A 144179-nucleotide genomic window follows, 5' to 3' on the forward strand; every position below is an offset into this window, starting at 1 on the left:
CAAATATTTTATTGAAAAAAAAAAAAGCCAACAGTGGTGGGGATACCAAAATAAACAATGATGACTTCGCAATAAGTTATTATGTGCCCTTGGGCATCAATTACTGCTGGACAACATCTCATACTGTGGGCAAGTGGACTTATTGTCTGCTGAGCATGGCGCCACACTCTTCTTGAAGGACGGCCGTCAGGTCATTAAAGTTCTGAAGTACGAGGCTCTACACAGCGACTCAACTGACCCCAGAGGTTTTGAATGGGATTCAGCACTGGAGAAAGTCCAGGCCCCTTTTTCTGAGGTTCCCCAGTCTCCAGCCATTGTTCTGTAATGATGTGACCTCGCTGAGCTGAAACCTGTGTTGTTCATGCAGGGGCACCGTGACTGCATAAATGATCCAGCTATCAAGAATCAGAATAGTCTTTATTGGCATTGCTAAAAACAACGACATTTTAAAGCAACCTGGTAACGGTTTGTCCTTCTGCAAGTGGGGATGACATTTTGGTGACCCTCACTATGATATAATAAGACACTTGTTCCTGCTGTGGAGTTTCAGACTCATTAATTTCCATGTCTCAGTTGAGCTCAGTAGGACTACAAACATCTACCAACTGTTGAGGCAGGGACTATTTCCCTGAGCTCTCAGTCTTCCCCCAAACAGAAGAGAAAACCTCCGGAGTATGAAGTTATTGTGTCGGTGTTCATGGGCGCTTCCTGCCCTGTCTCTTTAATCCAGAGGAGGGGGAGAACAGGATGCTGGGGAAGCGCACTGCGCACGCGCCATCTACATAGCAACTCTTCGGATCAGCGAGGAGGCGAAGGTTCGCTAATGCGCATTTTAGGGGAAGAAAAAAAGGTAAAACCGGCGCGTTAAAGTTTATGTCCGTAGCAACAGACGGTTCGGACGAGCCGTGACAGCTGTAACGTGTGTCGGGCGGTTGTCTTTCGGCCTCCCTTTTCGGGACATCCCGTCGTTTGAATCATGTGTTGCTCGTTAAGCTGCATCCAGAGCTGGAGGTGAGCTGATCCCAAAAAAAAAAAACATCCGCGCCTGTCAAAAACCCGTTAACCGGCCGCTCGCAGGCTCCGCCGCTCGGACCCCTGCCGGAGCTTCTCGGTTTCTCATTGTTGTAGCGGCGCTTTGTCAGGGATGTTTCCGCTGCCGGTCATCTATTTCTGGCAGCAGCCAGCAGGATTCCGGCAACACACACATCCATGTGAACGAGCGGTCAGCGGCCGCCATTGGTCACCGCTCCTCCAGCCAGGGAGGGACGCCTCATCCTCACTACCGCGGCTCTTCACGTCTGTTCGTGCTTTAAATACGGTCACTGCTGCAATGCTGAGCTGCTGCTCCCCATGGGACACGTTGATGTGATGTTCTCACTCAACTCTGACTCAAATACACCGTCGTTGTTTAATGTCTGTTGTTTTTTAACATTTGATATTATGGAGCATTGTTATATTTGTTTAGTATAATTATACCTCACAAGTTACTGCGATACTGTTGCTCTTTAAATACGAGATTGTCTTGAGGATATATTTTTCTTCTTGTTATTTATAGTCTGGCTTGTTTCAGCAGGTTTAAAGCTACCTTTTTAACTTTTGTTTTGGATGTGTACAGATAAATCACCCCAAACAGACCTGCAGGAATCATGGGGAGTGGTGAGTGTTTTCATGCTGTACTTAAGGATATGCCCACACAGGCACGTTCACTATTGTGTTGATGTTCAGTGTTGATATACAGACGTGTATGTGTCTGGATTGTGCCCTTCCAATGTTTTTTCCTCGTATTTTTTTGGACACAGTAACAATTCCCATCGTTTCTCCGGGGAACTTCCTGCATTTTGTCCATGTTTGTTTCCGCCTCACTTCCCTGTATTCATGAATGATGCATGGCGTTAAACTGTTGAATCACTAGTGCATCAAACATTCCTGAGGCATGTTGTGACATTTTGTTCTCCGCTTTCTTTGGAGAGTTTATGTTGATATTCTGGATGTGTGAAACAGAGAGGCGCTCTGTCTCTCAAAGTTCATTCTTCCACTTGCTCTTATGTGGCCCAGGGATGGATGCCTAAATCAAAGGAGCTTTTGTTTTTATGCAGAAATGTGGGCACTGAGCAGCGCTGGGCTCTGCGCTGCTGCCTTTGTTTCAGTCTCCACCTCTCTCCCGCTCCCGTTTTTTTTTTTTTTTTTTCTCCTGCTTCTCGCTTTTTCAGTATCTCCATCCTTTTTTGTCTCACTTTCAATTAACTCCTTCTTTGCATGATTCATTCCTTTCTTCTTCTTCAACACTCCTTGCTGCTCTGCTGACGGACTCGCCCCTCATTTACTAACTTTTCTCTTATTTTCTGGTTTAAGATTGTTTATATTGATTCCGGTGCTTTTGTTTTTGTTTCTTAACTCTTCTCAAACCGTAGCGTCCTTTATCTTCACTCTGCCCTTGTCTTTGTCTCCCTCATTTCTACTTGTAACCTCCTCCCAGTGTTCCTGCCAGCAGACGCAGCCCACTCGGTGCTGCGGAGGCTGCGCAGGGCCAACTTCCTCTTGGAGGAGATGAAGCAGGGTAACATCCAGAGGGAGTGTCGCGAGGAGATTTGCACTTATGAGGAGGCCCGTGAAGCTTTTGAGAATGAGGAGAAGACGGTAAGGGAATGAGACTCGCGTTACATCAATCAGATATTTCCTAATCTTGAGGGCGAGACCGCAGAGGATCAGAAATGTGGAACGCCTTAAAATACCTGGCACACGTAGGAACTCATGTAAACCGCTTTGAAAAGTTTTTTTTTTTTTTTTTTTAAACTTCACATGGTGATAATGCTCATTGTTGGTTTCATCGCTGAAGGCTGTAAGCAAATTCCTGACGTATCGTGATATGAAAACAGTTTGTTACAGTAAATTAGTAAAATTATCATTACTTGTAACATCAGCATTTAGTTACAGTGTGTAATATCTGAAGTAGAGCATTCTTCTCATTTTGAAACAGTACTGCACACATGGCAAAGCAGGAAAAATGGCCCAAGGAGCACTAGAAAGAAATATGAAGCAAAGAAAAGCTTTAGCTGCCAGCATCGTTTGCACGCTATTAATAAACTCCTGTCATTTGGCTTCAGTTTGTTTTTACTTCATGCTTCACAGTCGCTCATTTTCACCCCTAGTTTTGTTGTGTGTACCATCTATGAAGTTTTTTTTCAAAGGCAGGTTCAATTGATCAACTACGCAGATAATTACACACCCTATACAATACATTTTTCATTATAATGCGTTATCGAATTCTACACAGTGTTCTAGAAAAAAAAAACGATGTAGTTGAAGTGAAGACACCCTCTGAAATGGATCACAACCAAGGCTGGATATCACTCCTCAAGTAGGAGTAGCACATGTAGTTTGCTTTTACTATTTGATGAATTATTTTGACCTGTAGATGGCTGCCAACAAACCGCTGCAACACGATTCCTGGTTACAGCTTTCACGAATCAATATCACTATTGCCGAGTTACTCAAAGAAAAATAACGACCGCTTGAATGTGATACCTTGTAGGATTCGTGTATCCAGCAGTGAAATCGTAAGAGAAGAGTGGCAGCCTGTGGAATGTGGTGTGTTTTTTCGGGAAGTGATTACTATCAGCAGGAAGAACAGCCCAGCGTATGCAAGAGTGAGAGTCACATTTGAAGAACAATTGCGAGGCACCAGGGAGAAAAGTCACACAATTATGCTTCTGTTTTTCTTTGTACGTTATAGAAATAACGAGACAAAAAACGTATTGATACGGCATACGTACTGTGGCTTTGGTGTTGAAGCAAAGTTTAGATGACAGTAATCTATGATCTCTTAATGATTCTCCCAATATGTGTGTGTGCAGAGGCGCTTCTGGGAGGAGTACGTTCGGGAAAGCAGTCCGTCTGGGGGGCTGGAGACGGTGGTTGGTGGAATCCACTCTCTGTACCTGATCGTGCCATTGCTGCTCGTCGTGCTCATCATCGCTGCAGTAGCCATCAGCGTGTGGCGTTGCCACTCGCGCAAGCGCTCACAGCGCAGCCCCAGTCTGGGACACTCGCATCACAACCACGTCCTGTCGGTGGTCTCCATGGACCAGTGGGGGCGGGATTACCACCCCGGCGATCAGTCAGAACTCAGCGTCCACAGCAGCCCAGCCTATCCGGGCTCGGAGTTCACATCAGGGAGGGGAAGCGCCGGAGACCCACCGCCATCTTATGAGGAGGCCGTGGGCCACACAGATGTCCAAATAGAGACGGAGCCACCGCCTCAGTATGAAGATATTGTCAACACCAACTCTACAAGTGTCAGCGGTGGCCATGGGAAGTAAAGGTGACTTGAACTACCAGCCCAACAAAAGCCCTCACTCACACTAAGACCCATGTTATTGTTTAGCAGTGCTACTGCTGTGACGTCACCAGCCTTCCCTTTTCAACACATACACCAGAAACACCTATTAACTGTGTGGTTGACAAATGCAATCATTGCCAGCGCTGTGAATTTTGCACTAACCTTTCATCGTTAAGGTGAAGCGATCGCAGGAAGGAGCGAGAGATATTACAATACCAAAACCAAGCAACACCTCGACAGCAATTCCTCATCTTGCATCTGCACTGTGACACCGAAGCAGATGATGTAGACCAGAATAAAAAAAAAAAAAATGTGGCATGTAGCAGGAAGGAATAAAGGTCACTGTTGCCATAAGACAAGTGCTCCAAGTGTAGGCGGAGGTTGGACTGGTGTTTGACAGTAGTGGTGATTTTATTTCTAGTCGAAGGGACAATGTCAGGATATTTTGTAACAAATTTTATTAACGTAATATGAGCACTTTGTTGTAGGAAATAGTGTGCGGCGTTTCCATTTATAATGTGACGACTTGTGATAAATTGTGCATTGGAATGCTCAGATAAAGCATTTACACTAGAACACGTCTGATTTCAGAGTTGATCAGTTGTGCAGCCATTTGTGACTTACAAGAGGAAGAAAAGTGACGCACATTACAGATATCTTGTATACTGCGGTGATTGGAGGCAATCACATGTAGCAGCATAAGTTCCGTTTTTAACCATCTGACTTCACTCAAGTTCAATATTCACTTAGCTCCGATTTAACTGACGAATTAACAAATAATCTTAGTTGATAACGTGCAAAACGACATTCAACCCACTGTTATTGGTTGAATGTCAGGGGACACCCTTAATAGACCTAATACACACACAATCAGACACACCCTTTGATGGCTGGAGGTAATTTAGAGCCAAACAATCACATCTGACTGGGAGGAAGCTGGAGGAACCTCAACAAAGCTTAGAGAGAGATCACACAATCTCCACACAGGAAGCCTCAGTCTCATTGGACCATTCTGGCGGGAGATGATGGTTAATCCCGCGTTACAGCGCCGCCCACCATCAAAGTGTAACGACAGAACCAGGTGAAGGTAAAGTTGATTGTCAGTGAATCAGTCAGGCGTTTGTATCGACAAGATGCTGTGATGCAGGTTTACATGTTAAATTTGCCAAATCAGTGCATTAGTCCAACTTCAGCATGCACCTGTGAACGTTTTGGAGATTGTCATTAAAGATAGGGCAGTTGGCTTAAAAAAAAAAAGGGGGGGGGGGGGGGCGCACTGTTATATATGTGTGTCATATGTGCTTGTATCTTGGTAATGCATGCGTCTCAGCCTGTACACATGAAGTCGTCTGTCTTTGCACTGTTTGTCCATGGTCAGGGCTCATGCCATGTGTGGGTCACTGACTTCTGCTCAGAGCCTGCTTTAACTGTGAAACAACCCTTCTGCTCTTTTGTTCAAGAAAATGTAACTTCTGAATCTGAACCCAGACTTGCTCTGTTACTTTCACCTGCTGAGGAGTGACTTGTGTTCCACATGACTGCAGAGACAGCAGCTTTGGGGATGAAATACTGAGAAGCGTATTTAACGTCACTTTGGATGAAGTCCATGATTAGCATGTGTAATGCACCTCTATATAAATTTGTATAGTTTATGTGTGAAAGTTACAGTGCGATTGCTTTTTGGTTGTTTTTTTTTCCACTCGATAGGAATGCAGTGATCGCATTGGTACTAATGCAAGTAATTTACACTAGGTTGTAAATAAATGAAGGCACTTTGTGTTAAAGCATAAACGAGCTGTTAAAAGAAATGGACAGTCTGGTCTCCACCATCACTCTCAGCAATAATCTTAAGTGCTCATAATCTAAATGCAATATTGCTGCGTATTCTTTCAAACCAAATATATCTAATTTTCACAGATATTACACAGTTTCCATTTACGCCACCTAGAGTTTAAACGTTGATTTTTTATTTTTTTTTCCCCCCACGAGTTTACCTGTGAACCTCAGCACTTGCTATGACATTGGATTGAGTTGTGCTGATAAACGGTTGCTATTTTGATTAGGTCAGTTATACTTACAGATTTTTGTTTTGGTTTTTTTTTTACAATGCCTTATAAGAAGATTATATAACAATAAATGCAAGAGAACTTGTGATAAATTGACTTGTGCAAAAGCTTGAATTAATTTGTAATAAAACATTTAAATGTGCTGCATTATTAGTTTTCTCATTGCTTTGTGAGCATTTGTTTCCATTCCCATCGGCTCTGCAGGAACTTCTGCTGAGATCATCCCGTGATTTTTAGATGTGAACAACACACAATGTGACAGATTTACCAAAGATCAATACAAACATTGACGTTAAAAAAAAAGAGAAAAAAGCTGGTTGAATAGTTTAGTCAGCTGCAGTTTCTATTGGAGGGCAGAACACAGGAAACGTATTTTAGAAGAAGAAATGTAGTTTGTTTATAAAGTCCCCCACCAAATATTGTTTCTCCTTTGTGATTCACAAACATGGTCCACAGTCCAAGTATTGTTTAAGGTTATTCAAACAAACTAGACAGTAACTCATTAACCACAAATGAAAGGCCGAGTACAACGTAAATGAAGCGCGAACGGGGAGCATTTCGCTCATTATTTAGCCATCATTGTGGGAAATGATCCAGTGTTTGACATTCGAACAACATTCGATTTATTAGCAATGAATAGAACTCAGTGGCTCGGGGTCGTCCTTTATTTTTCTGTTCAGTGCGTCATTAAAGACGACGGGAGAGTCGAGCTCTGACGGCTTCAAGTAGAGCAGGCCACATTTAGCCCAGACACACAAAAAGAGAGCAACCATTTGACACGACCACCTGTTACGGAGCACATGATCAGTCTGGGTTGACCAAAAAGCAGGTCACCCGAGAATTTGCTTCTTTTTTTTTTTTTTTGGCTCTTGCTTTAGCTTCACCGGGTAAAAATGTTCTGCTGCCGATTTTACAAATATAATTCAAGTGTTAACAAGGCTGATATATAAAAAAAACAAAGAACAGGGGGGAAACAAAGTACCATCATAAACCTTTTCAAACAATTGCAGTGCAACTTGATCTTATTTGGATGAATCCAGTCTGAACCGGGTCGATCTAATCAAAAGAGATCCCACCTTCATAAAAATTCAACAATGACACATCAGCATGCAACATGTGAGAATTGGCGGTCACACCCAGTCACTGGGGTTTTTCAACACTTCCAGCATCTCGGCCTCCCGGGTACCTTTGGCAGGTTCGTGCATGTATTCCCACCTGAGGATGAAGGGGCGGGTCTGTTACTAAGGCAACACTGGCGGCGTTTTACCGTCGTCCCAACAGCACAAGGTTTATCAGAGTGGTGTAGGCTTACCTGGCAGTGAGCGGGAGGGACATGAGGATGCTCTCAATACGAGAGCCAGGCGTGGCCAGGCCAAACTTCACTCCCCGGTCATACACCAGGTTGAACTCCACATATCTACAATGCACACAAAGACACAAAGCTTTTTTTTTTTTTTTTCTTTTCTAGAGCAAACTTCACCACATGAATTTAAGTTTTCCCTCATCTGTGCTTATTGCTTATTTTTCCAGGCTGTATAAAGACCATTTGAAACCAGATGTCAGTTGATTTCACAACAGTTGTGCAATTTGAATTGCTTAACCATAAAACTTTCACGTCACTCTGCTCCAGTAGGTCTCATCTTTCCTTTCCTGCTGCCGCCCACTGCAGCCAAACCAGCCAATCAATGACTTGCTTTCTAATTCACAATCACATTTCTTCCCAGTCGAAGTCTCTCCCCTCCAGGTCCTTCCTTTGGGTGGTCGCTCTCTCTATCAAGGACTCCCAACTGTGGCATTGAGCTCGGCCAGAACGTGAACCGAGTACAACTTCAGTCTCACAGTCGGCAGAATTGGAAAGTAATGAACTTCAAACACTTACTGCACTTTCTGACAAGTTTGGACTTTTTATATATTCTTATACCTTCATTCTTACGTTTTACAAGCAACACATTTCTACTTCAGGTTTGGATTTGAAAGAAAAAAAAGTTCTGCATCATGGCTAACTCACCGGAACGATAACACAGAAAATATGACTATTTTCTGTGTTATCTTTTGTCACTTTTGATGCCAGAAAAGTATAAACAAGTATTGAACCCTGGCTTATTGCGGGCAGAACTAATTATTTATTGAAGGGATACGTTTCTCTACAGAGGAGAAACAACTTATTGGATTTTATTTTGTGCAACAACTGATTCCATTTAATTGAAATCGGCTCGAATGAATTGATTTCTTATTTGTATTCCATAATCTAGAAGTTTTTCAACTTTATTTCATAAGAAAAATAAGTACAGCTACTTGTACTGTTGTTTTTATACCAGCATCTATATCGCTGAAGAATGTTTGGACTGAAAATCGCATTGTATGATTGACGGCTCCTTGATGGGTCGTCTGGTTTTCAGGTGGGTTCTAACATAATGCAACCAAAAAAAGTTATTATTCAGATGAATGATTAAAAGCATAAGAATCATGACTCAACATTCTCTAGTGGCAAAACAAGCCCACTATTCAATCCATGTGTTGGACAACATCTCATGTGAAGTGGATGCATTTCTCATCAAATACTTCAGTGCATCTTTAACTCACCTGCCCCGTCGTACCTGCTGCCAGTCCTTCTCCTCATCTGTAAAAGAGTCATTGAGGTGTTTGTTCACGATGGGCAGGTAACAGGGCACCACCGTGCGGGCGCAGCTTTTCACAAAGCTGAATGCCTCTTCTTGATTTGGGGAGTCAAGATCGTCAAAGAAAATCCCTCCGATACCACGAGTCTCTCCTCTGTGGCGGATGTAAAAGTACCTGTCACACCTGGAGAATAGAACAATATTGTCGATTATTCATTTTGTAAGACTGAACTAATCAGCACATCATGTGTTGAAGCACGACTGGACAAAAAAATAAATAAACAAAACGTCTGCGTATCAAAGGTCAATAAAACTAATTATGTTGAAGTTAATTGTAAAATAATCTGTAAAGCAAATCCATCATGAATGAAGGAATAAAAAACAGTGATGATGTAATCTCAACGGTGACGGCTGAGCACGAGAATTCTGGTGGTTTTATAAGTAATAAATAGATATTCTAAAGTTTTTAATCTACTCTACTCTTATCAACATGTTCCATCTGATTATTCATAGATTAAACCTTCGAGGAGACTCAACAGAACTTTTCTTAATTACAACATCAGATAAGCCACACCCATCCTTTCTCATATCCATGTACTGGTCATTTAGTCACTGATGTCATTACTCAACGGTTTTTTTACTTTTCTTTCTGGAACTGCAGATTTTAGGCTGAGTCGTCCTCTTATCATCATCCCCCAGCGGGGATACTCCCATTGTAAACCACACACGCGTCCACGTTTACTCAGAAATCATGCACACTGATGAGTCAGTGCCGATGGACACGGGAACAATCGTACTACCATTTCTTGAAGTCGGGGTAGTACTGCGAGTGGTGCTTGTCACACGCCTCCTTCAAGGTGTTGTGAAAGTGAAAGGCGTCGTCTTTGTTAACATAAACTGGAGTCAAGTCTGTGCCGCCACCAAACCACCACTGCTTATTGCCTGGAAGACACACACAGAGCACAGAAAGACAAGGGTTATCATTCATCCAAAGCAATCAATAGTGTCACTGACACTAAGAGGCCAGAAATGATGCAAGACCGACACTCACCATCTTCCTCTTCAATCTCAAAGTATCTGTAGTTGAAGTGCACTGTGGGGATATGGGGGTTCTTGGGGTGAATGACAGAGCTCACACCCATGGCACAAAACGGCAGCTTTCCTGGTAGAAAACACAGAGCACATCATGAAGCAAAAGGATGACACCTGACCATTCAGATTGGGTTTTAGTCCCAGTCAAGAGTATCACGTGATATGACGTGCGCTTCGGGGAAACAGCAGATTACTCCATGGGAGCAGCTCAACCATCAAAAACTCACCATCTTTTCCTTTGAGGACTTTGCCTCTGCTTCTCATCTGCTTTGCAGCCTCCTCCGTCAGGTGTCCAAACACCACCGACACATTGACCCCGGCTTTCTCAAACACCTTTCCGTCCTGCATCACACAGCTGATTCCTCCTCCACCTGACACACACAAAGAAACGCTCAGGAAGAGACTTGACTTTTCTCTGCAGTGTGGATTATAATGAGTAAATCATATGAGTTTACAATTTAAAGCTTTGATGACAGTAAAAACACAAACATTCCTTCCCCAATATTAAAATCACGTAGTTAACTGTGAGGGCTCTGTGCAGTCAGGCTCCAGCCCCTCACCTTCCTTCCTCTCCCAGCGGTCCGCCTTGAATGTCCCACCGTCCGCCTCCTGCAAGGCTCTGCAGAAGTCGGCCTGCGTCTCCATGATCAGCATCTCCATCCTCGTTCGCATCTCCCCCTTCGTCGCCTGCAGCACACTGATGTCGGTCACCGGAGGAGACATGAAGCCTCGGCATCTCTCCACGATGTCTCCTTCCTGCTCCTTGTCCTCTTTGACCAGGGCTGGCAAGACGCTCGTCGCCATCTCCGCCCGCTGGAAGTGGTGAACGTTGGCCAGGAATCCCGCTGCGGCCGCCGCTGCCGTCAGTGCCGCGGCTCCACCGAGCGCCAGGGCTCCCCTTCTGGTTCCTCCGGCGGATGAACCTCCCGCGGTCCCGTGGGACATGAACCGCACGCCGGCACCTCTGGAAAGCCATCTCGGAGTCACCGCCAGGCTGTGAGAGGAGTCTCCAGCGACCAACGGTGTCTTTAAACGAGACAGCAAACATCGTCTCTTTACGGAGCAACGCGCAATGGAGGCCATTTGTAAGAGGAAGCCTGCTTCGCCTTCAGTGCAGCCAGCGTTATCAATTTAAGAGTACTTATTAACAACTCCAAACATTGTGACAAGTGTTGGCTACGTGCTATCGGCGGCGCGTCAGGTCAGGAGGCGGGTACGCCTCGGAACTGATAACAGCGGTTTGGGAAATGTAGTTTTATTTCCTCTCGAGGTGTCTCGCTGCAGAGCGCAATGAAATGTGCCAAAACACTACATGACCCACAATGCACTGCGTTCGGTCAAACCAGACGTTCAGGCTTCTCACGTAGCAATATCTATGCACGTAGCATTCAAAGTTCTTCCGTCTTCCCCCGTACACCACACACACGGCATATAATCACAATATAATTAAAAATAGCAATCTGTGTATACGAACAGTACTAAAATGATCATAATAATGAATAAAAAAACAACAACTAATGGCGCTTTTTATTTGGAGGGTTCAATAAGGAATTTCTACCAATTTGTTTAAAGTTGCCGGCACAACTTATTATACATTTTCATTCTTTTAAACTGGCAAACGTCCTGTTGAAATAAACACTCTGGATAACAGGTTAATGTTTAAATTAACCAGTTATCTAGTATTCATGGGTTTATTATTTCAAATAATAAACCCACGAATTAGTTCACCAGGATGACCTATTGTCATTTATCGGGTTTCCTGTTCGTGATGTTGTTCTGTATTCCTAAACAGAACTGTATCTGGAATTAAAACACCCTAAACAGTAGGTTATGATATTGATTGGTTATATAAATACCAGTGCTCACTTTAGTTTGAGAAGAAGTTATCTTCAGAAGACAGACGATGACATTTCAGGTGATAATGTTCTGTTTTACTTCTACAGTGTTCTTATAAAAAAAACCTTGCAGAACCGTAAAAACCCACGGAACACATCTGGGGGCCTCTTTCTCCTTTTTTAACTGTTGAGACTTCTGGGGCGTAAACTATGTGCGCTTGCGCAGGTGGTATAGCGTGTTGTCGGTCTCCATGACGACGGCTGTGTTAAACCTTTTAGGGCTGCAGACCTGGAAGCAGCTTACAGGAGCTGTTCTGCACTCACAAACACAAACACACACCCACACACAGGATGTGGAGCAGGTAGACTGGGCCCTAGAGCCTAAAAGATCCACATAATATGCTCTTTCACTGCATTTAACCCCACGGCGCTACTCCATAGGAGGAACCTGCTGGCGGTGAGTTGAATAAAACAAATTTCTATTGGTCTTTTTTCCTATCAGGCCAAAAGAAAAAAAAAATCTTATTAATGTCATGTGCTAGTTGAAAACTTTGCTCCACAGCTGTCATCATCTGTTCTCTTTGTTATTATAAAGCTCGGAGCGATAACAGGATTGTTATCGCTTGTCTGTTATAGTTGACCCTTGTTTAAAAGCTGATAACAGTGGTTATTGACTGGCTGCATTTACTGTAGATCGACACAAAGTCTGCAGCAAACAGACACATCGTGTCAGTCAGTGGGAACTATTTATGTTTAAAAGGAGAAATAACGTTTTCTCAAAACTCTGCATTACTGATATTTTACCAGTAGGGGGCGACAAGATCTATATGTACACTTCATCTGAAAATACGGTCTGAAAACCCCCAAAACCTTTTCACTTCTCAAAATGCTCGAACGTGCTGAAATATGTTTTCCCCCTAAATGTTTTTTTTTTTACATTTACACTTTGACATAATTGTGTAATGCTTGAATACACCCAGGATATGAAAATATTATAAAAGCAATAATCAAAGCCTTCTTTAAAAGCGCAGAGAAGTTGAACTTGTACCGAAATGTTTTTGCTTCTGTAAGAGTGAAACTTTGACTTTTTTTTTCTTCTGCTTAATATGTTCCTGACACCCCTAAAATCATTTTTTCAGTTGAATTGCAGAAAATTTTTTAATTAAATGAATCTGTCATACTATGGACAAAGTGTGTGGCAGCAGGATTATTATTGCAAAAACACAACAACCCTAATTCTTTCAATGTGACCTCACTTCAACACACCTCTTTGCACTGACTGACTTCTTATCAGGTTTTCTGCAGAGCTTCATGATGATACGTTCAGTAAATTCACCTGTGTTGGAGCAGGGAAACAATGGAAACATACAGGACTGCAGTCCTCCCGTCTCACGGGTTGACTTGCCCATTACTGGTGAATAATGTAAACACAGATTGCATTCTTTGTGTTTTACCTTCAGAAAAGTATGTCGACAAAACCAACAAGCTTAGCAGTAATTTCACATTAAAAGGAAAATGATGACGTTGTTGTCCTCAACCATGGTAACTGATGCTTTGGTAATGTTTTCTTCTGATATACATATTTCATTGATGCCTAAATTTAAGTCTTGACCTTGACTGTGGGCTTGATAATGGTTACTGTTGGGTGAGCCTCCGGGATAAAAACTAGGCAAGTCTACAGTGCAAGTTTCAATGACTTGCTACAACAACCCTTGTTAAAGGGTCTCTCTCTCTCGCTCTCTCTCTACCTCTCTCTACCTCTACTTGTGTTTCTGCAGCTCTGGGGTACACATCATCCTTCAAATTTTTGTGTCTTTGTTTGTTAAGTTGGTAGATTATGAGTGAGGTGGTGTACACAAAGTCTCAAGAGGAGTATGAGGATGACTTTGAAAAGGATCTCGACTGGCTGATCAGCGAAGAAAGTCGATGCGGGGACCAGGTAAGTCTCGGCTCGCGGCACAGCACAACATACTGAAGAGGACTGAGAAGTTGAAGTTTTCATCAACTGTCTCTGAACATATGTGTGAAGTGCCGCTTTATGTATTGTAGATGGTGTGCTTCATGTGTCTGTGTGTTTGCGCTTTGAAAGTGTGTTGGTGAGTCGTGTTAAGTTACGTGACCTGCTTGCATGTGAAACCAGTGGTGTTGACATACAGTGACATACTTTCACTGTTCCCCCTCTGCATGAAATATTGATGAACAAACGTACACATATCTGTCATCAACACAACTCGTACTTACTGGTGCTGCTCTTTCACTTACGTTCAGACATAAGTAAAACAGTGCGGTGCACTTTTGTCTTGCAGGGTCCTGACTATGGGGACATTGAGGCAGAAATCGACAAAGAACTGGAGGAAGAAGACAAACGACCAGGAGTGAAAAGGAAAGATAAAAAGCACAGACAAGAGACAAAGCTTGCAAAAACAGAGCAGATGGAAGATGATGAAGAGAGGTGGCCGTCGCCTATGGAGCCATTAGAGTATGATTCAGACAGAGACAGTCCAAGGAAGTCCCCACCCACAGACCCACCCCTTCTGGGGATCGGTGATCAGACAGATGAAGAAAAGAAGTATATTCTTGAGAAAATCCAGCAGGCGAATCGAGAGCTGCAGGACCAAGAAGCACCAGATGTAACAAGACGGAGGCGGCTGCAGTTTAAAGAAACCCTGGTGGACCTGGTGGTTCCTCCATTAAAGTTTGAAAAAAACAGTGGTGAGGTACAGGAAGGAAAGGTGAAGAAGAGCAGAGCAGATAATGCAAAGGGAGATGTTGACGTGTCGGGGAAGCTGTCCGAGCTGAAGCTTTCTCCGCGCAATGAAAATGGGGCACATGGAGGCTCCAGCAAAGCGTTTGAGAGCAGCGGGGTAGGACACGGGCTGAAGGAAGGCAGGGTCCTTGTAGAGAAAGATGGCAAGTTTGACTTAGTTAACCTCAACGACGTGGAGAGTCAAAGTCTTCTTCCTTCCATAACAAACACCTTCAGCTCCCCGCGGGCTGCGGAGCAGACCGTAAACCCCACGAAAAGCCACAGTTTGTCCTCTTCGCCAGGCCCTCGGACAGGAATTTCTTCTTTCCACCAAGGTGTTGATCACCTACCCAGACCCCCGGCCCGGCCCAGGAGCCGGCCCAGCTCAGCCAGCCAGAGCCTGAAGGGCAGCATGAAGACAAACACTAAGCGGCGAGTGCAGTCTGCCACAGGGACCCCCTCCCAGGCCACATACACACTCTCCCCCCAGCAGAAAGAAGTGCTGCAGAAGATCCAGGAGAGGAGGGAGAATCTGGCCAGGGAGGTGAGGAATGCGAGTAGTTAGTAAAAGAATGGCCGATGAAACTCAACTTCAAATTGTTTTAACATTGTCAACTGGTAATATTTAGTTTCTTGCTCTTGTTCTTCCTCTTCCTTCGGCTGAGCAGGCGGAGCAGAGGCAACGCGAGGAAGACGAGATGAAAAGACAGGAAAATGAGCTTGCATTTAAAGCCTGGTTGATGAGAAAGAGAGGACAGCTTCAGGAGGAGCGAAGGATCCACCGTGCACAGGAAATGGAAAGGATGAACTCTAAAGTATGACCACGCCTTGCACACCAACCTGTTGAAACTTCAATTCAGATTCTCTGATTAAAAAAAAAAAAATGGACGAGAAACAAGCTGAGAAATTAGCTGCAACATTTTGAATACGTTTACTTCTACATTGTCTCAATTATACATGACTAATGAAAGAAATACTGCGAGCAAATCTTCACTCTGCATACATTTTTGAAGATGTAATACTTGTATTTTTTTAGTTCAGATCTTTTTACAACAATTGTCGTCTTTTTGGGGATTGTTGACACTGTGAACATGACAATGCAAAACAGAAGAGGTTTGTGCATTTTGTCGTCTGTCCACTCACAGAAAGACAGCAGTGACCCAGAGGAAGCCTTCACGTTGTGGCTTCAGAGGAAGCACGAGCAGCAACAGAAGGAGAAGCAGCTGACGGAGCTGAAGAGGCTGGAGGAGGACAGTAGTTATCTCTTACACAGCCGGGAGGAGTGTGAACGAGCCTTCAAACTGTGAGTTGGCTTTGAATCCTTCCGGGGTCATCTGTCAAAGACGGGACTACAACGGACTCAATTTATGATAATGCATACAACGTCACTGATAATGCTTGCAGTGAATCCACATGTGACGTACAGCGTCCTCTGGTTCCCAGGTGGCTGAGGCGTAAGCGGGTGGAGAAGAGGGCAGAGCAGCAGGTGGCCCGAGAGCACTCACGCAGGCTGGTGCTGGAGGAGCGTCGTGCACGGCGCATGAGGGACCTCATATGCACAGCCAATGAAAACAAGCCCTTCAGATTCACCGAACAGCTGGGTTATCACTTCTGAACCAAACAGACCCAACCCTGCTTCACCACCAATAAATACGTTGGAAATCGTTTTATGATAGAATTGTTGTTTCGATTGTAATCACAATTTATTGTAGAATTTACTTAAGTATTTACAATTCTGTGCTGTGTTAAAAAATAGATTTTTTTCAAAAAGTATACAAAAGTGTCCTATACTAACTGTACATAAACTATTTAAAAAAAAATTCTGAAACTCTAATTACAGATGTGATCAAATGTATTTTTTACGAAGTTAACTTGTGCTTTTCTGTAGAGGCATATGCACTTTACTATAAACGAAGCACCGTTTCTCACTGTCTGCCTTTCATCACAAGAGTGTTTGTTTGGTTATTTAAAAGTGTGAAATATTCCAGAAAATTTGCCGGAGGTCACTTGATGACATGTAACATTAAAAGAATGCAATATACATACAGCATATTGGTGATTTCTTTTTACCTCTCAAAATAAAGACATTCATTTAGCCTCTGAGGCGCTTTGAAAGGTAGGAATAACAAAAAAAAAGACAATATTGTATGATGATACGACATAATATATATATTTTAATTTATAGGAATGGACACATACATTATTGTGTGCTACAGCATTTTAAAATTAAATATCAGTGAAACTAAAGTGGCCGACAAAACATCAAGAAAACAACAAGATTCAAATTATAGTTAGCATCTTATATCTATGAAGCGACAGAGTCACTCTTTGCTGTTTATTTCCATTGGATTTACAGTGCACGACTTGACCTTTCACCTGCATCATCAAAACAATTATAAAGAAATAAAATAAAAGACCATAGAAAAATGTATTCCTTGAAACAGGAATGATTGGCATCTTTTATGAAAAAAAGGTTCCTCATAGCAAATGCAGACAGCAGCTGTCTATTATTAAAACACATAAATTAAAGGAGAACACACACACACACACACACACACACACACACACACACACACACACACACACACACACACACACACACACACACGTGTCAGCAAACATGTAAACAAGTAAACTGCTCTGTACGTACAGAGGGGAGGGGACTATATCATTACAACAAGCTGACCCTTAAGTGACCGAAGACACTTGCAGTTTCAGACTTGACACGTAGAGAAAGACAATGAGTGCATGGCCCCTCAAATATTCAGCATATTACATGATCTCATAAGTAAATTCTTTAAATGAGGGCAATTTCAGAACTCGGATGCCCTTAGGATGAAAACAGTGTACTGCCTACTTTGAAAATAATTATAACTGGCACAGACATATTATTATTAGTAAGAAGATATCTTACTGCACCACTCGCAAAGGTGAAATTAAAAATCATTCTCAGCAGCTGAAAATGTCAACCTGGGATGTTTGTTCATACTGTACATAGTGATTTCAAAATTGAAACCTACCCAAAGCAGTGAAATGTTAACTTCACAGTTCAGTGAGATTATACGTACGAAAATGAAAATAAGAAAATAGCACGTTTTGCTAATGCACTAGGTAGCCTTGCTTCGAAGTAAACTGGAGGTTTTTTTTTGTTTTTTTTTAAACAAATGCTTGTGAAAGGACCAAAAAGACAAAGAACCAAAGGTAAACTCAAGTTTTGGAGAGAAACATGACAAAAAAAATACAGTCGACAACACAACAATGACAACATCATTACCCTTGCACTTCAAACAGTACAAAAATAGATATGTTCTGATCCAAAGGTCATTTAATAAATACTTAAAATGTTTCTTGAAATTGTGGTAGGGTGATGTCTTCTTGCTGCTTCTACAGTTCATCTTTGGGGTTGATGTTGAGACCTTGACCCCACACTGACTGTGTGTCCAAAGCCAGGATCACCTCGTCGGCCTGTAATCTCTCCTGGGGGAGGAAATGACAAAAGATGAAGGTCAAGTTAGCTGGAGGGGAGGAAAGGTTCGAGCTTAATTAAATGTGAAAGATTAAATCCAGCTAAAGCTATGTGTAAATAGATTATTAAATTTCTTTTATACATAAAAATGAGATGGCATGTGTAACATGATGTGGTTGGTAATGCTTTATATTGCCTATTGGGTCCCATGAGCTGTTAACAACAGAATACTTTAATGTACACTCACAGTGTCAACCACAATATGCTGCATTGTGCAAGTCTGCACGTGATTTTTAAAGTAGGAGTTTCACTGTTTATGCCCGACAGTTGGTCGCCCTGCTTGACTTGAATCTCAAAATACATTCATTTATTGTGATTTGTCTGCTGGCGACGTATTATTTAACCCTGAGACAGTTTACCAGTTCTCTGAAGAGGGGGTCCAGGGTGAACCACAGTGCCACAGCACACCGCTGCCCACTCGTGACAGCCTTCACACCGTGTGGATTCTCCCCACCCGATGAAAAACCCACCAACCGGCCACACTTGGGTTTTACTGACGCCTGGGAGGACGGCACAAATATGGAGCAGGGTCAAACATGATGGGAAATTAATTCTCGTTTTTCAAGGATACATTCAGCTTCAAAGTCCATGTGACTCTTTCAAAATAAAACTGAAGAATTTTCGAAGAAAACTAATGTTACTCTGTCCAGAAAAAAAAACTATATATTGAGGTAATTTTAACAAGAAATGTTGTTTTGATGTAAATAGATTCTAATCTGTGTTTCTAAGGAGCAAGACTTTCCTCAGATTGAAATGAAGCAAATCAGTCGTCACTCATTCCTGTAAATCAAAACTTCCACACAATAAGCAACTCAGAAGAACCATCTCACCGTGATCGTTTTGGCATCCATTTCTGTGAAAATAAACTCGCCTCCTTCAAAATCTCCATTGAGATATAACAGTGCACTAAAAAAAAAGTAAGAGAGAACAGATTGTCAGTGACATGTATTGATTGCCGTCAGGTTTTTATTTTTATTTTAAGTCCCCTCATACCTGTAGTCTCTGTAGGTGTATGCTGGTGGTTCCTTCCAGCACTCATTGGCTTCAGGGTCCAGCAGACAGTTGTCAGCATGGATGGGGTGGCTCAGATCATTCCTGTGATCTTGCTGGCCTAAATTTGAAAAAAAAAAAATAAAAAATAAATTTTTTTCTTCACTTTATCCTAGATTCACTAAAATAATTTAAAAAGTATCTGTTCAACCAGCTGCCGAAAAATGTGTGCCTTTTATTTATAATACCAATTTTGATTAGTTCTTAAAGAGTAAGCATTTCAGTTTGCTGGATTATTAGTGCCCTTGTAACCAGTACTGTTAAACATTGTACTGTGTTGGTACATCAAGTGAGAAATGTTTTGGTAGTGACCTGTGATGGCGGTCCGGCACACTAGATGGGTGTAGGAGAAGTGCAGAGTGGAGTTCAGCATGAAATAGGACTCAATAATTCGTCTCGCTCGCTCACTGGCATCATAGAACAAACGAGCGCTCTTCATTGGCACTCTGCCCTCATAGCCATACTACAAAACCAAACAGAGGAGAGCAAACAATCAAACAAGAATTTTAAAATACATACACCGTGATACATGTTAGTGAAAGTCTTAGAACAAAGTCCCCGGACTGATAAACCTGATTTGCACGTGTAAGACTTAACTAAAAGTATATCATATATATTACTTTGCTCACCTGCAGTGTTTTTAGTACAGTGGCTCCTTCAAACTTCTCATTGGGAGTATGTGGAGACATCCTCCCTCTGTAACCATCTCCGGCCATGGTGACCGCCTGAAAAACCAGGATGCAGCCACACTCAGCATTCAAACACAGGCGCCAACACCGTCAACCACAGCTACACATTTTTTTTTGCAACTGATCACAAACAAGACATTCATAGTCCTTATTGTATCAACACCGTGTGACGTCCTTACATGCGCCAGCTGTTGGAGGTCTGCACACTCGTCCTCAGAGATGACTTGGTCCAGCAGAACTCTCTGGGTCCCGTTCAAGGCCACAGAGTCTTGAACCAGCCTCACACGATCATATATCAGAGGGCCACCTTGTACAGATTACAGAATGGCATGAAGCGGTAAGCATTCTTATAAAAGAAAGTGTTCTTTCATCAGGACAACTCCCTTTTCAACCTTTTTTTTTACCTTCTTTGAGCTGTTGGGGAGGAACAATAGTCACATTTTTCTTCTCAGAGATGGGAACATACTCCATCCAACCATCTGTGCCAGAGGGAATCCTGAAATAAAGAGCCAAGAAAGAAGAGCAAAATTATAGATTGTTGATCTCCAAAGCATTCAGTCCGCAATAAATGGATATGTTGGCTGATTGGCAGTGAGAACAAATCAACTTTGGTCAACTATCAGATGTCTTAGGTGACATATGGAGTTTCCTGCTGTTCTGGTTTGAGTATTACTAGTTCTGTACAACCCTTGAATAGAAATAATAACTTTTCTATCAGGATTGCTTTGGGCGTAGCCGCGTCACCTTTTCCTGAAGAAAAAAAAGGTCTGTCATTACTAAATGCTCCTCTGTGCACTCTGTCTAGATTCTAATTTTGCACTTAGCATGAAGTGTACAGTAGGCTTTTAAAGCCCTTTTAAAAATAACTGCCTGATCCAGCTAAAAATGGCCTCTATGAAAGAAGTGAGTATGAAGCACAACAGGACCTTAGCGGCTGACATAAAAAAAGCACCTTCGACTCTGAAGCAGTGTGGCAGAATGAGCCCAGTTGTTTTGCTTGAACCACATGGCTTCTCATGTCACACATGCCTCAACTTTCCCCAAATAGTAATGCTTCTCTATAAAATGATTTTTTTACCTGTTTGAGTCGTCTCTTCCACCAGTGTTACTCCAGTAATTCTATGAGGGAAACAAAGGAAAACCCAATAAATAAATTGTTTGGGATGTCAACAGGGAAATGCATGTCCACACAGACTGTTGTCCCAGGTTTTAAGCATTTTGCAATTTTATTCTCTACCGAGTAGAAATATTTGAAATCTATATTTAATTTATGTTTTCATCTAACATACGTACGATCTTTACTTTAGAATTTGCTTAAATTTTTCTAACCTCAATATCAAAGTTATCTTTTGTATACCAGTTAATTCCGGAGCTTCTATCCTCTCACTTTTAACTCTACAAGAAAAATATTTGTACTTCTTCAACTGCGTATACTGAGGCTGCCTCAGACCATGTCAAATAAAGTGCGAAATATCAGCATGACCAGCAGGGGGCAATGTTGGCCGATGAAGTACAGGGTGGTCATGCCAGACACCTGTTACCCTGCTTTGAGTCACTCAGCAGCAGCAGCAGCAGCAGCAGCAGCAGCAGCAGCAGCAGCAGCAGCAGCAGCAGCAGCAGCAGCAGCAGCAGCAGCAGCAGCAGCAGCAGCAGCAGCAGCAGCAGCAGGGGCACGTTAAGGCTCTGATACACCCAGAAGGAGATCTGCTCTTCATCAGAGACATGTGGATCGACTTACAAATACATGACCATTAAATCACAAAATCTTCTGTCATTTCTGGGCAAAAACTTAAAATGAGAGGGCACTGGTTTGCCAATAAGTACTCAAGAGTCTGTTTCAAGGTTTCATTTTGTTAGCTCACCCCTTCAGTGAACTCCACGCCCATGGTTTGACTGCCGATCAGAAGGAGCTCCAGTTCCTGCTTGTGCCTCCTCAGGTACCGGGCAGCTTTCTGTGGACAAACATACATACAAGAGTATATTTACTACTTTGTTCTGTTAAAAAAGCAGGCTTGAATCGATCATGTATAAATGAAATCAAAACACAAATAGAAATAATAAGAATTCCTTGGATTCCAACAGGGTTCTCGCACGGCTTGGTGCTCAGACCCTAATCAAAATACATTGCACATATAAACAGTTCCAATAGAGCAGTTTAATAGTTTATCAAAAAGATAAAATCTCCTGTTCTGTTACATTCACTGTCCAAATATAGGAAGCCAGAATTACTTTGTATTTGCCTCGACTTGCCCCAGGGCCAAGACTGACAATGATGGTCGCTTTCTTTATGTCTGTCCATAGGACGTTTCCTCCAACAAAGAGGCTTAAATAGACAGAATCTGCTCTTTCTTAGGTTCTGAAATCAAACAATAAAAATTGCTCCTGCTTTTAGCTTTGCAATGTGTAACCGATTGTGTGCATGAATGGGCGAATGTGACTGATCATGTGAGGCATGTCGAAAATGCTGAAGTAGTAAAATATCAGTAAAGTTAATTTATTATCTTGGAAAGGAAGTGCCCAAAATGCTTTACATTGTTAGTCACATTAACCCATTCATGTACACACACACACCACTGAGGGCGGATGCCATTCAAGGCACGCAGTCCATTCATTGGAAGCATTTTGGGATTTAGTGTTTTGCTCAAGAACACTTTGACATTTGGACAGATGGAGGGCCAAACATACAAACTTCAGATTGAAAGATGGCCCACTCATAGCCACTAATACAAAACAAAGCTGATAAGGGAGGCACATGATGTTATTCTCACTCATTTGACAAAGATTCCTTAGGATCCCTGGATATGTGTCACACGGCGTGCCAAAAGCAAATACGGGCGTGAGACACTCTACGTAAATTATTCTAAAGGCACAGAAGAGTCATGGTTATTATTAATTATTGCGTGATTACACCGGATATGAGAAGGTTGTAGTATCTTTATTATTGTGGTTTGCAGAAAGCAAAGCGCAATTTTCCATCATTCTCCCAAATTTTCCAGGAGAAGACCTCTGTGGGTGAGCAGACACAATGTTTCCTCCCCTCTCGGGATTCCTGAAAGGCCGAATTCTTTGGCAGGGAAGGCACGTCGGGTCTGGCGCTGACATCCAGTACTCTGTAAATGAGCTGCCTGAGGCTGACGGCCGAGAGGACGTGAACAGAGGAGGTGATCTGTAGGCCAACGACTCGTACTGTAAACTTGAAAGGCTATGGCACTAGAAAAATGTAAGCAATGGGTAAAAAAAAAAGAAAAAGAAAACAGAAACATGATGACGTCCAGTTGCTCTTTATCTCACTCACACATCCACAGTTCTCACACTACTGCTGGGAGCCTTGTTTCCTCTAATTAGTACCAGGCTTTTCCAGGAAGGAGTGGTAAGGCAGCTGTACAGAGGTTTGAATGAATGAAGAAATGTATTGCTGTAAACCAAAAAGTGTAACTAATACATCCAGCTGGAGAACAAACATATACAAATAATAAACTCTTAAAAAGCAGCTACTGCCAAGCGGCAATAAGACGTTTGTCCAAGAAATGACCTGCTGCTTCTTGTCTTTTTTCTTCTCCTTTTGCTAGTCTATCTCGCTCTCTCTCTCTGACTAACACACATGTTGATTTATGTGACTCTTTGACTTAATGCATCCTCGAGCTCTAAACCTCAACCTGGGCAATTTAGGTTGCTAATCCAAACATTAACAACAACGTAATCCAAATAATGAAATAACATCTCAACTCCCAAATCCCTGTAAATTAGACTGGGCCCAACAAGGAAGTGCGCTCCCAGTTTTCAGGCCTTCCAGTCTTTGCCAAATAAAACTAATCACAAGATATTTCCAAACATGAATCAACACTGTTTGAAAAGTCTGAATGACTTCATGAATATAAAGAATGACTACTGCCTCGGCAGCCTCAACGCACTTTAGATGATAAGTCGCATTCACCTGTTTGGCTGTCATGAGAGGTTGTAGACACATCATTGGGAAAAACTTGGGGTCCAGTGTCTTGTCCAAAGACACATAGACAGGGTGAGGTCAAGGGTGAAATAGCCCACATGGTATTGGAAGGTGAGGCACAGCTTTACTAAAAGGGCTCCATACAGAACTCAGATCAGTCACAGTGTATAACAGCAAACCGAGCTGCACGGCCCTTGGTCATACTAAGAAAGTGAACTGTTCCACCAACTGAAGTCTCTGTAAAGACACTTTATTGCTGTGGTTCCTAAACATATGTAGTGTAATTATACATTGTGTCTGGATTTGAAGGCTTAAGATTGATTCCTATTTCCAAATCTTTACCTTCAGAGAAAAGAAAAATCCCTCCAAAGAATAAATCAAGAATGAAATTTAACTTCTTCAGTCACTAATAAAGATTATTTTCATTTAACAGCCATCAACCCATGTCCCATTATTATAGCCACCTGAATACATTTTCACTGCATTCCCAATCTCACTCTGTCCATACGTCAACGTGTCCATGAACGAGCCACTGAATGTCATTTGCTTATTGAGCTTGTTGAAGTTGAGCATCCTTGTTGACCAGCCATTGACAGTGTAAAACACTTTGACACTGCTGAAGTGCTGAAAATGTAGGTTAAGTCTATTTGAATTATTGTTCTCGGACTTAATCTGAACTTTTAACTAATTCATGTTTGGTCTTTAATCCAGCCTTTCAGACAGACACAATAATGTATCCTTTAAACTGAGTTTACACGACAAAATGAAGATTATATAGTAAATGGAAAGCGTCCAGTCAAGCAGAGGTTTTCAATGGGAGCAGTAGGCTTTTCAAAGGTTTTTTCATATAGAGCTCAGTACAGTAAAGTGAACAGTGTCATCATGTTATAATTAGAATGTCACCTACTAGCAGCTTCATTACCTGATAGACTTGTGAGAAGTGGCAAAGCTTTTTAACATTTGTCTGAGGAGGAGCCCCACAGTGTTGAAGACAAAACAACCATGTTGGTGTCGATCAAACACTCTTTCCCGCGTCTATTCTATTAACTCAATAACCTCAACCATCGGCCTCTTTTTACCCTCCAATGAAAGATCAGATCCTGACCTCTCGTGGTTTTCCATCGTCCCCCAGCATCTCCCTGTAGTAATCAACGTTGTCCGTCATGAACTCTTCTCCTTCGTGGAACAGAAGGTAGGTCAGAGCACACTGCAGCGCCTCCTCCAGCTGGCCCACTGCAGAGAGATATACAGAGAAGAGGCAGGTGCTTACAGAGAACTCCGAGAAGACAAAACATGTTGTTTTGTACAGCCGAAAGCCATCAGAATGTAAAATGCAACTATTGTGATAATTAAAAACTGTCACGAGAATGGAGCAAAAGCTGCACTCTGGTTGACACAATGGAAACCAACAAACATACAAACCTGGAGTTAATGGTTAGGACCGTTGGATGTGAATCTACTGTGAGACAAATGCTCCGCTGGGTCTTTGCACTGTCTTGATGCACAGACTGCACCCACACCCCCAGATTTATATATATTTCCACAAACATATGGACAAGGCCCTCACACACACCTTCGTCGCACTGCTGCAACAAAGTGCACACAAACACACTTTCTACTACATCGTTAAAGGTGCGGGGTTAACCAGACACTTCCTGCCTTGGCTGAAGCCACGTTGGTGTATCTGCTGCTGTCAGCGGCACCCTGCCAGGTCAAAAACTGTCGGGAGATTTGAGCTCAGACGGTAAAACGTCACTGAGGATTTATTTTGGAAAGTTCAGCAACCTCGGGTCAACGAGCGGCTGAGGAGAGATGGCAAGCGTTCTCTTCAGCGATGAGGTGTGGAGGCCACGGTGCTGCCGAGCACGAGAGGCTGCCAAACTAGTGACTTGGAGGCAAGCCTAGAATTCTCAGTCTTTAATGTCAAGAACACTGATAATTATGGAAATAAAACATGTGGCGCTTAAGGTTTAGACAGAAAGAAAATCTACCACCTGGCCAGTGCTGGTTGAAATTAGCATTCAATACTTTTTTTAAATAAAATCAAGACTAAAGAAGGAAAGATGAATTTAGAATCTGAAATGAAATATGATTCGTTTCTACCTTTACAATAGAGCTGGTACACAGAGACATTTTGTTACAAAAGCCTTTCAGGCAAACACACCTACACCCATCAGACTGTTGTGCGAATCAAAGCTTGCTCTCAGCGTGTTTGTTCAGATGATCCACCTTTCTTGATTAGAGACATATTCTTACAGATCATTAAATATAATCTGGTGATCTCAGAAATATTCGGCACATTGTCATTTCCAAATACGGCTTGTTGCTGTGCCAGCATCCTTGTCGAGAAACGCTTAGAACTGCTTCATCACCAGCAGAAGACCTGCAGCTTTCCATTAACTCTCTCACACGCAAACCCCTGAGAGGTTCAGTATCTGCCTGGATACCGCCCCGACAAACACCCAGACAGAAATACAAACAGATCATGTCTGTAAATACTTGTATAAACCTCGAACAGGGTGTGGTCTTTTGATTGACTCGACTTGTCTGCAGCCTGTTTGTGGCCATCGTGAGCTCTTCTCCGTGAGTTTGGTCGTCATGAGCTCTACTCCGTGCGTTTGGGTTTATACGTTTACAATTATACACCAAGCAGAGTCAAGTACATGCTCCAATTGTAAGATTTACAGTCAACCAGATCATAACAAAACAAGAACCAAAGCTACACAAAAACCTGAATACACACTGATAGTTTTAATTATCCAGAAGTACTTCAAATATCTTAAACAACCTACCTTTGAAGTAGGCAAACTGGAGGTAGTCGTAGTGCAGAGGCAGGTAGTTCTCCATGGGTGACAGGCGGCCTGGCCGAGTGGCGAGGTCTCTGACACACTCGTGTTCACAGTGCAGCACCTGAGTGAAATGATCTGAAAACAAAGAATTTCACATCAGTTTTCGGGTGAAATAACCAGAAACTTACCGATAGGAAGTGACACAAGTATGACATATAGAACCGATAGCTGTCAAAGAGGACCTAAAGAAACAGAGCTGGGATCAAGTGTGTGTACAGGATGTAAATACAGCCTATGACTCGATCATGGCAATATTAATGGATCCGCCCGAAATAAAACTTTAAACACAGGAGAATTACCAAGAAAAATACTATTTATAAACAATGGATGACTGAAGGATTACTGAATGGCTGTAAGAAGAAAAAGTATTTATACAGTTTTTTTCTTTTTTGTTTGTTTTAAAAAAAAAAAAAAAAGAGGCATTAAAGAATAACATGTGTGGTTGCCATTTTTGCCATTGCCCTGAGCCTGGTCATTATAATATATTAATGACTTTATTTCTGTATCGAAACTTCTCAAATTGTTTTGCCCTTAGACTTTTCTAGTCTCCAAAACACAACAAGGCACTTTCTAACTGCAGACCTTCCTCTCATTTAAAGGGCCCTGGTTTTGTATGCTGATGGGAGTGAATATGCCTTGCCAAAACTTTACTATAAATCAAATGTTGGTAATCAGATATCGAAGAGGGTCTCCACAGACTTTGATTACAGTACAACATGATGTCTCCCAATGCTAAAACTAACGGTGCATAAAACAGATGGTGAAATAAATAAGTTGTCCTGATGAGCTGTAGTAAACTGAATACAATCCATCAAAAAACACCTTAGTGGCAGTGTCATTTAATGGACCACATAAACATTGCTCCCTTGTTAACTGCAGAGCGTTCGTATTCTTTAAGTGACGATAAAGCCAGTTATTTGTTCATCCTTCGGGGAGGGCGTCTTTTAGAGAGTGCAACATATCATTTCCTATAGCTGTATGAAGAGGGAAACCCGCAGAGGGGATGAATAGCATGCTTGTGTGTGTGTGTGTGTGTGTGTGTGTGTGTGTGTGCTGGCACGTATGTAAAGTGAGGTCACCCCTGAGCAGCTGCAGCACTACTTTTCCCACTCTCAGGCAACAGCGCTCTAGTCTGTTTGAATCCCTTAAGAATCTCTGAGGAGCAGAAATCACATCTGAATCAAACTGTGAAGGATCAGTGGGTTTTAAACATGTATTTTAACTGGTAAAGGAAGCAGTAATCCAATTAAATTCTTTCAGTTTTATTTATTCCACAAAAAAGATTGCATTACTTGGTGCATGGAGCATGCACAGGCTAGTTATGTAGCACCTCCTGTCCATTCACCAGGTGGCGCTATCTCTATGACACTAAATTAATCTATGGAATTCATCAGGGCTGGACTGTAATCACATATGTAACGTTTCAGGCAGATCGAAGCATGTAAAGGACAGTAAAACGTCACTCTCTGTTTGATGGCAACGCATCCATTTTCAGTGGGCAGTCATGGCAACCAACTTTGACTTTTGAGGAATGTTTTCATAACTGTATATAAGAAAGGCGTGTTGTATGCACTAGTCAAATTTAAGGCATGTGGGAGTTAACCCCTAGGAATTTGCTCTTGAATATGACAAAAATCACACTAGGAATCGCAGTTCGTTCAAAATAGCCGACTTCCAGTTGGGTTTTCGGCACGGTTACAAGAGGCTTTTTTGCACGCCCTGAAGTGCTACATCGGCGCTGTAGGTACCCCTACAAAAGAAAAAGTTTAATTGCACCGCAGTAAATTCACTTGCATCTATAAAATTTGGTAGGCCAATCCTGTTTTCAGCAGGTGGCGCTGCTACCGAGTGTCGATATTGCACAATGGCTGTCTCAGGCCTGCACTGTGCTGCAATAGTTAAAGTTTGAAGACAAACGGACCAGGTTCAGGCTATTTACACAGCACTTCCTGTTTCTAGCTATCGCCAAAATTCAATAGGGTCTTCCCACGAACCCTACGAATAATTCCTTGCATCCCAATAGGGTCTTTGCACTGCTTGGTGCTCGGACCCCATTATGATCACAGAATTTATATTAGCAGCACTATGGAAAATAATCCCCTGATTGTAAGTCAAACAAAAGTCTGGCCAAAACTCATTAGCTGTCTTTCAATGTTTACAAAACGGGAACACACATATTGGAAGGTAATCCTACTTGTCAGTAATTAAGCTGCAGCTACTGCAGAAAAACTGCGTCAGACTCCAAAGAAACAGTTATGAATCCTGTCAAAAAAGTGCCCCTGACCAAAGTCAGTGCTTATTGTTAAACAAGTATAATGGAGTAATTATGATGGGGTCCAAGAGTATTTCTGAGGATCGAACATCAAATGTTCCTGCTTCTATGCAGGAAGACAGCTTTGGCATGTAGACTCCTACTGGAGCCAAAGCCGAGCATAAACACAATTCACTCTGAACCCAAAAAATCTAAATGTGGAATAAGTCCCTGTTATTTCAGAAGTTCATTAATATTAGATTAAAATTTGGAGATAGCACAATGCCGTTCCCATTTGTCACAGTTGTTTGTTGGATGAGTGCCAGCAGGTCATGTGCTGTGTTGACATTATTGTCTTTCCAGATTCATACAGTGATGGGCCGTCAGGGCCTGCAAAGCCTTCTCTGCAGGCCTAAGATAAATATTAGAATCACAGACTGATGTTGATTATATATTTTTAATGAAATTAAATGAAATTAAATGAAATTAAATAAAAACCTTTGATACAGGAGCCTCTGAAACTTAGAATAATGCAGTAAATCTAACATTGGATCCACCTTCAGTTTGAGCTGGAACTCGAATGAGCTGGAACATGCTGAAGTATCAGTACACGGTTTCAAAGGAACATGCCAAGGAAAACAGTCAAGTTACAGAAGAGACATAGAGTCAAGTGAGGTTAAAGAGAAACTGTTCAAGGGACAGAGCGGATGAAGACAGAGACACGGCTGAGCGTGGTCTCTCAGTGAGTCAAGGGGATTTCAGGGTCTCTTCAGACTACTTTACTGGCTGTTGGCAGAGCATGTCTACTAAATCCTAGAGCTGAATGCACAGCTCAGCTAATAGTTTTGAGCAGCACTCATCACATCAACTCTCAGTGCCAAAATGATTTCTCTTATTTCCTATCTTTTGTCACATGTTTTATTCCTAGGAGGCTGAGCACAGTGAGTTCATTTTCCTTTCTGCATTCACGTGCCGTATAATATGGAGTGTGTTAGAACATACACATCAGAATCTCAGTCCTATCAAAACCAGTATAAGGATCAGTTGGCACTTCTAGGTAAAACCCCCAAATACGCAAAATATAATGAATTCAAAAGTAGCTTTGTTATCTTGTCGATGCAGGTTTCAAAAATTTCCAAAATCCAAGATCTCGGTGATGCTGAGTGTGAATCAATCAAAAAACACAACGCTGGCCTATTTTGTCAAACTGTTTCAGGCGAGACACGCATGGACGGATGGACGCATGTAGTTCACGAAAATTAGGGTCCGAGCACCCGGCGGGGCGAAGACAACTATTTGGACTTGGAGAAAACCCCATGCTTGTATAGGGAGAACGTGCGACACAAAAAGGCCTCCAAGCCCAAGTGACATGAACTGGGGACATCCTCGTCTTCAGCCCAGAGTGTCGACCACTAAACTTTATCAAGAGTGTTTCATTGACTGGCCAGATGTGGCTGAACGATCAACACCTGGCTCACATCCATGTGGCATGCTGTGCTACTGGTGTCTCAAGTGAGATGAGAGACTCAGTAATGACCATTTAATGTTGTTTTTTGAAAGAAAGAAAGAAACCAATCTAAAAGATGACCACAATTACACTGTCTGTAAACAAAAGTCATGGCAGAGGAAATGGCTCTCACCACAATAATTCATATTTATATTTCAGACATGGTCGATCACATTGTGTAATCTCTTCACATCATTTTGCAAGATGTGGCACATAAGTTCATATCTATGATGGCAAATGGTTTGTGTTATTCGGCACGTCGGTCAGAGTTGACCACAACATCACGTTTGCACTCGTTTTGACATGCACCACCCACCAATAGATCAGGCCCTGTACGTTTTCACTGAGTCACTTTCTTTTGTACTGAAAACCAGACCACACCTGTTCTTTGACCCACTGCCAACTCCCATTAATACCAACTTGTTGCCAGGAAGGCAGATCTGATCACCCAATGAACATGAGAGGAGTTGTTTGGAATTGCTTAAGCCTCCCCAGGCGCTCGCAGCTCAGCCAAAGCCGAAGCTGAAGCCAAGGCTCAGGCCTACGCAATACAACTTTACTGTAAATGTTGGAGGAGGAGTTGCAAAGACCTTTTTAAATGCTTTGCACGCCACCTAAACTAAATAAATGATTTTATCTCAACCTCCCATGGACCTTTGGAATGTGGAATGTAGCTTTCTTCTTCTTTTTTTTTTTTTTTTTTAATAAACAGTCCAAGAAAGAATGCGTATGGTAGTAAAGATAAACCACACCACTTCAAACTTCAAAAATGAAAAATAAAAGTAATAAAACATCACAAATTACTGTGTAAACCAGATGACAAAAATCAGCTATCAACTGAACATGTACCCAAGCATCAGCATGCTTTTCAAACAGTCAAAATAAAGAATAGTTTTCTGTCAATAAACAAGTGTTGGAATCTTTTAAGATCTTAACTCTAACCTGATATGAGTTCATGGAGGCTGTACCGGTATCGGAGGTGATCGTGGCCCTCAAACTTCTGAGGGCCCTGGCAGAGGGCCCGGCAGTCCACATCTGCTTCGTAGTATTCCAGCAGAGCTTCTTCAAACAGAGACAAGGCCGCATCATTGTCGCCCTTATCGTACAATCTCACTGCTGCTGTGAAGGAGCGCTGTGACAGAGGAGACACAAGATATTTACAGCGCTGGTTGTAATGATAGCGCAGAAAGTATGCTTCCTTTTAATGTAATGACAGAAAGGCCACATGGGTCAGATAATTCTAAATCTTTAAAGTATTTAGAGCCTCACCACGACCAGCGCTGAATGAGTTTCCAGTCATTACTGAAAAGACCATTACCACAAAGACTACTTCATGCATTAACAAGAGCTGAATCTTTCTTTCCATTTAGACAAAGGTGAAAGAGAACAAGTAACATTTTGTGAAAGGCTGATAAAAGATGGCTTTAAAACACATGCAATGTGTTCAGGAAGATCAGCTGTTAAGACGGACTGAAGTGCAGTAAGGGACCTACATCCACACCGATCACTGCTGGAGCCTTTTCATCCTACCTGGTGCGGTCGGGCTTCTCGGTCCACGAAGTGCTCCTCTCTGACGTCCTGCAGGTCTTTGTACTGTTCCAGGTCCTGACCCATCTCCACATGTTCGGGATTGGCCTGGAAGTAGGTGTGAGCTGCTGCAGCTGCCTTGTCAGTCTGCTTCAACTGGAAAAGAAATGAATGGGCAGAGAAGAAATAAGAGATGCTGACAAAGCAGTGTAAGCTGGTGAAAACATTGTACAACGTTTCTGAAACGGCATCACTGGTACACACTAATCTAGGGGGCAGAGGAAGATGTAAAAATTAAAGTTAGCCGTTAATCACGTTCCAAGGCCTCTGGACATAAACAAAATGGTTTTACTCTACTCTATTGTATTACACAATACAACACTCTTCCTTTGCCCTGAGCCAAAAGCCCTCCACAAGGCACAGCTCAGACAGGGAGGCTTCAGTAAAGCCTTACAATCTTCAACGATTACTGAAAAAAGAAAAAACAAAAAAAACTTTTTGGAAGAACTTGACTATCAGAAAATGTCTGCTTCCAATCAGATGAGATTGCAATCATGCATTGAATCAAGCCTCGACACGGAGGAGTTTCTCCCAGGTTGTCTCAAAGAAAACTCCACCACTTTAGATAATAGCCAGTAATGAACCAAATCTTTGCAAGCTTGCAGATATCCATGAAATGGAACATGGCGTCACAGAATTTTCCTCAAGTCTGTCAGCTTTGCTAGAAAGTATTGCACATTTTCAAATGAAGTGATTAATCACCCGTCTAGTATCTAGTGACTTCATAAAAAGTAGGAGAGATTTTAAAAAGAAAATAAGAAAAAATGGGAGACAGACAGAGTAGGCTCAGCCTCAGGCTGGATTTGACTCTTTGTTGGTCTGTGACAAACCAGCATGAGAGGTAAATGACAAATGGTATATATGAGAGAGAGAGAGAGAGAGAGAGAGAGAGAGAGAGAGAGAGAGAGAGAGAGAGAGAGAGAGAGAGAGAGAGAGAGAGAGAGAGAGAGAGAGAGAGAGAGAGAGAGAGAGAGAGAGAGAGAGAGAGAGAGAGAGAGAGAGAGAGACAGAGACAGAGACAGAGACAGAGACAGAGATAGATACCAATACTGAGCAGAGCTTAGGTATTGATAAAAAGTAAGTTGAGTTGAGACAAAGCAGCAGATGGAGCCACTGTTTGATGGGTGAAAAAAGAACTCTGCTGCAGTAGTGCGAGGCCATCTGATGTCATTTGTTTAAACCGTTCATGCCACCAACAGGTGTAAGCTGGCATACAAAAACATAACTGCATTCTCAACCCACTCGGCACTCTGGTTTACAACACCGCATCAATTCATGTTGACCAGGAAAGACATCTGATCAAACAAATGGTTTTGTGCTTGACGACTGACTTGTTTGTTTTTTTTTTTTTATCTCACCAGTTGTTATGAGATAAAGTCTGGGAATTCCCACTTTTCATCAACAATTTGGGAAGTCTTGAAGGTTAGGAGTAGAATTTTTTTATTTTCCTGAGCTGAGAGTACCGCCCCTCACAGACACAGAAACAAAGAGCTTTGTGTTTTCTATGTGGGAGGCAAACATGTTCCAAAACCTCGGTGCTGTGCATCACAAAAGCTACGCTGAGTTTTCTTCCCACACACACTCCCTACTTCTTTTTGAAGAATGAGTCCCCTGTCAGACGACATTGGGTCTCTTTCATGTAGACAGCTCATGAAGCAAGGGATAAAAGCTGGCACTGGACATGCTTGCTTAGTCCTGAAAGGCCAAAGAGTGAGGTGGTGTCGAAAGCATTCCTGGTAGGATCACCTGGCCGGAGACTCTCGGAGGCGCCGGGGCATTCTTCAAACGTCAGTCAGACGTCTGAAGTAGCAATGTTTGCAATGACTAATGAATCACAACGGAGTGAGAGGGAAAACCACTAAATAATGTTTCTTTACCAAGTAAAAATTGGATTTATTAAAAAACAACAAAACCCCAAACAAGCAAAAACTTTTGAGAAGAAAACGCGTCGTATTCAAAAGTCTTTGACAAATGAGAATAATAATGAGGGAAATACTTATGACTTTGTTTATGTCCCTCAATACACATTAAAGTTCCTATCTATTCTTAACCAACCATGTGCTTTGTGGTGTAAATGTGTACAGATCATTTAAAAGGCAAAGTGTACAAATACATTGTAACCTTGCTGATTTTCTGAGTGTCTCAAGTACTCATATTAATGACAGTTTCATTAAATTTGAACAAAAATGTCTATAATATTTACTTACTACACTTTTGAAACACTTCTGACAAGTTAGTATTGTTAGTTACTACTCAAATGAATTTCTTCAATGGTAATACTATTGTTTTTTTCTTAAATCATTGCATAAAAGATTGATTTCAGACTGTTTTCAAATGTACAGGGCATAATCTTTTGTTAAATAAAACCTGACTTTGTATTCCCACTTTTACCAGAAGAACCTCTGTCTCAGTGCGAGTTCAGCTAAAGAGATCTTAGCTCAGCTTTTTCAAAGCACCCCACCGAAGTGATCACGTTGGCATTTCTTAAATCTGACTTCAAGATAAGCTGAAACTGGTCGCAGTGAAGCAGCTGCTCTACCACGACTAAGTAAACAAAACAAGTTTTGGCAACTACCATTTTGCAGGTAGTTGTCATAACAGTTTTATCATAGATGTGTGAGCAGCCAAAACTCCTTAATACAGAGGAAGGCTTCACACTTCACACTGACAGAAATCTGGATAAATGAAAAGCTTGTGTGGAACTTTTTGAGGGAGGTAAAACCTGGGAGGCATTAAAATGAAATCAGTGTTTGCTTATTTGAGGGTGAAATTCTTCCTCCGACTGATGGTGCAACACAGATATGTCACGTGTCTCCTCTGCTACTGAGACCTTCAGCGGCTCCACAAGATAATTCCGGCATGGCAGCCTTTTTAAAGATGCGACAGTCGTCTTGTCTTCACTGGATCTGATAGTGATCAGCCTGTTTTGTCTGGAGTCCTGGAGGCTAAACACCCAAGATAAAGTCGACTGTGGTACACGAAAGTGTAGCCTCTTTCTATCACTGTGCAGGGACCAATCTGCTCTCTGCTTATCTTCTCCTTCTTGTCCTCTGGTGCAGCTGCCCTCCGCCCATCAGGGGGGTGACCTGCCTCAGGACAGAGGGTCAGTTGGAGGCTGGCTGAAATCACTTCAGCGCACGACACAGACAGCTGAAACTCACCAGGGCCAGATATGCACAATCCTGAGTATAAACATCCCACAAGCTGGGGAGTGTGTGAACACTTGTCATTAATGGAATTGTTTTCTACATTCTTTTTTTGTACAGGCATTGCACAGCATTGCCAATATTGTTATTCATACATTTTATAGCTCTATTTGAAAGAGCTGCAGGACGATAGAGTGCCGTGGAGTTGTAGTGTTGAGCACTCTCACAACAAGACATTTCCCGTTTGAGTTCTGGCTAGTGGACCTCTCTGCACGTAGTTTGGATGTTCTCCCGGTGCATCTATAATATTTCCTGAGGTACTCCAGTTTCCTCCAACAGTTCTAAAACATATCTTTGAGGACGATTGGGGCAGTGATGGCCTAAACATTAGAAGAAGAGATGACAAGAGGTTCCCACGTAAACAAGGCCTGTGACCCTCAGCGGCTCCCCAGGTCCTCCTCCCACCTCCTTTCATATGCAGTTAAACATTGAAAAGCATTCCTGGATTTATGGGTTAAATTCAGAGAAATTATTTCCCTAAATGGATTAGTAAAGCAAGTGAGTGGAAAATATGAATACTTGTGGATGCGAGTGTGTGACTGTTGTGTCTTCTCTGTTTTTCCTGTTATGGGAACACTTTGAACACTTTAGTATCATGTGGCTGAACCTGAAGTTTCCAGGTAAAAAGAGCTTGTTCGGGGGATTAGATGAATCACAAGATGACTCACACTTGATCACCCACAGTCATATTTAACAACCCCCAAGATCACACATACAAGATGGCCACTACGATGTTATAGAGATAAATAATTCAGCATGGAGTCAGTGTACTGTTTCAAACTGTGAAATCCCCCCACAAGGGTCAAAGCTTGAGAGTGGGAATTGAAAACACATGCTCATATATCACACGGAGCACGGCGAAAGGTGAAAACATCCCCTCAGGATGACTGAGCAGGAATCAATCATGGCGTTCAAGTAAGGCTGCATTGAAAAGTGTAATGGAAAACATTACAGACCAGAAACAGCCATGCCTGGGCGAATCAAAATGACAGAGGGGAAAAGTGGACTGTAAGAACACAAGTCATATTTAGAGACACCAACACTGCAGCCAGTACATCATTATTGCCACTATACTGTATGTCACCATAGGAGTGGGTGTGAGAAAACTGTACACTGCATCACCTGAATATTATTTAGAGCAGATTCTTAAAGGATAAATCAACTGTGCAACTCTGATAACCACTTTATCCAACTTGTGTGTTGTAGCTTATCCCAACTGATAAATGGTGAAGGGGAGGGTTTATCTTGTCAGACACACACACACACACACACACACACGCACACACACACGCACAAATATATGTCTTTAGAATGTGTCAGGAAAGGAGGAAAAAGGTGCCTGGAAAAACCCACCCATGCACACATGAAGTTTTCACAGATGAGCCCGGAATCAAACTAAAGATACTTTGGACTTGAAGTTATAGCCACAACACCACTGCGCAACTCACCTGATGAAGCAATTGAATTGTAAGATAGTTTTTGGCAGATATATATAAGCTAAACCATTTTTGAAGACAGCGTTTTTATTGTCTTTCAGAGAAAATAACATCATTGCTGCGTTCCTGAAAAATCATGTTGACCTGCTTTCAATTTAGAACTCACTTTCCTCCCAGTACATGGTTTCAAAGTCCAAGTCGAACCAGCTCCACACTGCAGAAATACTCTGATTTAAAATAACAGTAATGTTGAGACATCTTCCCAATCTTTGAACAAATTCAGGAGTGTACAACTTGTACCCATGAGTACATTTTTCCTCCGGCATATATTTCAAAGGAGCACCTGTAGGAGTGAATCACTACCACTCAAATTGAGGCCTCAGTTTGCCCTGAGTGTTAAAGAGCAGCCTGTGTACGAGTTGTTGGACCGCCCTGCCACTCTGAGGGATGTGGCGCTTGATGTGGGTGCAGGGTGGTGCCAAGTCAAATGCACATTTACATGCTTTTTTCCTCTGGAGCTCCCGCTTGGTTCACAGGTATGTAAATAGACCTGGTCTGGCGCCACAGAGACAGTGATGATGTGACAAAGAGCACGCACTGTATCCCGATTTGAAAAAAACGAGAGTTTTTCATACTCAGGTAAGTTAGACTGAGAGCAGTGTTCAGGTTAACGCGAAAACAGCTGCAGTAATTCAAGAGTCTACAGAGAGAATAGGGTGTGTGGTGGAGTTTTCTAATTTTTCAGGTGGGTCAGTAAGAGGTTCAGAAAAAGTGGTTGTCCTGTGGGGAGGCGTATCTGACAATCTGTGAACCTTTCAAACCGACTGACATTTTTACCCACTTGACCCACGGTCACAGACGGGGTAAATTAAGCTACACAGAACCAAACTTTTTTTTTTTCCCCACCACAACTGAAAATGTCTCTTATATTGCCAGTATTTAGTGTTTTGGTTTACGTTTGCTGTGATAAGATTTAGAATGGATGGACACTTTTTAATGAAGATCAAACTCGTTCTATGTCAACTCAACAGCTTGTTTGTGTGTAGGCCAACTACATCATTCAATCAGTCTATATTTACTTTTCTTTTTTCAAGTTAAGGTGTTCGGGAGCTGGAAGTTACCCGATGGGTGAAAAGCAGGGTGCACCCTTGACAGGCTACCAGTATGGTGGGCTGACAAGGAAACATATATACACAGACATTCATACTCTTGGGCAATGTAGTGTGACAAATTAACATAACACACATTCTATATCTTTTGTTTGTGAGAGAAAAGAGAGGACCTGGAGAAAAGCCACTTGCTTCCAGGGAGAACATGCAAACTCCCCTCAGAGACACTCAGCCTTGAATCAAGCCCACTGTATGCTTGCTATGAGGTGAAAGCACCAATTACTACTCACGCCGTACATCTCCGGGTCAAACACAACGTGAAGATAATTCAGCAGGATGTGTGGTGATGTGGTGTGTTTTTGTAAGCGGCAGATGAATCCTGTTTTCCCAAAATATTCACCTAATCTGGCAATTCAAAGCACTGGACAAACTACTGTCTAGCACCTTCCTATAATCTTCAAACTGAATAAATATAATTTTTAAGACAGCATAGACGTTTCATTTCCTTTCATTTGATTTATATAAAGACAGCACTCACTGAAATACAAAAAAAGGCCCAAACAATATAAATTTCCATCTGTTGTCGTTTGGCCTACTCTCAAAAATGTAGCCCATCTTTGTGATAAGCTTCCAGAGGTTCTAATCTTTCACTGGGATCTTATCAAACCCTGTGCTGTTTTTTTGACAAATTAATTCAGTTTGATCTATCGCTCAGCACAGTTGTCCAAACAAAGTCTGTGAGCCATCAGCATCTCTTTTATTATGAACTCCAACTGAACTATCTGAAAACTTCCTGTGGACTTCAGTGACTTGACATTAAACATGATCCAGCAGGAACATCTGTAAGTGTGACAGCATCGTCCTTATAGAGCCACTAAAATGCTTTAACGCTGACGGAAAGAGAGGAACTGTGACGGTTTCAGGGGGTCCATGTGGAGTGCTATGCAGCGGAAATATCCCATCAGCGCAGACTTAAATGTCACTGCTGGAGATATACACAGAGCAGCCTATAATGAGGACAATGTTTACGTCACTGAAAAGTCTATGGGCATGATGTTTCACAAACCAAAAATGTAGTGAGCTAAGCCGGATCTCTTAAGAAGCTGAGAAAAGGAGAAGATATTGAGGCACTATGACTCCCTAAATTAGATTTATTCTAAACCCTTATCAAAAAGCTTGATGCCATTCAACTCCCTCGTCTTCTGAGCAGTACACTCCTGAAAATACTGTCTTTGCTGCACAGATAGTCCTTAAACAGCTGTGTCCTGTTTGTAATTATATAGAGAAATATGTTTTTATTGTTTATTCCACTGTAAACATGACAGCTATGGAAAGTTTACTTTTGCCGAGCAAATGTTTGAGATGTAGGGTCTGGAGAAGATTCCTTGATTTGCATCTCTTCCTAAATCAAGCAAACGCGACACCAACTGACAGTCAAAAGTAAACATTGCTGCATGTTTCAGCATTTCAGACATAACTTGAGATGTATGAGATATGTACAAAAAAGGTTATGTTAAAGTCTTGCATCTGGGTTTTGAAAAAAAAGAAGAAAAACTGGATACTGAGGCCACTTGGTGCAGTGGTTAGCCTACTTGCCTCACAGCGAGGAGAACCCGGTTTGGACAAACTGCACCTTTAAACTCTGCGGTCAAATTCTCTTCTTTGCTTCTCTCTCTCATCAATCTTTGAATTCATTGAGAAAGCCAGAGCACACAAACACACATAGAAGCTGTCACCCAGAAATGAGATAAAAAAAGACACCAGTGTTTGTTCGCTGGGCTGGAGCTGATCCCAGCTGACTATGAGTGAAGGAAGGGACACTGGAAAGTCTTTCACAAGGAGTCAGATCAAATTACCTTCAAAAAGTATGTTTCTGTGTGAAGAAACTGTAGTGTGCAGAAAACATCCACATGCACTCAGGGAGAACATGCAAACAAGCGGTTTTCAAAATGGGGAAATTCTGCCAATGAGGTGAGAGTGTAGCCACTGCAACACTGTCTGGACTTTCAAAATACTTTTGAGTCAATAATGAAATTAAACAGCAATGGGATTTAGTTGGATTAGTTTAAGTGGACTCGGTTATTGCTGGGGATGGCTGCAGAGGCTCTGTTGAATGAAGGACCTCACTTAAGGACAATCTGTCTTAATTGCTGATTACATTCCCATGAGGCCAGCCCTCTCGTTCCCTTCCTCCTACAAACAGAGAGCCCTCTGAGGACTTAAAGGATTCAAAAATTCCTGGAAATCTGGAAAAGAAAGTCTACTTTTAAGTTTTTAAACCGAAACATCCATATTTTGAGACACTATATTTAACATCTTTCAAACCAGACAGTGAGGATGAGAAAAGCATAAAATATCTGGCGGGAGGCCCGTTGGCACACATAAACAAAGAGTTGAAGTGCGCTTGTGATTTATGTTTGATGCTAATTGCAGGGGAAAACATTAAGCGCTTCTACAAATTAACCTCTCCATCATGCACAGTTAACCCTTTCATTTGATTAACAACAAGAAAACCGCTTCATCATGAGCTTAGCTGACACAGACTACATAATGTTCTTACAGTACTGTCAGTGTAACAATAAATCACTTCATACTAAACCAGACGAGGGCTTGTTTGAGCTCTTTTAATATATCAAATAACACTACCACTCAATCTTGGCTGTACCTCATAATAATGATGCTCGTCAGATCTCCACCCGGTCAAGTCAGGGTGTATATGACTACAACGTTAAGCACATGGTATGGAAAAAAGTGAATGAAGGGTGGTTTTTCCCCCTCGGTGATGTCATTGGCTTAAGCTGTCCCCTTTGAAGTAGTCAGTCCTTCCTGTCGAGGCTCTCTCCATCACGCCACCCGTCTTTTTCTAATCGGCCCGCTGCCGCTGACAGCTCTGCACAGTGGTCTCTTTAGGCATGTCCTCGCCCCACCCTCATCTACAGCGTGTTCTTCCTATACGGTCATGGCAAAGGAATTTCCTAAAAAGCCTCACCGCTCTTGCTGCTAAAAAGCTTCTTTCATTTCGCACGTGGAGCCCCAGGAGTCACGATAAGGCTGGAAAGGCGACTTTCTCCTCCACCCACCTCCACCTTTCCCACTATGGTCCCTGTGACTGTACACTGAAAAGAAAACAGTGGTAGAATAATAGTGTCACTGTTCACAGGAGCAAACCTTACTTTGGCTTGTGTTTCATGCCCAACCACTGTGTTTGGGGAACTGTTGGTTTTGATTATGGGGGGAGAAAAAGTGAGTGAACAGACTTGACCACAGCGCCCTGACCTCAGCGAGAACCCAGAATGGAAGCCAGGCAGTTGTGATCTTTAATCCATTAGTTATCCAAACACATTTTGTCTCGGTTACGAGCTAATCTGGATCAGGAAACTTGAAATGAGGTGGCTGTTTGAACATCTGCAGCCGTGTAGGCCCTGATGCTGATATCACGGCGGCAGAGGGAAAAGACTGCTTCCATTATTGTCTCCGCATTTCCAGACATCCCAGTTAATCTATGCCGGAGTTCACACTGACACACTGCACAACCTTTAAGTCTACACAACTATACCTGGACTACCCAATACCACAACCAGCTACTGTATCCTTAGTCAACCATCACTCTCTCTCCCCCAGGTTTGATCTTGCTTCCTCTCCAGTTCCACAACTCATAAGGCCAGCATTGTGTCTAAACGTACACGCCTTGTGATTTCAAGGTTTAAACAGCACAGACGGAGTGGAAAATCATGTCCTCCTCCCAAAACCCTTTTCATGTTCCCTCCTGCCTTAAATACAGTAACACGCACACACAGACACGCACACACTGACCTTTCTCTCAGAAACTTCTAAAAACAGTCCCAGTAAGCCAACATCTTTTAAATGCTATCCTCCTCTGATCTCACACTACATCAGTTTAAATTCACATAAAGATCCTTTTCTCCGCAAGTGGGAAACTGGCGGGTCCCAGAAAAAGTTGTGTTTTGTCTCCGTCACTTTGCCTTTGGTTGAGGTGATGGAGTGTGTATCAAAGGCGTATATAGAGTGGAACCGGAGCCCCTGTTGGGAAACCACAGAAACTACCGGCCAGGCTTAAGACCATGTTTCAGAAAAGCAAAGTTAAACCTCTAAATGAATCTACCTTATTCCAAAGATTGCTATAATGTGACGTATCAGTACACATTGTAGTTTGTAAGCGATCACTCTGGTTTCCTTGATACACTAATGACATTTTCCTAGTAATATTTGGACTTTGGCAGAAAATGAGCTTTTGATGAAAACAAGCTATTCCACAGTCACATGTCTTCACAACCATTTAACTTCAAGCATTTAGGTTGATTTAATGCTTTTACATTGACAGCACAAGCTTTGTTGTATTCATGTTACCTCAAGAATATTGTAAACTGCCTACGAGGTGGAAAGCTTGAATCAGAATAAGAGTATAAGTATAAACACAAAACCAAACTCAAGCTAGGACTTCAACACCCTTAAAAGTCTCTGTGGACTGTGACAGCTTCAAAAATATTGACTCAGATTTTTACTGGTGTATTTTATGCAGTGCAACAAAATATAACTGATCCTTTGTTAATCTCAGATCAAACAAATCAAAAACAATAAAAGATGAAAATTTGATTTCTTTAAAACTTTTACAGACCAACATATTAAATAGTTTCTAGAACTCACGGCTTATATCTCACAAACACTTGACGCAAATGTCCAAACTGTTTCCCTTGGGGTCCGACAGCTACCTCTGCGGAGAAAACATGAGACCAAAGCACTTGGAAACTTTGTCGACCTTTCACTCTAGAGGGCCATAAAGCTGTAGAGATGAGGGGATTTCTTGTCTGAGAGGAAGATTACGAGGAACAGCACATTTGAAGAAAACATTTACAGGCATGCCACTCAGAGAGAGGGGTCAAAGGTCTCTCTCACATGAATGTAGGCGCACTCAGCTTTTCCACTGTGGATATAACGTCATTAGTGTAGAAAAAAAAAAATAAGCCAAAATGACCATTATGTGCAGTGTCACTTTTAAATCTTAAAGTGGACAGGTTTTTAAGTGACACACAAGAGATCTGTTTAAAAAAAAAAAAAGAAGAAAAAAAAGTGTGCTGCTGGAAATTGTGTGTAGGTGCGAGAGAAGCAGTGAGCATGTGCGCCTCAGCAGACAATGCCAGCATTCATCCAACCACTCTGTTCTCACCCTGTCTGGCCCCCTCATACCCCAGAGAAATTCAAAAATACATTTGTGCACGCTGAATTCAGTCTGCTCTTATAGCAATATGTAGCAGTCAAAGAGAAACGCACGACACGGCAGAGGAGGTCTCACTCAGAGGCTGAAATCCAGCTGATGGATGCAAAGATGCCGAGTGTCAAGACATATTTTAAAGCGTTCAATAATCACTGTTGAATAGCGTCGCTTTAATCTGACACAAATCTGCTTGAATTATCATTTTGCATAAAAGTGCACAACTCTGCCCAGTTTCCCATATCAGAGAAAAATGTTAATCAGTCAAGATGATCATGATCGAGTACGCTGCAATGACAGAAACATCCGCTAAAAGACCGCTTAAGAGCTGAGCGTCAACAGATTTTTCTCTCTCACTAGCGTTTGAAAGGTTCAAGTGCCCCGAAGGCGCATTTCTCTGGTTCAAACTTCAAACAAGCTGCAGCCTCAGTCTCAGATGACGTAATAGATCCTTCTTTTCCACGGAGCTAAATCAAACAGTGACAACAACAGAGTAGACTTGTCTAGTGTTTCATCACAAAATCAGCCCATCAATCAAGTCACCACCCTTGGGGCTATGGAAAATAAATACCTTTCACATGCTTTAGATACTTTGAATGGAAAGGGTCAAGAAAAGCTCAGAAATGAACTGGCAAAAACAAGAAAGCCTGCATTATGTAAGGATTACCTTAAGTAGGGAAAAATGCGCCTCCTTAAGTCTCTTCTCACAGGTGCTGATGATTGGAAAGCTGACGCTAAAGCCAGCACCAACTACAAAGAGGCCATTAGTCCAATATAGGAATCTGCTTCAAGTGTTTCTAGAAAGAAGTGGTCATGTCAGTCAGTCCATAAGCTCATAAAATAAACCTTTTTATCCATCCACAGAGCCGGCATGTTATTGCAGTGTTGATCGTGTCCGTTTCCTTTCATACCATCACATCGTGTGGCTGAGCCCCTGCAGAGCGAAGTGTAAGATACAAACCATCGAACCGGAGACAGGAGCATCCTTTAGGGTAAAAACAGTGAGACGTTATGTAGTAGGGGGAGGGAGAAAAGCTAATCATAGAAAACTGTCCAGAGGCTAAAAAGGAAAGAGGAGTCAAAGAATACTTGTATGAGTCAGCGTCAGGTCTCCTGTGTCACTGACCCGTTTTGTCTCTTCCTGTTTTACTTCGTATCCCCTGTCTCGTCTCTGTCGATGTGCACTTGCTCTCCTGTCTCCCCTCCCTCTGTGCGTATGATTGTGCGATAAGTTCCACCTGTGTCTTCCCCTTACCAAGTGTATATAAACCCTCTTCCCTCTCGTCCCAGCACCAGATGTCTTGGTTCCTTGTGTCGAGACCTCCTACAATTCCCTCATGGTTTTTGACTACAGCACAAATCACTGAGACTTATAACCGGTGTTCTGTCTTCCTCTTATACTTTCTCCTGTACACATTGACCTCGGAACGCCTGTTGCATTTTTTTCACTCTAATATTATATAGACAGCAAGTCTTTTACCAACAAATAGCAGCATAAATCATAGTGGAGAAGATTTTGCATGTTCAATTTAACTAATGGACCAATTCATTCTGAATTCAGACACTTTTTCAAGACCTTCATATAAATCTGGCAAATAGTGAAATAATGAAGACGACAGTAAATACCTGGAGGGGTCAACACAAACAATGCCTGCAATCCAAATTTCTGTATGTATTTGCAAATCATGATATAATCTTCCTCAGATCTTGGTATTATGACCCATTTTTGGTATTGTGAAGTGAAAGTAACTAAAATCTCATCCATTTTAGAACTGAGGGTACATTTTTGGCATCTTTGAGGCCCCCAACTTTAACTTGTAGTGCATATTGTGAAAAAAGCATCATTTCAATGCTGTTTTTACAGCATGTATACATTTTTGGACCGTTTCAAAGAAGGCCTGTTACATTGTTGCCTGTGTGTATAAAGGTACAGTTTTCTGGTGAATTAAGAGCAGATTAATGTTTATTTATACTCAGAAAGAACTCGCAAAAGAACAACTTTAATATTGGATAGCTCAATAAGCAATATATTATTTTCTCTCATGAAACAACCCAACCTTTTCAAACAAAACAAATGACATGGGGGACGGAAATGATGACACATTTTTCTTCTATGTATAAATACACACACAGACGCACAAGCACACACAGACACACACCAAAAACAGAACCCCTTTGTTGAAGGAAGCAATAAAAAACACAGTCCGCTCTGTCTGAGATAAATAGAGAAAAACAGAGATAATGTAATACATTAAGAATATTAGTATAACATTTAGAGCAAAGTATTGGATATAAATTACACTGAACGATTTGAAAACATTATTACGGATGGAAGAAACTTTGATTTTAGCCGTACACCAAACAAATGGAGAAACTATTTAAGGTTCAACTGCACAGAGACCTACGTCAGTAAATACACCAGGATACACACTTACACTTACACCCAGCGGGAGAGTTTGGCACGGACCACTTGCACGTGACAGCAGCAGTAATTTCAATTTATTGGGGTGTTCAATTTAACCGTCAAAACATAATCGGCTCATAAAGAGATGATACAAAGAGAGCAACTAAATCTTCACTGGACGCGTTAAGGAGAGAAACTGACCAGATGCGAGGCATTTTTCTCAGCATGTCACCACCTTCCTCTCAGGTGCTCTTCCAAGAACTTGACCCTGCAACCGCATCAGGGGGTCGACACACTGCTGCATTTCATCTGGCTCTTTACATATGTTTGCAGAGTATTAAATGGTATGGAAACACACGCGCAATAGCCCAAACTCGGGAATATGTTTGCATGTGTGAGAGGCCATGTTTGCATGCTAGTTTGTGAATGAGCACCCATAACGCTTCAAGAGTTCACATGCGCACGCACAATTAGTGAAATGGGGAAAAATGGAAAAACTAGGAAGCCTGGGGGGGGTTTCTGACTTAGAAGCACAAATAATCAGATGACAGAAAACTGATTGCTGTGGAAAATGTTAGTGTGTGGATTTTTTTCTTCTATTCACTCGAATGTAAAAAATTTTAAGTACTTGAATTCTATTCCAAAGAAAATTGAAGCAACTTCCAAGACAAGTAATCAAGTCCAGTTGACCTGATTCAATTTGCTTTGAGACGCTTCCTACCTGGACAGATGTGAATATGCATATTTACCTTATTCTTTCAAAGATATTAAGTAATTTATGCTTCTTTTCATCATTTCTCTCAGTGGGGGTATTATGACCCACAGATTAGTGAGCTAAATCTCTTCACATACCTCTGATATGATTTGTAGTGCCTTCATAAACATGACATTGTAAGGTGACGCTGACATATTACACAAATGTACCTCACTTGGCACACAGCATGAAGACTAAATTTGGGCCAAAGTGGCACACATTGGCACACATGGGCACACATGAACACACGTATGCACACTAAGAGTCTAGAACTAGATTCACCAATCGACCTTACATGTGCGTCTTTGAATTGTGGGAGGATGTCAGAGTAACTGGATTACCACACACAGAGACATCTGAGCTGAATAGTTTCACTTGTGGTAATATTGTATGCAATATGATGTAGAACTATAAAACTATTAAAATATGTGAATACATTCTCCCTGAGCCTTAATAGGAGGTATTGGTGGGCCTCTCCAAAACATGCTCTTCAAAAATGTATCTGCTTCACGTCCTCTCAACAGTATCAGGGGGGATTTATCCCTTCATCTGAACATTTGGTCTGTTTGTGCCAAAACACTGTACATGCTGGTCGTGATATAAATACATATTCTATCCTCAGATGACTCTCTAATGACTGAACTCAGATAAGCATTTTTTTTTCTGTCTTGTAGTTGTTGTTGTTTTTGTCTTCTTTTGAACAAATGCTTTCTTTCCAGGTTGACAGATTCTGTGATTAATGACAGATGCAAGTGAGCATCTAAGTATACATGTCTGTGCCTGTGGAGCTTTTTTTTTTGTATCTTTGGTAACTCCTCAGCACAGCCAGGCCCTCCACCCTTATCTTTTTTCCTTTGATGAGATCGGCGGCAAGTGACTGTGCAGGGCTGAGGTCAGGGGTTGTATGAGCTGATGACTTCGTGGTAAGTGGTCACAGGAATGAGCATGCCTCGCATTATGAAGCACTGACGGAGCGACGGAGTTCAGGGGAGACACAGTGTGCAGGGGGGGGCAACGCCATGACATTAAGAGAAACTGGGGTATCAGTTCAGACGGTTCCCGTCTGCAAGGAGGCAACTAGGAAAACTGATGAGTGACATTTGCAGTATAAATGAAAGAAAAACATACAACATATGGTCATAACATGACAAGAGGTGTTCTCACAGACAAGTTTAAATTCAGCCAATGCGTTGAAAGACGCAATAGAGGCTGAAAGTCATTTTGCATGTCAGTTCTGAAAGAGTCACAATAAATATACAATCGGGTAGAAAAAAGTAAATCTTATTCTTAATACAGTTTTGGTTGCAGCAACAAGGCAACATGTCTAAAGGACGAGATGAATTTGAAGAAAAAGCCATCCTAAACACGTGTTGTCATGAGATAATAACAGTCAAACAACACTTTTATTTTATTTTCATTCACAAATATCATTGTGCATATGTTAACGCAAACAAACAACAAATAACTCAACATTATCGTATTATTGCATATTTGAGGTGATCCTGATTGTCAGATGACCGACACCTAGGGCCTCTTCACACCTGGCATTAACATGTGTTTCAGGTGATCCGAACAGAACTAGTGAGCCCTAAAGACAAGTATGAACAGGCACCAAAGCTCTTTCACTCAAACTACTTCCTGAGGTGGTCAGGGACACGTATCACCACATTGTACTGTGAGTGGCACGTGTCACAGATGTGTTCTGGTACAGTAGAGTCGCAGGACAATACGCACACACAAATGCCGTCTAAACACAAAATGGAGACCTCTCAAATATTTTGTCATTCCTTACAGTTTTAAATGCAGATTCCAGTCTCCAGTGTTCTCTGTAAATTCCTTACGCAGTCTTCTTGCCTTACTCCTTTCACTCCAGCTATCATTGCTGCCATGTTCCTAGTAGTTTCAAAAACGTCTTTCCATAGTGCAACACTCTTGTTGCCATTTGAAATGCAGCATTTTAAAGCATTTGAATGGTGAGCTAACAACAACATGCACCACCTGTAGTTCGTCACCCCCACCGGTATGGTCACTGTGCACGTCTAAAGTTCGACTAGCTCCGTCATTTCTTCTCAGATCACATCCAGCATGCTGCTCCTGTTTCTGGGACCCCCTTGCTGTTGTTAACTCCTCATAACATAAAGAGCTGAATAATAAACCCTGAACTCTTTTTTTCCAACCTATGTCAAGGGGGAAAAATAATCTGTCTTGTATTCGGATGAATTAAGTACTTCGGTGGGTTGCCACGAAATTCAGTACACACATCCATTTCAGATAACGAACCAATCCCGACATCTAGTAGTTCAATACGTTTTCCTTGAGCAGCACAATGAGATTTAAAGTTTTGGGATTTAGTGACTTAAACTGTTGGAAAAGCGTCCATGAAATCAGGTGCAGCAATGAGCTCTTCACTCTGCTGCGACGCCTTTGTGTCACTGATCCTGACTTGTAATTCACCTTTGCATAATTACGCAGTCATATACATGTTTTTTAACTTGAATTTCTGCTCAAATGTCTTAAGATCTAAAAGCCCTAACTTATCCCCTAACCTATCATTAAACAGTATAACAGTAGGCTGTGTTAATTTGACCCCTTTGGATGAAGGCTCTGAACATTTGATTCTTAAGACTCTTAAGATAATTCTTCTGGGCAGAAGATAATAAAAAGTGTTGGCGAGTTAAACTCCATCAGGCTCTGAGAATCGCCAGCATCTACAACGTGGAAACTCAGCTGAGAACCTGCATTATTTCCTCTGACTCTTCGGGACGTTCGTGTGTTTTACTGTCACATCTGGAAATGTGGAGCTCACCATTATTAAAAGCCTCCACAGAAACCAAAGAGTGATGCAAGACGTTGGCTGTGATGAGCCTCCCCGCATGGAAAAGAAAAAGGACGTTTGCTAATGAGAGGTTGGGTAGAGTTGCTCGACTGCACTGCGTAATCATGGCTGTATCTTTGTAGAACATGAATGACACAGTGAGAGAGTTTTTGTGATATATAATTGTCGTCCAGCTGCTGGATCATCATTCCAGATTTAGCTCGAGGGTCATGCAGCACATGTGGACTTTTATGTGAAAGTGAATCAAATCTAGAGATTTACTTCAGTATTGAGAAAATCGTACCTGGAGTTAAAACATACAACACTAAAGTCATGCTAATCTCTGACAATCATAAATTTGGACCTGGCAAGAATGTGCTCCATGTGTCTTTCCCCATGAGGTCTTAAATATGGTTCCAGCTTGGATTTCCATCCCTTATTATGGAAAGCTGCTTCCACTTTACGTTTGCCCTTCATTGTTCTTTGTTACAGGGGTACCCCTCACATGCCTAAACTGCTGGAGGTACCGGACCAATGTGGATCTAGGCTAATGGAAACCAATTGACCCCAGTCTGAGTCCTGTTCTGCCCATTTCGTTCGTTCGGCATGCCAAATTCAAGAAAGAGTGAAACTGTGAGTCCCCATGATTACAGAGTTTAAGGAAAGTGAGCTTTTGTGAACCACAGTAACTTAGTCCAGGCCAGAGCTGTCATGATACGAAGAGGAGCAGGAGGGCAGAAATAGATCGGCACACATGTGGGCATTCCGTTTACCATCTTACACTATTTTCTATTGTCTGTTGAGTCTAATTCCTGCTGTAGAAAATCCTTGATGGCAACATACTGTGGGCCCCACACTGCTGAATGATAGAAGGAAATGGACACAGTAACTCGGAATCATATTACTGGATCAGTGGATGAGACTATTGTTTAAATATAAGAAAAAAAACATGGAAATATAGGTAGAGTCTAAATTCAACAGCAGAACGTCAGACAAATACGTCCACATCCACAGCTTTTTCTTTTGTCTCTTAAAACAAAGTGTTATCACAGGACAGCAGAGTCGGAGGTGAACATAATCAGCTCTATCTCTTGGCCAAAATATCTCATATCCTGTGGAGAGCAACACTTGACTGCCTCTGCAGGTGACTCAAAGAGAAAAAAGAAATCAAGAGATCACCAAGGTCTTAGAATCTATCGTCTGGGATCACAAAAGAATCTAAATCCCAGTGAGGATCACAAAGAAAATAGCAAGAGATCGCCAAAGTAAGATGTCTGCATTCTCCAATGAATAGAAATGTTAAAAAGAACACAATCTTATTAATTAATAATGGCAAACACATCACCTTCACTAATTTCTGAATAAGTAACAAAGAGAAATACGTTGCTGATGTTCATGTAAATTGCACAACACTGGTAGTCATTTAAAGGAAAAACTGTCAAGTAGCAAAGCTGTGAGTGAAAGATGTCCAAGAAACTTAGACACGGTCACCAAACTACTCGAAGCACAAGCCTCTATTTTGAAAAGTGTTTCTGTGTGTGTTGTTTCTGTAAGCACTGCCCATGACAGTGAATAACTGTCAGCAACTAATGCCTTAGTGCCAGCCATCCTGAAACACTTACAGGGAGACAGATATCCATTGCCACCCGTCAGTCTGCACGGCACAGCCACCCACCTGGCAATGTTTCCTCCTGCTGTCATTCTGGATCCGGCAATAAAATCAACACACTTTTCTGTCAAATCGAACCTCTTCCTCCAAAGACCACTTCTGGGGCCAAACATATTGCTCAGATTAAAAGTTAAACCAGAGTCACCATGAGCTCAGCCTGGCTCAAGGAGAGGAGTAAGATGTGTGTTGGCAGCAAGAATATACACATGTTGACACTAACATGCATGCTGTCATGCCGTTGTACACCTCAGACAGATGGTTGTTTGGAATCGAATGTATGAATGTGGGGGTGTGTGAATCAGCATAAAAAGTATCCCCTAACTGGGGCAGAGAGCTTACAGACGCTCCAGTCCAATTGGCCCGGGGGCATAAATAATGGGGAGTGTTGATCCCTGAAAGATACCATGCTCCTTAAATCGTTGCATTTTCTCTGGAACATTGCTCACCGCTGAACAATGCGGCAGAGCAGGCAAAATGAGGGACTCCTTGTTTTCTTCTGCCAAACACCACAACTCAAGTGGAAAGGATGGCTTTTTCCAAGAATCCTGAGCATTTAGATTCTGGCAACACCGACACTCTTTGGTCCACTTAAAGACTTATTTTCAGGGTTGTGACTTTGGATAGAAACTATGTCAGCTGCCACATAAAATAGTTAACAGAGAGGCTTCTGGGCCTAAGTGACTGTTAAACTCTGTTGAGTGTTTGGAGGAGTTTGCTGGATTGATGTGACCTGTAACTACAGAACGGTCTCCGTTTGAGGTTGGGACTCTGCCACATTAATATGCTGTCAGTGAGGAAATAGTTTGGCAAGGCAGGACACACAGGAAGACCTGAATTCAACATCTGTTCATTGTGAGCCGTCTGCTTCTTTTCGCCCGAGAAACCCTTACTATACCTGGAAACACCATCTCCAATTGAGAATTCCAAACATTACTTTACTTTTTTTTTTTCCCCAAGTACTGACTGAAGGCAGATATTTTTTCAAAGCAGAATTTTGTTGGACCTCAATTTTTTTTTTTTTAAATGTAAAGACCGACAGAGATTTCATCCAAACAATTTCTCATTTAACTTGATTTTTTTTTTCTTCTTTTTTTAATAAGCAGTGCTTTATTTTCAATATCACGAAAACACTAAAACAAAACATATCATTCAGTTCATCCAGTGCCTGGATGCTGGGGAAGCGTGGACGTGTGATAATACCATCTATCACTGAGAAACCAGTCACAAGCCAATGCAATGTGCCTGAATGAGACACAGCATCAGTCTATGTTTCCATCAAGAAGCTTGAAGCCTGGTTGCCCATAGTAGATAAATCTGGCCTACTGAGCAGGCTCAAGGCATGGTTATACCAACATGGCTTCCTGCTCTGCATCCTCTAGCTGCTGTTGGTGTACGAGGTGACCATGTCTACTTTAGAGACCCTGGAGAGAAAGATCAACTCCTACCTCCAAAGATGGCTGGGCCTTCAGGGTTTCCTGCACAGTTGCATCGTAGTGGAAATTTATATTGTTTCTTCAAACACTGTGAGAAAGTTGGACTCTCCCACTGTGATTTCTACCTATTGTGCTAATGAGAGACATAAAACCCCTCCAAGTTACAGGGCTGTGACATTTCTTGTGAGACAACATGGAAGGCAATGAACAAAAAAATCCTGTTAAAAACCTACATCTGAGCTGAAGTTTTAGCACATCAGAGACATACAGTATTTGGTTTCGCAAACACTTCCACCCAATGCACTGAATTATGAAATCTTCCCACGGTCACGTTCACATTGGGGAAAAAAAAGTATCTTGGTGTATTATGGTAATTTGCAAATTACATACTTTCATTCTTTGCATACACGCATGTCTGTGTCCCGATCCAGGACTGAGAAGCTCTTTCTCTTGTAATACTTCCTTTACAGCAAACATGAAGCAATATTGCTGTCATGAGCATAAGAGGAGGAGGAAATGAAAAAGAAAAACGTCTCATGCTGAACTTGGATGTGGTGAAGATTGTGAGTCAGCAGGCCCAGGACCAGGAGATTACTCATAAACCAGACATTTTTGGACAGCTGAACCTTTATTTCTGGTGTTGATATGTTTGTGTCTTGCTCCATTTCATTCATATGCAAATTTGCTTCTGGGCATTATTGGATGAGACATTTTTCAGCTTTGTTAAGTGCCATCATCACAACTTTAAGACAGCGTCACCGTTTTGCTTTGAAAGCATACTTTGGATGTAACTCCACCAGAACAGCATTAAAAAGTATTCCAAGGGAGAACATAAAGGATGCAAACTGACATGTTAACCAAAGAGGCCAGAGTTCACCCCACCCAGCTGTTTCACAAGAGGCCCTGGGACATCGCTGGCCTGTATTTCTCCATCCTGCTCTCACTACTTCACAGCACATAGTAATGTTAATTGCCCTTCAGAGACAGTGTCACAGGTCAGACTGAACAGATTCATGTCATGATGTTTAATTAAACAGGGGAAAGCAGGGTACTCAGGGCTGAAAGAGATTTATACTCGTGTGAGGTCAAGCTGTTATAGTGAAAAGTGATCGGCTTAAAGGTGCAACAACAAAAAGGTCCCCGGGGGCACGAGATCCCTCAGAGTACGCCTCATTGTCAACCAGTCAACCATGTGAAGAAAAACTTTTTAAATATATCCTGAGTAGCAAAGGACCTTAAAAAAACAAAAACAAAAAAAACAACACATCTCAATAAATCCAAAAAGTGGCATACTTGGATAGCTGGCTTCTTTAAATCTGGATAAGATGAGCTGGTTTTCCCGTTTCGTCCCGTTTCCACAGCCATTAACTACTTTGGTCTTCAATAACATCAAAATTGCTCCAAGCTATATTGAACTCTTGACACTCAAATCCTGTTTTACATTTAGCTTTTCCTCCACCAAATGAAATCTGGTATATTCATTTCCTTTCAAGAAAAAAAAAAGTTTCCATTTGCCCAGAGTGGTCCCACACACAGCTGCTAAAGTTAGAAAATGAAGGATCTACTTAATATTCTCATTGTGATATGAGCAGGCAATTGAAGAAAATAAACCATCCGAGGGGAAATCCAATGTAATACAACATCACTGCCCATCAATGGCAAAGAGTAATTTTAATATCAGAATATAGGATAAGAAAAATTGCTGGCATCAACCAACCGCAGTAATCTAAAAGCAAGAAAAGGTCCAGTCACTGAAATGAGGCCTTTCCACTGAGTCAGAGCTCAGATAACAGGATGTCCCCAGGGCAGGAGAGGAAATCCCCAGCAATCTGGACGGGAAAAACACCAGCAGACCTCCCAAAACAAAGCTCTCTGGATAGCCGCACCACCATCCCCATTCAGAATTGTAACCGAATAAACCCAGGTATGGTTTTGGTTCTCCGTTCAATTGGGATCACCTCATTTGGTAATGTGTCACAGGATTGTGCCCTGTGAACAAACACTGGAAGTTGATCAAAAGACCTGAAAAAAAACCGCATCATCATTATTAGTGATGTGTGTGGGGGCAGTTCCAAAAACGTGACTCCCTAAGTGAAGGCTGACCTAATTTCCTTTCTGCTCACAGCTGTCTCAGACGGAGCCCCTGAGAATGAAATCAGCCCTCACTCCCCACGTCTTGTCTTCCTGCCTCCGTTCACCCGGGACGGAGATGTGACACGGCATCCAACCACGCAGCCTCCACTCGCAACTGCTCTTTCCATTAACTTCATTAGCAGACCAAAGTCATAAAACTCTAGTGACAGCTCTTTTGTTTGGGTTCTATTGTGGCTACAGCACCAGGAACTGCTGTGATTTGTACTATGTGCAGCACTGTGAAGAAGAGTAATAGCTGGAAACGGGCAGAAAATGAAATAATCAGCCATAAAACAATCTCTAGCCTCACGTCATTGGAAAAACAGACTCACTTGGACGTTGTTTGCCCGAGGAGGTTGGGAAGCTACTGAATGCATGCGCTAGCAACTGAAAGCATTATAATAACATGCCTACTGACGAGGGGGGTAATTCCCAAAACACAATGACAAGTACATGCCTGAACTTTCCCTGAGTCATCTTCAAGAGTTTCAATGCGCATTTGCATGCTACGAATGTTGGACAAAGACAGTTAATAATGCCCTCTGTAGTCTTTTCAAGGCCCGAGGATACCCATGGATTAAGAATTGTTTTGAGTGTAAATTGTAACACTAAGCCAAAACAGCTGGAAGTGGTGGGACTGACAAAAACAAAGCATGCAACAGTCCCAAAGACTTGAACACTGACACTCATGCATATGACGTAGAGTGGCAATAAGGTACCCGTGTTAAATTGCTATAGAGGATGTCAGACTATCAACATGTAACAGTACTCATTTAAGTGCAATACTAACTTTTTCTTATTTGCAGGCAAAGTAAGGGTGCACAGAGACGTTATCTCGATCGGAGAGGAATTTCTGAGTCTATCTGACTAATTTTGTTTATGTGCCTCAGCACGTTGATAGGTAGTCCTGGGAAACCCAGCAAAGATGCAGCTGGTAAAAAAACAGGGGTTCTCTACAACTCTAACACTAGTGAGCCAAAGGTAGCTCATCATCAGTAGACCATTTCAGCCCGGTAGTTTATTCAATATTGCTGCAGTTATCATACACCATAAATAAAACCAGAAAACAGCTGAAAATATTTTCAATTTTCCCCATGTCAAGGTTTATACACAAATTAACTACGCACAAAAATAGGGAAAGTTGTGTTAACAACCGCAGTCAACAGCAAACACGGTGGTTGGCAGTGGCATAGAAAATGTTCTGGAAAATCTTCTAATGGACGCAACCCGCATATTCAACTTGGCTGCTCATCACACAAATGCATGTTTTCTACAGATGTTGAAATTTATTCGATTTAATTCAAACAACATTTCCAGTGGTGTGTAATTTATTGCCAGGAAGCATTATCACAGCAAAGAAAATATCTGCAAAACAACAATGTCTTTCTTTTTTAATGTAAAGTCACTGTGAGAGGACAATAGTTTTATTTGTATTGTGAAAAGGAATGTTCAGAAAGTTAGCCACAAGTTGTTTTTCATCCAGATATACTTAGTAAGAGTCTTGATGGCAGCAGGAAAAAGACAGAGTTTAAGATCTACCTAAAAGTGGGGCTCTAGGGCAGTAGGCCACTGAGGAAAAGTGCCTGTTAAATGTGAAGTCAAGTGACAGAGAGAGACAGGAAGCTGATCTCTGATAACACTGATAATTAAACAGATTCAAAACAACAAGATCACCTTTTGAAATTTCAACTTGTACTCAAGTGAAGAATGTGTGTACTTTTGCCACTTCAGCTCTGAATCCATGATTCATACAGGTTGGACCACTTGCAGACTTTGCTGAACAAAAATGCCAAATAGAGTATAATGGTCATTTACTTGGGATCAAAGCATTTTTAAAGACTCCCAGGAACCCAGTCAAAGTGTAGTTTGAGTAATTTTGTTCACGATTGGAGTGAATAATCCAAAACCATTCAAGTTCTGTCTGAATTACTCTACATGAGCTCATCTTGTCCTGGCAGCGCTGCAGTGTTTGAGACCAAGACAGCACTTGGGCGTCCCATTACTCAAACCTTCAGCTATGCCTTTCACACCACACATGCAGCCTGAGCTCAAGCCTCCTACAGGATGTCAGTGCATCGAAACCTCACCGCCTCTGCCATAAACCACAGCCAGACTGCATAGTGCAGACATGGAAAACATGAATGACTGAGACTTCACTGTGTGCATGACATACCTACACGTTATTGAAAACCACATTGAAGCTGACTCGTGAGAGGACGAAAAGGGCAGTTATTATTGGCTTTTTAGTAAACGCTTAGATAGAGGGCAGAAAGGATGAAGATGCTGTTTTATACAGAAAGCAAATTAAAATCTACTATAATTCAATAAGTGGAATTATGGATTAGAAAAAGAAATCTGCAATGTTGAGCCTCTAAACCTTGTATAGGAACTTTCAGACAATTGATCACATGACAACACTATGTATAATAAAGGCAATACCATTTACCTATGATTGTGGTGTTACCGATGTAGTATTGAATATGGACCCCCTGGAAAATGCACCATTGTTTTTTTGTCTATGTTCATATTTATTTATGTGGTTAAAATCTATTAACATTTCAGTGCATATATTAGGGGGGAGGGTCCATATTTTATAGGAGTTATTCCCTATTCTATGGGTGTTCATTTACGATCTTAAATTGGCACTAAATTGTGATGGGTCGCATCAAATTTTTCATGAAGAGGATTGTGATGAGAACTCATATTGTAATATTACTGATTTGTTATGAAGTTATGCAACAGATCTTTAAGAGGCTAAAAGGTGTGTATACAATAACATTGAGCATAGCCTAACGCAGCTGCTCAAAGGCGCAAACCGTCCAAGATATCATTCAAAGTGTGGTCATCCTTCCATTAGTGAAATAATCACGTGTCTTCATTTGCTGAATGAGCATGTTTGTAGCAGCGTCTAAAGGTGTCCAAGTGTTGCTTGTTTTCGAAAACCTCACAGCTCAGTAGTACACAGTGACGACATTTTGTTGGGTAAAAAGTTGAAAAAAAGAATCACTTCATGAAATTACTCTTTAAGTTTTGTCTGATATCAGAGAAACTGTGTGACATTCATTAACAGCTTGAAGAAGAACTCAAACCATAATTCAAACACTCAATTGATCTAATTCCAGGTATTTTCTCATGGTGTATTTTGATAGAGACTACATCTGTAATATGTTATTATTAGAATGTGTGGACTTATTGGCACAAAAATAAAAAGATGTCAAAGTTGAAAAACATTCCCTGAGATATTATGTGTAATATCAGCATCCCCCGCTGCTCTTCAAACCACTGAATGAATCAAACTGACCAGTTGCCATTAGTTCCCAGCAGAAAGGTAAACAGGCGTGATGAACGGAGTAAATGACGTTGTCAACATATGGAAGCAACGTGTCACTTATAAAAACTAATTAAATGTCACTTCAGCAAAAGTCTGGAATCCTAATAACCCAAAGCAACATTTTCCCCCTCCAGTTGTGTCAAACAAAAGGCAGTTGTTTACGGTCTAAAATCTATGGAGCAGTTTTCACACAATGTTACAAAGGCTCCACTGTACAGCACCTCATATTCCAGTCCCATGTCTATAATACAGGCTCTCTGGGGGAATTAACCGCTCATTTCCTCAGAGTGACATAGCCTTGAAGACTCAGCTTTCTGTCCAAACCATGTAAAAATTCTTCTTTGATGAAGCGATGCTATAAGCCACCAACCCGCAGAGCAGCACCCTTGAAATTTGGTTTTGTTTGTATCCCCGCGGCTGCGCAGCAACTGGCCCACAAGGTGTGCTACTGAGCTGCTGTTCTTTAATTAATAGACACTTCTGTGAGGAAGTACCGGTAGTAAGAAAGGGGAAAGCTATGCTGGTTTCCCGAGGCAGCTGACATTCCATGTCTTAATGAGATGTGGTCCAGTGTACGTGAGCAACAGTTAAAAGTCAGGAATTCAGTTAATTACAGTAGACGGCCCATGATTTCATTCGGCGGTGCCAGAAATCCTCACTCCTTCACCAACGTATGTCATGAACACGTGAGCTATTCTTAGTGTTAAAACACACATAATAACAAAAACCATGCACAGCTTTATTTAGGCCCATTAAAAGAAAACATGCTGGGCTCGACTTTACAGGAGCTCGAGGTTGAGTCCTGTGGTTTTCTGCTGCGTCAGCTCTTTAGGAATCCAAGGAAAAATGTATAGCACTCCGAGGGAGCTACACTTACACACTGTATGTCTGTGCAGTATCCAAAGAAGCCACCGTGGCAATAATGTTTGCAACCACAATCTGCTTAGACTGGAAAACCGTGAGCACCGATCCTCATGTGGAGAAACAGCCGGATGTATAATAACTGCTATGGTGGGTCTAGAGATTATCACCCTGATATCAAATACAGCCTGTCAGTGAAGAAGAGGCTCTTTGTCTGTTTGTTTTGGGGATTTTTTTTTTGCACTTGATAGTAAAAGCACTATCAATCAATAGCTTGGTCATGGTGCCCATGCCAATTAAAGCCTGTTCTTTCATCAATTTCTCCTGACTTTGTCTGTACAGTGGGTATGTAAGCCTGCATTTGACTTCACTGTAATGGTTTTTTTTCATATCAAAGATTTTAGAGGGTGGTTTATAGTCTTTCCTAGAGGCAACGTGGAGTAAACAGGTTGGGAACCATTGGTCAAGGGAGTAAAATATGAAACACAAAAATGACTATAGAACTATAAAGACAAGAAATTATTTTCCCTTGTGTACAACCTACAGACTCCTTTTAAAAGAAAGATTATGTGTTTTCAGATGTTAGTTTCTAAATTATTATCTGACATATTTGTGGCTTTGGGAAGTATAAATACAGGATTACTGGATAGGTAATGTGAAGGAAATTCCAAACTATGTAAATATTTGCAAAGTGTCACAAATTTTAGAGTGAATAAATACTGATAAAGAAAGAGAATCAGCACACATATTTTCATGAGACTGTTTCAAGTTTAAAATCATCCCAAAGGGTACAACAAGAGTTGTAGGACAATAGAAAAATTCAAATACAACAATAATGGTACCAGCAAAACACAATAAAATAGTCAAATAAATTGAGGTCGGAACCAAAAATACATGTTGATGTGGAAACATCAGCGTCAGTTTTGTGCCATTTCATTTTCAGCGACAGCGACAGAAGGTAGAAGAGAAACCTGAAGCCTATTTTGTCCTCTTAGCAAAAACAATGGCAAGAGTTCAAACTACGACAGAGCTGATCAGGAGGGTGTTTGACAGCCTTGGCCTTACACTCTAAAAATAACTCAGAGTTGAGTCTGAAGCACCCAAAGCATTTAGTATACTGAAGCCTGGGGTCAGTCAAGTCTATTTCAATGTGTGTCCCCACATCAGACGACAAAGGCGGGAGGAATCCTGTTTATATTGAATTGTTATTAATCTAAGCGGTGTGACAGGAATTTTACTTTCCTATTGTTTTTTTTTTTGTCCACCAGGAAACGAGTATTAACATTATTCAACAGTTTTTTGTTCATCAGTCATAATAGTAAAAAAAAAAAAAAAAAAAGGATGAAATTAATCCGAAATAGTCTACCTCACGCACTAACGCTTGATGTCACCTTCCGAAACGCATCATAATAGAAAAGAATACATAACAACTCAGTCATTAAAACTTGCTAAAACAATACAATAAAATGAAAAAGGATATTTGCAAGCAATACAATAATAGCATGGAAATGGCCAAATGGATGTAAGATGCAAATTTAGCAACGATGGGTCTACTAATATTATAAGATTTAGTATTTCCTTACATATGAGCAAAAATGTGGTATTTCATAGATTTGAAATCTGCGTTACAATGAAGTGATGTCACTTTGATATTTAGTTTCACCATCTTAGACAATTTCTTTCTATTTTGTTATTGTATTTTGCAAACTTTCCACTGACAGAAGTGTCAACTATCTTATTTCCATTCATCTTTACAGATTTCCTAATAACTTGTATTGACCACCATAAGTAAAACAACAAAACACCCCTCTTTAGGAAAGAGGAAGCAGAAGCAGCACAAAAAAACACTTATTATTACAAACCTGTCGACCACAGTATGTAAAGTAGACATGGGATTATATAATTCAAACTTGCAGCATGGATTTCTAGTACTTTCTATTTGACAGAATTAAAGGGGCCTTGGCTGTGTCATATTGTTTATGATTAGCCTTTGTTTTCTTGTATCCCTCTATCTCGTAAAATGTAATGAATAAATGTGCATGGAGATTGATTTGTTCCCTTTTATTGAGTGCATGCGGTGAGTGGGTACATCATCAGACGTCGTTTTCCCTCAACATCACCACTGCAGCCAAAATGTTTATGATCCACTACAAAATTGGTAAACAGAGCCGAACGTTAAACCAAGCCCTGAAGTGGAGTGCCGGCATTAAAACAAACTACAACTGAGAAATGTAGCATCATCGTGCAGTTTTAGTGGAGTTTAACAAGGTCTCATAAAGTTCAGGAAGAGTCATGATGAGGGAATCGCGTTACATTAACCTGAGGGCCTAAAGCATGGCAACAAACAGTGGGGATAGATTAACTGTTCAGCAAAAGCTTTGTAAGTACAGTTGTGATTATTTTTAACTGCTATGTACAAAACAAATATCATCGATGCAGGGTTTGTCTCTACATGCAGAAATTTTGATGAATGTTTATCAGCCTTGGCTTGACAAGATTTTTTTTAAGTCGTGTATTCAGATACACAATCATCTGGCAAAGCACCATAATAAACATTCTAAATTACACATATTCTCATGGTATAAACAGCCTCTGAGCTTCATCTCATGTGGGTTTGACTGCATACTGGTTACTGTAGATGTTACATTCTTCTGTTGATAAATGGCAGCTGTTCCACTGATGAGCTAAATTCCGTTTCTCCCCCAAAAATCTTTATATTGACAAAAATCACAACCTATACTTATGGACTACCGGCCAGGCCTTTCTGCGTCGAGTTTGCATGTTTTCCTTGCGTGTGCGTGGGTTTCCTCCGGTTATACCTGTTTCCTCCCACAGTCCCAAAAAAGCATGTGAGGTTAATTGGTGACCCTAAATTGCCCCGAGGTGTGAATGTGACTCTGTGTGGTTGTTTGTCTCTGTGTTTGCCCTGTAATAGACTGGTGACTTGTTCTGGGTGTATCCTGCATACGCCCATGCTTAGCTGGGATGGCTCCAGCGTCCCACAACCCTGAAAAAGGAAAGAGCAGGATACAAGATGGATGGATGGATGGATAAACTATACTTTATAGATTTATATCATAGTGACAAACCCAGGGAGAGTTGACTCAATGAAGACGATCCTTCTCAGTTTTATAGAAGCACGTCTCTGCACTTTTAGCTCAAGCGCTGCAAATTCTGACGTGGTTTTCCAATCATGTGTTGAAACTTTCTCAACTCGCAATTGGTACCAGGTTTATTGTTGGGTTCAATACACCGTGGCATTGCAGAAAATCCTCAGTGTTGTTGGACGGGAAAATAAATAATGATGTATTCATTTTTGTCAAGTCTCTGTTAGAAACACACATTACAAAAGAATAGCCATTTGAAGTCACAAGATATTTATCCTTGAACAATCTCTGTTTAACAAACATTACTCATATATAAAAAAAAGTTGTGTGAGAAACTGCTCCTTAAGATCAGTGGAAACAAATGCTGATTTTGAATCTGAGCCTCACCAGACTACCTTCCCGTGGGCTCACCACCCGCAGGAAAGGTTCTTAATCGGTGCAATGTGATCTGGGTGACAGTGCTCAGACTGCCAGACTGGTGTGAATAATGAACTTGTGGTACTGCTGTAGCTTTCTAATGTATTTATATATCTAGAAAATAGAGGACAAACAATAACAGCTGAACTCCATCTAAAAGTACTCAATAAACCCATTCGCGACATGGAAATGATCTGAAGCTCAGTATAAAACTGAAGATTTGGATGAGTGGCTCGATATAAACAAGTTAAGAAGCATTAAGTCTATTAATTTAAGCCAAAGGTCACATGTAACGCCTACAATCTCAACCAAGAGACATTCTGGCAAACTGCAGGATATCGGACAGCTGCCTTGAAAGTTGGACAGAAAATAATAATATGACCCATTGACCTGCAGTCATTTTGGGGGCCACCAGTAAGTGAAGCAAAAAAAGACGAGCCCATGGTTTCAGCAAATCATCAAAAGGTGACTGCACTTGGTTGACCGAAGTGCTTTACAGTTCAAATGGAATGACAAGATATAATCTGTGAGGAAGGTAAACAATGCCCCATATCAAGGTTTCAGCGCTCGACTGGAATAAAAAGCCCGAGCATATCTACGTGTCTTCAGATGGCAATTGAAGGTATCAAGAGGCCGAGCGGTTTGAACAGATCCTCAGATTGAGTGCAGTCATACCAAAAGCATGGTCCCCTCTATTTGTGAGTCTCGATCTGGGAACTTTAAGGACCATCTGATTTAATCCATTTAACAGCTTAAAAACCAATCTTAAATCTTAAAACCAATTCTGAAGCAGGCAGGAAGCCAGTGGAGTGAGGCTAAAACTGGAGTGATCTGCTCTCGTTTCTTTGTCCCTGTTAGAAGTTGGGCAGCAGCATTTTGAACCAGCCGGAGCTGACGGAGAGACATCTGATCAAGACGGAGTTGCAGTAGTCTAGTCTAGATGTGATAAAGGCATGAATGACTCTCAGCGTTGTTGTGGGAAAGATCGGGCTTTACTTTGGCCAACAGCCTCAACTGAAAGAATCTGATTTTGACGAGAGTTGATTTCCTTGTGAAATTTAAAAGCGCAGTTAAAAATCACCCCTGGAGTTTTTGAGGAGTGTTGATTACAGATTGCCAGAGGGCCAACAGCACTAGCACAGTGAACGAATTCATCTGGATGGCTAAAAACAACAATCTTTGTTTTAGTTTCATTGAGACAACAAAAAAATTATTATCTAACCGTGATTTTAGATCTTCAAGGAAGTTGAGTAATGGCTGCGAGGAACCTGCAGTTTTGGGTCTAATCGGTAAGTAAATCTGGTGAAAGGAAATGTTATCTTTTTTTAAATGGACCCCAGGGGTAGCGTTTACAAAGAAAATAGCAATGGGCCTTAAATACACCCCTGGGGGACCCCGCAGGAGATAGGAGCTGTCAAAGAGGAGTAATCACCGAGCTGAACAGAAAAGCTGTCTGTCAGATACAACTTGAACCATTTAAGAGCTCTGCAAAACAAATACATTATAAGATGTCCAGAGTTCAGTGACAACATGGGACATCTTGCCAGGGAACTCTGGATACCCACCCCTGGACTCAAATATACAAGTAAAGTCAGCAACATTAAAACAATTTTTTTCAGGGGAAACCAAACAAATGCTAATTGTGTTTCGCAGCTCTTGAATATGTATCAAACAATCTGGCTTTAAAAAAGTGAATAAAAGAAGGTCAGTATTGTGGCATTGCCTGGTTGTTGTTACTTTCAGAGAGAACTAAGTCAACAGAGTGAAAATAAAAGCTACTTATTGATCAGGACTGTGACTGCAGCAACAGTGTGAAAAGGCTAATTCTGTTTACCCGATGATAACACCGTTTTCAGCTCTGTGACTCTAACCAAAGGTCTGGCGAAGGTTGCCAGCTCTGTGTTACTCCTCACGTCTCAGTTTTTACTCGATTAATCAGCTCAGCTAATCTTTGAAACAGGAGAGGAGCCCGCTGGACGGGATATCAAACTGACTTACCTTAACGATTCCCAGACGATACACTCCCCCTGCTCAGGAGAGGTCTTTAATCTGAAGAAAAGGTTCTTTAATGATATTTGACGCAGGGTGCATATAAACGAAGATCCAACACATTGCCCTGTTTAATCACCATCTCCCCAAGCAAGATACAAGCCACCCACAAGAAGGGAGTTCAGACTTCTAACGGAGCCATCCTCTGTGGAAACAGATGCTTTGTTGTTTTCAAGGTTCAATTTAAGTAGCCTGAGTAATGGCGTAAACAGTAATCAAGAGCTAATTTAGGGGATGTAAAGCTGCTCTGTGGCATAAAGACGTCTGCACTTAGAACATTTGAGTAAACGAGACAAGGTTTACTCCAAATATTGAGGCTCGTGTGCTGATAGCTATGACCTCACTGCCTCATTACAGAAGAACTTCTAATGGACTAGAGATGACATGAAGTGCAACTAAGGGAGAACAAACAGTCTTTAGTTCACGTTCTCTTTTTCTAGTCAGCTCGCTTTGATAAAGTAGACAAGCCTGCTGGTGAGTTCTTGTGCCTGATGCTGTTTAACACTGTTTTTTTGCTGCAAATCAGAGATCCGAACCAGATGTGGCGACACAGTGAGGTCAGGTGTCGGCAAGGGGTCAGGTCAACATAAGATCATGAAAATACTTTCTTCTGCCACCTAAATAAGTGTAAGATTACCTAGAAGCTACAACAATGAGAGGAGAAACCTCTCAAGGAGAGAAGATGCTGATGTCAACAGTAAGCTGGTCTCTGCGCAGCAAGAAATAATAGAAATCCTGGCAATGCGGGCCGCCATGATGAATGATCCCCTGGCAGTCAAAAGCCAAACGGAAGAAAACATGAGGGTCTGCAAATTGGAAATGGACACGCTTTTCTCTGCCAGCTGTTAAACTTGGCAATGTGTGGTATAAGGTTGATTTAGTTTAGAGAACTGTAATGCTACCTTTTATAAGTGCAAAAAAAACAACAAAACAGCCGTAGTGGAAAATTGACGACGACAAAAACAAACACAAGATTGCTTGAACACATCGGAAACCTGACGTATAATGCCTTGTGATGAAAATGAATCTGACATCCTCTCAACTATCGTCTTCTCTTGTGAAATTAGCACTCCAACATGGTTTGCAAATGTATGACACATGCGAACAGAGCCACATGAGCTCCCATCCACTACAAAGTCACCACGTGAGCCGTCGTCCTGCAGGCTGACGACAGCGGAGTGGGGCTGGATAAACAATCAACACTTCTAATTGAATTTTACAGGAAACAGCTGTGGGGTCAAAAAGGCATACGAGCTGCTCACAGAATATGAATGACTCTGGTCTCTGAAGAATACTTGATGGGGGATACTTTTTTTTTTTTTTCTATTCATTGAGCAGTGTGATGCTACTTTGGCAGGCTTTGACATCAGTTAATGTGAACCAGACAAATGAGCCACAGCAGCTTGGTGTTACTTATTTCATAAGAACTTTTTTTTTTTTTGCAGATTCCAGTGGGGCTGGACGCTTTATTCTTATGGCTTCATAATTGGCTATGTGTTCGAATACTCCCGCAAACACTGAGCGAAAAGAATGGATCCAGTACTTCACAGGTTTAGCACAGAGTGAAAAAGCATCATGTCTCCAGGCAGTTTTAGTCAACAAGTAACCTAATAACTCCAAAGTAGGAGCATGTAGAACATGCAAACTCAACACAGGAACAAAGCCCCAAGCCGTGAGAGCAAGCTCAGGTTCTCCTGCTATGAGGAGGGCAGTGCTAATGAACTACACATGGTCCTAAATGTAACCTGATATAAATTACCAGTATGCCATAGAGGTGAGTCCATAATGGGAAGAGAATTAATACACAAGCCGCGAAGGACCCTAAACGACAGGACAGCTGTTCGGTTTCTTTGCTTCACTCCTCTTACTGAACCGCAGCCAGATCGCTGTTGCACAAGGACTCGGACTCAAGCTGATTCGATTAATGTCAACACAGCTTGGTTGAGAAGGCGGAGACCATCACTGTTTGGCTTTTCTCCCACATAGAACCATAATATCAGAGCAATATCAGTTACCTTCTGCTGTGTGGAAACACATACAAGCACATCACACCGCACCAATAGTGTGCTTCACCAAGTGGAAAAAACGGGATAACAGACATGTGACCTCGCTGTGCTCTGAGGCCTGCAGGCCCCCTGCTACTGGGACCTCAGCACACCAAATACCACAAACCTCCCGCAATAAACGTCCAAAATGAAACTTTATCCAGCGCACCAAAGTGGCTTCCATTCCAGTAAATGGCTGAACAGCACCGCAAAATACCTGATGAACTACTGTATGTGAACAAGGTGCCTTTGTGTACAAACTATAACTGCCGAAAGCCAAAATGGACAAATAATCTTCTATAGCTCTTCTCTACCTAATGTCCCAGTACTTTCTGCAAAAGATTTAAAATCTGTCTGTTGTTTTTGTCATTTCTCCTCTGAAGTCTGCAACTCACCACTTCTTTTTTGTTTGTTTTAAAGTTCTCCTGTGGACAGAAGCAACTTGAGATGTCAACACAATTTGTAGCTCTCATTTGTGCAGAATAAGTCGTGAGGTGGATACAGGATGCCTGAGGAACATTTTAGTCTTTGTGTGGACAGCAAGCCTGGCTAATATCTATCCCAACAGTTCTGTCAAAGTCAAACTCGTTCAGTCTGAGCATACAACTCAGTATAGAACCTGAAGTGGCCACTGGCCTTTGAGACACATGTACTGTATTTTGGTAAGAAGACAGTTACAGACTTGACACTGACCCTTTCAATCTACCCCGTGTGAACAGCGGGGTTTGGCGTGTGAATGCGTGAATAAGACGAGTGCAGTGATGAATGCAGGCTTTGCCCCATCAGGATCATTCTTAGGTTAGAAATAACTTCTTTATATGTCGCCTGCTCTATAGGGACAAGAGCAACCTGTCTGTAGATGTTCCGTTTGAAGCAGCACTTCATCACAACTGTCCAGAATTGACTAAAGTATTTTTCTGGGAAAGTAAACACAGTTCTCAGACACAGGAAACATTACTGAGAACACATTTCAGCTCCCTTTTCTGTGTACTTTGTGGGTGTTGACCTTCAATGAAATAGTGTAGTGGAAATGTTCCTTTACCAAATGTTTGCCATTGAACACAAGGTGAGTTTTGAGAGTTTTGGTTATCAGGCTGGTCAGACAGACACAATCATAAATCTGACAGAGAGTGAAAAGAGACGCTCAAAGTAAAAAGGTGTGTTTTGTTTCTTCGTACAAGAGCAAAACAGTGTGGGGCACTAGTAGAGGCATTTTTCTAGTTAGAACTAGTTCTGAAGAATTCAGGGGGTTGATCTTACAACATTCAAGGTTACATGTTCCAGAGTAGGAAACGTTTTTATCGTAAAAGCACATACTTTCTAGTATAGTACTGTTCCAATAAAACAGAATGTTTCCTGCCTTTCAAGAAAAGAAGAAAGTCAAAGTTAATTCCCATGTGTTGAATAAAAAAAATAAAAAGATAACTGGGCAGACAGAGGGGGGTTGCTCTGTTTGGGCCTCGCAGTAGCCAACACATAGTTAAAGTGACTAGTGAAGCTGAACAGATGCCTGGCAAACGCAGCTTTTTCCATCCCAGAACTGATTCCTCCTCCCAGACACCCAGGAGACTTTGGCCAGATAATCACTAAACACAAATAATAAAAAAAGACACTCAAAGAATTTACTGACATACGTGCAAACTTACTGACCAAAACTGTTCTCAATGCCAACACTTCAAATATTGAAAAAAAACTAAACTAAACAAACTTTGATTCACACGGACACAAATACACAGGCTGAAATGTTGTTGTTTAGCTGTTTGGATTTTGCCCAAGCATATCCGTCCAAATCCTCCCTTTTAGGATGAGGGATATGGTCATCTTCTACAAATAAGAAACACATTGTGGTCACATTGTCATCATTGTAATAAATACGCCTTTTCATTAAAAGTCAGTGTTTGAATATGGAATCAATGATGTAAAGGTTTCGGTCAGCTCCTATTTCTGGCCAGTCTGCTCTCCTGGTTATCGTCAATGACTCCTTAACAGATGCAAGTGCTCAGCATGGTCACCGGTGTGCCAAGACTTTCCTCTTCAAACTTTGCTGCTGATGTCTCACCCTGGCTCTTAAACCACCCCAGTGTTTTCAGTGGTGATCCTTAACCAGTCTCCTGCGCCCTCCTCCTCTTAATTGTTAATCAGGGCGAGAACAATATAGGTGCCACAGCATGCCCCCACATTCCTGCGATGTGTTATCTGCTCAAATCCAGTCATGCAGAAAACCTCTGGCACAGCCAAGTGCCACAATGTCTGATCGTCTGGGCAAAAGCACAGCATCGCTCAGGGTTCGGCCAATCAGGAGAGGACGCCAATGTCACCACAGCTGCTTGGAAATTTTTTTACAGGTTTAAGGTGAGCAAGGCTTTCATGGCTGATGTTTTTCATAATCATTATTTAAATCGTCACCGCTGGAGAGTGAACACATCAACGAAAGCAACACTTATGAACAGTGTCTCTCCAGGTTTCTAAAAACAGTATAGTCAAAATTTCACTTCAATAACTTTGTTCCATGAAGAATCACCCAGCAGAGAGAACATCCTGTAAATGGTGTGTATAAACAGAACTTCTGTTTTAGTAGATTCAATGAGCAGAAAGCAAATGACATGCTAGCAGTCGATTCAGACAGAAATGGGCGAATCTGGATCCTCATACTCGTGTTTGAAGTTCATCATGAGTCACTTTACTATAATATGGTTCAAAGGCCCGCATGCGTCTCAAGTGGATGACGTGAAGTGGGACACATTGGGATAAAATCTGAGTTTATTCGTTATTCTTCCTCTCACGCTGGTTTGTCAGTGAACAACCTGATTACTTTTGTGCGAATGGAACTATTTCTGCTTGCTTCAGCCACTCTGGTTTGAATACCGCAGCCCTCTGTCACCTCCAACCCCACCTCCACTTTATCAGCTGCAGAAGACAACAACATCATCTATGATAATATACACAATCACGCACTGCTTTATGTTCTGCTCATATGAAATCTGCCAATGAATTTTAACTTAAAATCTTTTAGTGAAAAATAAACAAAGTGACAAAGTCGATGATAAAAAAAAAAAAAACTAAAACTGGAAACAGTGCAGCCGCTCTTGTAATGTTTGACTAATTCTGTCTGTTTCTTTCAATTTAGCTAACCACATGCACATGTGAGAATAGGAGGACCTCGGTTCAGCCACAAGCTTCCTGCTGTTTTGTAATCAAATCAGAGGAGAGGGAATTATAAAGGAGCCGCTCTGTGAAGCACAAATTCCCAGGAAGCCTTCAAACGTCAGCGGGCTTCAGAGTGTCCTGACTTGCTGTGACCTCTTGCCGTCATGCCGGGAGATACGGGGAAGTTCTCAAAACAAAATGAAGATGTTGTGGTTCTTGGGCTGTGTCACCATTCAGAGGACAAGTTAACTCACGAGGAAACTTGTCACTTCTCTCTTTTATCTCCACAGAAAATTCTGCCTTGGCTGATGTGATTCACAATTACGGATCCCATTGAGGACTCCCTGACCATTTTCAATTTCTCAACGTCTATACAACATTTCCAGCCTGAAAAAAAAGTTGATCTGCTTTATTAAACAGCGTTCATGACAAGACGACAATTACAAAGTGTCATCGGTGGATATAATAACTCAGCTTTGGTATCTGAAGCTCCCAAACCTGTTTTGAATGCTTGAACTCCGTGAAATTACCCTGCGTGTGAGTGTGAGACACAGGAGGAGGCATACGGTGACGTTAACGTGGAGGAAGAAGAGAGTTTTTCTCCAAATGAAGTGGCTCAATTCCATACAGATGTGAAATTTACTTCTATTACTAGCGTTGGTTTAGGGTATCAATAATATGTGGCTAAGCTGGCCACAGCGTTAACGTTTGAGACTCACAGGGTTTATTGTTCCCATGCAGCAAAAAGATGTCACACACACACACACACACACACACACACACACACACACACACACACACACACACACACACACACACACACACACACACACACACACACACACACACACACACACACACACACACACACACACACACACACACACACACACACACACACACACACACACACACACACACACACACACACCTCAAGTCAACTCTCCTCTCACATCTCTTCAGACTCTTTGGAGGAACCCATAGTAGTCAAACAGAAGCAACACACCCACATGGGAGAACTTGCAAACTCTGCACAAAAAAGGCCCCCCCAAGCGATTTCCGTTCACACGTTACTTTGAACACGGCTCAAAATACTGTAGTACAAATAACCTGGACCATCTAGTCCGCCTTTGTTGTTGTTGTTAAGTGAGGTCGTGGAGAGGGTTGCAGGGGTTATCGGGTCGAGAGGGGAGCCAATGACGTCATCGTTTTCCACAAATGTGCGTCTTACCCGTCCACAACTCAAAGCCGAGGCGGCGTTTTAAAGGTTCCCTGCTCTGAACCCATTTAAAAATAAAGTTTCCAGGCTCCTAAAACTGCTCGCCATGTGTATGATCGGCCAAAAGCGATGAGGTTACATGAAACGGCGTTCTCGTGTGAACAGGGCCTAAGATTGTGCCCACCAAATTTAGCACCACGTGGTTCCTCAAAGTGAAAATGAATTGCAATTCAGTATTTGTGCAGCACATTCATCAGGGTGTCACTCTCAATTTCACCATCCAACTCTATTTAGAAATGAAAAAGATTGTGAGAACTAAAACTGTTTTCACTTCCTTCTTGGACTTGGAGGAATGTTTGACCTATCATGCTGAGGATAAAGCTGCAGGAGAGCCAGTCGCTCCCCCGAGGGCAGTTCAGGGCCTTTGATGGTTCTGGTTGGGTGAAAGTAATGAGAGCAGCAGCCTGTGGCAGAGAGCAGTGGAGACTTGAACTCCCCCCCCCTCCTCCTTCTGCCCCGACCAGCTACAAGAGTCTCCCTTTAATACCTGCAAAAAGGTGGCGTGACTCCTTTTTTTAGAAAAGCAAACAGACCACAACAGGAAAATAAAATATTTGCCGTACTAAATGACGGGCGAGCTGAGGACATACACAGCTGCCTGAGTGAGGAGAACAGTTGGTGACTGTGGGGCCTCTTCCAACAGGTCCAATGGCAGCATTGTGCCAGCGGCCGTCAGGTGGAGGGTGTGTGACACAGGAATGTTAAATACTGCAGGAATGCTATTTATTTTCATTAAATACCACCAAAGTTCCCCAATGCCAACACGCGTGTGAGGGTGCCTGTACACATGCACGCATTATCAAAAATAAAACACGAGCATGCATGTGTACACATTAACGGGTCCAGTGTGTTCGGATCGGCCCACTTCTGAGACGCTCGCCTGTGGTGAGGTGGAGATCAGAGCGCTTCGACTTGAAGCGCTCCCGACTCGTGACGACGTCAGGAGGCAAAACAGGGTAGGAGGAGGAAAAAGATCTGCTCAATTATTCGGGGAGACTTTAGTTCCTCCCCGACACCGGGTGCCACTCTTTTGTCCAAACAGATGTTACAAATATCATAATTCTGTGCACAGAAGTTGAGTAATATTTTTACAGCTGGACAAACATCAGAGCACAAAGTCGTGTCTACGCACACGTCTAGACAGTGGAGTGCACTTTTATGAGGACAGTGATTCAGCTCTCAGTCCTCCTTTGCTGATTCAGAGAAAAACAATAAATGGTGAAGCAATTTGCTAACAGACAGCAACTGGACCGATAAACTTCCTGCCACTTATAAGCAGTGGAAGCTGTGTGTCATCGCCGGGGCATTTGAAGCTGTTTGCCATAAGCAGCCAGGGAAGTCTAGTCTCAGCGACACGGGAAAGATGTTGTCAGCCTTCCAGTTCAACGCCAACTAGGTTAAAATGTCTTTCTCACAATAAGGAGAAAATGGTTTAAGATTCTTCTAAAAAAAATACAATTATTTTTTCTTTTGTTTGTTTTATTTACTTACGTTGACACTAAAAATCATCCAAATGGTAAACGGTTCTGAAGCTGAGTGAACTGCTAAGGGACAGAGACATTATTGTGTGTTCTTGTTGTAATTTTAACACTTCTGACATAACTATTATGTCATAAAAGCTCCTGTTATATATATATATATTTATTAACAACAAAAACTAATTTGGGGGAAATTTTTGACATTTAACAAGACTGCATTAACTAGTTTGAAATAACTGGATTAACATATTAATGACTATTATTGACTTTTTTCTAAAGCTATGCAGAATAAGCGTGTGACAACCAGGGTTCTATCAAATCGACTCACTCCCAAAAGATCCGGGCTCCCCACTGACTGCACACGGCGAATAAACCACTGCACTTTGTTCTCAGCTCTCCCGTTTTATCTTTTCCCTGGATTGTTCCCACACCTTGCATCCATCAAAAGCCCAACCAAAGGACGTACCTCATGGGAAATGCTGTTTCAGACACGTGCATGAATATAGAATGAATTACATCGATCCTTCCCCGCAGATCCCGTTTGTAGAACAGACATGATGTTCAATGATAGAATGCACTTTGAAGGGCACCTTGTCTTAGGCATTTTAAAGAAATGTGTTTCCAGCGCTGTGGATGGTCTTTGCGGCGGGAAAGAAGGTGAGGAAAGGAAAGCCCGCAAATGTTTGTTCAAAAATAACACTGCATGCAGAGCAACCACAAAAACTAAAACAAAGAGTAAACAAGGAGTGAAGCAAGTGCTCCTACATCAGGAGAGTAGAGGCTGCTGCTGGTTTGCTGCAGAGCTTTGATCCACCTCCACTTAAATCTGATATCAACATGAGGCTGGACACCTCACATTGAACATACTGCTGCTCTCACAACTGAAAATGATGTATTTACATAATACCAGCTTTCACAGTCTGACAGACTGATTGTGCACAGCTGGACTAATACTAACAGATGGTAAACTCTATTCACCTGTACGCCCGGGCCCATGTTCAGTTAGACTCTTTACAGGTCAGGATGTCTCAAAATGTGGACAAGTTGCATCAACTTTTGCTCAGTTTGATCTTCCTACAACACAGTGGAGTTCTGGGCAAATATCCAGCTTTCTATTTGCCAAGCAGCAAGCATGACTCCTCTGGTGACCTCTCTTTATCTCCGCATCAGGTTGCCGGGCAGCGGCTCCAGCTGATGAAGAATGCAGCAGGTAACATTGAGCAAAGCGAGCAGCGACAATAGTTCCCATTCAGACCCGCTTTACGGTGATTCACACGCTGACCCGCCCCCTCTCACCTTCTGATAAGCCAGCTGCAGGTAGTTGTACGGGATCCTCCGGTTGAAGTCCTGCACGACATCCTCGCTGACTTTGTGCACGGACTGTGGGCCAAGTTTCTCCTCGATGCACCGGTTCATGCACGCGGCTCTCCGGAGGACCGCGTCGAAAAAGTGCAGGTCTGAGAAGGTTTTCCCAAACTGATGCTGGTCCTGGCACCTCAGCCGGCACCGGACCCTGGTGCGCCGGACCTCCCGGTGGCTGCTGAGCGCGCCCTCCATGAAGCGCACCACATCGCTATAGTCGCTGTTGTAAAACGCCTGCACCGCGTTGTCGTATAGCAGATCGTACGGCTCCAGGAAAGCTGCCGAGGACGTCCACACAGCTGAGAGCAGGACGACACACGAGATGAGAGCCGGGGGAAAGTTCCCATCCATCCTCTGCTTCGGTTCGGACGGTGCTGCGGGGAGCGGACGGACGGAGCAGCGGTCACAGCGAGCGGCTCGACCTCGACTCTCAGTCCATTTAAAAGCTCCTCACAAGCTCGTGACGGCTCCGGGGCGGAAATAATGTTAGTAGATCGGGGACACACATTTTGTTTTGGCCCCTCCGTGGCTCTGGTAACTCCTCCCCTCTGCCAGATGAATGGCCCGAGGACAATCGGAGCAAGCAGCTCGTGGGGAGTCTCAGGGCTCCTCCGCGGTGTGCGCGCGAGCGACAGGCTGGATCTGTGCCTCCTCGCGCGGCGGCCTGGAAACACAGGAGCGATTTCCACACAACTTTAGGTTGATTCCAAATGTTTTGGGATTTGAGTAAAAGTTTGATTGGAACAGTGTGGGACCCTTGCGAAGTTGAAGTAAAATCTCCACAGAAATGTTTGAAATGTAAATTTTTTCCACATCAATCTATCAACACTCCTGCCAAACAAACCTCAGGTTGATCCATATATCTACATTTTATGCAATTTGCCCAATGATGAGAACACTGACAAAAACACAATACATATACCTATATAAATGCTATAATAATAATACAATTAAATATTGTTGACTCGTTATTTTGTTCACCCCCCTGAGTGTATAATAGTAAATATGTTTTTATCCTCTTCTTGAACTCCTTTGTCCTCTTTTCCAAAGTTCTGATGGTCAAAACAATTGCTTCATCTGCTGGCGACAGCCTCCCTCTTCTGGTGACTTTAACCACATGCAGTTTCTCACACAATTATTCAATACAATTCAGGAAAGAAAACTAAATAAATAAACAATGGTCCACACCTGGCTATAGTTGCAATGCTTGTGTGTTAAAGTCTGGGAATTTCTGTATTGATGTTGCACCTCTTCTCTGTGCAAATTTAGATTTCAATTAGAAAACAAAACAAAGTACAGTTTCTTACCCATGGTCTAAAAACATGCGTGTGGAGATCATTGATGTGTGATGACACCACCTCGCCTCTGTTTTCTTGCCCGGTGATGGATTGGTGACCTGTAAGATAGAACAATAAAGATGAGTTGGTAAAAACACATTTTTGATACTTCATATTGCAGTATTAGATTTTCAATTTACCTTGAGCTATATGCTATATGCTCAATATCCCACTTGGCTACAAATGTCCTTTTTTTTTTATCAGTTTCGTCTTTTTCATTTACCTTTAAAAGAAGACCTCTGATTACCCAAGTTTTCTCAGGTAGAGTGGGATTTCATTTTGAGGAGACTTGTCTTACATATTAAGACGTGTAGTTGAAGTCAGACATGTACACTGACACGTTAAAATCACATTTGCAATGGAAAGCAGAGTGAAAACAACACATGAAAACAAGGTAGAAATCCAATAGAGGGAAAAAGCTGTACAGAAGGGACACTGAAGAAGATGTGCAGTTTCTAACCGTACAGTCATGTGAGAGGATGGATGTGATGGAAGCCTTCCAATGAGCTCCACGATAAACAGCGTCTAACGTGTGTACAGAGCAGAGTCGATCAGTTCTAAGAGATGAAATATTTGGAGTATTAAACTAGTTAATTTCAGAAAAGTGGCCATGTGCAGTTCTGACCAGTAGGGAGCAGTATAAACCAGAATGTTTTCCATAAACAGAAGCACGTATAGGTTAAAAGATATGACAAATAGAAACAATTACAAACTTTAATCCAAATGTTACCCATTAAATGTCATAAGATTTTATGCTACTTCTGAAGATGTTTAGAAGAATAGGGATTCCAAGTATAAAAACAAAGTTTTTTTTTTTTGTTTTTCTCAAAATAATAATGCAAACAAATCGCAAAGATCTCTCACTTTTGTGCATTCAGAGATTTTATATGAGTGAAAATCACAAGCTGGTATTGTTTATACATCTGCTTCATGACAAAACATGATGATCCTTAACATTTGTATAGGCCCAGTTTGTTTGTTTATAAGAGTCTTTTATAAGATCTACTTATTTTAAAACATCAATTCTTTTAATAAGGAATTATTGATTTGAAATAAATCTGAAAATTAAATGAAATATGGGAAATGGGAATAAAAATAATTGATCATTAAAAACACTTCAGTTTTAATGCAGTTTTAATAAGATCCCTAAAAGAGGAAACTGACTTAGCCTGACGGAATGTTTGTGTTATGACTGAGAAATCCTCACTGACACATTGTATTTGATTAGACATTTTAAATTTCTGTCTCAGGGCTTTGATTCGAAGGAAAGGACCTGAGTCATTTATGGTTGAAGAGAATCACATTTTTGGCAACACCTCGCTGCTTAGTGGTTAAAAAGATGATGTTCTTTCGTATGTTATGAGGTCATTTTGGTTTTTCAATTCACACGTGCTGTGTATTTTAAAACCTTCTCATAACCGACAAAACTTCGTATTTAATGACTGGATGCAGCACATGAGCCGTGATCTTACCCCCTCTATAGCACTCTGTGTGGAAGTATGGAAGAAAAAAACACATACATTTCATCTGTTCAGAGAAAGTTTAGAATCCGGTTTTACTGAAGATTCTATCCATTGCCACAGTGATGCTCTGCAGTAATGAATGCAATACAGCTGAATAAACAGCTGTTTATTTATTTATTCATTCATTCATTTATTTATTCATTTATTTATTTTCAAAGTCAGCTCGTGAACTGTAATACGACCGAGGATGATAAGTAGGTTATAAGTTACAATTCTTCAGCTATTTACAAACCATTTCAAATCTTTTCATCTCAATTATGAGTAATTAATAAGTCATAATTACAGTAATGAGAATTACATACATGTTAATGAGGCGAAAGGCAACACCGCTGTAAACTTGTGCCAGAGTTATTGTGCATCCTTTGGAAAAATCCTTGGTGGTTTTTTTTAGAAGTTTTGCTGAATCAACAATCTACTTTATTTATAGAGTTCACCTTGATAATCACTCACTCACTCACAAGATAATAGATATTTTGAGATATTCTCGTGACAACAAATCCCCAAATAATTTCATCTTTGCATGAGGTGGAAGAACACATGTGCCATAAGCATTTTATTTTGAAACCCATTTAATTTCTTCTGGGCTGTCGGGATGGGCTGATCACAATCAGACGAGAGAATGTAGGTCCTGTGATAGTTGACATCCGCTGGACTCAGCGAGGACACAACACAACACCGACTCCATGTTTCAGCCAAGATGGTTTAGTGAGAATCAGCCAGCTTTGAGGACAGTATCGCTTCAGTTATTGTTTGGGAAAATACAAACAAAGCAAACATTGGACAGCAAACACATTAAAAAGTTAGATCTATAAACACAAAAGAATTCATCAAATTATGTGTCTTGTTTTAGTGTCTTTTTGTTTTTATAGTTGCTCATTAAGGGATCAAAGTCTAAAGAGCAAGAGTGACGTTTACGGAATGTTCCTCTCGTGATTTTTCTTCTTTCTTTTGTATCTTTTCAAGACACAACTGGAAAAAAAAGAATTACAAAATCACCCTCATGAGTCAGTTTCTGAAGGAATTGCTTATCCCACTAAAGCACATTATGCATTTCCTTTTGAAAAATGACTTGCACAGGACAGAACCTCGCCAAGCAATTGTTCTCACTGATGTCTGTGTTTGAAAAAAGAAATAAGGTAGTGAACAACAGGTGTTGTGAACAATAACGTAACTTGCTCCATTCTTTTTGAAACATATTATCATCTAACATATATTTTCAACTCTGGTAATAATGAATGTGTATTTAAAAGTCAACAGCAGATAATAAAAAAAAAAGAAAGAAAGAAAGAAAAAAGAAAAGAACAAAAATTTCAAAACCAAAGGTTTCATAAAGTTTTAAAGACGAATTATAGTTTTACCTTAAGCACAACACTTAAATTGCACTTAACTTTAAGTGATAGAACAAAGTACTCCTCTCATAAACTAGTTACTTTGTAACAACCTTCAGGTGCATTTGATTCAGCTTGGATGCAAATTCTAAACACCCAAAGCACATATCTCAGATGAACAATAAAAGAAATGCTCAGAGTCGTGAAACTAATATCAAATTGCATTAGCAAGAGAAAACCTCACCTCACAGAGAGTCGCTCTCTGGTTAGAGTCTGGGCTTGGAGGCATTTCGGTGTGGAGTTTGCTTGTTCTCTGTGTATACATCACTTTCCTGGAACTCGTGCTTGCAACTGTTGGAGCCTCTTCACATATTGACCATATTCATATTGTAATTTAGAGAAACTGTGCAACTGGAATGATCAAGAATGTTCGAACAAGCGGCCCCACAAGAGTCAGTAGTGTTGAAGCACATCTCAGTTTCATAAAGTAGACTACTATGGAAGTACTGCGCGACATAATCAGTGTTTACTAAACTCAAAACACATTTCTGAACATTCTGACTTGTGCACAAAGCAAACAGAAAAAAAAATTATAATTTCAAAATGTCCACTAAGCTATCATTCAAACTGTCTCATACAATATCACAACAACAACAAGGAAAGAACCCTTTTGGACATAACGTACACAAACACATAATAATTTGCAAGGCAAGTACAGAAAACAACAAAACAGGTGTTTCAAAACTTTATGTTCACTCTGTGAAAAAAACACGTTGTCTCTGTTGGAAAGATTGAAAAGTATCTTTCATGATTGTTTACATCCTTTCTATAACCGGAAACATGGAACTCAAACTGGAGGAAAACAAATGTAATCACCAGGAAGTTATTTAAATAATGTATTTTTTCACATCCTTCAAGGTGACAGCTTGAGATACTACTGCTGTGGCTTGTGCAGCTAAACACACATCGCATTCAGTCATTTGGATCCTCCTGCCTCCACTAGACGTAGTTGGACTTGGGGTTGGTGGTTGGGAGGAGCTGGTTGGAACTTAGGGACTCGGATGACTTGGCTGGACAACATCTCCCGCAGCTCAGGAAAGCGCCGCCCGCCACCGTGAGGAGTCCTCCGGCCCAGCTGACAAACACTGCCTTACCGAACTCGTAGCTGTCAGAGAAAACAGAAGGATCCCCAATGAGATCTGAATATTCAGTGTCTGTGTTTGTACTTTAGGCTTCTCCTGACTGCTGTACCTCAGGAGTCGATGTGTTTGATGGAAGGTCTGCACAATCATTTTAACGTACCAGGAGGTGATGGTGATTGTCAATAAACCTAAACAAAGACAGGAAGTGAAATTGTTCATCATGACAAAGCTTCTCATTAACAGCTGTGCTGTTAATGAGATTACAAGTCAACAAATTTCAAGTTTAAACTAAATGCTGATTCAGTAAAATGAGAACATGTCTGCTACTAAACAAACTGATTATTTACATCAACGCTACTATTTATTTTGTATCCATCTTGCGTGTGCGCGTGTGTGTCTGAACATGCATGTTCGTATACAATCATGTCATTTTTGACAAAATCGGTGTAAAAAAACCTCCAAAACTATATTTTTCAATAATGAACAAAGGTATAACACTCATGTTTAACTATAATAATAATAATAATAATAATAATAATAATAATAATAATAATAATAATAATAATAATAATAAAGTTTTCTTGATACTGGAGGCTTGCGACCTTGTAATATCTTTGTTATTGCCTGAGGCTTGTTTAGGTCTGCACTCACTGAACACACCTGAAATCATGAACATGATTCCTCCGATCATCGCTGTTGTGGATTTGCTCTTGGCCATGCCATCCATGAAGCGAGTGCACTTCATTCCCACTGTGGAGACCATCAGTGCCAAAGCAGAGAGGAAGAGGCTGAGCAGTATGACCGCCCTGGTTGCCTGGACCTCAGCTTCAGGATCAGAGGAGCATGCGTTAGTACAAATGTACATAAACCTATGATATTGTGTTTTACTGTATCAGTGTTATTGAGTGTCTCCTTTCTAATTGTTAGCTTGGCAAGCTTTTTATGACGGTTTCACTTTGCTGCAATACACAACGATAAGCTTGGACATTAAAATAAAACTTTGATTCATCAAATATGCACAAATATTAGGTTTCCACACAAAAACAAAATTTTTGTCTATCAGTGGTTTAAAGTCAAATGAGGTCAATGTACAGAGGCTATTGTTAAGACGCACTTCTGCCTAATTATAGTAACCTAATGTCAGTGGAAGGTATCTCAAGAAGCGGGGTCTGGTCTTCAGATATGATTATAAAAAACACACACAATAAAAGTACTCACTCGGCAGCTTCAGGAGAGACTCGTGAATTTCACAGGTTGTTCTCTCATTGCCGCTGCAGCTCATCCAGAGACCCTCATAGATGCGGTGGCCTTTCCCCTGGTACTGCTTCTTCCACTCCACCATGAAAGTAGCGGCCACCGTGGCAGCGACTCCGGCCAGTGAGAGCAGGAAACCGAGGAGCTGCAGTCCGGAGCTGGCCATCGTGTCCAGAGCAACGCAGGGGCGGCACGAGTTCACTGGCTTTGAAGAAAAGGCCTGAGGACTTGATTTAATGGCTCCTCCTTCTACAAACAGCACCGGTCGGTGACTGAAGGGAGTAGGATGGGGGTCCTCACTCCTTATGGTGCAGCAGGACTCTGTGTGCGCGCACGTCCAGGTTCTATTTAAAGTCTTTGGCGCGTGACGCAGGAGCGGACCCCACTCCACCTGCTGCATGATGGGCAGAGATATACCCAGGAAGTCTTATCAGCCCAATTAATTGAAGATGATGATGATAACATGAACTGAACCAAAAAGCCTGTCCCAAATATAGATATGGCTGTATACAGCTTTGAAAATGTGTTTGCAAGGGAGATAGTCTAGTTTCCCCGTTTGCTGTTAATTGTTTGTTATTGTTGTTCCCAAGAAGAATTCTTTCAGAAAACGTCAACAAATACAAGTGGAAGAAGTAACTTTGAAGTACATTTTTCACACAGACTGCAAGGTGTACATTGTGATATTATGGAATGTTGATTGATAAAAATATAGCAACAAACTAGGCATTTAAAAAATGCAGATCAAAAGATTTGAAAATTGATGCAAACTGTGGACGTGACGGACGACTTTAAAGTGAGCAAAGTAGATTGTGCAACTAGAAATAAACTGAGATAGACCCACTTCACAGATGACTTAAAATAGTACCAACTCCCACCCCAAATACTACTTAAGAACAATTATAACATACCATAATAACAACAATGAATTCATTCATTCCTTCAAAAGTTTCTGTTCGTTATTGGCACAAATGGTTTTGGTCGTTGTTAATATAAATATTTCACGATATAGGTTAAAATGATAATGTTTATCCAAAAGACACGTACATTTTGTTTAACTGAAGCAATAATGTTGTAAAGATTATGCCTAATTAAACAAATATGGTACTTTCATTCTCCTCAGACTTTTTGTCAACTTGGTCTTAATGTATTTATCACAGGACTAATAACTAAAAATCACACGAAAACTGTATGTCTATGTCTCTAAATGAAGATAGACCAAATTTACATACAAGTTGTCAATATTTTCCTCCTGAAAATACAATCAATAAGCGAGGGATAACTGAGTATTTACGAATAGAATCAGGTTAAAACAATGTTTAAATCATCTCGGATGCAAATTTCTATCAAATTGATAGATGAATAATATGACAAAAGCTAAGTTTTGAGATATATAGTTTTGATCTCACTGGTATATCAATGGCAATCACTAAGTAATGTCTCCTATGTGTTTCTATACGGTGACGACCACTTTAATCCCCTTAGCTTAATGTCTTAAGCTCAACCATAAGTCCATAAAATATCGAACACCACCACAGCAATAGTGAGTGCGAGAACGCACAGTACAGAGACTGCAGTCAGAGGAGGTCTTTAACCCAGGCAGCTCAATGTTAACACGCTCAATTGTCATTCCTCTCTTCAGTGATTCACAACAGTTTGCTGGTGTTTATGTGGATCCTCTTCATTATACTCAGATAATTACCAAATTATTTGACCATATTTGGTGAAGGGGATGCCAGTATGTAAACACTTGCATTTGTCTGTCAGATTGGATCAGTCTCCACCCTTTCCTGAAATAAGCCTCCATCCAAACACTTTGCTGCAATTAAGCTCCCGCCTGAACCGGCCTGAAGTAGGTCATCTCCATTAAAAGCACTTACTTTATTTGTGTATTCAATTCTTGACACTCTCATTGTTTACCCTCTCTTACAGGGTTTATTCAGGCCAGACTTTATTTCCAGAGAATTCCTCTTGTATGTTTGCAGCTTTCACCGGCTGGTGACAATATGAGGAAGTATGACCATCCATCAAGTGTCCAAACCGGCTAACGTACAATGAGGTGTTGTTGAATCACACGTGGAGGCCCGAGAAGAACTTGTGTTTTCAACTCGGTGCAAAAGAAGAAAAAATGTAATGAAGATAAAGTAATAAAGTTTTTAAATCCTCTGTGCTTCACACATGACAGCTGTAACCCAAACGACACGTGTGATGACCAATTCACATGAATGTACAGAGGGCGGATTAGAGTACGCATTTTGCTGTTATATTCCCAATCTCACAAGTTTTTTTAATTTATTTATTTAATTTACAAATATCTAACTCACTCAGACATTTATTGGCAATTTGAAAACAAAACAAACAAAATGAACCAAAAACAAATGTTCCCATAAGATATAATAATACTCCAACATTACTAAAACCACAGCAATGCCTTGTAAATTTAATTCAAAAGATGCGCTTCTTCATACATTTGAATCTTTATGAAATTTACATGTCCGTTCTGTATAATTTAAGTCTTCCCCCATATGTTCCCCGTTTAAATGAAGTGGACCTCCTGAACTGCCCCTTTTAAGCCTCTCAACAGCACTACTTTATTTAATTATTCTTCATCGTTTCTTCAGTATGATTCTTAATGTGTATGAATGTTGCTCAAAGTACTTCTGATATTTACTGACTGATTTACTTGTGTGATGTTGCTGATGAGCAATGGCCAATTTATCAGCACTGTGACACATGACTAACGATGACAGCTTGGTAAGAGAATCATATTATCTTCAATCAACCGCAGCCAACAAGCAGATGGCTATAACGGGATAAGTGACCGAAGAGGTAACTTTGACTGTGATATGGACTCTGTCATCAAATCTACTCATCCAATTAAAAGTATTGATCAGTTGAGTAGTTTAAAAACTGATTACATGTTGATGGCATTGATATGAAACACACCATGAGAGTCCCCGGTTGAATTCTAGGCTCGGAGGTCTTTGTGTGGGTTTTCTCTACTGTCCAAGAAACTGAATATGCCAGCTGAATTGGTGAATAAAGGTCCTTCTTAAAAAAAAAAAATCTTTTTTTAAATGATTAGTTTTGATAAATGTGAAAGAACTGAGTTGGAATTAAAAACCAAACCAACCATGATTAGGAAATGAGCTGTCAATGAAGGAAAATAGCAAACACACCAACAAAGACATCCCCAAGATTGACTTAACAAAACAAAAAAAGAGGCCATTCGTTCAGTTTTAATTTAAGATAAAAAAAAAAGAAGCTGAGCAAGCAGAGATTGTTTCCTCAAAGAAGTAAATGTCTCGGTGTTTATCAAGTCTGGAAATCTACAAAGGCGAGGTATGAAGAGGAATTTCCCGAGTGCCCGTGAATAATACTGTTCTAGTTTGTCAACAAAGCAATTCTAGGAGAACATCCAAACTGTCTTCGCCCTTTGACCTGTTTAAAGTTGATGAGCTACCTGCTACACGCTACTCGGTTTGTACCCGTTAATGTACCAAAGGTTTGGGAAGGTTTTGGGATGAACCACCTCTCCAACTAGAAACAGTCAATTCTACCGATACACAAGCAGCCTGACAGAGCTTCACACCGTCACATTCTCACACAGCAATGGCGACAGCTGCTCGGCTCATTCAGAGTTCGCTGGCTTCACCAAATAGACTTTGACGGAGGAGAAGGTGAAATGATGGATCGAAACACCTCATTGGGACTGAACTACCTGAACAGGCTGCTGTGTCTTATTGCTCTGTATTGAATCAAATTCACTCCTTTATTGGGATGTTGTATACATGGTTTGTGGGTTAGTACTTCAATTATATTCCAGATATCTGTACTTTAGTACAATAATCATTGTCCTAACAGCATATTTTTAACTCTTCACATTCAAACATCAGTACTTTTTTTTTTCTTACATTCTTCAAACTCGTTAAGTCGGCGTTACGGGGACCAGATCTAATCAGCTGATACTGATAGTTATCTATTCACAGACTGCAGAAGTTGACCAATTCAGGAGGAATAAAGTTACATCAACAATGATTGAATGCTGAGATTTTTTGTTTCTATTTACAAAGTTAATTTCTTTTAAAAACAAAAACAACATTTTAAATAGAATTCTAGTATGGCTGCTAAATAATAACAATTATTCCCTAAAAAATTTTGTTACAACAAAAAATAAACACCAAAAACCCACCAGGAAACAGTATAGATACAACTAAACAACTTGTGGAATAACAGCGAGGCAAAAACATTTTAAAAAGTGAATTATAATTTCAGTAGCATGTTTTTAATTGTCTGTCTTAAATTGAACGTGCTTTCATTTTTGTTTTGTTTTTTACAGTTTATTAGGGGAAATTGTCTGTGGCTTTAGTTGTGCTAACTTTGTGTCTCTTGTGTGACTCTCCATGGTTTAAGCATGGCTGATCACACTGGTTTCTTCCCCGAGTTTTCTGTTCTGTCACCAACCCAGTGCGCCGTGTGAGCCGAGAAGCGATTTAAAGATCACCGCATTCACACTCACACTCACTCACACCGGCAGAAACCTTTTTAGTTTAGAGTCACTAATCCAAATATCTTTGGGCTGTGGGAGGGAACCTGAGTAACCAGTGAAAACATGCAGATACTACACAGAGATGCCTGCGAGGCCAGGTCCTGAATTCATTTGGAATATTCACACTGTGATTTGCAAATGATAACCACTATAAGCACCAGAAACACCATGACCTGTAAAATGAATACCAACTGATCATGATGTGAATCATTTATAGAGTCAATAAAGAAGGCCAGATTCTTTCTTGTCGTCCCTGATTTCTGTAATTAGTGGCCTTTGTATGGCTGTCATGAGGCTTCCTGTAACTGCCGCCTCATGCTCATCAGTATCAAAGGAAGGAAGCATCTGGGAGGAGCTATAATGGAAGCTCACTTGTGGGAAAGGTGGAGCACGACTGAAGTAATAACAACCAAATAGTTTTTCAGTGAAGTTGCTGATTGAAGTGAATTTAATTGAAAGTGCTAGTCAATGTGTGGGATTTCTCAAGAAAGGAGCATATAAAGTGTGGTTGTTTAAAAAAAAAAAAAGGGGCAACAACAACGACAATCCTGATTCCATTCTAGAGCAGACATTTACACCTCTGGAGTAGGAAGACCACAGTCCACCACGGGTTCAATGTCCTCCTGCCCTCAGAAAACCCGATTTTATGAAATGTGTCATGGTGGAGTTCTGCAGGAAGTGATGATGACCCCGTCATCACCTTCTGGTGTGTTGAAGCAGGGAGCTGTGACTGTGGCCCAACAGGACATTTTAGGGTCCGCACCTGGGTTTGAACCTGGAGTTGAGCTGAGGACGTCTCACACGCTGGAGGACACATTGTGAGAAATATGCCATCTTGTGGCCTCTCTGAGCAGGACAGCCAAGACCGAGCGTCACTAAGGACATGCATGTCGTGACAAAGTAATCCGATATTGTATAGTTGCCATCCAAGTTATCTACCAACAGTTTAGCAATAAAACAACATGCAGCCAAAGAAAAATCTGTTTTCACTTCTTACTTGATAGTATGTCAACATGATCTGAGGGGGAATCCTGAGTCTGTAGTAGGATATGCTGTATATGCACTCACAGGACAATTATACCTTATTAATATAAACTTCAGTACAAACAATCAAGTCCACTTGAATTTATTATTGGCTCAGAATTCTCTGCAAATCGTTGATGGAGGCACCGGGTCAGTGCATAAAAATAAAACATTTGTTGTCATATCTGTAGTCTACCACTTTTCAGCCGTGATGAAGTGATCTTTTAAGAAAACACAGATTTTTCTTGGTTGCATTACCTCAAACTTACAGTAACATTGCGAGTTGAACATTAACGTTCCAACATCAAAGGGACTGAGCTGGAATTAGGGAGTGATGGGGATTGGCTGCTATTAAGTCTTCTCACGTAATGAAAGTGTAACCTGTCAAACAGGTGTAACTGATTCCATCAGTGATGGTTCACCTTCATCATGTCGGTGCGGTTTTGTGGTAGTCTGGCTCAACATCATCGATTAACAGCTTCTAAATATGAAAAAGCTCAGTTTATTCGTCACAACTCAAATAAACTCGGGTTGTGCCACGTGACACAAGTGGGTTATATAGTTTGAATTTTGTATTTGCTGAGCAGAATTACTGGATAGCACTCTCAACACAAGAATGTTTGAGTCCAGGTTAGGCTTGGGGGTGTCTCCATGTGGAGTTTGTAAATTGTCCCCGTCCACAAAGTCAGCAACTACTATAGATGCTCCACTTACCAATTACAGTCCAAAGGCACGCGTTTGAGTTGAGCTTGTCCAGCGGCAAGATGGGATCGACTCCATCCCTCGTCATCTCTGAGGTGGAGAGGTTGTATAGAAGATGGATGGATGGATGGATGAGTGGAAGGACATTCCTGCAATTGAAACAAAGATCATTTATTTATATCAGCTTTCAGATTAACATTGAATTGAAATTCATAGTTTTGTCTGTCGACACCACTTTGTGACCATGTACCTGGCGAGGTATATAGGAACTATATTTCCAGTAATAAGTAACTAACTTCCATCACTAATATTGAAAATCCATTGGATTGTAAGCAATGCTTTTCAGAAGACATATGGGACTCGGGAAGAAAAGGGAAAGGAGCAGATGTATTATATCATCAGGGATTATTTTTCTAATAAAGTTGATTTACCTAATATAATGTGTTCTGTTTTTTTTTTCCTATTTTAAATCACTGCAGGTTATTGTCCTTCCAAAAACAATAGAATGATGCAACAGTCTAACTAAAATCTAACTTCCTCTAAACACAAGTGTAATGAAGGTGAAGATATTAATTATTCCAATTACCAAATATGAATACCAGATATCAGGAAATCTCCTGTGATTCACGTGCCTGTCAATTTGGGTTTTCCTGATTGTGTTTTATTCAAAAGCTTTGCAACCCATAACTCAGAAAATTATCAAGACAATATCAACCGAAGCTGATTTTGGCTGTCGTGTGAAATAGCAACAAGGATATAGAACAACAAAATATTTTTTGTGCTGCTATTATTTTTGGCCAGGACTCTCCTGGAGAAGAGATTCTTAAGGTTGGTGAGATTTCTTTAGGATAGCGAGATACATTGATAAATCAATTAATGAATAATACTATCACTTTTCTATGAAAGATGCATTTGAGTGAAGACCGGCAGAGTTCAGTATGTGTGTTGTGCCCATAAAAAAAAAAAAAAAAAGAGTCCTAAAACTTTATAATGTCAACCTGCTTTTCATTGCTGTCGACTCTTGTTTTGAGCCTCTGGTACAGCCAAGGTCTGATAATGAGGCAGCTGACAGGCTATACAGGCTATAGAGTGGTAAGATTACACAAACAAAATTAAAGGAACCTAAGTGGTATACAGGTTTGCAATCAAGGTTTGCAGGATGATAGGATTGCAGCTGTCCGCTGACGTTGAACAGATTCAGTGAGTCCATCTTGTTATGGTGCAGCGAGAAGTCCGACCATGACTGCTGTTCATCATGTGGGCCGTTTGTGCCCCACATTGCAATTCGCATATACAATCCTGTCAGTGTTGGCAGATAAAGGTCCTTTCTTCACAGGAATATCACTGAGTAGATCTGTTTACCTGCACTGCACACCTGGAAACACCTGGACTGTGTGTGTGTGTGTGTGTGTGTGTGTGTGTGTGTGTGTGTGTGTGTGTGTTTTATTGCAGGGGTCGATGGAGGCCGAGAGCCTGGAAATGGGAAGCTCTTGACCCAGGTACTCCCTGGACGCTGCACTGTGGCAGCCCACTGCTTCTCATAGTGTTTGGTAAAGGGTTCCTATGAATAAGATGAATCGACTACAGATTACAAAAAGGAATCATCCATCAAATCTTTAGTGGACCTCATCAACAAATATGAGTTTTAAAAAGGTACTCACATTTAGCAGCACCACTATCATGCCGAGCCATTTGTTTGATGAAAGGACTTTCCCCTCAATAATACAAATTCAAGTTGTCATAATTAACAAAAATTAAATCTCCCTATAATTTCTGCATATGGCTTGTGCATGTTTTATTTGTGCATTTTGGAAGGACACCTGCTTTTGTTTCAACAGTACCAGCCAATCGTGTATCCTAAAATAAATTCAGTAGTAGTCTGCTGTGTTGTGCATGCTAAAACAAAGCAGTGAGAATGGCCTTGGCAGGCGTACAGTGGTGACTCCCTGTGTGAATGGGCCTGGTTGCTGCTTCAAACCAGTCGGATGTCATTCTTGCATCAGGCACAGCTCAGAGCAAGCGCCTCAAGCCAAACGGCCTGATCATCTTCTTTTTTCTTTTCTTTTTACCCCGTCATGAGAATGTTTGCTTTTTGGGCCACATGATAGTTACTAAGGAGCTGTCACCTTCTGCAGCTCTTTTTCAGTCTTTAAAATAGGACTGACTCTGCTGAAGGGAGTCAGAACTCTGCTCGAGAGTTTCCAGAGAAAGTAAATGAATGTGAATATTAAATAAACACATATGACATATTTCTCACTGGCCGTTTGATTACCAAAGGTCTACATTCTGAAATCATAAAGTGTACACTGCACAGACTCTTGGGAGATTAACGTCTATCCTGGTTTAATATTAGGCTTAAAGTCCTGCTTGTAAGTAGCAGGTGGTTTTCAATGAGGCAGTATCTTGGCTTAGGTGTGGCACCTGAAACTGTATCTGATGTAACCCTGCCGATGTAAGGCTGGCATCTTCAAATAAACAGACGTTGTGTAGTATAGGATTGACTATCATGGAGCACTTCATCAGGCTTAAAGTGATCTTTGATTTAATATATATATATATATATATATTTGACATGTTCGAACTGTGAATAGCTGCAATGAAACTTTCCAATAAAAAGGCAGAGCTTGGATTTTCAGTTCAGAGTATGACTGAATAGTTATCAGACTACCTCTACCGGTTTTTCTTGCAGATGTGCCCCAGGCATTATTGGGGGAGGAGAGAGAGAGAGAGAGAGAGAGAGAGAGAGAGAGAGAGAGAGAGAGAGAGAGAGAGACAGAGACAGAGACAGACAGAGACAGAGAGAATAAAGCCTGCAATGTATCTAGTTCACATTCAGTATTTCCCTACACATCAAAGAGTCCTGAGAGGAAGAAGCCCGGTCATTTTCTCTTTTTATAAGATGAAGTTATGATAAAGGGTGACAGGATTTGGAGAAAACTACTATTGGCTGACTCCTTGCAACAAGTGGGTGTGTCTTCGTGTCTCAACACGGCTTGCTGTATTTGACAGACAGATGCACTCACCTCTCTACCTGCCAGGTGAGACTCGAGACAGTCAGTCCTCGCAGGCAGCACGTGGGAGCAGCAGCTCCTCCGTTCAGGTGAATGACTGGCTGGAGGACCCAACGACAACATGGACAGGTTCGTTTATTTTTGTATATGTATATACATAAGTATACATATTCAATACTGCTTTTATTTTTGCAACCGTTTATGAGGCGGTTCAGGCGATTACCTTTTCTATGTGTCCTTTCAGTTTCCAGCGAAAGCACCTGTCGGCCTGCTGTGTGATTAGTGCAGCACGAAGTGTTGAGTCAACTCAGCCAACGAGTCTGAGCCTGAATGTGAATCAATATTTGCATGCATGTCTTAGTTCCTCTGTTGTTCGTCCTGGTGATCGTGTTCACGGAGAAAGAACACACACTTCCACAGAAATTAAAACAAAAAACAAAAAACACTTTTGCTCTCTTCACAGGATTATTACTCAGCAGATCTGTTACCCGCACAGCTGGAAACTTTGCCTGGGAATTTCTGCGCTCAAAAATTTCAGTCATTGTTTCTGGTCGTGTGTGTAATGAGCAGCCATGACCCAAGGCGCCACAGAGGATCACTGGATGGATCTCTGTTGGGAGAGTTTTCAGGCTGAACCGAGTCATGCAGAGTTAATCTCTGCATGGTCATTATGGTGTGTGTCAAGATTCATTAAAGCCACAGTTAAATATTGAAAGCTTCCAGCTGGTGGTAAGTCTCATGTCCATTTCTTCTTTCCTTCTGTCATCCATACAGTCTGCTCTCAAAATGATTAAAACTCATTCTAAAGCTAAACTCTTGTCTGACTTGAACTCGTTTTTCCGTTTCCTCTGTTCTAGCAGACACTTCTTTATGGAAGTGTAGCTTCCAACAGCTTAGTTGTGACATATCCCACAGAGGGCATGGCAGTGGTGTTACCACATGCAGACAGACCTGCAGTATGTCAGGTATGTTGGTGAACCAGCTCCACTCTGCTGCTCTCAGCAGAGGGGTGTAACTCCATAAGAATGGCATGAATTAATTAAATTGCTCTCCTATTGGTAGCGGAGACTGTAGATGTGCTTGCAACTAAAAACTGGGCTCAAGGAAACTAGTCCAAGATAAATAAAAGAATGGCGGTATTCAATCACACCTGTTGGAAAATAAATAGCCCATCCGAGGGTTAATGCAACAAGCAAATTCACGGTCTTCTTTGGATTTAGTCCTGCACAGAAATAAATACTTACACACCACTAATCCCGGGTTGAGTACCACATTTGTATACACAAATATCGGAAGGTCTGCACACAGTTGTCCTCAAACTGGTTTCCTTTTCATCTGGTAATGCTGGGTTACTGTGTAAATACGAGTCAACACTTCTGAGTAAAACATTGAACAATTATGGACTATTTAAACTAAAGGGCGCAGTCGGCCATTTATTTGTTCATTTGAATTTTCAGATCTAAAGTGGCGTATCAGACTAAAGATGTTTTTTTTTTTGCTGTATAATAAAGCAAGCTAAAAACTCTAGATGTTCTCTTTTCCTTGCTGCCCTGTACAGATACACTGACAGATCTGATTTGCCCTCTTTTATTGGTAAACTTTGAAGGGAAGACCTTGGATTAATAAGTCTAAAATGATTACTATATGGCCTCATAGTAAGGAAGTTGTAGGTTCCAATCCAAACCCGGCATTTCTTTTTAAGGACTTGACATGTTCTCCCTGTGCAGGTGAGGATGTTCACAAGATTAGTAAAATTTCCTTCTATAAACTTGCATTTGAGACAGATTGACCATAAATTTCCTATAGGTGTGTCCGTCTTTGCAATTACCCTTTTTATAAACTGGCAACATCTGCTGGATGTACCCTGCCTTCACTCAGCGAGCTGGAATCAGCTCGAGTGCCCTGCAACCCTGGATTAGATGGTAAAAAAAAAAAGATTATATGAAATAGAAACCAATACAACTATTCACTACTTAAGCCAGAGGCAGTCATTTGTTTTATGTCTTTTTTGTGCATTTGTACAACCAGCAGCAGGCTGCCAAACCGCATTTCATTCAACAATCGTTTGACTTCAAAAGAAGCCACAAATGCTTCCAAATTTAATCTCAAGTGGCATATTTGTCTGAACAAATGAGTCGTATTCAAGCAGTCAAGATGCTGATAACAGTTTATTACATACTGAGATGCTATAGGAAAAGCAACCTGTCAATTCGTTTCACTTTCATAATAAAGAAAAAGTTCTGTTCCAGCAATTCCCAACACACGCACGTGTTGACTCTTGATTGAAAGATTGCATACAAGCCCTAGATTAACGATAAACAAAACAAAACTTGATGTTTGACCGACAATAATGTAATGTCTTGTTCACAACATCCACAAATACACAATCAAAGACGCATCCCGATGATCACCAGTTCCCCGTTTTCTTTTGTTCGCGCACACTCGCCAAGTCCACAAGGTGGAGCTCTCATCCAACAATAAATTAGAAGACCCAGCCTGGTAGGTGTGTTTCATACAGAAGCACTGCAACTTTTTATACCATTCTTCCCCCAAGTCCCTGAAAAAGTGACAAACATTTGGCACACATCCTGTTTGCTCAACAGAATTCAGCAGAAATTACAATAAAAATCTTAACAGTTGAGCCCGTTTAGGAAACAAATTTAATGTCAACATTTATTACAATGTATGAATTTGCAGACAGCACCAAATATTCAAAGGCTGAACCATTTTGTGGCCATTATAAACATTTCAGTTAACTCAAAAGACTTTGATGTGCTCTTTGTTTACTTAAAGATCTTTATTCAATATGAACAGAAAATAAAACAGATCCTGGAGCAGTAAAAAGACTAAAATATATCCATTTTGTGCACAAAAAAAAAAAGAAATTTGATCCTGTGATTTCCCTTCATCCAGACACACTGGTTTTGTGAAAATTTGCAGGCAGGAAGTGACGCCTGCCTTTGAGTCTGAGACAAGAAGAGGACTGGAAGCGACAGCAGGAAAGCTTGGGAGATTAAAAAAAACAAATAATGGAACAATGTAAAGGAAAGATAAAATATTGTACAAAAATAAATATAAAGCTCCCTTCTTGAACAAAGATAACTATGCGGTCATCTAGTATTTTCCACAGTGGAGGACACGTTTCTGGTAGCACATAAAAGAATAAACATCAAAAGCAAAAATATGTAAATACACTTCTGCGCCCGAAGCACAAGCATGAATCCAGGTTTGACACAGACGAGTAACGTACATGCATTTCCATTTGGTACTGGTTTTAATATGGGCCAGTTTTGGTTTGTAAATGAAAAACTGATATGAAACAGGAAGAAAAGTAATATATTGTACAGCAGTATATGGGCCTGCAGATATTTTCTTCATTCACTAAGATGATTATTGGCATTTTGTGGCTTTAGCCCTTCCTGATACCAAACAGGAAGCCAGTTAATTGGATATAGAGCAGAAATGCATGTACACTGTTGTACTCTCAGTAAGCATGCACATAGGAACAGTGAGTCATATACAGTCATACCACTTTCAGTTTTAAGGGTTAAAAAAACGTTTCCCCCAACATACTAAGAAAAGACAACAAAAGAAAAAAGACATTGGCAAAAGCCAAGTCCATAATTCATCACAAAGCTCTACCTCCTCTGCACTGGAATAAGGTGGTAAACGTGTCAAAGCCAGGACTACCAGCACCATGCAAAAGGCTTGATTTGTATGGATTCAGCAACATAAGGCCGGTGGCGCCTTGCTGTGCAGCATGACTGGACTGCAGCAGGAGGCGATCGAAGCAGCTGCCACGTTGTTATCTAAGACACGGTAGCAGTCGCAAAAGGACCAGACAGGCGCGTCTCACCGAGAGTCATATGAGGAAATCTGACATTGCATGGTTGGATCCAGCGGAGGACTTAGGCAGCTCTTGTGATGGCACGGTCCACATACACAACAAACATCAGCACACAACAACCACAGCAGGCGAGGAGCCAGATGCTCCATTTCAACAGGACACCACCATGGGAGTTCATGTCACAAGGCTACTCATTTGGCTATACTTACTCTGAAGTCAGGTAAAACAAAATAATTAAAAGAAAACATAGAAAATAAAAATATGAGCATCACGTCAAAATGATCTCCTGGTGGGAACGATGAAACTTGGTTCATTGAACTGAACTGAGACCGTGCTGAATGGTTGATGAGGGACGCCTGCACGATTGTCCAGGGGGACAGCCTTTCTGGAGAATACACAACCTCGGTGTAGGTCTGATAACGCTTGTGCGACAATGCCACCACACTGCAAAAGGCTTATTGAAAGTTACCCTGTGCAACGTAAAGACATTGTTGAGGGCAGAGAGGCGGACGGTAAGAGTCTTCTGTTTGTTTGCGGAGCAGTCTGAAGATTATTGGGGTAATTGTTGGATTGGCGATTGTTAAACATCTCTGGGTGTTTGAAACTGATATTTTGATCATTGAAGTGCATTTAATGTTACAGATTTAAGTATTAATATGTTTTATGGTCAGTTCTTGAATAATTTAGGAGTGTGTATTTAGAAATTCTTAAACATTGCATTGACTCAGTCACACAGGCATGTGTTTATTTGCATTTTGTGCAAAATATGTCTATTTCTGTTAAAAAGGTTTTCCCACTGAATGCCAATGCTCCAGCTATGACCTTGGGACTGCACGCAGGATTTGTTTAGGTTGACTGCCACATCTCAAATCAAAGTTTTTGGAAAAAAAACAAACAAACAAAAAGCTTCATTTTGAGTGAAATCCAGTGAACTGCAAAGACGTTAATCCTTTCCAGTGATGCACAGGAGCTGGAGACTTGACAAAGAGGATGGTTCCAACAGGTACAAACCAAGTTCCTTTACTTTATTTACCTTTAATCCTTTGGAGGGCAAAAAAAAAAAAAAAAAAGTAGATCCAACGCCAACTCGTTAGATTGTCCTAAAGTTTTTGGTCAACAAAACAGCTGAAAACAAAAAAGATAAAGAGGATGGAGGAGGATTGACAGCATGTCTGGACAGGGCAAGGAGCCTGAGTCACCGTTTGTAATAGGCACCTAGAAAAGATGGAGGAGATGGAGAGATCCATCAGCAGCTTGACACATCACGCTGCAGCTTTAGTTCTGAGGTTTTTTGTTCTGCACTTTTCTAACTTTAACATCAGACGTGTCACCCTTCTGGTGCTACAGCTTCGTCTTCAGCGGTTATTAACGTTTCACTTCAACTAGGAGACTGAATTTGTTTTGTCAAAGTTTACACCATCTCTTACACCATTTCAGTCATTTTTAAAATTAACTCCTGCTGAACATGCAGCCTGGACACACAGTTCTACTCATTTGGTCAGATGAGGCCATGGCAGGGTCCTCCCACTTTAAAAGTTTCTGTTTACGTCTTTAAAACTTCCTTTCCACAACATGTGCAGTGAGGACCGTTGTGATTTCTACTAAAGAAAACCACAAGTGTTGCCGTACAAAAACAAACTGGAACAGGACCAAAGCGGCGACATTAAAAAAAAAACCACGGTAATCTTAATGTTAATTTACCTTTCAAAGCAGCCTCAGGTCTGGCAGAAGCACGAGGGGCAACTTGGTGGTCTGAGTAACCGTAGGGAGCGCTCACGTTTTCATAGTTATGTTGACGAGGCTGAGCGGGCCTGAGACGGATGGTGACAGAGACGGAACAAATGAAATGACAGTTTCTGTTTCTAGACCAGCTGGAAACATTTAAGCTTGCAGACTCTGGTACCTGGCAGGCTTGTTGTGGTTCTTCTGCCTCTGGTATTCATGCTCGTCTCGTGTTCTGGGCCGGACGACTTCTTCTGGATGCGGCTGAAGACCAACACAAATTATGGTTGTAGAGACACAGCAGAAATAAACTTTGATAGAGGAACTAAAAATCACAGCTAAAAAAGAAAAAAGCCACAATCATCCCAAAATGCACTTAAAAAAAAAAAAGAAAAAGAAAAAAGGTGTGGTTATAGAAGATTACCCTGTAGTCTCCCTCTGGCCTTCTCCTTTCCATCGCCATCCTCTCCATGGCCAACCTCTCTCTTTCTCGCTCCTTCTCTTTCTCCCGTTCCCGATTCTTCTTGTACTCCTTTTTCTCCTGTTCCATTAACAGTCGGGCAATTTCCTGTCACAACAATAAAAGTCAGTGAAGTGTACAACAACACGAATCTTCATGTCATGGTCATTATTCAAATAATGTGGAATGTTTCCTTCTCTAAAAGTTATGAAAAGAATTACTCAGTCATGTGCACTAACACCACATTCAAGAGTGATATTTTAAACACTGAATGGAATGGGAGTTTAGCATGTCCATATATATTCATGACCGGATGAAATCAAATGAGAAATGCAGCAACAGTTTCCAGGTTTGTTCATTCACCTCATCTTGTGCCATTTGGGCTGCACGCACTTGCATGTTGGTTGCCTGAAATCAAAAGACAATCAGAAAGTCAGATTTTGCCAGAGTTGTACACATTGTTCCAGCGTCATTATATAACAAAGGAAATGACTGAGCGGGAATACTTTCATCGAGGCCTCGAGCCAATCACAACAAGACGCTGCATCACTTGCGCTGCTTTTTACCTTTGCCAACAAAAGTTGGAACAAACGTTATGTTTTTGGCCGCGTGTATTTATTTAACGGTTTGTATGTATTTGACCAACTTTTCACAAAAACCATTGACCCGAATTGCATGAAATTTTTAGGGGTGATTTTTTCATGCATCCAAGGATTAATCGATTAGATTTTGGGATAAAACAGCTCCTGGAGAGGTAAGAGATTTCCTCCATTGTGGACAGAGTGGAGCTCTGCAGTCAGGGCGGCAGCAAGGACGCTGCCGTTAGGGAGACTGATATTAGAAATGCTATAAGTTGATTTTTAAATGCGTTTCGCACAATAAATGTCCTTAAATTGGCATTCTATACTTTTTTGAAGTGTGTTTATTCTGTTGAAATGCATCTGGTATGTGAGTATGTTCAGATACAGTCATTTTAATATATCTATACATACACACAGAACAAAGCAATATAGACCCACGACCGTCTTGCTGTGAGGCGAGAGCGCTAACCACTGAGCCGCCGTGCGGCCATTTTGCTATCTGACAGGCTATTTAGCATCGATATGAGCTGACGGGTAACATGCTAGTGATGCTAAGAAATGTGGCATCGACGAAGGTATGCGCTCTGCCGAGTGGCTGTTCTAGTTCACTCTGTACTCAGTGGAGATACAGAAGTTTTTTGCTGTAATGGAAAGCAACAAAATCCTTCACTTCATCGCATTTGATAACCAAGTACTTTAGGAATTAAAGGAAAATCTGAACAGAAGGGAAGAATAATTAAGTATTAAAAAGAGAAAATTTGAAAAAAATAACTGTGAAAGAACAATTAACCCCTCCAAAAAAAGAACCTTACACACATCACAGTTCAATACCTGCTCTTTGCCAACTTCAGTAGGATCAACTGTGGTGAGATAAATCATTGTCCACAGTGTGTTTCACTCCTCCTTTCACTTTACAACACACGCAGCCATACATGTTATTCTTGTAAGTCACAAATCATAAATCTAAAATACCATTCAAATTAAGACCGTTGATTCTCACCTTGAGTTCCTCCTCTTGCAGTTTTCTGGCGACTTCCATGTCTATTACCTCCTGATCGCGAACGTCAAGCTTTTTCATCTCCTTGGTGGCTTCATCCAGTCCGTACTCTGTTTCTGCTATGACAGCTCCACTCCCTCGGTGCACGATACGGCCTGGAGATGGGACCACATTACATCAGCAACACATTAGGACAGCAAGTTGATAATAGAAGTAAAACAATCAATGTATTTATGAAATATTGTTAAAAAAAAATTTAATTATGAAACAGCCCTTTCACATTTTCTTAGAACATAAGAGTGATGACTTTAGATTGTGAGATTGATCAAGAGTAAAAAAATAAAGAAAATGTGTATATCATTTAAGATTTCAAATTTTCTTGATAAATCATGTGGTTATGAAGTATTGATCAAAATGTGTATGTGCAACTATAACAATTGTGAATATATAAACCGATGCATTAATAGACATTGCTGGAGTCACAAAGCAACTAAAAGGGCTGCAGAGCATCTTTACTGGTGTTTTCCAGTGTTTTCATCGCTTGAACAGGTTATTGGAAAGAGACCAACATGATTTTAATGGTAAAGAGCTGCTTCTGGACTTAAGATGACCAGCTCTGAAGCCCTTAGTGAATAAAACATTTCAGCTGATCAAAAGCCAAAAAGCTAGTCTACTACAAAAGTCACAGCAAACTCTTCAATCACAGGAAAAATCATTATTTTGCTTAATGTACAATCAAGATTACAGGACAATGAGCAAACCACCACAGCATGAAAGCAACAGTTCAGTTCATTTCTCACAATCAAACAGATCAAGCAGATCACACCAATTGTCAGTGATGACTAAAGTCTTCAGACCTTCATTAGTGATCAGTGTTAACTCAACCCACCACCAGTCAGCCAAAGTTAGAAAGGTTAGCTCCAGCACACCACACAAACGCCCCCACAGAGCCCAGAAGGGGTCTCTGGGTGGTACCTGTCTCTCCGCTGAGGTGACTATGACTGCGTTCCCTGCTGGGACCCTCCCCCTGCCGGGGGTCGTAGGACTCTCCTCTTCCTCCGTCATTCGGGAATTCGCCAAACACCTCCTCAGGGCCGGAGTGGACACGTTGTCGACCCCTGGCCTTTCTCCCTCTCTCATCATCCTCTTCCTCCTCCCAGGAGGCTCTGGATTTTTTGAGTCTTTCCCTGCCAGGTACCAGATCTCGATAGTCATCCGCAAGTCCTCCATCTCTGCTCCTGGTTCTCACTCGATGTCGATCTTTATCTTTTTGTCTCATTCGGTCTCTCTCTCGTCTATCCACACTCTGTCCCCGGTCACTAGATCTTTCTCTTTCCCTCCCTGCCCATCGGTCCTGCTCCTTGTCTCTTCTCTTGTGCCTGTCCCATTCATAGTCTCTGCCTCTATCATGGTGCCTGTCCCTGTCCCTATCCCACACCATGTCTCTTTCCATCTGCACCGGAGGTGATCTAGCTGGTCTCTCCTTTTGTCTCACCACTCTCTCTGCGTCTTCCCAACTTGGGCCCCTGGCTCTGCCCATCTGTGCAGACTCATAGTCAGGATATGCATCCCTGTGTTTTCCTCTGGAAGTCACCGGATGCTCTGAATATGGATCTGTATGCCTGCTATGCCCTCCTTCTGCCACTCGGTGGTGCTCTGGGTATCTAGAGCGGCTATGGGGTGATGCTGAGTCCAGTTTTGGATGTCTGCTCTTTTTGGGCTCTGTTGAACTTCGTTCAGGAGAGTGATCATACTGAGGGCCCGTAGGAGTAAGTGAGGAACTTGATTTATGATGCGAGTGTTCGTCCAAGTCAAGCGGTCGTCTTGCAGCTAACCAGGACAGTGAAGGAAATGATGAAAAAGACCGATGAGAACAGAAACATGAAAACCAACAACTCAGACATGAATGACAAAAGCTGTGATGGTTAGTAAATGCAGGGTTAGACATTTGTGATGATAAAAAGACAAGTTCATGATACCAATGTAAGGCAAAGATGTTAGACATACCAAAAATGTGCAGAGAACTTGTTGACACTGCGAGACAATTGAAGTTAAAGACCTCAAGAACTAAAATACTTTTTTTTGTTATCTTGTGTGTATATATATATATATGCTAAATATTCTTTTATCACTTGCTCTATGACTAATTTTTTTTTTTTTACACATTTACACGTTTCTTATCACATCATTTCGTGGAGTCTTTAAGATGTGAACTGAAACGAAGGGTGTTAATAGCAGTGTGACATATGTAAACCACGTGACACGATGTACAGTTGGTATATACCATGGTATCTTTAAACACTGTGTGTGGTTGGGCACACTAGGATACAAATGTGTGGCAAATTACATCAACAAAACAAATATGTCAGAGTGTGATGGTCCTCTAAAGTGAGAAAGAAAACTGTTGACACAGAACAACACGTTCATCTGTAACAAAACCGGTCTGATGGGAGCTGGCGTGCCTCAGATTCAAATGAATACAAGTGAGTGAAAATGAACAAATGAGGACACACAAAGCACAGGCCAGTCAGTTCAATGGAATTTGTGATCTAACCAGCTGCTTCACATCTACTCAAGTTCAAACTTTGCAAAACAGGCATGTACAAACACACTTTGACAGGTACTTGCTCAGACTGAATAAATTCAAAGTCGGCACTTTTTTGTCAATTCGCTTTGAAAAATACTTGTTGCACCCTTATTATTTTTGTTTCACCATCAGTCAGACAGACACAGGTTATGCCATCATGGTCCTGTGATAGTTTGTGTCTATCTAATGAAAACAAATTGAGAGAGCAGTCCTTAGCTTCTTGATTCTGAGAGTCTGATGAGGAAAGAGCCTGAAAATGGCATCCGCTACCAAGTGGCAAAGCACCTGCATGACTTGTGGTCAACACAACAAGACAGATACTCACTACTGTTGACACTCACACAATCCAGTTTCTGTCAACAAGACAGTGTCTGCCTGTGCACAGAGCCGTTCACGCTCAAAACACTATCTGAATGTAATCGCAAATACAAGCTTCAGGTTATGACAAAAAACATAAAAGCCACACACAACAGAGACCGACGCTCGATACTACACCAACGTAAATTTTGTGGACCACCACAGAGTTTTAAAAACAATCAGTTTATGCCTTTTTTTTTGTTGTTAACTAAAATGTATTTGTCTTCTCAGCTTGTCATATAAGAGTGACATTATTGAGGTAGAGTTTGCCATAAAGAGGGAATATATATATAAATACAAAAAAGTCCTGGGATAAGAAGGAAAAGGCAATCTGCCAGATTTGAATCAGCAAGAAAAGGCAGCTGCAGGAAAAAAGCTTAAAGGGAAATATCCTTGCCTGCAACACTGAAAGTCACACCCTTGTTCAAGAACCACAACTGTATTCAAAGATTGTCACTATATTTTCCATTTCTAGAGAGGACCTGCACTGAACCTGCATTTCTCTTCATCATATAAAGATGGTAGCATGCAGCATCCGCTCTGATCTTCAGATTAGTCTCCCACACATATTGCTTGAAGTGAAATCAAAGAGGAAGATTAAATGAGTCAATGTGTGTCTTGCAGCCTCCATTTGGATGAATCATGCAGGGGTGTAATCAGTGACTAAAACTAAGAAACAACAAGACTTTTCAATGTAGAGGTATGACAAACAAGGGTGGCCAGCTTTAACAGTGGCATGTTGAAATACCAGCATAATGAGTCAACATTTGGGGTGCTTGAATTAATGGTATGGTTTTGACGTTGAAATGTCAACCAGGCACAGTACACGTGGCCTTATCCACTTACAGAATAGCCTTTTTGTCCCTTCATGGCACCGGTACCCTCACTGATCTAAACATCCTACTGCTCCAGGTATGGAGAAAGAAGACCACCCTGGCTTCTAAAGCAGTTTTCACAGCACAAAATACTAATCTTAACCTCAGTGACTGCAGGGTTAGGGTGAATGTGTGGGCATTTGGAGTGCGACCAGTTAAACATCAAAGGTTTTTAATCGGGTCATATTCTCATCTGCAGCTGTGTGAACAGAAATGGCAAATGTTGAGCTGGCTCAATTCTGTTGCCAAACCATCAATATAATGCACACGCAACCATTGTCAACTGAGACAACCACCAAGGGGTGATTAGATTGTTGAAAATTCAGCAAAAATGGTCTATAACCAGTGAGCTGCAGAGACAAAGGAGCTTCTGCTGATCCACAGGGAGAAAGCCATTGCTTGTAAGCTACCATGACCATACCTGTGTTCACCTCTCTGTGTTCCGTTATACAATCAACGTGCACAGCAGACAATGTGGGGTGTGTTTGTTTGAGACAGGGAATGAGGGAACATCTCTTGTGATTTCAACCCGGGTTGGCTGTTTATGTGAAATAACACTGGCTTGTTTCAAACATCTTCTTAAAAGACCCAGTTTCAGTGTGAAAATAACACAAATGCCATGTCACACAATTTTAATTTTTCAGACGGCTGTGGCGATGACATTTTCACAAGAAAATTGCAACTTGTGTAAAGGGGAAGTTAGACACCACCGAAGTTATTTAAGCTGGACTTCCTCTAAGCGATGCATTTGGCAGCAGCTCAAAATGCAGCTCACAGTCGGAGGCAGACCACTATCTGTTTGCACCTCAGTACATTTTTCCTGAAAGGACGCTGACAAAGTAAACACTTGTCACACGAAACCCATTGTTTTGTTGGTTAAGCTCCCAGATCAGGAGGTAACCATCTTTGGATTACTTTACTTAAACAACATATTAACAATTAGTTTGGACTAAAACATACATGGGCAAATATTCCTTAATTTTGTTAAAAAAAATTTGACTAAATGGATTCATTAGAAAAGCAATTAATGTGAAAGGAATATAAAATTATGAAAAGACAATTGCAATTAAAATGTATATGACTGAACCCTAAAATGAATACATCAGTGAAGATTGACCTAGTGTATGCCTTTTCTATTAGTTTCCAATCTAAACATTGGAATTCAACAAGAAATTCTACTAAGATCAGAGGTGAAATTGAACCAATTTACAGTGGTTGCTTTTCAATGGCAGTGATATCAGTGGGAACAGTTGCCCCTTCCTTCCAGGATACAATGCTCAAGATGAATCTATGTTCATTTCAAATGGTCAACACACAAACACTGCAACATGAGCTTATGTTACTCTCTTCTTACCACCATGATCCTCGAAGTAATCCTCATCAAAGTTTGTTTCCATCTGCTTCTGTCTCCTCCTTTCCTCTTTCATCTCCTTCTCCTGGAGCTTACGAGCGATGGCCTACAAACAAATATAACGCAAGAGAGAACTCCGGCATGAATATGCAGAAGTCACAATATTGAGATTCATCATTCCTTGATGACTTGGAAAAATCAAAACAACCAAATGCTGCAAAACCCCACTCAGGCCAATTAGTACATGTTTGAACTACAAAGTCCCATTAGGCCTTCAAGACTGAGCAAGAAATAAGCAGTAGCATCTTCAATATCCTCACATTACTGGTCCTTTAATGTTACAGCAGAGATCTGCAATCTCCACAATTAAACACATTTATGTCCTTCCTGCAACAAATAAAATCTGCCTGGAGCTGTACAACGTGTACTGCATTCAACTTTTCTGTGTGACTTTATATTCATTCATCAAGCCTCGACTGGATGCTGGAAGATAAAACTATAATCAACTGAATTGAAAGGCAGTAGGCAGGTTAACGTGATGGGACTAGACTACATTTCTAAGCATTCTATTTTTGTCACCTTGAACTGTAAAATTTTGTCAACTGTGAAACAAAAGTGAAAATACTAATGATTCCATCACATTATAGAGTCACTACAGAAAAGCTGAAGAGCTCTCGGTTTCTGTATTAAAGAAAGCCCAATATATGACGTCAACGTAAGAAACGGGATATGTTAAACTACTAAAACGAAAAATGGATACAACAATGAAAGCAAACTGCAGCAAGGTGACCGTTAATCTCAGAACTGGCTTGTTTAGTAGCATGCTGTTGCATCTGTAAACATTAGATCTATGAAGTGCCAATTTCAGGACACCAACAGTAGAATCACGACACCAACAGGCAGATGTAGTTGGCGATGCACTTGGCTGGGCAGAAATGTGCGACTGCGAGTTTCTTACCGCATCCTTTTCTTCTTGCTGCTGCTGCTGTTCTGCCTGTCGGACCAGTTCTTCCTGAATCTCCTGGGCGATCTCATTGTCTTGTCGCTCACTGAGGTTCCCACAGGGGCATGTGTGACGATCCGTACACGTGGAAAAGTATGGCCATGAAGAGAACGTTAAAAACCAGCATAACTTAAACATTTTGAATTCACATTTTCATCTTTTTTTTTTTTTTTTTACTTTTTAACAGGCAAATGACTGACTTTAGAACAATCGTAAACATGTAATAAGGACAGATAATGTATATGAGTAAATAAAAAGAGCGTAAAGGGTTTTTCAAAATGGTTAAATCTATAATTGCAAGTGTTTTGCCATGGATGGTTCTGCCGTCACCTCGCTGTTATTTCACATCATCTCAACATGTTTTAAATATTGATTTTTCGCAAGCATTTCATGAAATACAAAAAATGAATGAGCACAACTGTCCAGCAAATAACATGCTATGAAAAACAAATCACTTTGGGGAAAAAAATGTGGAGAATGTGAGCACTTCAGAGCCCTGCCCTGACAATATGTTGTATGACACAATGAGTGTGCCTGAGGCAGAAGCAGAATATCTTCGTCTATCGTGATGACGATCTGAACAGCTTGTCTTGGCTCAGTCATCTTTTAGCGTCACGATTTGAACAAAAACACCATCTGCCCTGAGGGCTGGTATGGAAAGACATTTTTTTCTTTGCGTTTAATGTAATATTTTACTGACAGCACTGATAAACGTGACAGCTTATTGTCCCTGCACTTCACCTGCATTTGATTTAAGCCGTTACCAGCTCGGGATAAGTCAAGCTGGCAAAAAAAAAAAAAAAGGCAAGTGCACCATCTTAAAGAGCAACACTGGTAAACACGTGATGGTGTATTACATTGTTTCTGATTGTTCAGTCTTAGTCTTATGATAATTTGTGTACATGAGATGACCCTGGCAAGTGCAGGATGGAAGGAGTGTGCTCTCTCAGCAAGACGTGGAGTGCTGCCCTGCCTGCATCAATGAGAGCATCTGGTCTCTCTCTAAATGTTTTCCAGAAAAACATTGGCTAATCTCTTTCCAAGTCATAGGTTATATATTTTCAATCCTTTCAAATTAAATTATAAGTACAAATGCATTTCACTCTGATAACACCAGAATAAACTAACAATTTACAACATTAAAAGACTTGAACTGCTCTGTAAGACATCCCTGTCGGCGTTAATCAATAACGGGAGTAGTCACATGCCATTACAATACACTGCCAAAGCATAAATCCAGGGTTAAGGGGTCTAGAGTAACTTAATGGTATTACAGTAATCTGAAACAGATGCCACCATCAAAGTAACAAATACCGAACAGGTATTGATGCAGAATATCTAGTCTAGTTCACAAAATCTTTAAATGGGTTAAAGCACACTTATTCTAATTAATAATAAAATGATCAAATTGAAAGATTCTGAATACAAGTGAGAAAAAAATGAATAGAATATAAATGAGATAACATATCTAAGTACTCTTGTCATAACAATGTCATGTCAAAAGTGAGTCTTGGCACTCCAATTTCTCGTTGCTGGAGTTTTGGACTTTAGTTTCCATTCCTTTCTGACACTGGTGAGTGTGTAGAGTATGTTGTTGTACGTGAGACACCCACATGTCACCGTGTTGTTTCTGGTTTTGGATCTTCGCCCTCTCATCCTCCTCCTCCTGCAGCTTTTTGGCCACCTGCAAGTCGTTCTGCACCAGACGGCTCTTATGGACGTTGGACGCCAAGTGGCTTTCAACTGTAGATGCAAACACAAACACTGCTTTTTCAACTGTGGACACACAAACCAGAGTACTAGGTCAGCTGGCTAGACTGTGGTATTGATGGAGAATGAGATATATGACCAAGCACGGAGCTCTTACAGATCTACACTGTTTTGATGTTTGCCTCTTTGGGAACTTGTAGTGTTGCGAGTGTCCGCAGTGAAAAACAAACATTGATGACTCAGACGCCTCAGTCTCTGGTATTGAACTGAGAGCACTCCTAGTCACTGAGAAATGAATGTTGGCTGCTGAAGTGTCGTTCCAAGGTTGTGTGACGGCACCATACGGGCCATAACAGATGATAAATTCCACCTGCTGACGCACTCCAAGCACTTCGTAAGCATGGAGAGCATCACTCACTCAGTTCTGTTTCACCCAGCTATTGATCTGTTGGCAGCTTTCGTGTGAAAAGAACCAAATTGCATTTGGCAATTTCGGCTTCTGATCGGTGGAATTGAAAAAGGAAACCGAATGACAGCTGTGTAAACTTGTTAAGAAAAGTCAAGAGCCCGACATTGATTTTTTTTTGGGGGGGGGGGGGGGGGTGACGCCATGATCAACTGTTAAAGTGTATAACATCTCACAAAAAATATCTGAAGTCCTTACTGATGTCACAGACCGGGATAGGACTATCATTCATCCATTGCCATGTTTTTCAGCAAGACAAATTGATTCATCTTTCAAGAGGAAATAAACAAAAAAAAACTCACGACAGGACATTCTGATATATGTTCATTCAACGAAGTTAACCGCAGAGGTCTTACGTCATCCAGAAAGAGGGGATTTAGGGTGAGAGCCAACTTATCTGAATCTCAGACAAACGAGAGGAAAACTTCCTTGAAATGTAGAAAACACATTCCAGGCACAAAATATGCAGAGTGCTGATGCAGCCATAAGAAACGTTTATTACTTTTAGATACCACATCTGTGAAGGGACAACATTTTGAATGGAAATAAAACCCAGCTGTACCGCTGTATAAATTTGAAAGATATGGTAAAAGCCTTTTGGAGGATGACCATCTGTTTGTGTTTTCTTTCAAATATATGAGAACAAAGACTGCACATTGTCAGAGGACTATCAAGCTCCATCAGACAGCCCTCTTCTTTCTGACCTCCAGGGTCAAATGTGAAATAAACATTTTCCAAGCCAAATTAGATCAGTGTCTGTTGCAACAAAAGAGCAACAAAGCATGAGCCTTAGTTACAGGTCACCAAAGCTTTAAAAGGGTCAATGACAGCAGAACAGGCTCGGCAAAAGGCACATTAATTATGGTTAATCTGCATTTAGGATGGGCTGTGTGACATCTGGCCTTTATCTTGCAGAGCTTGTTGTGAAACACAACCCTCAATGAAGATATGAAATAGCACATGTAGAAAACCCAGAAACAACTGCCCAAGTACTCATTCTGCTGACCTCTTTAAAAAAAAATAAAAAATCAGGTTTGGTAGTCGGTGGTCATTTGTGTATGGTAAAATGGTGGCTAGTTTTTTCTTTTCCTTCTTCCCCCTGGACCTCTTTTAGAAAATGTCTTTTGAACGGGAAACAACAGAATAAATCTTGACCTGTGGCTCACTTAACCGAAAGAAGATTCTGATGGGAGAAAAACCAATTTGAACCAGAGATCACCTTCCTGAGATTTCACATCTATATCTCAAAGAAAATAAAAACTACTGCAACCTCTACACCCTCTATTAGCAAGCCTCCACAGTGTTTTTATGAATCCTGTGAAAAACATGTAGCTAATTTCTCATGATCTTGGGGCGAGCAGGAACAAACATAGCCAAACATGCACCAGTCCACTGCACCCTGCCATGGACCTGTGCCGACACACGACTGCATTCTGCACCATGTACTCTGACTGTGTGACGGAAACGGGATGTAACCGAGTTTGGTCATGCTGCAATTTAACACATTTTAAGAGCACATGGAACATAGAGTGCCAGTTGAATGTGTCTTTTTTTTTTTTTTTTCTCAATCAAACTATCATTGTGCTACAACTGCACAACAATGACACCCAGGTGTGAGGCGGCAACAGATGAAACAAAAATAGTCAAAGAAAGGAAGACCAAAAAAAAAAAAGATTTACCAAAGAGCTTGGATAAAAGAATATATATTGTATATTATTGCATTTGCCCAAACAGACATATTCTCGCATCAAAGATTTTGGCTCGCTATTGAAATGTATTCTCTTCCAATGCTTGTAAAAGGTGATGCACACGCAACATACTGTGCTCTTCAAAATTGACACCTTCAGAAACTTTAAATGTGGTTACACGGAACATATGACATTTGTTTCTATTGTTTCTCGAATTTCCCTCGGAATTAATAATGCATCTATCTCATAATTTCTTCTACAGGTTTGGACCCAAATCTCCCTGATACTTCATTGAACATTATTCATCTTGTTTTTGAGGATCATGTTTTTTTTTTTCCATTCTAATACTGACTCATCAAAAGCAGCCATGTCTTTGTCTCACTGAAGCCAATTACACATCAGACAAGACCGTAAATATTACTTGTTGAAGCAAGTAGAGCTTTTCGGTTTCCCATAGTGTGGAAATGAAAAAAGAAAAGAATTCAGTAAACCCTATAGTGTCTTACTTTCTTGCTCCTGGAGGTTGTAGGCCAGACAGTGGTCCTCCAGTACAGCAAAGTCTCGGCACACTGGGGAAAATAGAACAGAGAAACACCTTCATTTAAAAAGAAAGAGTTTGAAGGGGGTCTTTATTAAATGTTCACTAATTATCAACAGTGGATGGTTAATCGTTCAAGCATAATCGTTCAGCTCTGCTGAGGTTTCACGTGTGCTATTTTGATTATTTATAACATTTCTATGTTTCACTTCTTGCTCTGATGACGCACACTGAGGAGCAGTAAAATTATTTTAAAACCCACCGTAAGCGACAGAAAGCTCAATTAAATGCGATAACCACGAGCGATAGAAAAAAAAAAACCAACTAGTAACACACTGTTAGTGACAACATTGTGAGATATAGATTTGGATTATGAGATGAATTAATAAATATAGATCTATGAAGTGTTAGTCAAATAAACCAACCACGCCACACAGGCTCTATCAATCAAATAAAAGTTTTGGCCATCTGGCAAGTGGTGTAGTTGTCAGCATTGGTATGAAATCAAACTGATCATGACTTAGTCAAAATTTAGGTGTCAGAAAAAAGTTCTGCCTTTTGAGCTTATACTTAGGGTGGCGAGGAGCTTTAGGGAAGTGAGACGAGTGAACTGTGCATGAAAATATATGTGTATGTCATTTGAATGTGTCTTGACAGTTTACCGTTTATGGGTATGTATACTATTTGTGTAAATATTCACATGTGCTAAATGGTGTAATTTAAATTAGGTTATCATTCGATCAAAACCGTGGCACATGAACCTAACACACTACGAACTCGGCAATAGATCAGAGCAGACCTGGGAAAGCTCGTGCGATCACTAAGTGTTTTCCTTCTTTATAATGTTTTGGCAAATCGGAGATCTGATCCACAGTGTGTTTTATAGCCCAAATAGAGGGGCTCTGGGGGAAAAAGGTTGTGAATCGCAGCTATAAATATTCATATTAAAAATTCCTCAAGCAATACCGGACATTATTTGTCCACAGATCAAAAACTGATGCAGTAACAATCATCTTCACATGAGGGATCATCCAAAATACTGGCTCTTAAAGTGAGAAATCTGCATAACAAAACAAAACTGCAACAAATCTTTCCAAATGTGGTTTCAGCATTACTAATGTTGGTGAAATACTCATCCTGGAAACTACTGTGCAGACTACTGTAGAGGGTTTTCATAAAACCCCAACATGCATGCATTCAAGTCATCCAACTCCTAAGCTCATCGTCAGTCAAAGACCATTTCCTGTGTAGGAGAGCTTAGAGCAACATCTAAGACCTTTCTCACAACCTTCACCAAGTGTGGGTGTGTGGATGCACTGTTTTGTCAACATGGACTAATGAGCTTCAGCTAAAGGCCTCGAAAAAACCAGCAATCGAAATGTTTGTTTCAAAAACCTTGAGTAAACGCCACAACATCCAAGACAGAAACAGAACATTAAGCCATGAATTCATCTGTTTAGAAGGTGGGCTGTTAAAAGGGTTTTTTGGAGAGAAAAAAATACACCTGGTTTCTGTGATGTGACGCATAGGAAGAACACCATGTATTCCGTCATAATGTTCATATTAATCTCATGAAAAAGTCAAGTAATCCATCATCTCCTTATCTTTTCCTAGGATATCCACATTCCAGTCGCCCCACAGCCCATTATCTTCTCTGACAACGAACACACATCCAATATTAATAACCAGAGACCGAGTCTGTGTGTACATCAGAGGAAATTATCTGCTACAATTACAAACACTCCGATGTTCACATTGTTGTGTTTTTAATAGATGCTGAACGGAATGGCTGGGACAAACAGATGCTCAAAGATGAGAAAGAGATTTCCACAAAGCCCCACACTGATTGAGGCCTGTTTGGGATTTGATTAAGAGGGAGCATTTTTCAACCATATGCTTAATCTTCTTAGCCAAGAAACAAGTTTTATAGAGCCTGGTATAGCGTTGCACATAGTGGGCTTCAAGTCTTCGAACAATCAGGGTTTTTGTGACAGATGCCAATAAAGCTTGTGTAAGGCAACACAATGATTTACAATGAGCAACAAGTGATGGTAGGATTTATAGCTTTTGGTAATTCACACCTTCATTAAAGCAGGGTAACAGTAACACTGGGGCAAAATGGGAATTATCAGAAGAGGCGAGTTTCAATATTTATATTTGGGGTGCGAGTTGAAAGAATACCAAATGTAACCCCATTTATATATTATAGTGCAATAAGATTTGGAAGCTAAGCTGTTTGCTATTTTCCCCAAACACAATAAGGAAGGGGCTGAAACTCTGCAGACCAGCAGTGGACCTGCAGGTTTCTTCCATTCTCTGACCAGAATAACAAGCATTCCTGCCGAGCAGCTGCTTCACACAAGCAGGACGGGTCACGTGACGTCCACTACACAGCGTCTTGTCCAAGCTCGGTTCTGTTTCGGTGTGATCTCTGAAAAGCAGCAGACACAGGCAGACTGAGGGGTCTTTGGGGGTGAAGTGGGAGGTGGCTGGTGAGCCAGGGAAAATCTATATATCGTCCCAGACAGTGGACTTCATGAACGTATAAACGAACAACAGCAACTCTCCCCCTAAAAACAAAAAAAAACAGGCAGAAGCCGCCATGTGACGCTAAAGCTAAACGCCACCTGACTTGTGAACGCTGCAGTTTCTCACCACTGGTACCCCAATTCACTGTGCAAAGCCAACGCATCCCATTTGACCCGTAAATCAAGTCAGCTTATTGTCACACAAATGTCTCGCTACACACGGAGAAAACACAACCAGCACGTGCGTCGACGTGCACAACAAACATTAGTCGCTCGAGCGGCGACACCAAATCAGACACCTGCACCCCGACGGAGTCTTAATTAACGCCGACTTTCTGACTCCAGCCTCGGCTGCCACTTCAAGCATTAGCATCCACTAGCACGCCGAGCTACAAGCCGCCGGAGCCGCGGTGACCGGGAGAGGAAGAGCACAATGAGACCAAACACCTGCGGTCAGCCGGTTAACGTTCGCCTCCGTAGTGTCGCCTCGGTGGACACGAGTCCTGCCTCACAAGCTAGCTCGCTTCACATTGAGTGGGGGAAATATGTCATAGACGTTACCCTCTTTGACTCCAGGTAGTTTATTCTTGTCGATGCTAATGTTACATTCAGCCATGTTGTCACCGATAATAAGTCAAAAAAAGAGAAAAAAAAAAAAAAAAAGCCTTGACGGTGAGTTACACTTCCGCGTTTCTCTCCGAAGGTTAACCGCCGCCTGATTGATCGCCGTCACTCGTAAAAGCCGATTGATGGTTCGGTTCCTGCACGGCCCTTTTGATTAGTTTCGGTATCCTCCCTCTCTGGATACGTCTTTGCTGTAATTGCCTGGCTGCAGCTGCTCTGCCGGAGCTGGCGTGTCAGATTTTCTACGAGCCTCCCTCCTCCCTCGGTCCGTCCCTCCCCGCTAGCTTTCCGACCAGCGGAACAGCCAGCGCGCGCACAGCTCCACGCGCTTCCTGCTGCCGCGTGTCGCAATAAAACCCCGCCGCGTCCTGACAGCAGCCCCGCGAGGCCCGCTCAGAGCCACACGGGAGACAAAGCACACCAACAATCACAATAAACATGGACTAAGTGTACATAAGGTAAAGGAACAGTGCGTCATTGTGTGTAGGAAAATGAAAACATTCTGGGAAAAGGTCAACAATTCTTATTGAAAACATTGTCTCTAAACACATTGGATCCCAAACTTTCCTGGCTGGATCTATACTCAGAAAATTATACAATAAAATATAGATGTCAGCCAGATCAAAAAATAAAAAAATAAAAAAAATTATATATATATATATATTGTATCAAAATATAGACCAAATATCAAGTAATGGATAAAACGTTGTCAACCTTAGAAATGATAAGGTAAGGATTTTGATCCAATTGATTACGGAAAATAAGGATTTTTACCTATTGATTTTTTGGGGGATATTGGAGAAGTGGCCATCTACAGTACTGAGCTTTGTTCTCTTCTGAAAATATGCTTATTGCAACCACTGTTTCATCTAGATTGCCATTCTTTATATCAAGGAGCAAGTTTGTTGTGTATTTGTGTTTGTTTTGTTTAGTGTTAGCTGGTCGGAGAGCGGTTGGATCAGTGAGAGGTCAAACTTGTTGGATGGGCCACATCTTTTTGATTCTATTTTCAAAAGTGCAAAAATACCCCCCAAATAGTGCAAAGTGCAATAAAGTGCGTTATAGGATTAACAGGAGTGTGGCAAAGGGGAAATCATTACGCGCACTTGCCCCCCCCCAAAGATGATAAAAAGCAAGTGTGCTTTATATGTAATGATTTCCCCGTCTAAGTGCAGCACAATCTGTTTTGTGTTTCTGGTTTTATTTACTCTCAAGAAATATTATTAATTGAAACTTTTTACAGCTCCAGATTATATGGCTTTGAAAAAAACTGTTCAACAAAACTTTCATTGAGCCACACCTTGGAGAAAAATAAAACCAGATGTTTTTTCTTTTCAAGTGAAAATCAAAAAGCTATTTTAATTGCCCTTCGGGGCACCTCATAAATATTGTTTTTGTGCTAGTTTTATTGTAATACCCAAACTACCTCACTGTTGATTTTGAAGTACTTGAGTCCATCCATCCATCTCCGTTACTACTTTATCCTGCAGGGCAGCAGGCACTTCAGCCAATCCCAGTTTACTGTGGGTGACGGCATTGTTCACCCTGGACCGTCACATGCATGTTCTTATACTGTGGGAGAAGAAACCCAGCCACACACAGCGAGACGGTATTTGAACCCATGACCTTCTCGCTGTGAGGCGAAAGTGCTCACCACTAATCACTGCTCTACTGCTCATACCTCAGTCTTTTTCTTTTGCATTGAGGCCTCATGAAAGTATTGCCACAGCATCAAACAACAACACCACAAATGACGACTGTGGAATCAGCCGCACCGTATAGAAATGCAAGTTTAAGTTGGAGGTTCCATCTATTTATTTCCGGTGTAATTCGCGCTGCATGTGGTTAACTTGACGGTCTTCCAGCCTGATTGTAGATGTCTGCAGCTGCAGCTTCATTAATATAGACATCCACGATCTCTGAGAGGAAACATACTTCCTGCCCGGCAAATAATACATTTGCGTGTGTGTGTGCGTGTGTGCGTGTGTGGTGTGTGCGTGTGTGTGTGTGTGTGTGTGTGTGTGTGTGTGTGTGTGTGTGTGTGTGTGTGTGTGTGTGTGTGTGTGTGTGTGTGTGTGTGTGTGTGTGTGTGTGTGTGTGTGTGTGTGTGTGTGGTGTGTGTGGGTGTGTGTGTGTGTGTGTGTGCATATAAAGCTATATTGGTTTCAGTGGTGACTGAATTGAAAGATTTATCGTGATGTCAGCTCTGTGCGCGCTTTCGTTCTTCTCATTCTAACTAAACAGATGTGCGCTCCAGTGTTGTGAGCTCTCTCAGCAGCCCGCCTATGGATGTCAATGCAATTGCTCCATCTAGTGTTCAGCAGATTAACCGGGAGGACTCTGCCGCAGTTACGCCTCACCTTCCCCGAGTTATTAATTTGGTCTGTTTTTACCCTTACATAGACTACAACAAATTCGTCACAGCCACCAGTTTACAGACCGATCAATGACATACTGAGTACGTGGCCGCACACTGTGTCCACACTTAATTTGACCTTTTTCTGTAAAATGCTTTGACCTTGACCTCTCACATTAGTAATACTATGAAGGAAAGAAACATCTGCTGGCATCCAAATCATCCATAATATTCTTTTTTTTATTTTTTTTATTTATAGCAACAGTAGCTGTGATCTGATTTAGCTCTTTGTCAAGATGTTTTAGAATTTGGGAATAAACTGCAGTTTAAAGGAATTTCAGGGCCTTTGAGCAAACAATGTATCACATTGTTTTATTGGGATTTGCACTACTACTACTACTACTACTACTACTACTACATTTACTACTACTACAACTGTAGAAGCCAAGCCAATACTTTAAGCCACTGAGTTGCTCCACTGGGATTATTCAGTTGGTGTGCTGATTGTTGTTCTGCAGGATGAATGAAAGTCCAATTCATAATTTACAATTGAACACCTTGCTTGTTTAGTAACATCCCAAACTCACAAATCAAGTAAACCTTCACTCATCTTTCCCAAACATCCACGCGTGTACCCGCTAGAAATGAGATCTCACTCTTAATAATGAGAAGGTTAGGATCCTCCTGTGTCCTCTTACAATTCATAAACATGAATGTGTGAATTGTGATGGACTCGCAACCTCTCCAGGATGTTTCATACCTTTACTTATTTGTTAGGATTAGCTCCAGAACCCCGAGACCTTGATTTTGATTAAGTGGCATTGAAAACTGAGGGAAATATCTTTATTTAGTTTTATAGTTCAAAGTTCGGAACGTGCCTTCACAAGAACATCAGCAATAATCATACATCAATAGCAATTCTAAGAAAGAACAATAACAATAATCAATAGAACACATAAGACAGAATAATAGAATGTGAAGTAACATGGGCTGACAGAGTAAACCAAAATCAATTAAGATAAAATTACAACGACACGTCTTGTGAAGTGTATAAAATAACAATGATAAACAATAAAATAACACGGCATGAAAAATGTAGATTGAGAATATGGAATAAGTTCTCTAGAAGCTCACAAAATAAATTTAATTAGCTGCAATATATGAAACAGCATCACGTTATTGCAGGTCTATAAAAGTGACTCCTCAGATGTGATTTAAAAGCAGCCATTCATTCTGTTAGCCTGATCTTCTCAGGCATGTCAGTATAAAGTTGAGCTTCACTAAAAGAAAAGATCAGTTTTCAGGACCACTCGAGAAATGAAAGTCACATACAGACTCACAAGTTCTCAGCATTTCTCAAATGTTCGATTGAGCCAAACCCTGGTAAGCTTCAAGATTATGAGTGGAATCCTCAATTATAAAACTCACAAAGAGTCAATCAAGGGAAGATAAAGTAGGAACCTTTTGGGTGTAAATGTGTTTTTCCGTGAACAATGTCATTTGTTTACTTCACTCAAGTTTTGTGATTTTTTTTTTCAGTTTTTAATCTTAATATACAAATCAGCGATGTAACACCTCAAAAACCTTTGGATTAACTCGCCCCTGATTTTACGAGCCGTTTCTTCACTGGATCCTTTGCCTGCTGAGTAATGAATCATCAGTGACTTAACCGATGTGTTTGTTGGGAAAAAGGGTCTTTGGATGCAAGGTTCCAAAGTCACATTTGAAGTTATGAGACCTTCAAGAGCCAAATATAGAAGGTGCCAGCCGGGTCATTTCCCTAACACTGCACAAGCACATCGCAGGCTCCTCTGGCAGAGTTATGAGAGGTGATTGCATTGATGGACTGAATGGACGACAGTGACCTGGAAGACGTTGGGTGTTCGTCTTGTTCCCAGTGATGAATGTTCCTTCAGCTCCAAGTCCATCCCGAACTCAAGACTGAGGAACTCATCTCAGACTGCGGTGCACTTAGAGACTGGATCAATTTACTTTCCTCTATCTTCCCCCAGACTAATACACTCTCACATATTTATTTAAAGAAGCAATTAATGTAAAAGAAAAAGACCTTGCCAAGTGCCAAGAAGATCTGAATCTAGTCTCTTATAACCAACAGGCTGATTGATAACTTCCTCTCAGTTTGATTTGCTCGTGTCAGAGTGATGTACGGTGACTGGCCTCCGCTGCTATGTCAGATCCTCGTATTTCATTCAGACGCTTCATGGTCCCTGTGAAAAGGTGGCGTATTGACAAAATCCACAATGACGAGTTGTTGATTTAATACGTAAGGAGGCTGGCTCCTCCTACCAGCCCACAAAGTATAAATGTATTGACAGGATGGACACAAAGGAGTGGATTGCTTGTCTTGCCTTTACGGAGGGCTTATACTGCAGAACTTCTTTGGGACCACATCTTGAGTGCCATGGACAGAGTAACAGTCGTGAGCTACTGTTTAGGACTCCTGGCTTTGTTACTACTGCAAGGAGTGCTCAATGTGGAGGGAAGAGGAATATTTAATCCAGGTGAGTAAGCAAACATTGTGCACCTGAAGTTGTATGTGTATAGTCAGTATGAACTGAAGTGTAACATTCTTTTGTGTGGTTGGCATTCTGTAGGGATTCGAGAGTTCAGTTTGTGTCAGTTGCATCTTATAACTATGATCTAAGTACGGGTAAAAACCCAGGATGACTTATTTTGTTACTGTTCTTTCTAAAGGTATATATTTTTTTTCAATTCTTTTGTGCATGTAGGAAATCGTGTTTTTAATCCCAAAGAAGACACTGATCTTCAGAGCAAGATTCTGGCGCTACTAGTCCACAAAAGCTTAGTTCCTGTTGAAAAAGACGATCCTCTGGGTGAGCTCTAACGAAGAGATGTTTAAAGATGATGTTATATATATATATATATACATACATATAGATAACAGATACATCCATACTAACCCAGATTTCCTATCCACAGGTGTTGATCTGGCCAATACAATAGCTGAGCTGGAGGAGGTAAGACCTTTTCTAGGATTGTCAACTAGAAACAGAGATGAATAATGAGACTTTTCACAATTGAAATCCGGAGTTTTTGCACATGAATGATTGGTAGTGGTTAAAAAAAAAAATCAATTCAAAGAAGTCTAAATCAATCCTTCCTTAACAACGGACACTCACTGAACATCTGCTGCACTACTCCACGTAGAAAGGCCAGAACAGATGGTGTATTGATCGAGAGTTGACAGTAACCTGTCTCGATGAGCTCAATCTCTACAATCTCTCCTTATAGCTGCGGGTGCTAAAGGATGATCTGGACCTGGAGAGGAAAATTACAGCTAATATGGCTGAAGGCAAGTCCATAACTGGAAAGCGTGGTGAACGTAAGTTTCATAAGAATTTTGCACACTTATTAATACGTTGAAACTAATATATCTTTGGTGCCTTCAGTCTGAATATCACTGCCTCTTTTTTTATGCAGCTTGCTTCTGGAAGTACTGTGTCTGAGACAGATGCAACCAAGCGGAGGACCACTGTGAAACCTTGCTGCAAAGCCCAACATAGCCTTAAACCTCACAACACCAGTAATATAATCACAGTGTATTTATTCCAGCAATATAGAGTTGTACCATTATACATGTTTCATTTCATGTGCACTGAAGTGCTTTGACAGAAGATCTAAGCCCTGCAGCTACTCATCATGAATATGTAAATAGTATGCTTCTCACTGGAAATACTTGAGGGTCACATGTGACAGAATATATTTGACTGCAAAGGCATATTATGACTTTTAACGGGGATTTGATTTTCCTGCTGCTTGCGTTTTTGTCGTCCTCTTGTGGCGGAATGGGGCACAACATTTTTACCTGCTGTCAGTAAAACATCTCATCTCTCACGCTTTTAGAAATGCACTGCTGTTAATTTTACAGTGTAAATAAAATTATAATGTGAATCAATTATTTCTGTTTTGTTCTATATTTTTTTTTAAAAACTTTTAAAATAATAGTGATGGATGATGACTTAGTCAACAAGTAGTCAATATGATTAATGCATTTTACTTTATCGAAACAAAAAAGATTTTGGTGATATTCCTTCAACTGGATATAACAATAGAGCCACAAAGTGGAGTAGTAGTTAGTACTCTCACCTCATACTAAGACGGTCCCAGGTGTGAGTTGAGGTTGGGATCCTGTCTATGATATGCCGTTTTATCTGTGCGTCCGGAGATTTTCTCTGGGTACCACAGTTTCTTTTAACAGTCCAATAAAATACACTTGAGGTTAACTGGTAACTCTGAAATTGCCTCGGGATGCAATTGTGCATAGTTGTCTGTGTCTCTGTGTTTTCCCTGTGATGGACTGGTCCTCTCCAGGGTGCCCCCTGCCTTTTTCCATACCGGATGATGTGCTACAGAAGATGAACAGATGTAAGAGTATGAATGGAGTTTAAGGTTAATGCAAATTTATTCAACAGTTTCAAGACAATCACCATTGAAATATTGACAGTAATTGTCATTTACGTGTAGGAATGCGACCTGGTGAACATCTACAGGGATGAGTGATTCAGTACGAGGTGAAGTTCACAGAACAGGATTTTTTGGAAAAGGGAAACAAAGCAAGCTCAATCCAAACAAAAGGAAAACAGCTGAAAAGGTGTTAGTCATAGAGAGCATGATGAACAGCAGCGGTTTCAGGGAAACAAGGCTTGATATGACGCTGAGCAGCAAATAGCGTAATCCAGCAGCATCCAATAACGTGTTGACTTTGCTTTGAATCAGTTGAGGTCAGAGAATATTAGTCACATCAACAAACCCACAAAAACACCAGAGACTGTTAACCTTGTAACTTCCACAGTTTAGTGGCATTAAAGTTGTGCAATAAACCAAAAACAAAACATTGTTGTTTAATTACTCTATGTAGCACTCAAGATAATATACTACTTGTTTTTGTAAACAGTATCACCTCTCTTGTGTATTACATATTACAAAAGCAGACACTAACGGAAGATACATTGTAAATTGCCTTGTAAAATTAAATAGCACATATTTGTCACCTTTGCACAGATAAGATGGACCACTCAGAACCCAGAGAGGCAAATCACAACACACGAAGAAAAGACAAACAAATATGTAAACTGAATCCCTAAATTTCAGCGAAGCTGAGCGTCAGTCGAAAGATAAGAAATGCAACAAACTCCCTTTCAAGACAAAAACAAGCCAAACACTCCATTGGGAACGCCATCAGCAGGTAAGTCGGAATGGGAAGGGCTAAACGCTGAACTGTGGCCGACACATCGGTGCAGGAGCGAGCAGTGACGTTGCCCACTTTGTTGTCTACACATCCCAGCAAGAACATGAACATGGTCATTGAAATTGTACTGCAGAGCGGGACTGGTCCTGAAAAAAGACTTTTTTTCCAATCAACAGATAAAGTGAGACTGTCAGTCACTAAATGTTTTCATTTCAGATCTCATTCCAATCCTGGGAAAAGGAATTTAAAATTATCTCGCTTTCGGCCCTGAAAACACGACAGATTTCAGCATGCTTGTCCAGTGTGATAAAGTTTATCGGCAACTTCAACATCTTTTGGCGTTTTAAAGACTGATTCAAACCCGACAAGGTTCATCCAAGTATCACTTGGTCCAGACGGCTCGGTGTCAACCTACGTTATGTCCTCGGGATAACTCACTCAATCAGAGCATGATGATAGACACCAAGGACAACAGTCCAAACCTCCGTCTCTCTCCACTCACATGATCCTCTGCTCCACATCACCCAGGAAATGACAAGGATGTCTCTGTCTCAGTCCAGGACCCAGCAAGTCCCCCTTCCACCAACCCCCAACCTCACCTGTGAAGGAGCGACACTGAAGCTCAGACTGATAAAGGAGTTATTGGAGACCAAAGGTCAGAGGCAGCAGCCATCAGAAGAGCACCGGGGATGAGAGAGACCCCATATCACTTTGTTTAACATACCAGTGGTTCCAAATAGCCTGTGTCACGGTCAACAGATAAAAGATAAGATTAAACAAACAGTTACTCTATCTAAACTGATTTTAGTATGAATCTAGTTTTATTCTTAATATGCAACACTAAATGTTAGATCTCTGTCAGGCAATTCACTTTTAATTCATGATCTTAATATTGAGAAAACAAAAATAGATTTCAGAAAGTTGGTTCAATGAAAACACGCACGCACGCATGATTGCTGCTGTTCTGGAGTTGCACTGCTGTACTTGTCAGATATAACTTACCTTGTGGTTTATTAGCATAGTGCTTAATATATTGGCCAATATGCAATGTATTCACCCAGCTCCCTTGTCACAGGGTTGAGGCACAAAACACAAAATCTATTGAGATGGACAACTCAGTGGAAACAGCTGACTCGAACCACCTCGTCAAGATAAGCCCAGAGGAAATGATCCAGCAGTAACAGCGCTGCTCAAACCAGCCGTCACAAATGTTTCAGCATTTCAGACATTTCCAAAAAAGGAGGAAAAGAAATCTTCAAAATTCAGCACATAAAGAAAGTACACATAAAAACATTTGACGTCTAGATTAGCAGCAATAAACAAACAAAACCAATAAATATTTGCATAATTTATATCAGTGGTATCATGGAAGTTTTAATGATTATTCACCAATAGAAGTTCTTCTAAGGTATATATCAAATTAAAAAAATGAACTCAGCAAGTAAAGCTTCATCATATATTGTAAGCCGCCCATATACTGAAATTTGAAAGAAGGGGTTAGTGATTGGTCGGAATGAAGGATGTGTGTGACTGTTGATATATGGGCAACAGAGGGTGCGATAAGTTGATAAATATTGAGTACTTGTCTCCTCAAGACGGCAGAAAATAGAAAAGACAGAAGAGCTACACAGAGTTTCAGTAAACAGACAATGATGGATCTTTACTTCAGAGGTTGAGACATTATGGATTTTGCTTTTAGTTAATCAGAATTGAGTAAAAGCAAACTTTTTAAAACAGTATGATTTATGTTGTTACTGAGTTTAATCACTTAAAAAAAACCAACTTATTATTCACCATATGAAATAAACTTGACATTCGAGTTCACCATCCATTCATCTTTTATCCTGCTTACCCTGTTCAGGATACACACACACACACACACACACACCCACACCCACACCCACACACACACACTCACATTCATACCGAGGGACAATTTAGCGTCCCCAATCAACCTCACATACATGTTTTTTGGACTGTGGTAGGAAACCGGAGTACCCGAACAAAAACCCACGCACACGAGGAGAACATGCAAACTCCACACAGAAAGGCCCCGGGCCGTACTTGAACCCACAACCTTCTCGCTGTGAGGCCCCACCTTGCTGCCGGCAAGTGTGTTGGTTTCACCATCTCAGATGTACTAAGGGAGCTCCTTATCCAAACATATTTACTGGAGCTCAGTAGCATATAAATCAACATGATAAATGAGCAAATTCTCTCAAACCATAAGCTTTTTATAGCACTTTAATCTGACTCACAGTCATATAAACACTAAGTATGCTGGCTCAAGTATAATGCTGACATTCCAATGACCTCATTATTTGTCCTCCTCATGTGTTTAATCCACTGGGCTTGCGAGAGGAGCTGCATCAAATGGGAAAATCTTCAACACCATTGGCACAAGATATGTTTGAAGAACTGGCTGGCTTGAAGAGTTTGGGCCTGAGCTGCAACAGACTAACGAGCTCAGCTCCAGATATGTGATGGACTGAGAAACCTAATTTCTTTCACAACAAAGGTAGGGACTTCATAAATAAGCTTCCACCTACAAGTATTTTACTCCTTGGCCAACCAGCTAATGGTCTACAAGAACAAGTTGGAGGTGTTAGAGGCTGGAATCTTTGATAAACCTGTCAATCCTGTAGAGCTCAAATTTCATCAAACCCACATTTCCAGTATCCTGCCTCATGCGCTCTGCTCATTGAGGACTTTACATATCCCGACTCTGTCATCTAACCAACTTCAAGGCTTCTACTACATGTTTCAGTTGAAAAAGCTCACACTTCACAACAAGCCGGTCCTGTCTCTGCCGGATGATCATGATGATGTAGATGATCCAGTGAAAGTAATACATGCCCTTTCAACCGATAGACAAACTCTATGACACCTGTCACACTGAAGAATTTACTCACCAAGCTGTACTCCAACAACTCCCACTGCTAAACTAACTACTTAAAAGAAAAAAAACTTGCTGCTTCTATACATGCTGTAACCCCCACTGATTGAACAGAGTCGTGATTCTGTTCACCAAAAGCTTTGTGTGTGTGTGTGGTTTCTGTCCTTCAGCTTGAGCCCAGTTTAATTAGTCATGTTTAATCACATCTTTCTTGTGGTCACAAGTCTGTTTCTCATTCTTGCTGCCAAGTACGGCATGTTTTGCCTCAATGAGAATGTGGATAAGTTGAAAAGTCCACATATTGACAGGTAATAATTCACCTTTTTTTTCTTTAAAAGTCATCAATAAATTCTTCTTGAACATAATTCAATAAATTATACTTCTTCAAGTAAAAAGCATCTCTCTAGTAGCTTGTTGTAATGATGTCCTGCTGTCTGCAGCAAACATCTGGGGAATAAAATTCAATATTTGCACTCATAAACAAATGTCAAGGCATATTTTAGCATGCCGTCTGAAAAACTTGTACCAGGGTACAAGCTGTGTTTGAGACAGCTGCCAGGAAGGATCACACCTTGCCTTATCAGTTCAGTTCATTTCCTTCTTAGAAATAAGAGAAAATGTGCTTTCCAGAAGTGAATTTGTCACAATGGTAAATTAAGCCTCCACCTTCATACTTTCCACCAAAACAGGACGCACACAAACCCAGACATACCGTAAATTTCCAGAAAAGACAACACCCTAGACATATTGTTTTCCACACTTTTATACAAACCTCGATACAGTGGAGCTCTTCAAGGTAAAATATCACACGTATCCATTGAGATAAACGTTAGATCCGGTGTTTTCAAGGTAAATGGTGGTTTGAGGGAATCTCAATCACCATACGCACACACACACACACACACACACACACACACACACACACACACACACACACACACACACACACACACACACACACACACACACACACACACACACACACACACACACACACACACACACACACACACACACACACACACACACACACACACACACACACACACACACACACACTTCTTCAAGTAATTGGTAAAATATAAGTGAAGATATATGTTACAATTATAAAGGTACCTGAACTCCCATTTTAATAATCGGAGTTATGACAGCGAGTTCCACTGTACAGAAAGTTATAGACGCTGATGGCTATTTGGATGAAGATGTGCCACAGCAGGAGCAGGATGAAAGTTGAGGACAGCCTCTCTGATGAAGATAAGTCTGATGTAGATGAGCAAGGGTCTTGTTTTTGTTGAAAAACAATGCTATCTGTTGGGCTTACTTCCACATTGAGTTGGTATAGGCAAATAGTTCAAATTACTTGAGGATTTACTAGAAAGATCAACTCCCTTCATCAGACATTGTGTCAGGATTTTAACTCTTCATTCCTCTAGCCACATTGAAAGAACCATGTGGTTTAAATGACAAGCCTGGAGGGAAATAGTAGGTACAGTCATGGGAATGCGTGAATGTGACTGAAATGCTTACACTGTGTTTTAATGTGTGGATCCTGCACGGGTATGTCTGCTTCTAGTCTCCTAAATGTGAAGACCAGTACTTTGAGCCATCACACAAATGGACATTTCCTTACCATATCAACAGTACTCAGACTTTTGACTATGTTTTTATATTTGATAAAAAAAAAACCTAACTAAGATATTCATATTATACATTTTTCTGATGTGTTTTAAAACCTTAAAAAAAATACACATTCTACATTCTAAACACAAAATGGGAGTTCACATACCTTTAAGCTTCGAACAATATCTAGTTCAGTTCAGTATACCCTTGTATAATTAAATAACACATGAGAATGGATTAGCGGATAAGCTCATTTCTTGAGCTTGACATTGCATCTTATCCAGCTGGTAATAATCTTTGATGATAAAATAGAGAAGAAAAAAATCACTGCTGGTCATAAAAGTTTGTAAACACTCACAGACTGGCAGCAAATGCCACAAATTCCAAGAGAAGTGATTGGACTGTAAAGTAAACCCAAACAAAAGAGCATGAAATGGTGAACAGCCCCCAAGTTCATTGCTATGACAACAACTGATTAGGCTTTTCCAGGCCGCTGAGCTCACATAACAGCACGCACACGCCACATACCCATGCTCACACACACACACACACACACACACACACACACACACACACACACACACACACACACACACACACACACACACACACACACACACACACACACACACACACACACACGGGTGGGAGAGGAAGTCCCACTGCAAGAACACAGCGAGCATCTGACCATGATGAAAAAGAAGTGCAAAGATTAAAAAAAGATTTTGTTTTATAGACATGACATCTTTGTCTGTAATGACCTTTTCTTCAACCGCTACTTGGAGGGATAATCCAAAGCAAAGAGGTTGTTATTTTTATAGTAGGCACTGAAAAACACCAACTATAATATTAACAACCTGTATTTTGTAGCCACTAGTTTTGCTGTAGAAAGATGGAACCGCAAACATTTCACAGTATTTCAGTTAAATCTGAGTCTAATATGTATTTTTTTTTTCTCATCAAATCATGTTTGAATTTCAAACCTTCTCTATAAATATATAAGTGTATCACTGAAGTGTTTAAGACTATAATTAAACTTTAAAACAATAGTTTACCTTATTTTACATCTCAAACTCGGATAAATTAGATCAAGTGTGACGATGTACAGTTTATTTTCTTGATTCCACTGTGCCCCAGTTCACAGGTTATCACCTGCTATCTCACAAAAAGTATGAGAAAGCAGCCATTCCTCTATTTAATGGTCCAAGCATATGCTCTTTCACACATAAAGCAATTTACTGAAATGACACCAGGAAAGCTTTTGAGTTCACTGCACATTTACTGAGGAGCAAGTAGTTGAACAGTCTTGTACATCTGTACCTCTCCAGCAAAACAACAGACTCATAAGAGAATATAAAAAATGAAACATACAAACAAAAACAGTTCACCTGTCAGGCAGTCTGCTGAAGGATTCCTGTTTTATTACCGGACAAACACCAGTGCTCAGGAGTAAAGCTTGACACTCTAATATGAACTTCTAGGAGAGCGTTTCTTTTTCTTACGGGATAATGAAAAACAGATGAGCCGCATTTCCTGGTAGAAATAGATATCAAAATATTTGTCATTGGAGAAATGTTTAGGCTGGATGAATGAAACTAAAATTGTTATTAAACAATAAAATGACTGACCACACATTATCTGCCTGTGGTTTGGCAGGATATCATAAGACCCCAATCTTACACAAGTTTTGAGTGTTGATGCATGCCACTCTCATTATCTGTCTTCCTGTAGCTTCCTGTGAAAGGAAGTTTGAATGTTGTAAAACGTCCTGTTGCTCAACGGTGCTTATTTTTATATAACGAAAAATATAACATGTCTGTGAATCACATTAAATCTGTTCCTTCTGATTAATCAGTGGCTCCACTGACATGCTGATAATCACAAAGATACACAACAGCAGAGAAAGCTTTGTTAGATCATTTTATCCGCGATCGTGCACTGCTGAAAGATGTTTTCACACATGGCTGCATAGATGTTTGTTAAAGTGTTCAGCGGAGTGAACAAGGCCAAGGCTGCCAAGTGGTTTACAAGCACACCAGTAACCTCATACTACAGATACTTTCATCTGTTACGTTGCACACCCAAACACAAAGCACATGCGGTAAAAAGTTACAATAACCTAAAACCAAGAACCACTTTCTCACCACTTTTGCAACCCAACCCTCAACACAAAAATGTGTAGTTTTTTTTCCTTCTCAAAGAAGACTAAGAAGCCATGTCTGAAAACATATGGTTCCCATGTGGAAGCACAGTCCCACTACGAGCACCGAAATGCCCATAAAAACACAAAATCAGTTCAAACACAGAGTAGCACCAGAAGGTGGGGCTTTCCCTTGCCTGATCCCCCTCAACCACATTTAGCAAAAAACGCCAGTGTGTGATAGGCCAGCAGGCAGACACAGAGGGGGCAGGGAGAAAAATGTCCATTGGAAGCAGAGAAAACTGAGCAACACAGTTCATGAGCTCATGGTGAGAAAAGGCTGATTAATGAGATTCAGTGGTGACTAAGAGCAGGGAAATATGAAAGCGTGAAAGCTTGGGCAGTGCTGGAAACTTTCAGAGGTTCAGTGAAGTTCAGGAGAAAGGAAGGACATTTATAAATTCAGCCCCACCAACGTACGGCCTCTATTCTCTGCTCATCAGCAACCACTAAAGGTAAGTTCAGCACCACAGCATTCTGTTCTGCTTAACATAGGACTGATTCATTGTAAAACTCTTTTACACAAACACATACAGACGGATCAAATCTTAACTCTGTTACGATCTCTTCAGTTTAAATGGATGGTGTCTCATCAAAACAACATTTTAGATAGTACTTTTAACAGAAACAAGGGTAAATTATTTACTATATATAACCAATAACCAAACAAATTAAGAAAACTAGCTAAAACAGTGCTTTGTAATTTTATTTATAGACAATATGGTATTTCTGTGTTAATGTGTTCTGTGGTAATCTACAGTATGTTCTTTACCTTAACTGTTATTGTGAAATTTGTGTTTGTATTTTACATTGAACTGTTTTGTCAGAATGAATTATTCACATACAATTTGTACAATTTTAAAACATTTTTTTTATCCCAGTAAAAATAAGAATGAAAATATCATAATAAAAAATAAAAGGTCCACCTGAAGCTCTCTGGAAGCACAACTTTCATGTGATGGAGGAGGGAGTGTCTAAGTATTTAATGATGAATTGGAAATGCTTTAGGCATTAGACTACAGACTACGTCAAGCCATTCCAGTTAAGAGCAAAGTGTAACTGTAGATGGACTGTGGTGATAACATAAACATAGACAGCTGTTTAAGCTGTTTTACTTCTATTTAGTCTACGTTATTATTAATTAAATTATACATGAGGTTAGTCATATCATGAGACCCATTTAGTGATTCAACAGTAATACAATATGCCAAGTGTCAAAACACTAAGTTACCTGACTTTTATGTGTTATGGTTTTCAGTTCACAAAAAGAGAAAGGCAGGGTGACTTTTCAGTTTTCTGGTAGTTGGGCAATTGGGAGTATACCTCTGAGTGATATTTGATTTCTGACCTCCACATAGCCGTTAAAAAAAGGGGAAGTGTGTCGTAACAAAAGTACAGGGTGGTAAACCACAAACCAACATTTCTAACATTTACAGATTATGGGTTTTGATGGCACGGGAAAAAAAAGTGCATTGTTATTGCTGGACCTAAAGTGTAAGAGCTCCTAAATTTCCTTTCGACAATAGGAAACGTATGTCCCACAGTTTGGATGAAAACTTTAACAGAAAATTTTAAAAAGTGTTAAAAATAGGACAAACTTCAATCTTTTATAATTGTATTTCTTATTTGCAAATTATTAAAATATGTTTAAAACAACAAGCAAGGCAATATAGGAAAAAGAGAAGAGAAAAGAACAAAAATGAGTATCTATTTGAGGGATATGCAGGACCTCTTTAGACACTTAACTTCCGAGGGGAAGACTGTTCTTGCACCCTAATACCTCTCAGCCACCGAGGAACAACTCAAGCTTGCCAACCTTGAGTTGCAAATGGGTTTGTATGGAGAAGCAGGTCATTCTGTTGGCACAGCTTTGTCTCTGTCGCTTTCTATTCCATTACAAACAAGCGAGAACAGCCTCAGCCTCAAACATGTTCAAGCAGTCAGCAGTCCAGCTGAGAAGAAGGGAAAACACAGAAAACATTTTGCACGAGGCAGCAAATTGAAAAGCAGCTCTGAATTCAATAATCGCTCAAGAAATTCACCTGCAAAACCACGTTCAGACACATTTTCCAAACATGTGGGATGTTCATAACTAACATGACCACAAATGCTAAGTAAATGGTTAGAATGGCAACGTTGATTGAGCGCTTTAGTAGTCAGGCCTGTTGGCAATGCTGGCAGGCACTGCTCCTACCAGCAGGCAACACCGCATCCATTTATGCAAATATTTCCTTCTTGAATAAAACAAGACGCCGAGGCAGCAACATGTACACACTGTTCCTGTTTAGAGACGGGTTCAGTGTGGCTGCCTTATTATACTGGTGATTTAAAGTGCAAATAATGTGGCAGGGAGAGAAAAATAAATAGGCCACAGTGATTTTCTTTACTGCCCCGACAACCACCCATTGCCATACCAGGGTATCAAATCTCAGAGTAGTGTAGTAATGAAAACGTTGTTCGTTCCCAAAAATAATGTTTCTTCATGAACATTATTTTTTTTTTTTTAAATTTGTAATAAATTCTTTATTAAACATTATCTGTTTTGTAGAGGTGCATTTATGTTAGATCTGTTCTGCATACCATTTTTTTTTCTTCTATTTTTGGAAAAGCAGCTTAATAAATCAAGAGATTTTTTTATTTTAATTTTTTAACCACAGATCTTTTACAATGGTCGAGAAAAAAATAACAAAATCCGGATTTGGAAAAGGAACTAAATTAGGCATAGAATGACCTCCACATTACATAAATTCCTTAGAATGACTGAAACTTTGAAAACAATACTGCTTCCTGCCCTGTAAATACACACTACAAATTAACATCGCTATCATGGGAATCATGTTCCCAAGGTTAATATTTACACATGTACTGTAATTCAAGTGTCCTTGAAAAACACAGTGCAGTGAATGTGCTCTCAGTGATATTCTGATAGACTACAAATAAAAGGTATAAAAAACAAAAAAAACACCCAAAATCAATTTCATGACTACAACATATTCACAAACCTCTTAGGCTATACTTGAGGTATGAACTCAAATGGCAAGAATCCTAATGACCTGTTACTGTAACATATTTTCATTTTGTATTTCAGGGCAGTCATGGACCTGCCGCTGACACTCCGGGCACTTCTACTGCTCTGTTCAATCAAAGCTGTGGTTTGGGCGTGTCCAAATGGATGCAGGTGTCAAAACAACAGAGTCATCTGTGATGGCCTTTCTGAATTCCCCACAGCTGTGCCCTCAACAACCACCAGTGTCTTCCTTACTCAGTGCAGGTTTACCTCCCTGAAACCAGAAGATCTGACGGATTTCTCTGATATGCTGGTCATGTTTGTGGTCAAGGACACAGTTTTAAGGGAAGTGCTTCCTGGCACATTTGATTCCACTCCAAACCTTAATGCCCTGGGTTTATTTGGCAATGAACTGGAAGATCTCCCAGAGGCCTTATTCCTAAATATTCAGAAACTCAATTCTTTGACTCTGAAGAGCAACAAGCTGTCAGTACTCCGGCCTCAGTGGTTTTCCATGTTAACAGAGCTGAAACACGCTGACCTCAGCAGGAACCTTTTCTCATCTGTACCTGCGGAATCTTTTCAGCCACTTACTCAGCTGCAGCATCTGTCACTTTCCATGAATAATATCAGCCAACTATCTGGAGAGACATTCAGAGGTCTTTCTCAGATAACACTTTTACGTCTTAACAAAAATGTCCTGGAAGAACTTCCCATTGGTATTTTGGATGACCTTGTGAATTTAGAGGAACTGTCACTACATGACAACCTCATCACTCACCTCCACCAAGACCTGTTTGCAAAGAATCTAAAACTCCAGAAGCTGTTCCTTTCTAACAACAAGCTCACATCTCTTCCACAAGGAATATTCTTAAACCTGCCCCTCCTTTCCCAGATCTCTCTGTATGAAAATCAGCTGGAGAGTCTGGGTCCGGGGGTATTCGGGCCCATGCCCTTGCAGCAGTTGTGGCTGTATGACAATAAATTAAGTCATCTAGAAGATGACACATTCAAAAACCTGACTCAGTTACGTCTTCTGGTGCTCAGTCGGAACCAGATCAGCCATGTATCCCCAGGTGCATTTAGAGGGCTTGAGCAGCTGGGAGAGGTATCTTTGCACACCAATTTGCTCAAAGTCCTTCAAGCTGGAACTTTCCAAGGACTGCCATATCTGGTTAACATCTCTTTGGAGCACAACTTCCTGAAAAGTCTCCCTTCGGGATTTCTCAAAGGCATCAGCCACCTAGGAGAGATCGACCTCAGCAATAATTCTTTTCCAAACCTACCACAGGAGAGTCTCGATGCCCTCACTGTGGCAAGTGAAGTACTTCTCAAGCAGAACCCTTGGAGATGCGACAAAGACATTGTACCTCTCAGGGACTGGCTCAGACAGTATCCTTCGAAGGTCAACCAAACCCTTGTGGTGTGTGAGAATCCTTTCACTCTCAGCGATGAGATGATTGCTGAACTGACAGATGAGACCCTGATGCCTCTCAGCTCAACCGAGGAGCCCGTTTTGACGTCAACAGAGAAGAGGAGGAAGCCCAACACACCTCCAACCAGACGGAGCACTTCTTCACCTTCTGTCAAGACCACGGCCACTTCAGAGCACGATGAAGTCACCAGCAGTGGACAAGGAGAGGGTGGAACAAGTTCTCATGATACTTCAATCACGTTAATCGTCATTGCAGTAGTGTCTACTGTCATCATCAGCACAGTCCTCATCAGCTGCGTGTGCTGGAACAGGAATAAAAGAGGCAAAGGGAATATCGGTCGCAGTAATAAGAACTCTGTGCTGTAGAACAGCCAAGTCAAGAACTTTCAATGACAATGATTACTGTGGTTTACTTGGAAGATATGAAGCCAGGATTTGATCGTAGAAATTGAAGAGCAACACAAAGAACCACAGCAACTTCATTCAAAAGTAACAAGTAAACAGGCTTGCTTCAAACTTCATTAGCTTTCAGTTTCATTTTCAGATTTGTCAGTAAGCAAATCTTATCGATCATGCTGTAAGAAAAAGAGGTGACAGTTTCTGCACTAACTGTTATAAAAACATGTCTATCTTGGAAATAACCCGGACCATTTGGTAATCTCAAATGGGCTGATAGGGTTTACTTAATTTAATGTACTCAGCCTCTGTTTCATTATGCACCAAATGAATTTTGGACTAACACTGCATTTAGCAAACTGAAAAAGGGCTTAATGAAATGTGATTTTGATTTCATTCTATTACAAATCAATACAAAATGTGTCAGTACGATCAATAAATGCACATCTCTTAATGGGAGTCACCTTGTATTGTGTTTAATCTTAACTGAACTTCATCTTTCAAAGTATAAACTCAAGCTTACACACTGCCCAACAAGCTGGACAATACTTACATTTTCAACAAGATGTAAACACTTTCAGATATTTATATGCAAATAAATTTGAAAGGTGAACTGAAAACAGCTTTAGACTGACATTGTGCATGGGGGGGTAACCCCCCCCCCCCCCCCCCCAACAAAAAAACCCAAATACATTCACACATCAACAAATTGAAATGTTGATAATCATACCAAAAAACAATATGCTCCATTTGTGGACCCCTACACTGAATTACCAACCATCTGTGTCGGTTTGATTAATTAAAGACAGTCATTAATCAAAGTGAAAAGATTTTCATGGGAAGGAATCATGCTTATTCTTGACTCAACAAAATTCAATGTCTGTTGGAAGGTAAAGCTGAACCTTTAAAAAGTAAGGCATGGCTCAACACTACACTTTTAGTACTAGCAATTTAATGTATTCTAATCTCCTAACTGAGTAAATTCCATATAATTTATTCCTTCCTTTAGACTGCCATCTACTGGAAATTATTCAAATTACTATGGAAATAATGTCTAATTGCATCACAGGTGTTGTAATGTATGTTGCACTACCGATTTTTATAAAGGACCTTTTCTTTTAATCAGAAACCTTGTAATATATTTGAGATATATGAGACAAGGAGAGACCATTTTAAATCATTTTGTAAATTATTTTGCTGATTTTTTAGAAGAAATGTTTCTATTGACATGAAACCATTTAGAGAAAGTATTCAAATATATCCTCAGAAAGCTGCAAATTGTTTGTGAGCCTGAATAACTAATCATACTCAACACAACAAATTGCAGTTCTGCAGTCAATGTTTTTAAACTCATCGGCAAGAATATTGTAATCATCCATCAAATTTACACGTAAAAGTATCCCCATCAGTTGTCATTGCAGTTGCACAAACTTTTGTTTTAGTTAATTAGTTGAATTTGAGACGACACTAAAGGGTTTATACTGTATTTATGTAGGCTGTTTTTAACTGTTAATTCTTAAATTAGCAGTGAGGGAAAAAAAAAAAAAAATCTGCTTGCAGCCCTACTACAGAGACTTATTTTGTCTAAAAAAGATTAACAACATGCCTCTCGACTCTTATCTCATAGTCCAGAAGTATGTTACACCACGCCTCACATGGGATGCAACATACTTGAGGCTTACTGGCCAACATAGATACAAAAAGATAACTAATGCGACTGCACTTCTTTATGTTCGCCCGCGACTTCAAGTTCCTGGAGCAGGAAATAATCGGGTAGGCAAATGTTATTTTGTCCTTTTACCGTAACAAGGTGCAATTTCATCATAGAAACAATGCAAAGCTCTTCGGTAAAAACTGTAGTTTGTGTTTTATTTACGTTTTGGCAATCATAACTGTTTTTCTCTTTGAAGTGAAGAAGAATGCCGAGACAAGAAATCATCTTCCTTTTTCTGTCTTTATTGCTCAAGATTTCATTGACTCAAGATAAACCATGTGCCTCAGAGACAGACTGCTCGAAAAAGAACCAGCAAGTTTTTGGCGCATCTCAAACTGTAATCCCTCCCACACTGAAACCTGGTGTACTTGAAGTTTTTTTTGTGTCAAGCCAAATTCAAACGATCCCCGAAGCAGCCTTTGCTGCAAGCCCCCAGCTTCAAAAGGTGGAGTTTATGAACACTGCCGCGTCATCTATTGAGCTGGGAGCTTTTGAAGGTTTGACTAACCTCAAGCATCTGGAGATCTCCACTAATCCTCTGACATCTGTTCCAGTGGGTGTCTTTAAAGGCCTTAGCAACCTGGAGATGATCATACTTAAGTTTAACAAGATACAAAGACTTGACAAAGGCTTGTTCGAAGGACTTACAAAATTAAGAGAGCTCCTGTTACATGGGAATCAGATTGCATTAATTGAAGACGAGACATTTGATGGCCTTGACAGTCTTGTTTCACTCAATTTAGGTAAAAACAATCTTACGGCTGTATCCACCGACTTGTTCTCTAACCTTACAAAACTGCACATATTAAGGCTTTATGAAAATCAGCTGACCAGCCTGCCCGAGGATATTTTTCACAATTTACCAAACCTGAAAGAAATTGCTTTGCAAGGGAACAAAATACAGGAATTATCACCCAATCAGTTTCCACATAAAGACAAACTAAATAAGCTGACTTTAGAAAATAATCTCCTGACTACTTTACCACAAGAATATTTCGTTGGTTTCCCTCAGCTGAAAACACTGACCCTGAACAAAAACAGACTGACAAGTCTACCACCTGTGCTTTTTGGAGAAATGCCGAAATTGACTGAATTAAGCCTCAGTCAAAACAATCTTGACACTCTTCCCAAAGGAATATTCCACCCTCTGAAGAAAGTCAAGAAGTTGGATCTGTCTAAAAACCACTTGGTCACCTTGTCTGCAGAGGTTTTCAATGGACCCGAGAAGCTCACGGAACTCAATCTGCAGTATAATGAAATACAGTCGCTGGACGTGGATGTTTTTGAAAAGCTACAGTCACTGAGCACACTAAAGCTCGCTCAAAACAGCCTGCAGACACTTCCTGAGGATATTTTTGAGCCTTTGGCAAAACTCGAAAAACTTTACCTGAATGACAATCCCTGGAACTGTGACTGTAATCTAATCGGTTTTCACAATTGGATCAAGGTGAAATCTGACAAGCTTAAGACTAGTGTTTTCTGTAAAAAACCAGAACACCTAAATGGGATGGAAATCATATCATTAACAGAGGATCAACTGATTTGTCCGACCCTTCCACCCACAACTACTCTCTTGACTACCGCCACAACTGCAACCACCACAACACTTCCAACAACAACACCAACAACCATCCCTCCAACCACAACGGCTCTCACTACAACACAACAAACCACATTCACTACTACGCTCGACGGACGTCTTGTCTATCTGTCCGCTGAGCAACCGCCGCGTCCCCAGAAAGAGCGAGTCAAACGCCTCTAGTGGTCCCGTGGGTCATCGCAATCCGTCTTGACGTTCACCTGGTGGACACATGAAGTCATTGCGCTCTCCCTCTGCGGCCGCCGCATGCCCCGAGTGGTCGTCGCAGTCACCACATTGACCCGCCGACGTCTGTCTCCACCTGGTGGACGTTCGTGGTCATTACAGCCATCACCCTCATCACTCCAGACCACACCCACACACACGCTCTTTGTACATAGTGTTTGCTGTTTAATAGATTAGATCTCCGTGTTAGATGTCGTTTGCTATTTGAATGTGTTGATTTATGAGAAGATTTCGGAATTATTTATGAATTAATACATTTTGGTAATAAACGCCTGTTAGCTGAATTAAACGATTCTTGGTGATTACTGTGTATTAATTGTTGACAATTCACTGGTTTTTGTAACAGTCTGTGCTCAAATCTTACACCTTCCCTTTTATTTAAGATTGTTATATTTTTACGCAGAAATATTAACTAACTTACAAACGAGACTGATATTTTGGTATTAGCTATTTCCAGTTTATCTGGTGGTGCCCCAATTTATTAATACATGAATAACACATTTATGCAAATTAATACTTTTTTTAATTAATAAAATAATTTTTTATCATTTATTCATTTTGAAGTAATTACTCAATTACTTTAGTAGTTGTTAATGAGTAAATGACCGTTTACTTCCATTAATAATTTAAATTTTTCATAAATTACTTCCAGTGATTTATTATTTTCAGTAATCTATTACTTACAGTAATTTAATGCTAATAACCAACCATAAATCCCAACACCAGTCACAACAATCCCAACAACTACACCTAAATACATTCACACATCAACAAATTGAAATGTTGATAATCATACCAAAAAACAATATGCTCCATTTGTGGACCCCTACACTGAATTACCAACCATCTGTGTCGGTTTGATTAATTAAAGACAGTCATTAATCAAAGTGAAAAGATTTTCATGGGAAGGAATCATGCTTATTCTTGACTCAACAAAATTCAATGTCTGTTGGAAGGTAAAGCTGAACCTTTAAAAAGTAAGGCATGGCTCAACACTACACTTTTAGTACTAGCAATTTAATGTATTCTAATCTCCTAACTGAGTAAATTCCATATAATTTATTCCTTCCTTTAGACTGCCATCTACTGGAAATTATTCAAATTACTATGGAAATAATGTCTAATTGCATCACAGGTGTTGTAATGTATGTTGCACTACCGATTTTTATAAAGGACCTTTTCTTTTAATCAGAAACCTTGTAATATATTTGAGATATATGAGACAAGGAGAGACCATTTTAAATCATTTTGTAAATTATTTTGCTGATTTTTTAGAAGAAATGTTTCTATTGACATGAAACCATTTAGAGAAAGTATTCAAATATATCCTCAGAAAGCTGCAAATTGTTTGTGAGCCTGAATAACTAATCATACTCAACACAACAAATTGCAGTTCTGCAGTCAATGTTTTTAAACTCATCGGCAAGAATATTGTAATCATCCATCAAATTTACACGTAAAAGTATCCCCATCAGTTGTCATTGCAGTTGCACAAACTTTTGTTTTAGTTAATTAGTTGAATTTGAGACGACACTAAAGGGTTTATACTGTATTTATGTAGGCTGTTTTTAACTGTTAATTCTTAAATTAGCAGTGAGGGAAAAAAAAAAAAATATCTGCTTGCAGCCCTACTACAGAGACTTATTTTGTCTAAAAAAGATTAACAACATGCCTCTCGACTCTTATCTCATAGTCCAGAAGTATGTTACACCACGCCTCACATGGGATGCAACATACTTGAGGCTTACTGGCCAACATAGATACAAAAAGATAACTAATGCGACTGCACTTGTTTATGTTCGCCCGCGACTTCAAGTTCCTGGAGCAGGAAATAATCGGGTAGGCAAATGTTATTTTGTCCTTTTACCGTAACAAGGTGCAATTTCATCATAGAAACAATGCAAAGCTCTTCGGTAAAAACTGTAGTTTGTGTTTTATTTACGTTTTGGCAATCACAACTGTTTTTCTCTTTGAAGTGAAGAAGAATGCCGAGACAAGAAATCATCTTCCTTTTTCTGTCTTTATTGCTCAAGATTTCATTGACTCAAGATAAACCATGTGCCTCAGAGACAGACTGCTCGAAAAAGAACCAGCAAGTTTTTGGCGTACCTCAAACTGTAATCCCTCCCACACTGAAACCTGGTGTACTTGAAGTTTTTTTTGTGTCAAGCCAAATTCAAACGATCCCCGAAGCAGCCTTTGCTGCAAGCCCCCAGATTCAAAAGGTGGAGTTTATGAACACTGCCTTGTCATCTATTGAGCTGGGAGCTTTTGAAGGTTTGACTAACCTCAAGCATCTGGAGATCTCCACTAATCCTCTGACATCTGTTCCAGTGGGTGTCTTTAAAGGCCTTAGCAACCTGGAGATGATCACACTTAAGTTTAACAAGATACAAAGACTTGACAAAGGCTTGTTCGAAGGACTTACAAAATTAAGAGAGCTCCTGTTACATGGGAATCAGATTGCATTAATTGAAGACGAGACATTTGATGGCCTTGACAGTCTTGTTTCACTCAATTTAGGTAAAAACAATCTTACGGCTGTATCCACCGACTTGTTCTCTAACCTTACAAAACTGCACATATTAAGGCTTTATGAAAATCAGCTGACCAGCCTGCCCGAGGATATTTTTCACAATTTACCAAACCTGAAAGAAATTGCTTTGCAAGGGAACAAAATACAGGAATTATCACCCAATCAGTTTCCACATAAAGACAAACTAAATAAGCTGACTTTAGAAAATAATCTCCTGACTACTTTACCACAAGAATATTTTGTTGGTTTCCCTCAGCTGAAAACACTGACCCTGAACAAAAACAGACTGACAAGTCTACCACCTGTGCTTTTTGGAGAAATGCCGAAATTGACTGAATTAAGCCTCAGTCAAAACAATCTTGACACTCTTCCCAAAGGAATATTCCACCCTCTGAAGAAAGTGAAGAAGTTGGATCTGTCTAAAAACCACTTGGTCACCTTGTCTGCAGAGGTTTTCAATGGACCCGAGAAGCTCACGGAACTCAATCTGCAGTATAATGAAATACAGTCGCTGGACGTGGATGTTTTTGAAAAGCTACAGTCACTGAGCACACTAAAGCTTGCTCAAAACAGCCTGCAGACACTTCCTGAGGATATTTTTGAGCCTTTGGCAAAACTCGGAAAACTTTACCTGAATGACAATCCCTGGAACTGTGACTGTAATCTAATCGGTTTTCACAATTGGATCAAGGTGAACTCTGACAAGCTTAAGACTAGTGTTTTCTGTAAAAAACCAGAACACCTAAATGGGATGGAAATCATATCATTAACAGAGGATCAACTGATTTGTCCGACCCTTCCACCCACAACTACTCCCTTGACTACCGCCACAACTGCAACCACCACCACACTTCCAACAACAACACCAACAACCATCCCTCCAACCACACCCATAGTCACCACAACCACTATTCCACTGACAACTACTATCACCCCAACAACTAGTGAACCCACAACGAAATCAACAACTCCAGTCACAACAATCCCAACAACCACACTCACAACCTTTATGACAACAATTTTGACAACAACTGCACTCGTAACCACTTTACCCACAACAGCAACAAGTACACTCAGGACTACATCTCCAGCTAGTACCACATCAATGCCGACAACAATACCGACAACAATACCAACAACAATCACAACTGCAATTCCCGCAACATTTCCAACAATACCCACAACAATGCCAACAACAATTCCCACAACAATCACAGCTGTAATCACGAGCACACTATACACCTCAACTTTAACAACTGCCAGTACAACTTGGACAACAACCACCGAGAAAACAACCTCACCCTCCACAACTCCACTGATCTTCACCTGTCCCTCTGAACCTGCCTCAGAAGACCCGCAGCCCCATGTAACCTCGTTTATCTATGAGAAAAAACCTCAGCAGTGCAAAACCCAGATGATGATTTACACATCAGTGCTGATGGTGGAGCTTGCCTGGACGCTGGCTCTGGCTAAGTTTACCAAGTCTCTGTATAGCCTGCTGCAACGCGGTGAGAGGAGGTACCACAGGGTCAAGCTGACTCACTTCTCCTACAGGAGAGAGGTCATCATGAGGCCTGTTCAGGAGGCCGAGACTCAAGGACTTTGAACAACAACGCTACATGAGAGAGAGCCAACAGCAGGTCCCACTACCCTTCAGAATATTGGTAAACACATGCATGTAAGGATATATGAAAGAGAACTTGTGGTTTTTGCAAAATGCTCAAGAACCTCTTTAAAACCAATGTTTGCCTGGGGATCATTTTAAAAACATGACACAATAGAGGACACTATGAAAGACAATGTGCTTCTTATGTGGATATGAAGGATTCATTGTATATGGCAGATTAAGTATTGTAGACATTTCTTCAGTTGCTGTAAAACCACACTTCTAAACCATGCAACCTTTATGAGCTCTGTTGCTCTATTTCAACCAATTAGATTAATCTTTACCAGTAAAATATATTTAACATTGGAACAATAATCATAGTAGGAAGCAATGTGTCGTTCAGATTAAACATTGTAATATTGTCTTATAATTCAAGTACTGCAATGACAGTAAATTTGAAAGTTGTCTCCTGTCCAACAAAATGAAAAAAAAAGATTAAGAAATATGAATAATCGTTAGTATATTTATGAGTACAAGCTGCCGGGAGGCAGTATTAAAATGTTAAAGAGCTCCAGAGTTGTGTGCTTCAAAACCCTTGTGCTCACCACATGATTTAGGATGGATATTTGATGTTGAATACAGTAATTGTCTTTTTCTTTTGGCTGTGAATTGATTTCTATAACTTATATATTTGAAAGCGTTATATTGTGGTATAATGGGTTCAGTGATTTAAGAAATCCTACCTGGAAATGTGTTTGTGTGATGATATTAAACTTGATTCACTTCAAATAACTCTTTAATGAAAAACATTTTTGATCCGTGCCATTCATGCAACCTGAATGGATCTTATGAAACTATTGATCAATAAAGGAAACTACAACAGTGTTTCTCTTTCAGGATTTGATTTAAAAGATTGACCCATAACACAAGCATCATTTACCTATCACCAACTCTTCTTTGTAATTAAGATTTTGTTTTTCCTGAGATTACAAAAAAATCAAGCATTTAAATAAACTAAAAGGCAAGGTGATGTTTACATTCAAACCCAGTGAATCAGGTAAGTCTTTTATCAAAACTTAATTAAACAAGAGAGACTCTCACGTGCCTGTCACATCTCAAAATGATGCTGTTTCTCATCAAAATCTCTGGACAGAGCCAAAACAATAAAAATGCTCAACACAAACCACTACCAAAGCGTTTCATATGCACTCTGCTGTTGGTGCAAACACACTATTGAGCAAATGTTTTGTTGCTGAAGTCATAATGATGCAATTAAAGTGTCAGAAGTTTTCTCTACGATCAGCATAATATACATTTTTAGAAAGCATTTCTAATTCTTATTATTTCCTTTCAAATGATCATATTTTGAATCATAATAGGAAATATTTCTTTCTACTATGCTCAGTCATTTTATTTTCTCAATGTAGATCATGACAATGAAAAAATGGTACTAAATACTCAGTGTTTAGAAAATGGAACTTTAAATGCATTGTCTGTGCCTATAGTTTCCTAAAGATATATATTAGCAGTTGGACTTTTCAGTAGCTTTGCGACAACTTAATTTTGCAGAGAGTACATGGCCTAGAATAAATACAGTATGTACTTTTTCTGGAAATTAAAAGAAATATCAAATACATTTTCAATATCTTGTTGTTTTAAGAAAAATGAAAGTATGTTTTGAAAATGTGGTGAAATGGTTTGATAATGTGACGGTTCATACTAAAATGTGATTCTGACAGTAGAAACTATGGCATAATATGGTTATGAGTCACAATTGTTTCTCATTTTGTTTTTGCATTCAGGAGAAATGCTACTATGTTCAGGCACCAACTCAAGTGTTTTGCACATCATTACTCAATTGTGACCATATTGTTTTCTATTGAAATGTAAGACACATGTCCTCATGTGTGGACATCTTTTTTCTCAGAAACTACTTCATGTCAAAACACAAGTCTTTGTTTTTACACTCCAATAGACCCAAATAGCTGAGAGAAAATAAAAGTCCATGCCCTGCAAGAGCTCAGGTCTTAGGAAGTTAAATATATATGGTGCCGCTTCTATACTTACTTTTGGTTTTAGCAAATTTTTTGTAAGATAAGTGATTCAGGCTTTTGTTTATGTTTTTTTCCCCCCAAGTTCAGACACAGAAACCGGTTTTATTGTATTTGTATAATGTTTTTGAGCACAACCACCACGTCACCATTTCCGACACACTCATCAACATTGGAAAAAAAGAAATACAGCAGAAATAACAATGACATATAGAGTAAAAAGAAATCTAAAAGACGTTTAATTCAATTCAGTGTAACTCAACTTCATTTCAGGGCACTTTGAGAGAGAAAACCCAACAATTCCACATGAGCAACATCATGGAGAACAATAACTTTTGAAAAACAACCTCAGATCACAAAGACCATGCTCCAAACATTCACACTTAAAACGTGTTCCTGTCCAACACAAAGTTTCATCAGAAGTTGATTTATTTCACTGCCGTTCTTCCGGTTGTCCACTGGGGGGCAGCTGTCTCACAACTCGGCAATATTCCTGCAACTTTAGGCCAGACAAGTTCTTGGACCAGTTCAGGTGCATTTTTCATTAATTATTTGGAAAGTCGTCACAAAGTTATCCGTTTCAGAGAAGCTATTTCAAACTATTCAATGTTCATACTATGTCATATTCACTAAGTGAATGAAATGAAAAATATGGCTGTTATACATTAGAAATACATTAAGAGTGGCAGCATGATCACAGAAGGGAAGCATACTACATTTGCAGTCTTCTTATATCAATCACATTACATTTATACAATGATTGCTCTATCGCAAGATGGACTTTAAACCAATGAAAAAACTAGATCGCTGGGGAATAGAAGAAAGCAAGAAATGAAAAAAACTAAAAGAACTCATCTGGGTAAAATTGTACATACACACATTCCACATGCATTTACAAAAGCCCACACCCCCAAATGGCATACAAGTAAAAGTAATCGTGTGGTTGTGATGAAGGCTGGTTCTATGATGCAATGTGTCAACTTTGACACCAATCAAGCAATGTTAAGGCCTTTTACATGTCGCTTCCTGTTTTTACACCACACTTACTGTTTCGTGGTGAAAACATCCATGGTGCCATTTTGATATGCTTTGCTCTCCAATCTCTATTCTATCACCACGCCAATTTTCAGGCCAATTGGAATTACCCCCTCAGACTAGTTCTCTCTAGAAAATTCAATTTGGTCCAAAATCTGCTCAAATCCTATATATCTTTAAAAAATTGTCGACTTCCTGTTTAGTTTTCGGTATGTGTGTAAGACTTTTTTTGTGCGTCTTGGGTCGTTACGTGTGTGTGCCGACTTTTGTCTCTAGGTGAGACGGGATCTGGAGGTAGTTTTTCAAATTTTCCAGGTGACGCCGTTGAGCCATTTTTCCAGTGACGTGTGATTATTCCAAATGATCACATTTTTCGCCAGGCCTGATGACGGTGCAAAGTGTCACAAAAAGTTATGTATGTTTAGGCTCTCAAAAGTTTTTTGCATTTTCCCATAATGAAAAAAGTATGAAAAGAGTTTTTGATAATGATAATAATCTTTAAAATTTCAATAGGGTACTTGGACGCTTTCAGTGCTCGGACCCTAAATATACAGTAGATGTATAAGTATTATCCACTAGAGGGCAGTTCAGCATTGACGAAACACAATGAAACCCACAAACAGTCCAGAAAAAAAAAACCATTATTTCAAGCATTCACTCTCTTTTCACTTTCCTAAAATAGCATTTTCCCTTCAGATGAACTGCTGCATTGAACTGATTGATTTACCCACAGGCTGCCTCGCAATACTAGCTGCCATTGAAAACAGGAGATGACTATGTTAGATCTGATAGGGATTTTTTTTTGTGATGTGTGTGGAAAATAGTGAATGGAAGTCTTTATCACGATGGACATAAAGTAACTGAAATCGATGTGTGAAACTGCAAAGACAAAATCAGCGAACCATGAGATTAGTCAGACAGATGTTTGGTGCCCATGTGACATAAAAAAAAAACAGGAAACCCACCGAGTTGTGTTTCTAAATATTTCATCCTACTCTGGATGGTTGTCAACTGTAATGCACAGTTAGCTTTTGTTAAGTCCTTTCCTGTGATGTTGCATCACAAAGCTATTCTCATCTCAGCATGTTTTAAACAGTCTGAGGTTTTCAATATTTATCCAGACTTGGTTGAATGAATTATTACAACTCAGTCTAGTTTCCCTACTATGTTTTTGTTATAACAGACACAGGCAGCAGGAAGGACTGTCTGGAGTTTGAAATACATGTTCCAATGGAATGTGAGAAGAAAATTTCAAGTTGAAATCGTTTGAAGAAGGTAACAATACACTTCTCCTGCTGCAATCACACTGGCTTGAAAGTCTCTTTAAACTGCTCCAACACAATGCAACAATAAATGAAACTGAACAATTGCCCGATTTATTTTAAACATGAGAAGATTCCTCGGTGCTGTGGTTGGTAATCTCCAAAAATAACTCTTCTACTTGTTTTTTTTAACTATCTATCCACTGGATAGTATCTTTAAAAAGGATCCCAGGGTGTAAGATATTAAGATTGTGTTAGGTAGGCAACAATGTCCATCTGCTCCACAGAACAGTTTGTTGAACTGCTTGTAATGAGAAGTTTTATCACGAAAACTGCCTTAATTGTTTGTGAGAATTCAACAACCTGCTATAGTTTGGTCAATACCAACATATTATCAAGCTCGTTGCAGATTTATCAGCCACACATTCATGATGTGAACCTCCTGTTTCAGCACAACTCAAAGCTTCACTATTAGCTTGTAATCAGATGACAGAAAAGGTGATTTGATTCCAGAGGACCCATTGTCATGTTTCAGATGAGGTGCTTTTCAACACATTGTTTATAATACTGTGGACATTCAATAGACATTCGTACACTGTCGTCATCGCTGATCAATTCCTCATGAATCCAAAGTCTTTTCGTTTGAATATACTGTATTGAATTACTGAGCGGAGATTCAACATAATCAACTGTCGTTAGTCTACTTTAAGCTACAATCTGTGTAATGGTGAAACTGTATTTATTTGATGAAAAATAGTTGTTGTACCTATTTGAGTCACTTTAGTTAGAAGGATTAAACCACACATTGTTGTTCCAACTTAACACAGTTTCATTTTAGAGATCTAACAACTAAATTATACTTCCATAAGTAGATTAGATCAGTCGTATGTGTTAAGAAACTCTGAATAAAAGCCATTATGCAACACTTATTGAATTGTTATTATTAATTTATTGGCCAGTGTACAGTTAAACTGATGATTTTTAAATGACTTACTATAGTCCTGTTGAATATAACATAATTATTACCATATAAATTGTGTGGTTGTTTTAACAACTCAGTTTCATGGAAATTGCAGACATAACAGTAGTAAATAAATCCAAGTAAACTAGGTAAACTATTGCTTTAGGGGCTTTGGTGTTTCAACAACACTCCACTTGTATGAAGCACCTAACATTAATACACTCCCACCACATATGGTGTGAGTATGAGACTTATCCCCCCCCCCCCTGTATTAGCAGTGATTTTGTTTTTGTCTGATTTTCAGGTTTGTTGTGCCATGGAATGTGTCGTGTCAGCTTTGCATGGGTGGCACATGCTGTAGTTTGACGAAGCCCATATCCTTCAAAGTTCATCTTGTTGGGCATTCAGAAGTGGTCTCCATTTATTTGAAGCACCTCACAATGCAAGTGGAACGTTTCAGCCTTTCTTTTAATGTCAAATTCATTATACATAAGGGATTTTCATAAAATGAGGGTAATGGTCCAATGAGGAAATCTTTCATGGGCGGTTGTCGCTCATTGATGCACCTCGAGTGAAGGGTCATGTGGTCCATGAGCTCATGTCTTGCAGTGGCTCAGCCAGCTGCAGAGATTCTAATAGAAACATGTCAGAAAGTGTGGCACCATGATGAGATGGCTAATTGATGTAAATACATGATTAATGCATGCTGTGTGTTGTTGCACTAGCATTAATTCAATAACAGCTTCAGCTGTGCCTTCAAAACCTTCTCAGGATAATTTTTTAACTTTAACAAAAACTGAAAGCTCCTCTTCAGGTCATGCGGCACCCCTGGTAGCCAAGCCAAGTCAAAGATAAGGACAACTTCAAACTCACTGCATTTTGAGAAGGAGTATAAAGAACAATTTACTACAAGGCGTATTACGACTGGCAATTTTGAATGGCGTCTGTCATTTTCTTTACATTTGAAGGTCAGTTATACAAAAAAAAAAAAAAAAAAGACTACAAGATGACCCTGAGAAAATGTGATCATCAAAAGTTGGAACTGCCCGTGGAGATGTGTCGCCTCTGAAGGTTCTCTGGGTTTGAATGATTCTGAAGCTGTTTAACCTCTAGCCTTGAGGGCTTTACGTAGGCCCGTGGACAATGTAGGATCCATGGGTTATGTAGGATCCGGTAAAAATGTTTTTTTTCACAGGAACATACAATGAAGCCAAGGGCAGATGATTCAAAACCTGTTGAGAGAAATCCTGAAAAACTGCGACTGAGATGTTTGGGTTGGATCTCACCAAACCGTGTGACTTTCTTAGGATCACTGACGAGTGTAAAGAAGAAATGAATCAAGTTTGATCAACCAAACAGATGGAAACGTAGTTTCTAAGATCATATCAAACTCACATTTGTCTTTCTTCACTCGCCCACATTTGGACTATGCAGGTTTACTGTAAGTATAAATGTGTGAATTGAACTTGTTTTAATATCAAGT

The 144179-nt window shown here is 40.7% G+C and overlaps 9 protein-coding genes across 13 annotated transcripts; 5 read left to right on the forward strand and 4 right to left on the reverse strand.

The window, feature by feature from the left end:
• The first annotated feature begins 762 nt into the window (after window positions 1-762).
• prrg1 (proline rich Gla (G-carboxyglutamic acid) 1) lies at window positions 763-4662 on the forward strand. 2 transcript variants are annotated; one of them, XM_080472876.1, is made up of 4 exons: window positions 763-850; window positions 1616-1656; window positions 2477-2637; window positions 3855-4662. In XM_080472876.1, exons 2-4 carry the CDS (start codon window positions 1647-1649, stop codon window positions 4317-4319), a joined length of 636 nt encoding a protein of 211 aa, XP_080329002.1. In that variant the 5' UTR covers window positions 763-850; window positions 1616-1646; the 3' UTR covers window positions 4320-4662. The 2 variants fall into 2 exon arrangements, with proteins under 2 accessions (XP_080329002.1, XP_080329003.1); XM_080472877.1 differs by having other exon boundaries at window positions 783-1011.
• A 1655-nt stretch (window positions 4663-6317) lies between these two features.
• Window positions 6318-11346, reverse strand: cpox (coproporphyrinogen oxidase). The gene is made up of 7 exons (XM_080472875.1): window positions 10676-11346; window positions 10343-10486; window positions 10075-10185; window positions 9824-9965; window positions 8989-9207; window positions 7718-7822; window positions 6318-7620 (listed from the first exon to the last, which is right to left on the reverse strand). Exons 1-7 carry the CDS (start codon window positions 11196-11198, stop codon window positions 7536-7538), a joined length of 1329 nt encoding a protein of 442 aa, XP_080329001.1. The 5' UTR covers window positions 11199-11346; the 3' UTR covers window positions 6318-7535.
• An 872-nt stretch (window positions 11347-12218) lies between these two features.
• On the forward strand, window positions 12219-16744 carry ccdc181 (coiled-coil domain containing 181). The gene is made up of 6 exons (XM_080474084.1): window positions 12219-12407; window positions 13778-13889; window positions 14257-15240; window positions 15365-15511; window positions 15842-15999; window positions 16140-16744. The coding sequence occupies exons 2-6, from the start codon at window positions 13788-13790 to the stop codon at window positions 16309-16311; spliced, it is 1563 nt and encodes a 520-aa protein (XP_080330210.1). The 5' UTR covers window positions 12219-12407; window positions 13778-13787; the 3' UTR covers window positions 16312-16744.
• Window positions 16745-17304: 560 nt separating this feature from the next.
• p3h2 (prolyl 3-hydroxylase 2) lies at window positions 17305-74004 on the reverse strand. The gene is made up of 15 exons (XM_080474246.1): window positions 73301-74004; window positions 32045-32197; window positions 31457-31646; window positions 26700-26831; window positions 25013-25140; window positions 21824-21913; window positions 21040-21080; window positions 20366-20457; window positions 20141-20268; window positions 19902-19997; window positions 19585-19735; window positions 19216-19333; window positions 19053-19128; window positions 18582-18722; window positions 17305-18173 (listed from the first exon to the last, which is right to left on the reverse strand). Exons 1-15 carry the CDS (start codon window positions 73715-73717, stop codon window positions 18081-18083), a joined length of 2046 nt encoding a protein of 681 aa, XP_080330372.1. The 5' UTR covers window positions 73718-74004; the 3' UTR covers window positions 17305-18080.
• A 2375-nt stretch (window positions 74005-76379) lies between these two features.
• On the reverse strand, window positions 76380-88022 carry LOC308115237 (claudin-1-like). Of its 2 annotated transcripts, XM_080472658.1 has the most exons (6): window positions 87883-88022; window positions 86234-86370; window positions 79915-80344; window positions 79357-79521; window positions 78806-78884; window positions 76380-78719 (listed from the first exon to the last, which is right to left on the reverse strand). In XM_080472658.1, the coding sequence occupies exons 3-6, from the start codon at window positions 80114-80116 to the stop codon at window positions 78554-78556; spliced, it is 612 nt and encodes a 203-aa protein (XP_080328784.1). In that variant the 5' UTR covers window positions 80117-80344; window positions 86234-86370; window positions 87883-88022; the 3' UTR covers window positions 76380-78553. The 2 variants fall into 2 exon arrangements, with proteins under 2 accessions (XP_080328784.1, XP_080328785.1); XM_080472659.1 differs by lacking the exons at window positions 86234-86370; window positions 87883-88022 and having other exon boundaries at window positions 76793-78719; window positions 78857-78884; window positions 79915-80271.
• A 3360-nt stretch (window positions 88023-91382) lies between these two features.
• Window positions 91383-110845, reverse strand: ccdc50a (coiled-coil domain containing 50a). Of its 2 annotated transcripts, XM_080473495.1 has the most exons (12): window positions 110504-110828; window positions 107383-107445; window positions 104626-104755; window positions 102968-103058; window positions 102013-102115; window positions 97815-98669; window positions 96843-96994; window positions 95625-95669; window positions 95226-95369; window positions 94983-95065; window positions 94781-94890; window positions 91383-94294 (listed from the first exon to the last, which is right to left on the reverse strand). In XM_080473495.1, the coding sequence occupies exons 1-12, from the start codon at window positions 110556-110558 to the stop codon at window positions 94275-94277; spliced, it is 1851 nt and encodes a 616-aa protein (XP_080329621.1). In that variant the 5' UTR covers window positions 110559-110828; the 3' UTR covers window positions 91383-94274. The 2 variants fall into 2 exon arrangements, with proteins under 2 accessions (XP_080329621.1, XP_080329622.1); XM_080473496.1 differs by lacking the exon at window positions 97815-98669 and having other exon boundaries at window positions 110504-110845.
• A 14195-nt stretch (window positions 110846-125040) lies between these two features.
• lrrc15 (leucine rich repeat containing 15) lies at window positions 125041-131240 on the forward strand. Its single transcript, XM_080473450.1, has 2 exons — window positions 125041-125323; window positions 127957-131240. Exon 2 carries the CDS (start codon window positions 127964-127966, stop codon window positions 129674-129676), a length of 1713 nt encoding a protein of 570 aa, XP_080329576.1. The 5' UTR covers window positions 125041-125323; window positions 127957-127963; the 3' UTR covers window positions 129677-131240.
• A 164-nt stretch (window positions 131241-131404) lies between these two features.
• Window positions 131405-133538, forward strand: LOC308115742 (uncharacterized protein). The gene is made up of 2 exons (XM_080473451.1): window positions 131405-131479; window positions 131674-133538. Exon 2 carries the CDS (start codon window positions 131875-131877, stop codon window positions 133180-133182), a length of 1308 nt encoding a protein of 435 aa, XP_080329577.1. The 5' UTR covers window positions 131405-131479; window positions 131674-131874; the 3' UTR covers window positions 133183-133538.
• A 1321-nt stretch (window positions 133539-134859) lies between these two features.
• LOC308115740 (uncharacterized protein) lies at window positions 134860-138266 on the forward strand. 2 transcript variants are annotated; one of them, XM_080473448.1, is made up of 2 exons: window positions 134860-135084; window positions 135279-138266. In XM_080473448.1, exons 1-2 carry the CDS (start codon window positions 134914-134916, stop codon window positions 137385-137387), a joined length of 2280 nt encoding a protein of 759 aa, XP_080329574.1. In that variant the 5' UTR covers window positions 134860-134913; the 3' UTR covers window positions 137388-138266. The 2 variants fall into 2 exon arrangements, with proteins under 2 accessions (XP_080329574.1, XP_080329575.1); XM_080473449.1 differs by having other exon boundaries at window positions 135034-135084; window positions 135222-138266.
• Window positions 138267-144179: the final 5913 nt, after the last annotated feature.

The sequence above is a fragment of the Lipophrys pholis genome (genome assembly GCF_963383615.2).
Source record: "Lipophrys pholis genome assembly, chromosome: 10".
In the NCBI taxonomy this organism is placed as follows: Eukaryota; Metazoa; Chordata; class Actinopteri; order Blenniiformes; family Blenniidae; genus Lipophrys; species Lipophrys pholis.

Coding starts and splice junctions, on each gene's coding strand:
- p3h2 (XM_080474246.1), bottom strand. CDS start 73,717: ATGGATGGGAACTTTCCCCCGGCTCTCATCTCGTGTGTCGTCCTGCTC. Junction 32,198..73,300: donor TGCAGCTGGCTTATCAGAAG/GTGAGAGGGGGC, acceptor TTTCTTTTCCAG/TTGAAGCAGACTGACAAGGC. Junction 19,129..19,215: donor TACACCTACAGAGACTACAG/GTATGAGGGGAC, acceptor CTTTTTTTTTAG/TGCACTGTTATATCTCAATG.
- prrg1 (XM_080472876.1), top strand. Junction 2,638..3,854: donor TTGAGAATGAGGAGAAGACG/GTAAGGGAATGA, acceptor GTGTGTGTGCAG/AGGCGCTTCTGGGAGGAGTA.
- LOC308115237 (XM_080472658.1), bottom strand. CDS start 80,116: ATGGCCAGCTCCGGACTGCAGCTCCTCGGTTTCCTGCTCTCACTGGCC. Junction 78,885..79,356: donor AATCATGTTCATGATTTCAG/GTGTGTTCAGTG, acceptor GTCTTTGTTTAG/GTTTATTGACAATCACCATC. Junction 78,720..78,805: donor CAAACACATCGACTCCTGAG/GTACAGCAGTCA, acceptor TTTCTCTGACAG/CTACGAGTTCGGTAAGGCAG.
- cpox (XM_080472875.1), bottom strand. CDS start 11,198: ATGGCCTCCATTGCGCGTTGCTCCGTAAAGAGACGATGTTTGCTGTCT. Junction 7,823..8,988: donor CAGCAGGTACGACGGGGCAG/GTGAGTTAAAGA, acceptor TGTGCATTGTAG/ATATGTGGAGTTCAACCTGG. Junction 7,621..7,717: donor TCCCTCCCGCTCACTGCCAG/GTAAGCCTACAC, acceptor CTTCATCCTCAG/GTGGGAATACATGCACGAAC.
- LOC308115742 (XM_080473451.1), top strand. CDS start 131,875: ATGAACACTGCCGCGTCATCTATTGAGCTGGGAGCTTTTGAAGGTTTG.
- ccdc181 (XM_080474084.1), top strand. CDS start 13,788: ATGAGTGAGGTGGTGTACACAAAGTCTCAAGAGGAGTATGAGGATGAC. Junction 15,512..15,841: donor TGGAAAGGATGAACTCTAAA/GTATGACCACGC, acceptor GTCCACTCACAG/AAAGACAGCAGTGACCCAGA. Junction 16,000..16,139: donor TGTGAACGAGCCTTCAAACT/GTGAGTTGGCTT, acceptor TCTGGTTCCCAG/GTGGCTGAGGCGTAAGCGGG.
- ccdc50a (XM_080473495.1), bottom strand. CDS start 110,558: ATGGCTGAATGTAACATTAGCATCGACAAGAATAAACTACCTGGAGTC. Junction 102,116..102,967: donor AGCAAGAAGAAAAGGATGCG/GTAAGAAACTCG, acceptor ATTTGTTTGTAG/GCCATCGCTCGTAAGCTCCA. Junction 95,370..95,624: donor CCCAAATGGCACAAGATGAG/GTGAATGAACAA, acceptor TTGTTGTGACAG/GAAATTGCCCGACTGTTAAT.
- LOC308115740 (XM_080473448.1), top strand. CDS start 134,914: ATGCCTCTCGACTCTTATCTCATAGTCCAGAAGTATGTTACACCACGC. Junction 135,085..135,278: donor CTGGAGCAGGAAATAATCGG/GTAGGCAAATGT, acceptor TTATTGCTCAAG/ATTTCATTGACTCAAGATAA.
- lrrc15 (XM_080473450.1), top strand. CDS start 127,964: ATGGACCTGCCGCTGACACTCCGGGCACTTCTACTGCTCTGTTCAATC.